This window comes from Xyrauchen texanus, chromosome 19, assembly GCF_025860055.1.
Source record: "Xyrauchen texanus isolate HMW12.3.18 chromosome 19, RBS_HiC_50CHRs, whole genome shotgun sequence".
Lineage (NCBI taxonomy): Eukaryota > Metazoa > Chordata > Actinopteri > Cypriniformes > Catostomidae > Xyrauchen > Xyrauchen texanus.
The window spans coordinates 32,322,122-32,448,561 of record NC_068294.1 but is presented as its reverse complement, the minus strand read 5'-3'; the positions used below and the strand labels follow the sequence as shown (position 1 = coordinate 32,448,561).

At 41.6% G+C, this 126,440-nt stretch overlaps 2 protein-coding genes across 7 annotated transcripts; both read left to right on the top strand.

The window, feature by feature from the left end:
* The first annotated feature begins 25,076 nt into the window (after positions 1-25,076).
* LOC127660038 (START domain-containing protein 10-like) lies at positions 25,077-36,315 on the top strand. Its single transcript, XM_052150091.1, has 6 exons — positions 25,077-25,480; positions 30,005-30,152; positions 32,025-32,128; positions 32,544-32,661; positions 34,855-34,907; positions 35,272-36,315. The coding sequence occupies exons 1-6, from the start codon at positions 25,334-25,336 to the stop codon at positions 35,491-35,493; spliced, it is 792 nt and encodes a 263-aa protein (XP_052006051.1). The 5' UTR covers positions 25,077-25,333; the 3' UTR covers positions 35,494-36,315.
* An 18,790-nt stretch (positions 36,316-55,105) lies between these two features.
* On the top strand, positions 55,106-94,547 carry LOC127660163 (arf-GAP with Rho-GAP domain, ANK repeat and PH domain-containing protein 3-like). Of its 6 annotated transcripts, none has more exons than XM_052150272.1 (35): positions 55,106-55,250; positions 61,856-61,923; positions 64,683-65,725; positions 65,872-65,918; positions 66,048-66,130; positions 67,620-67,687; positions 68,190-68,408; positions 68,707-68,776; positions 70,462-70,582; positions 72,280-72,464; positions 72,716-72,822; positions 73,236-73,435; positions 75,628-75,713; positions 75,852-76,034; positions 79,865-80,006; positions 80,200-80,304; positions 82,907-83,060; positions 83,172-83,274; positions 83,371-83,569; positions 83,707-83,758; positions 84,293-84,456; positions 85,190-85,402; positions 85,528-85,633; positions 85,728-85,875; positions 86,291-86,359; positions 86,443-86,517; positions 86,721-86,838; positions 86,943-87,071; positions 89,098-89,234; positions 89,375-89,457; positions 89,570-89,605; positions 90,197-90,260; positions 90,347-90,490; positions 90,882-90,920; positions 93,250-94,547. In XM_052150272.1, exons 3-35 carry the CDS (start codon positions 64,755-64,757, stop codon positions 93,655-93,657), a joined length of 5,028 nt encoding a protein of 1,675 aa, XP_052006232.1. In that variant the 5' UTR covers positions 55,106-55,250; positions 61,856-61,923; positions 64,683-64,754; the 3' UTR covers positions 93,658-94,547. The 6 variants fall into 6 exon arrangements, with proteins under 6 accessions (XP_052006232.1, XP_052006231.1, XP_052006230.1 ...); XM_052150271.1 differs by having other exon boundaries at positions 82,904-83,060; XM_052150270.1 differs by having other exon boundaries at positions 68,190-68,507.
* The last annotated feature ends 31,893 nt before the right edge of the window (positions 94,548-126,440 follow it).

Genomic DNA, 126,440 nt, shown 5'->3' with positions numbered 1-126,440 from the left:
AGCGTGCCAATGGTTGCTTTTTAGAACTATCATTATAGGCAATAATCTATACCGACAGTAACGGTGAACTCAGTAACTTTTGTCTTTGTGTCACCTTAGACTTACACTGACATCTAGCGGCTTGGATGCAACATCATTAAAAATCAATTGGTTTCAGTTTCAGTTGCCATTGTAGAAATGTAGTATTGACAGTCAGCCATGATTAGGACAGTTACTGAGATTAAGCGAGTAGTATTCGGCTGGTCATGTGATTCTAACATGGCAGCCCCCATGCCCTCTCCATGTAGAATAAACCAGCTTTTATAAGGTTACTGATAAGACTGGAGTCTTCATTTAGTGGTCATGAGTTCCTACATACAGTATATTGTATTGTAATGAGGAAGAAAATTACTGAGTGCACCTTCAATTTAAATTTCTCCAGAGGATTCTACAGTTAGAATTAGTTCTACAATGGCCTCTGATGAAATAGCAATCACTGACTCATTATGGGTAGTTGTTGTATCTTTCATCATTGACCATCTTCTTCTGGCTGCTCCTGTTAAGGGTCACCACAGTAGACCATCCATGAACCACATATTTGACATGGCATAGGTTTTACGCCAGATTGACTGTGCATAGGTTTTACGCCGGATGTACTTCCTGACGTAACCCCCAGTGGCTGGTTTACTCTCACTCACATGGCAATTTTAAAATCTACAATTCACTTAACCTGCATGGTTTTGGACTTGTGGGGGAAACCAGAGCCCCTGGAGGAAACCCACATGAACACAGGAAGAACATGCAAACTCCACACAGAAAGGCCCAGTTGAGCTGAGACAATGCTAACCACTGAGCCACTGTGCCACCACCTTTCATCATTGAACATATTCATCCATGTTTTTACACTCACTTCAATGTATATCTTGTTATTATGATTATATAAATCAAGTGTTCTTTAAATTGAAGCGAGGGCATGCAAAGAAATATGCTATTGCTACTATATGCAAACTTGACCCTTCAGAACATAGCCTGCCCTATAGAGTCTCTAAATCCAACGTTCCTTAACGTTAGCATTTGGTTCCCATTTGGTTATTGTTTTGGGAACCAATTCCTAACGTTCCCAGAACGTTGAAGGGAGGTTTTTGTGTGACAACCTAAAGGCTAATTTATACTTACTGGGCGAACAGGCTTCGCTTAGTTCGCCTACAAATGATGACGAAATGCAGAGACGTTTTTGTTCTGCCAAGGTGTTTGTTGAGATTTCTTGTGTTCGTGCACATCTCTAAAATTCTTGACCCAAGAGAACTGGGCTGGTCAAAGAGCATTGACGATTGGTGGGTGTGGTTTATTTATAATCGTGAGTTCCAGATGAGGAGTTGTTACATACTGTCTTTAAAATTGCTAACTTTGAAGCCCGCCTCTCAGAGATTGTGTGGAAGTATACTTTTTACTATTCTCTTTCACTGTATGGAAAAATAGATGCAATGAAATTGAAAGGTGACTGAGGCTGTCAGTTCCTAACATTGTGCCTAACATCGCTTTTGTGTTCCACAGATGAAAGAAAGTCATATGTTTTTGGAACAACACATGGGTGAATAAATTACAACATCATTTTATTGTTCGGTGAATTAACCCTTTAAAGTCACTACATACTATATACTTCATACAAAAGAATACCTTGATTTACCATAATGCATTTGTACCCAGTAGCATTCAACACCAGAGGGAATTACATGATTGTTGAAACAATATTGACAACAATATTTCAAACTGTTTTGTGGAAACAATCCCTCCTCTGTAATTTAAAGGCTATGAATTTAATCTAAAAATGATATTCATATTGTGGTCAAGATCAGAATGTAACTTTGTTAAAAGTTCACATTTTGGGCCTTCATCCTAAAACCATAGTAAACATAAACAGAAAAGGCCATTTATGGCCAAAGTTTGTACACATGCAAACTAACTTACACTGAACATGCATGTGCTTTTAGTCATAAGCACAGAGACATACTGTACACACATGCATGTGTTTGTCTTTATTTTTTTGTTTCTTCAGATTGATTTTCAGTGCTCTTTGCCATACTTTAAATGCAAACAGTCTATGTGCAAATGCACTTGTGCTGTTAGATGTTTCATGTACAGTGCAGTGAATTACATGCTCAAGGTCCACCACAGCAATTCTAGTGGAGCTCAGTGATGAATTACCATCATGAGTGTCGTGAAATCTTTTACAATCCTTTATACTCAAAATAAGTGTTAGGAGTCTGGTCAGTTCAGTCACATTGTAAGCAAAAAGGTCCTAAGGGAGACTTCTAATTTGTTGCTCTGTACTGACCTTGTGCCTCTCCGTCAATGCCTAAAATACACCACAGAGCAATTACCTTCTCAACTTTCAGCATACTGAGCAGTATATTTATTTTATTATGTGATAAATGACTGCAATGCTTCCTGATCAACCTCAGCAAATGTCTTCCAACATGCTTCATTAAATTCTTGGAATACAAATATCATTTCAGTCAAAAATGTCCCTTTGTCAAATATCTGGGACAACCACTCCATTACTCTCAAAAGACTAAAGCAGTTATCAGCTTTGCTTGAGTTATGTGCATGCAACAGATTGTTTGGGACATTTTCAGGCTCACTTTCAACAGAGGACAGATCGTATCTTAATTTTTTATATACTGCAATTCAATTTCTTTAACAGATCAATAACTCTTAACTTTCTTTCAAATAGTATCTCCCCCCACAGCTGCAGTTTCAAATTTTATTTGCAAATCAAATTCAGTCTTTTTTTTTTACAATATGAAATCTAAAAAGCAATCCAAAAGTAAAATAAGGAGTTTTTTGTTCCTGCAAATTATTGCATAATCATATTTAATTGACAAATATATTGCATTGCATTGCTGCGTGCATTCATGTAATGCATTCATTTAAAATGTGTTTCCAATGAGCAATTGCACAATAAAGAGTTCAAGTTTCCAATCCAGTTGGATCACATTAGAGGAAATGGAACGATAAACTCTTGATATTTCTCCTAGATATGGTGACAATACAACCTGCTTCTTAAAGGCTTCTAGTGTGTACTTAACAACTTAAAGTATCTAGTGTGGATGCAGTGTAGATTTTTGCAGCCCCCAATATGCAATCCACTATTGCAAACTAAAAAAGTCTTACAAAGAGCCTGGGGCAAATACTGTACATGAGGACAGAATTGTAATTTTTGAATGAATTATCCCTTTAAGTTTAGCTTTGGAGTTACCATATAAATCTACTAGCAGTGGTTAATGACTTCTCTTCAAATCCTCTAGACAGCCCCAGTGGTCTATTAGCTGTGTGGTATTTACTTGAGGTGATTCTTTCTGAGTTGTTAAGGGATTTTCCCTTTTTGCACTGCATGTGCCTTAAAGCCTTACTTTTATACTCCGACTTTGTTTTTTGAAGTTTGTTGAATAACAGCAACATCAACTTAGGTTACTTAAACCTTAATGTGGTTATTTTCCGATCTTGATTTTCTTACCTTGTATAAAGCAGCAGGGATCCAGGATGCTGTACTGTATGTTGCCAATAGACCACTATAATGTAGACGTCTGCCACGTCAAATATTATATCATAAAGCCTTGCAAACATAAAACTGTTTGGACAAGCAAAAAACACTATTTTTCAAATCTATAGCTTTAGGACACTGGTCCTAAAAGCTTCAGATCACTTTGTACTTTTCCACATAGTAATTCTACAGAAGCTTTGCTGTTAATGCAATGTAATGATTCTGGCATTTCCAATTAAATGTTTAAAATGTGAATTGCTTACCTGGTATGTCAATGAGTATATCTCAGTCGTTGCTGTATTCCAAGTTCAAAGGGAAAAATATAATTTCCATTATATAGACATTCTCTGGAGAACCATTTGAATTAGTCAAACTGACGTTTTGCCCACAAACGTGCTAATCTGTTTTTTCATACATAATAACTGTAAATCTTTCATCTGTATCCACTTATGTTTTGATGTATGGAATAAAATCCAGTCGCCCTTTGATGTAAATAGATTTTTAATTCAGTGAATGACGTCTATTTAATACACTCTATTTTCCCAGCACAAATGATAAGAAAAATCAAGAAAAAAACTCCAAATATCAAAGGCTAGCTACTAAAGGATATCTTCTGTAAACAATGCTCAATACTGATTGACAATCTAATCTGCTCACACACGCAATATTTCTTATTTGTTATTTCATGTCAGAGATGAAATATGGCACATTCCCTTGTTGAGGTCTGTTTCTTCTATTACTTTTTACGGCCATGTCCAGGAGTTGCCATGGGGCCTAGTGTTTAATGTTTAGCTCAGCTACGGCCAGGGAAGCGCACATTCCTTTGCACTTTAACCTCCAAAGGGAGAAGGAAAACCCATTTGTCCCTTGAATTTTGATACCTTTTTTAGCCTGTTAATGCATTTGATGCCCAGTAAGCAACAACGAGTGAAAGTGGAATTTTTGCATTTCACATTAAGACATTTGATATGAATTCCTTTTTGTTTTTCAGCCTAACTTTCTAATTTTGTGAGAACTGAACCATAAGACCACCCCTTTGAATGACACACATTTCTCTGTGTTTATCACACTTTGTCTTGCCTTTTGAATTCTTAGTTATTTTCATTATAAATCCAGCAGCTTTTTCATATCGAGCCATGGGGATTATGGAATGGGTTAACTTAAAGGGAAACAATTAAGTCTGTTTTTCCACTCTCCTTGGGGTACCAGTGGTCTCCTTAACATCCAGCATTACTTCCTGCCACCATGCTCAGGTTAACTGAAGCCAGAAAACAATTAAGCAAGGAAACATTGTTGACCCTGCACTGATTACTGACATGGGACTAAACTGGCAACAGAATTGAAAAAGTACTCACCTACACTCAAAATTACCAGTCACTCAATATGGCTCAACACTATGATGTCACATTTTTACAGTTTATCAATAAAATTTAAAAGCTGGTATTCACTATAATTAATTTATGAATTGAGGATGGTTTAAACTGATTTCAGCCTCACCTATTAGACTGTCACTTCTGTCATACTGAAAATATTGCGAGGTTGACAGCTTACAGTATTGAGAAAAACAGTATTACACACGTATTAAATGCAGTAGGTATTTTTTTTCTAATATTGCTAATATGACCTACTAAACATTCTAAAGTGAACGAGACGTTGTGTCGAATGTACTGACACAAGGGGTCTTTCTTGAGAGCCTTGCATACCTCTGAACATGAGAAAAGGCCAATGAGAAATTTGCAGACAGGATTTGCATGTCCCACCCCCGGATATACGGGTATAAAGGGAAGGAGGCGTTCGTCTGTCAGTCAGGTTTTTGCACTGAGGAGCAGATTTACAGTGGTAGGTCTAGTGTCGTGGCAAGGGTACACAATGTCTCGTTCCCTCCATCAGGGAACGGAGGTTACAACAGTAACCATGACATCCCCCTTCTGTCAATCATTCAACGTTGTGTCAAATGTAGTGACACAAGGGGTCCCATTTAAAAACACCATGCACTAGTAACCGTGTTACGTGAACTGCCGACACAGGTGCAAGCAAGCTACTGTGTGCTAGGAGTAACTGTATCAGGTGCACGTAACCCTCCCCAATGCCCCCAGAAAAAGGAGTCATACACAGACCTTAGGTTCCCAGCACCCCTTAAGGGGGGAACAGGCGACATGACTATCATGGGAGCAAGTGGCTATGAGCGGAGGAGCTGACCCGAGGAACCAATCGACTAGCCGTGAGGGGCGAGGGGGGGATGGAAGTTTCCAGTCCACCCTTGCGCTCACGGCAGACAAGGAAAGCATAGCAGACATCCACGCGTCAGCCTCAGACTGGGTGAGCAGACACGAAGGTGGCAGCGCAGACGAGTTATCAGCACCAGACGGCGCTTTGACACTCTCCGATGCAGCGGCGAAATCATCATCCTTGTCGAACCCAGACAGAAGTGAACGAGCGTGCTGGGGGCAAGTGGTTTGTTGGGATTTACCCAGCGAAACTGAGCCCGTTGCTCTCCCCAAATCGCCTCCATCGCAGGCCGTGCTGGCCTTAAAAAGGGAAAAGCCACAATCGCAACTTTGCCATGGCTATGTTATTGCAATGAGAACATAAACCATTCATAAATGCTTCCTCAGTGTGATCACAGCCCAGACACGCGAGGCAGCGCTTATGACCGCCAGAAACACAGAGGCAGAAAGACATCTTTAACTTTATAACCGGGCGGGACATGCAAATTCCCTTTTATTTGTACCAATACTTTAATTTGTGCCCCAATGTCCTCCAGCAAAAGTTATTTATTTTGGCACATTTTCTTGGTTCGCATCATCCTGCATTGTCTGTGTTTATGTCAGTTTTGGAGAACGATGGCTCTTAATCACATCCATTATGAGTCTAAATAAATCAAGTGGAATTTTTTTAGTGAGTAAAACTTCCAGAGAAATGCACATACCATTATTATTGCTCAACTTTGTTTAGATGCAGGGACTGTCCATTCAACTCTTTATAAAAATAAAAATGTGATGGGCATAGTATAAAACAGGTGTCATTCTTGTTATCCAGTGTTTTTTTGCTCTGTAATTAAAAAAAACAAACAAAAAAAACATAATATGTAAGTATTTCTATATAAGGGAATTCCATTCAGATATGTGCTCTGGTCGAGCTCAGGCATTTATAGGGATAGTTCACCCAAAAATGAAAATTCTTTCATCATTTACTTACCCTCATGCCATCCCGGATTTGTATGTCTTTCTTTTTTCTGCTGAACACAAACAAAGATTTTTAGAAGAATATCTTAGCTATGGATCACTTCAGAATACAATGATTAAACCACTGGTGTCTGATGTATTATGTTTATGCTGACTTTATATGCTTTTTAGAGGTTCAAAGGCCTGATCACCATAAACTTGCATTGTATGGACCTACAGAGTTGAGCTATTCTTCAAAAAATCTTCGTTTGGGTTCTGCTGAAGAAAGTAAGTCATACACATCTGGGATGACATGAGGGTGAGTACATTTTGAGATAATTAAAATTTTTAGGTGAACTATCTCTTTTTATTTATTATCTCAAACTTGATTATTTACAAAATGGAAAGGAAAATGTTAGTTTTGAGAATATCAGACTATATGAGTATAGAACAGAATGGAATGTTTTAGAGTAAGACAAACCAAATTATATCACAAAACATCCCAGAACATTAGAACATCAGCTATAGCAGGGGGAAAAATCACTGACAAAAGAAAATGGCATGTCTTAATGAAATAATTTGAGTGACTGTGTTGGTGCGAAAAGGTATAAGTGCTCTTGTCCATAATATGGGTTGGTACTAGTGGTACTGAAAAGGTCAAAAGAGTCATAATATCAAAACTAGAAGAAAAAGTTCAGTGGAGCCACTCACTTCTTAACAAACTTAATAACCACTTTAACTTAAACCACAAAATATTTGCAGAAGCAGCGATGTTTAGACGAGTGTGAGATGAGTCATATGCATACATCATTGAACAGCCTGGTTTAACCATATTAGTATGAATCGGTATACAGTGAATGCTTGTTCCCTCTCGAGAGGTCTCTCCTATTGCGTAAGTAGCTTACGCTATGGGAAAACTCCGTTTCTCGAGAAATATTGAAGTCTTTATGTAAAACGCATTGCAGCTGCACAGCAATGAGCGAGGCAGCTCGGTCATTGGCTGTGCTGCGGCAACTTGCTCGAACCAATGACGGGGCGACTCTTCGCGCACGCGCGCTCAGAGCCCGCCAAGATGGGCGTGGCTAGGGCTATATATTAGGCGCCCTGTCATGAGAGTTCTTTAGATTTAATCTCCTTCAGCGCTGGATCCTCCGGATTGTTGGAGTCTTTTCGCCCGCCGTTGACAAGCCTACAGCAGGACTGCTAAGAGGACGCCGGCGCCTTCAGCCGCCTTCGAAGCCTTCTGCTACGCCATCCGGCGCGCATCACTGATATCCTTTTTTACTTACAAGTGTTTGCCTCTGCAACGCTTTTGATCTAAGTAAAAGAGCAATTTTCGAGGAGTTGTTCCAAATGCCTTTAACCTGCGCCTCGTGCAGAGGCCCTCTTCCTGACGGGGACCGTCACGTTATCTGCACTCGCTGCCTGGGACCTGACCACGCAGAAGCTGCTCTCATTCAGGGCGGATGCCCCGAATGTGACTCCCTGGGCCTCGCCGAGCTGCGCGCTCGCTTTGCCGCCTTCGCCGCAAACGAGCCTGCTTCCACCGTGCTGTCGTCTCCTCCGTTCGAGCCGCGCAAGAAAAAGCGCCGCTCACAGAGGCTGCCAGAGCACGCAGAATTCAGTGACGTCACGCCGGGCCAGTCCCCGCATGCTTCACCACTACCCAAGATCTCCCCGCCGCCAGTCCATTTCACGCAGGCGGACCAGCACCCCTCCAACAGATCGGTGGGTCTCGTCTTGTTCAGCGCGTCAGGGGACGATGGTGAAAAGGATGACAGCCTTTCTATTGACGATGCATCCGACGACTGGCCGGGCTCGGCCTTCGACCCCGCGCCATTGACATTAGCGGACACGAGCACGGGCACCAGCATGGACTCTGAGATCGTCCGCATCCTGTCAATAGCCGTGGAAGACCTCGGGCTCGACTGGTCTTCTCCAGAAGAACCCGCCCGCAGCCAGCTGGACGAGTGGTTCCTGCAGGGGCGCCGGCAGGCCCCTCGACAGAGACCCTCCCCTTTCTTCCCCAAAGTTCACGACGAACTCACAAAGTTGTGGAAAGCCCAGCACTCTGCTCGCCTGAAGCCTTCTTTCTCTTCCTCGCTCTCCTCGGTGGACGGCGCGAGAGAAAGAGGCTACGAGGGAACCCCGCCCCTCGAGGAGGCTGTGGCCAACCATCTGTGCCCACCCTCCACCGCTGGATGGAAAGCCAGAGCTTCTCATCCCTCGAAGCCCTGCCGATCTACCTCAGCTCTCGCCGGCTGCGCATACACCGCTGCCGGCCAAGCTGCGTCAGCGCTTCATTCCATGGCTGTTCTACAAGTTTATCATGCCAAACTTCTCTGCACCATGGACGAGTCGGGACCTGAACCTGAGGCTTTCAAGGACCTGCGCAGCGCCACTGACGTAGCCCTGCGAGCCACAAAGGCCACCGCCCAATCCATCGGCCGGGCCATGGCTAACCTGACTGTCCTTGAGCGCCATCTGTGGCTGACGCTAACAGAGATGAAGGACGCGGCTAAGGCGCCATTTCTTGACGCGCCTATCGCTCCATGCGGCCTGTTCGGACCAGCGGTAAAAGAGTTTGCTGAACGCTTCACTGAAGCTCGGAAGGATTCGCAGGCTATGCGTCACTTCCTGCCCAAGCACTCCAGCTCATCTCAGAGCCGCCAGAGACCGCCTCAGCAGCAGCAGCGAGCCAGGGCGGCGCCTCCCGTCTCCCAGCCAAAGAGCAGACCTGAAACGGACGCTCGACGCCGCTCGCATTCCGCTAACCGAAGGAAGCCACCTGAGCAACGGGGTCCTCGGCCCAAGATCGTGCTGAACCCAGAGCCTCGTAAGTCTTCCTAGCAATAGGAAGAAAAAGAGAGAGTGCGTGTCTCGCAAAAGCCGGACCACTCTCCCTAAAACGTGTGAAACATTACCCAGTCCCCTTACAGGCAGCTGGAAATGTCTGTACAGCAGTCAATGGGCCAGTCACAGAACTCGCTCACCTGCACTCAAACGCTGTTTTAAAGGCAACACACAGAAATCACAAAAAGAGTCATTTTCTGCCTGTGTCACTAAGGGGTCACGTGTCCACACTAAAGTGCGCATTCCCACGTATCAATACTGTCCAAACAGTGCCGAATACTTCCCCAGCTCCAGCTGGACGCACCATATGTAGATCGTGTGCCTATTGTCATGTATGCACCACTACACGCAGGCACTGTTCCCACAGTTATAAACACTTCCCCAGTAAAAGCGGGAAATACTATAAAGGTAGCGCGCGTACCTGTTGCCCTGCATGCACCCCTACACACAAACACTGTATGCATAGCCAAAAACCCCCCGCCTTTATGGCTTTATGAAAAGTGGTCATAAAAAACCCCCCGCCTACTACGGTATATGCACCCCCACCCATAAGCACTGCCCATACAGTTTCAAACAGTTCTCTGTCTCATGCCGCAAGCATCACAGATGCGACGCGCGAGCCAAGAAACTCCCCGCTAAGAGCGGGAAGCTTTATGAAAGTGGCGCGCGTGCCTATTACAATGTATGCACCCCCACCCGTAAACACTGTCGATACAGTTTCAAACATTTCTCTGTCTCATGCCGCAAGCATCACGGATGCGACGCTGCGAGCTAAGAAACTCCCGCTAAGAGCGGGAAGCTTTATGACAGTGGCGCGCGTGCCTATTACGATGTATGCACCCCACCCGAAAACACTGTCCATACAGTTTCAAACATTTCTCCAGCTCATGCTGCGAGCATTTCGGAGATAGCGCGCGTGCCTGTAATCTCACACGCACCCCTGCACTCGGCACTCAACAAGGCTGCTCAGCGCGCACCCGCGCCTCTGACAGCTGTAAGCTCAGTGTTAGCACAAGGCAATTTGCCCATACGTCTCTGCGACACGCCCCCAGCCAGCATTCAGCCCATATCTGTGCGAGCAAAAGCCTGGGAAAAAATCCCCAACATGCCGAAATGGGTTTTGAACATAATAAAACACGGTTACTTGCTTCAATTCGCTCGCAGACCACCCCGCTTTTCAGCGGTGGTCGAGACGAAAGTGAGGAGAGATGTGTCACAATGTTCTACGCACCGAGGTACTCAAACTAATAGAGAAGGGCGCTATAGAAACTGTTCTTCCCTCTATGAGCGAGGCAGGTTTTTACAGCCACTATTTTCTCGTCCCTAAAAAGGACGGTGGCCTCCGCCCCATCCTAGATCTCAGACATCTGAACAAAGCTTTAATGATTCGCTCGTTCAGAATGTTAACGACCAAACATATCCTCGCGCAAGTTCGCCCCGGGGATTGGTTTCTATCAGTGGATTTGAAAGACGCTTACTTTCACATTCGATAGCGCCTCATCACAGGCCTTTTCTGAGATTCGCTCGAGGGACAGTCATACCAGTACACAGTACTACCATTCGGCCTATCATTGGCCCCCCGTACATTCACGAAATGTATGGACGCAGCACTTTCCTCCCTGAGACAGCGGGGAGTGCGAATACTGAATTACCTCGACGATTGGCTAATCATAGCACAATCAGAGAGTCAGTTAACGACGCACAGATCTTGGATTATCAGCCATCTAGAATGCCTGGGTCTGAGAATCAATTTTGCAAAGAGTGTGCTATCCACCAGCCAGAATATCTCCTTTCTGGGAATAGTGCTAGACTCAGTGCAGGTGACGGCGCGCCTCTCATCAGAGCCCCGTCAAACGATTTCAAAGGATGCTCGGTCTCATGGCCTCGGCATCAGCTGTACTCCAGCTAGGATTGTTGCACATGCGTCCTCTCCAACGCTGGCTCAAGAGCCATGTCCCCACTCATGCGTGGCGCTCGGGCCACTTTTTAATCAGAGCAAATCACGGCTGTATAAAAGCCCTGACGCCCTGGAAAGCCGTCGACTGGTATCGAACCGGCGTGAGTCTGGGCGTGAACACACGGAGAAAAATGATCACGACAGATGCCTCCAAAATAGGATGGGGGGCCCTTTACGAGGGCAGGCCTGTCTCCGGCTTTTGGTCAAACCCGGAAAAGCGCCTACATATAAACTGTCTGGAAATGAAAGCGGTCGCCTTGGCTCTCAGAGCCCTGCTTCCGTACCTGAAAACGAACACGTCCTGGTCCGAACGGACAACATGACGGTAGTATCGTATATAAATCGCCAGGGTGGACTCAGGTCGAGCTCCCTGCACTCTATGGCCAGGGAGCTCATCTCATGGTCACAGCACCACTTGCGCTCGCTGAGAGCAGCGCATGTGCCAGGCGTCCTGAACCAGGGAGCGGACATGCTGTCCAGAGACAAGGTTCTCCCAGGAGAATGGTCTCTCCACCCCCTGACGGTTCAGTGGTTATGGCAAACCTTTGGCAAGGCGGAGGTCGACCTCTTCGCCTCCAGGGAAAATGCGCACTGCCCCCTTTTCTTCTCAAAGAGCACGGACGCGCTCGCCCAAGTCTGGACGAGCCGCCCCTTGTATGCTTTTCCCCCAATCGCGATGCTACCTCAGGTCATCAGTCGGATCAGGGAAGTGAAATGTGCAGTGCTCCTGGTAGCCCCTCTCTGGAAAAACCAGACGTGGTTTCCAGAACTGATGCAGATGATGCAATCTGCCCCATGGCCGATTCCGCTGAGGCTAGACCTCCTCAGGCAGGCCAACGGGATGATTCTTCATCCCCGCCCGATCTGTGGGCCCTCCATGCATGGCCCCTCAACGGGTTCCCGAGAACCTCCCCAGTGGAGTTTTGAGAACCATCACGAGGCGCGAGCGCCTCTACGAGACGCTTATATGCCCAAAAGTGGAAAGTGTTCAGTGACTGGTGTGATACCAAGAGCTTGAACCCCAAATCGTGCGAGATACCAAGTGTACTCGCCTTTTTGCAAGAGCTGCTGGAGGCGGGCCGCACACCCTCCACGCTCAAAGTCTATGTGGCTGCCATAGCGGCGTCACACAATCCTGATAAAGGACGTTCGTTAGGGAAAAACGACCTAATCATTCGTTTCCTAAGAGGCGCTAGGAGGATGAACCCCCCTCGCCCCCCCTCAGTGCCGATCTGGGACCTGGCCACGGTCCTGGACGCACTCAAGAGTGCCCCGTTCGAACCGTGCACCTTAAACAGCTCTCGCTCAAAACTGCACTCTTGCTGGCGCTCGCCTCAGTCAAGAGAGTGGGCGACCTGCACGCGCTGTCATCAAGCGCTGCTTGCCTGGAATTTGGACCTAACGACTGCAGAGTGGTCCTTAGGCCAAAGCACGGGTATATTCCTAAAGTGCTCTCCACACCCTTCAGAGTACAGGTGATATCTCTGGCAGTGCTATCGTCTTCAGCAGACGAAAGCGACGCTAATTTACTCTGCCCGGTCAGGGCGCTCAGAGTATACTTGGAACGTTCTGCCCCATTCAGACAGACGGAACAATTATTCGTATGCTTTGGCGGCCACACTAAAGGTCTCGCAGTTTCAAAGCAAAGAATATCACGCTGGATAGTAGATGCTATAGCGCTGGCTTATGAAGCCAAGGGCCTTCAATGCCCCTTAGGCGTCAGAGCTCACTCTACGAGGAGCATGGCCTCCTCGTGGGCGTGGTCGAGTGGGATACCCATTGAAGATATTTGTGCGGCGGCAGGCTGGGCCTCGCCTTTGACATTTATCAGGTTTTATAACCTACAGGTCCCCTCATTGCATTCCAACATTCTATCAGCCTGACTGTAGTATGGACTGGAGTACATATATGCTGAGCATTATCTCCTCCCTTATAAGGTCCGTCTCTGACTGACTTAGGGAGTTTTTTATGCATATCAATACATAGAAAAATCAGTACATAAGTTATGTGTGTGTGTTTTTACAATGAGCGCCCCACCATGGGCCACCTTGGGGCAAAGGCGCTCTGTATTATCCCATTATATAGCTCGCCGTTGGCCAGCTCGTTGAATAATCACTTTGCTTTAAGGCTCAGGCATCTGCCTCTGGCTTTATAGAGCGAAGTCAGCACGCACTGCGTTTTGCATGGTGTTCCCATAGCGTAAGCTACTTACGCAATAGGAGAGACCTCTCGAGAGCGAACGACTCGGTTACTAACGTAACCTCGGTTCCCTGAGAGGAGGGAACGAGTATTGGGTAAGCTGCCGTGCTTGTGCTTGGTCAGTCGCTTCAGTCGATTGAACCTAAAGAACTCTCATGAAGGGGCGCCTAATATATAGCCCTAGCCACGCCCATCTTGGCAGGCTCTGAGCGCGCGAGCGCAGATGTCAGTGCGACATCTGCACTGAGTCTAGCACTATTCCCAGAAAAGAGATATTCTGACTGGGGGATAGCACGCTCTTTGCAAAATTGATTCTCTGACCCAGACATTCTAGATGACTGATAATCCAAGACCTGTGCGTCGTTAACTGACTCTCTGATTGTGCTATGATTAGCCAATCGTCGAGGTAATTCAGTATTCGCACTCCCCGCTGTCTCAGGGGGGAAAGTGCTGCGTCCATACATTTCGTGAATGTATGGGGGGCCAATGATAGGCCGAATGGTAGTACTGTGTACTGGTATGACTGTCCCTCGAAAGCGAATCTCAGAAAAGGCCTGTGATGAGGCGCTATCGGAATGTGAAAGTAAGCGTCTTTCAAATCCACTGATAGAAACCAATCCCCGGGGCGAACTTGCGCGAGGATATGTTTGGTCGTTAACATTCTGAACGAGCGAATCATTAAAGCTTTGTTCAGATGTCTGAGATCCCCGTCGCTCAGGCGGCTGCTTTCGGTTAGCGGAACGCGAGCGGCGTCGAGCGTCCGTTTCAGGTCTGGGCTGGGAGACGGGAGGCGCCGCCCTGGCTCGCTGCTGCAGCTGAGGCGGTCTCTGGCAGCTCTGTGACGAGCTGGAGCACTTAGGCAGGAAGTGACGCATAGCCTGCAAATTCTTCTGGGCTTCAGTGAAGCGTTCAGCGAACTCTTTTACCGCCGGTCCGAACAGGCCGCTTGGGGCGATAGGCGCGTCGAGGAATGGCGCCTTATCCGCGTCCTTCATTTTCATTTTTGCACCCTCCACCGCTTTGGCTTTCCATCCAGCGGTGGAGGGTGGGCACAGATGGTTGGCCACAGCCTCCTCGAGGGGCGGGGTTCCCTCGTAGCCTCTTTCTCTCACGCCGTCCACCGAGGAGAGCGAGGAAGAGAAAGAAGGCTTCAGGTAAGCAGAGTGCGGGGCTTTCCACAACTTTGTGAGTTCGTCGTGAACTTCGGGGAAGAAAGGGGAGGGTCTCTGTCGAGGGGCCTGCCGGCGCCCTTGCAGGAACCACTCATCCAGCCGGCTGTGGGCGGGTTCTTCCGGAGAAGACCAGTCAAGCTCGAGGTCTTCCACGGCTATGGACAGTATGCAGACGATTTCTGAGTCCATGCTGGTGCCCCTGCTCGTGTTTGCTAGTGTCGACGGCGCGGGGTCGAAGGCCGAGCCCGGCCAGTCGTCGGATGCAGCGTCAATGGAAAGGCTGTCATCCTTTTCACCGTCGTCCCCTGACGCGCCGTGAATAGAACTGGCGGCAGGGAGTCCTCGGGTGGTGGTGAAGCACGCAGGGACTGGCCCGGCGTGACGTCACTGAAGTCCGCGTGCTCTGGCGGCCTCCGTGAGCGGCGCTATTTCTTTCGCGGCTCGAACAGAGGGGATGGCAGCACGGTGGTAGCAGGCTCGTTCGCGGCGAAGGCAGCAAAGCGAGCGCGCAGCTCGGTGAGGCCCAGGGAGTCATATTCGGGGCAACCGCCTCGAGTGAGAGCAGCTTCTGCGTGGTCAGGTCCCAAGCAGCGAGTGCAGATAATGTGACGGTCCCTGTCAGGAAGAGGGCCTCTGCACGAGGCGCAGGTCGAAGGCATTTTAAACAACGCCTCGAATTTGCTCTTTACTAAGGACAAAAAAGCGTTGCAGAGGCGAACACTTGAAAAGTTATTGCTTAGTAAAGGATATAAGGTGATGTGCGCCGGATGGCGTAGCAGAAGGCTTTGAAGGCGGCTGAAGGCGCCGGCGTCCTCGTAGCAGTCCTGCTGTAGGCTTGTCGATGGCGGGCGAAAAGACTCCAATAATCCAGAGGATCCAGCAAAGAGAAGGTCTTTGCTGAAGGAGATTAAATCTAAAGAACTCTCACGACGGGGCGCCTAATATATAGCCTTAGCCACGCCAATCTTGTCGGGCTCTGAGCGCGGGCGTGAAGCGCGCTCATTGGTTGCGCGTTCAGAGTCGCCCCATCATTGGTTCGAGCAAGTTGCCGCAGCACAGCCAATGACCGAGCTGCCTCGCTCATTGCTGTCTGCTGTGCAGCTGCAATGCGTTTTACATAAAGACTTCAATATTTCTCGAGAAACGGAGTTTTCCCATAGCGTAAGCTACTTACGCAATAGGAGAGACCTCTCGAAAGGGAACTGAGTCACATATTAAAAATCAAGGTAATGTAGTCAGAGTTGGCCTGTCCTTAAAGAGGCAGTACACTGTTTTTACCAAATCTACAAGCACATGAATTATAGTATGCTTTTAACCTTTTAAGTATTATTTAACATTTTTAACCATTACATGAACTTCTAAACGAAATTATTTACCTGTCTAACATTAATTCTTATTCACATTACTATGAATTATACTTTGGCCTCTACATGCGGCCTTAACAACCAGATGCATTTACAGTTAGTTGGGTTGCATCTGGCATGTGTCTCACTCTACCTCCTGAGGTTTGAGTGATCGGATTGCTATCAGTTTCGAATGTGTCTTGGCAGGCATTTACACTTGGTCTTTGATGATCGTATAGCTATCCAATCAGCAAAAATGCTTGATCAAGTATAAATACCCCCTTAATTTGGCATCACCTCAATGCAAATACAGCAACACAGAGCACAGCTAGAATATTTACATTGGTGCAGTAAGCATTTTGCATAGGTTTATTTTATTTTTCTATCCTAAGGGGTTCATGACTGCCCTCTTATGGTTATATGAACACTGTGTTTGTGACTCCTTGCATTTCTGATATGAACAAAATTTGTATTGAAGTAAAATAACCACTAAGGCACATATTGAGCAATACAGCGAGTATTGACTCTGACTACCACCCCTGGAGTCGCAAGATTGAGTCGCAAGATTGATTTTTCAGTTGCTAGAGAGGGTAGAGTCACATGGGGTAACCTCCTCGTGGTCGCTCTTAGTGGGGCACGAGGTGAGTTGTGTGTGGATAACGCGGAGAATAGCGTGGGCCACCACATGCCCTACGTCTCCGCGGTAACTCGCTCAACACGCCACGTGATAAGATGGGTGGATTAAAGATCTCAGACGCGGAGGCAACTGAGATTCGTCCTCCGCCACCTGGATTGAGTCAAGTCACTATGACACCACAAGGACTTAGAGCACATTGGGTATTGGGCACTCCAAATTGGGGAGAAAAGGGGAGGAAAAAAAAGATTGACTATGTTCTTTCCCTTGTGACTGATACTTGCATGTGGTTAAAGGAATATTCTGGGTTCAATACAAGTAAGATCAATCAACAGCATTTGTGGCATAATGTACCACAAAAATGTATTTGAACTTAATTAAAACAAAGTATAAAATGGAATTTACAGTGAGGCACTGCAATGGAAGTGAATGAGGCCAATTATTGGAGGATTTAAAGGCAGAAATGTGAAACTTATAAATTTATAAATGCACTTTCATTAATTCTTCTGTTAAAACTTGTGCATTATTTGAGCTGTAAAGCTGTTTCAATAGTCATTTTTATGGTTGTTTTAATGAATTTAAAAACAACCAATTCAATTTTATCACACTAAAATCATATTAACATATATAGTCTTGTGGCTATATTTTTTTTAAAAGTGAGTATTTTAACATTTCAAAGTCAAGTCAAAGTCAAAGTGGAAAGTGGTTTTTATTGTCGTTCAACCATATACAGTTAGTACAGTACACAGTGAAACGAGACAACGTTCCTCCAGGACCATGGTGCTACACAAAACAACATAGGACAAACACAGAACCACATGAAACTACAAAGACTAAATAACATTTCTACATGGAGTGCTCGTGCAAACATGTGCAAAAAGTATGGGACAGTGCAATAATTTCTAAAATGGAACAGGACAATAGACACAGTAAGAGACAGTGAGTGACAGTGCAGTGCCGACCAGTACACAATTGTAGTCGGAGTAGTGCAAAAAGATTACACTTTCTAAATGCCAAATGTAAACATAACATACTATTAAATAGTGTTCTATGTACATAGCAGTTATTGAGGTGGCAGCCAGGTATAAAGTGACAATGAATTAAAGTACAACTGAAGACATGTGCGAAAGTTGGATGGTTTTTTCTTTTTTAAAGAAATAGAGGGACAAGCCAATATTTATTTTTGTGGTAATCAGCATTATGTCACAAATGCTGTAGATTTAGCCTATCCTATATTGAATCCGGTATATTCCTTTAATTGAGGTCTGGCGGTGCTTCATAAGGATGATTCAAGTACTCAAGTGAAGATAAGCCACCAAATATATCATTGTTTTATTTCAGTATGCCGTTAGAAAATTGCTATTACAGGTGGCCTGAAATATCAATTTTCAACAAAGAGTTCACAAAGGTAATTCCCAAATATCAAATACAAATATAAAAAATCCTATTTTTATTAACATTCATTTAACATCCAAAAACACACTATCGATTTTGTTTTGACAAAGGGAAGTTTCAGGCTGACTTTTCCAGTTTAACATCTAAATGTCAATATTTCTTGAGATTTTTAGTAGAATACAGCTGCTTTACGATTAAGTTTCTGGTCTCCCAGTGTTATGAGTGGTGTGGAAGCAGGACAAGACAGACGAGAGGTGCGGATCCAAACGCGGTTTTATTAAATAATAAGAGGAACACAAACACTGGAACAAATTAAAGGTCCATGATGGGAAAATGAAATTAACACACGAACACGAAACATCCACGAATGATCAAACACGGGAACAAGAGCAGGCATAAAACATTGGAAACATGGAACATAACATACAACAACCGACAAGGGAATGGAGGAACAAACAGGGTTTAAATACACAAACACAATGAGGACTAAACGAGACACAGGTGAGAACAATGAAGAGTGCAGGCAGTGAGAGAGGCCAGGAATTGTGGGAATTGTAGTTTTACACATGGACAGTGAGACTCAGGGCGGACAACAGGGAAAACGTGACATGGAACGGGATCGGTGAGGGGTGAAACGGAAAACATGGAGCAGACAACACGGAAACATGACATAAACGTGATGGGTGAAACAGAGAACATAGGGCAGACAACACAGGAACGTGACATAGCCCCCGCCCCCCCCAAAAGGACCGGATTCCAGACGGTCCTAAGAAAATGGACAGAAAAAATAAACAAAGGTTCAAGGAGAGGGGGGCTGGACAAGGGGGAAAACGGACAGACCAAAGGGGCCACAAGGGACACAGAGACAGACCAAGGAGGCACAAGGGACACAGAGACAGACCAAGGAGGCACAAGGGACACAGAGACAGACCAAGGAGGCACAAGGGACACAGAGACAGACCAAGGAGGCACAAAGAACAATTAGGCAGTCCATGGGGGCACAAGGGGCAATTAGGCAGTCCACGGGGGCACACAGGGCAGACAGGCAGACCAGGGAGGCCGAGAGGGCAGTCTGGCAGACCAGGGAGGCCGAGAGGGCAGTCTGGCAGACCAGGGAGGCCGAGAGGGCAGTCTGGCAGTCTCTGGGGGTGTGTGAAGGGAACCAGGTCAGGTGGCCTGGGGGGCGTCCACAGGGTAGGGATAGGCTTAGGAGGCCAGGGAGGTATCGACCGGGCAGGGACAGGTTTAGGTGGTCTGGGAGATGTCGACCGGGCAGGGACAGGTTTAGGTGGTCTGGGAGATGGCCGTAGAGCAGGGACCGGTTCAGGGGGCCTGGGAGGAGGCCATCGGACAGGGACAGGTCCAGGTCCAGGATGCGGCCTCAGGACAGGGACAGGTCCCGGAGGCGGAGCTGAGAGGGGCTCTGGAGATGAAGCTGAGGGAGGCTCTGGAGGCTCAGGAGGCTGAGCTGAGGGAGGCTCTGGAAGCTGATGAGGCAGAGCTGAGGGAGGCTCTGGAGCACAGGAAGGCCCAGGCGGCGGAGCCGAGGAAGTCCCAGGCGGCGGAGCCGAGGAAGGTGGCGCCATAGGAGGCTCCAGAGGCAGAGACCTGGAAGGCTCTGGAGGTGGAGCCGAGGGAGGCTCAGGAGATGGAGCCGAGGGAGGTGGCGCCGTAGGAGGTTTCAGAGGCGAAGACCTGGTAGGCTCTGGGGTCTCTGGGGGCAGAGCCGTAGGAGGCTCGGGAGGCGGAGCCGTGGGAGGCTCAGGGAGGCTCTGGAGGCGGAGCCCTGGAAGACTCGAGAGGAGCCCTGAGTGGCTCGAGAGGTTCGAGAGGCGGAGCTCTGAAAGGCTCGAGAAACTTGACAGGCGGGGCCCTGGGAGGCTCGGGAAGCTCGAGAGGCGGAGCCCAGGAAGGCTCGGGAGGCTCGAGTGACTTGGGAGGCGGAGCCCTGGAAGGCTCGAGGGGCTTGAGAGGCGGAGCCCTGGAAGGCTCGAGGGGCTTGAGAGGCGGAGCCCTGGGAGGCTCGAGAGGCTTGAGGGGCGGAGCCCTGGAAGGCTCGGGAGGAGGAGCCCTGGAAGACTGGAGAGGAGGAGCCCTGGAAGACTGGAGAGGAGGAGCCCTGGAAGACTGGAGAGGAGGAGCCCTGGAAGACTCGAGAGGAGGAGCCCTGGAAGACTCGAGAGGAGGAGCCCTGGAAGACTGGAGAGGAGGAGCCCTGGGAGGCGGAGCCCTGGGAGGCTCGAGAAGCGGAGCCCTGGGAGACTCGAGTGACCTGAGGGGCGGAGCCCTGGGAGGCTCGAGAGGCGGAGCCCTGGAAGGCTCGAGAGACTTGAGAGGCGGAGCCCTGGAAGGCTCGAGAGGCGCTGGCCCTTGGACGGTCATGGCTACTGGCGCTGGCTCTGGGACGGTAGAGGCTACAGGCGCTGGCTCTGGGACGGTAGAGGCTACAGGTGCTGGCTCGCTCACCGGGGAAGGCGTGGGCTCTGGCTCGCTCACCGGGGCAGGCGTGGGCTCTGGCTCGCTCACCGGGGCAGGCGTGGGCTCTGGCTCGTCTTCTCTTCCTCCTCCGGGCAGACGAAGTGGGCCGTGCAGGCTCATGGGAGACGACTGGTGTGGGGGTTTGCTCGCTGGCAGGTGGGGCAGACATGATGGGAAAAGCCATGGGCGAGTGAGAAGTCTCCACTGCGGAAGGTGAGGTTGGGTCCTTCTCTGCCACGCCTACAGTGAGTGGCGAGCCGCTGGCCAGCAAAGTCTCTTCCACGATTTCCTGCAGGGTCCAGCCGCGCGTTGCAGGGGGCAGCCGCTCCTTCAGCGAGGGGTTCAGGTTACCCCAGAAGAAAACCACCAAGGATGAGTCCGGGAAGTCGGAGATGTTTGCCAGCTCAAGAAAGTCCCGGACGTGGTCTTCTACCGGTCGGTCCCCTTGCTTCAAACAAAGCAGCTGGTAGTTGGCCTGCTGGATCCATTTGTATGGTCGGTTGTTCTGTTATGAGTGGTGTGGAAGCAGGACAAGACAGACGAGAGGTGCGGATCCAAACGCGGTTTTATTAAATAATAAGAGGAACACAAACACTGGAACAAATTAAAGGTCCATGATGGGAAAATGAAATTAACACACGAACACGAAACATCCACGAATGATCAAACACGGGAACAAGAGCAGGCATAAAACATTGGAAACATGGAACATAACATACAACAACCGACAAGGGAATGGAGGAACAAACAGGGTTTAAATACACAAACACAATGAGGACTAAACGAGACACAGGTGAGAACAATGAAGAGTGCAGGCAGTGAGAGAGGCCAGGAATTGTGGGAATTGTAGTTTTACACATGGACAGTGAGACTCAGGGCGGACAACAGGGAAAACGTGACATGGAACGGGATTGGTGAGGGGTGAAACGGAAAACATGGAGCAGACAACACGGAAACATGACATAAACGTGATGGGTGAAACAGAGAACATAGGGCAGACAACACAGGAACGTGACACCCAGATAGCTGACAAAGCATTTTCACAAGATTGGAAAGGAATAAGCTTTCCAAAGAACACAGAAATTGCTGAGACAATTGTGTTCAACTTATGTCTACAAAGCTTTTTTACTTTTTTTAAAGAGTTTTAATTTTACCCAACAGCACCATATGAAAGGAAGGAATGAGGCTGAGGGAAGGTGATAAACTTCGGTGAAAGAGGCTGAAACTTCATGTGACTGAAAAAGAAAATCAAAAAAATTTAAAAATAGAGACCCAGCGCAGCGAATAGAACAGAACGCTGTGCATCAAGAAACTTTTTTTACGTTTAAGTTATTTTTCACTTTACACAATGAACGTGGTGCTCCTGCATGAGACTATGAAAAACAGCAAGACAAAAACACTTAGCACATGTTCACACAGAAAATAAAGGAGCTCAACAGTGCCCATCCACTTTTTCAGTGTTTCACTTTTTCAGTCAGGGTTTCTGAAGTATTTGTCCCACTAATGTTTTGCATTGACATCTCATAAAGTCCTCCATAAAAGACTTGTAAGCCATGAAACAAACCAACCAGCTCCAAAGTGAATCACAACATTCCAAATTTTGTTTTGAGGCAAAAATTATTTGGAAATTGGACACAAAGACAAAGGAACAAGACCGTGTACTTACCGTCTTTCACAAGGGCATGAACTACAATCCCATGAAGCCTTGCGAAAGTTGAAATTGAATAAAAAATATGGAAATATATAAAACTATTGATTTTAGGTGGTTGATTATAAGTATATAAACAATATATGAATAAAAAATGTTGCTAAATATTCTGATATGTACAAATATATAATTAGTTTAAAGTTTAAGGGAGACTGACATTCACAGTGCATAACTGAAGCGATCAGTGCTAGGCTGCTTTCGTGGGCCTGTTGGGTTCAATGAAAGCATATAGCCTACCATTGAAGATCTACCTCAGAGCTTACAGTTGGTCTGCTTTAAAGGTTTACAAGCAGGCCCTGGCGACTGATTTACATTTACATTTAGTCATTTAGCAGATGCTTTTATACAAAGTGACTTACAAATTAGGAACATAGCAAGCAATTTGTCATACAAAGTTCAACAACATCTACAGTGTTGTACTGCCAAGCTCTCAAGGTTGCTGGAGTAGTATATTTGCTAGTGCAGAAGAAAGAGAAGGATTTTTTTTGTGTGTACAGTAAATGCAAGTTAAGTACAATGGTAAGTACAATTAGTGTGGATTTGTTAAATGCTCATGGAACAGATGTGTTTTCAGCTGGTTCTTGAATGCTGAGAAGCTATCAGCAGATCATGTGAAGGTTGGAAGCTCATTCCATTATAGTGGAACAGAGAAAGTGAACGATTGTGAAATAGACTTTGAGCCTCTTTGTGATAGGACCATCTGCAGTGGTTCAATTGTGTTAGCTGGGAGGCTAGCCAACAAAGTATTACAGTTGTCTAGTCTTAATTTGACCACAGCGTGGACCAGGAGCTGTGCAGCATATTCAGATAGAAAAGGTCTGATTTTCCTGATGTTGTAGAGCGTGCATCTGCAAGACCGGTGTTTGATGAGATCTGGGCAGTAAAATTAAGCTGGTCATCTACCACCACTCACGATGGCCTGCTGTGCCATTTGTTTTCATTTATTTATTCACTATTATTTTACATTATTGCCACCAAAGTGATTTCTGCATTTGGCGTTCAATAATAAATTGATAATAAATCATGAATCCGCTAGTCTTGACTTATCTGGGTCACCCCTAATATTGGTCATACCATTACATGAGTGGTTCAAGTAAATGCGTGGAAAACCAAACAAATTTAAGGACACACATTCATTCAGTACATGGACAGAGTGCGTCCCAAACTGCACACTTCTACGCCATTTTGAAAAGTAAGTAGAGCAAGTAGTATGTTTAAACTGAAAATGCAACAAAATTAAGTGTACTTTATTTTTTAAGTGTATTTATTTTTTAAGTAACCGGATGATGCACTTTTTCAACAGTCAAAACAGAGTGTGGAATGTTGGACACTTCATACACTCAACGCACATGGCTTGCCATAGATAGCGGAAGGGGCAGAGTTACCTGCGCTGGTGATATTATAAAACAATTGTAAATAATGAAGAATGTAGCAGCTTGCGAAACGTCAGTGGATACAGCACCTTACAAATGTTATTTGAATGCGTTACCATCACCCCAAGAAGTGTGAATATGTATGTTGTTTAATAGGCTATACAATAATTGAACTGAGCTTGGTAAAACCTTGTTAAGTGTTCCATAGACCTTATTCACACTAGCGCCATCTTTGATTTTTAATGGTAATGACAATGAAGCTGTGAAGAATAGACTTACATCTCTTCAATGGCACGAACAGTAGGTTATAAAGCTGAAAAAAGCTCCTTGTTCACTTCTGATTTTCCTACTCATAAAGTCCTCCATAAAAGAGTTGTAAGCCATGAACCAGCTCCGAGGTGAATCACAACATTGAAAACAATGTTTTGAGGTAAAAAAAAAAAATCTGAAATCGGACAAAATGACAAAGGAACAAGACTGTGTACTTATCATCTTACATTAAGGGCACAAACTACAATCCCATGAAGCATTGCGAAAGATGAAATTTAATATAAAAGAGGGAGACCAACATTAACAGTGCATCGTTGAAGTGGGCGATCACTGCTGGGCTGCTTTCATGGGCTTTATTGGCCACTGTTATCTGATAGGTGAAGCTTATCTGGATCATGTGTATTATAGGTAATTACCAGGAATTCCACTATCACGGACGATTAACAAACAACGGTTTTTAAACTATGAAGATGAACTGCACATACTGATGGATTCAATTAAAGCACATACTATTGATGAACAACCGCAGAGCTCACGGTTGGTCTGTCTTTAAAGGTTTTGAAAATCAATTAGTCTATGAAAAACAAATAATGTGATTTTTTCTTCCAGTACAAGATTGTTGCGCTCTATTGAAAAAGTGTGAATGGAACCCAAATCCTATTTAATTTGACACGGTATGCAGCACAAATTCGCAAGACTCTGAAAAACAGCGAGACGCCATATGAAAACAATTGAAAAACAGTGTGGACGGGCACAAATAAGTGTTCGGTGTGACAGCCCATAAGACCAGAGTCTTGCCACAAAACAGTAGACGCTGGATTCGGCTACACACCTGCACAGGTTAAACAAAACAGTCATGGAAAATAAATCCTTTTAATGGTCAAACATGACACCCAATCCATGGATCATCAGTCATTCTGACTAAATGAGCCCCTGTAGACTGCTCCACCTAAAAGTAACATGATGCCTTACTTATATAATACCCTCTCGCAGGAGTGATACAGGACTGAAAAGAGGGGGATGCTGCTGAAACACACCTGCTACATGTTACATTAGATACCTTTAGGCAGAATTCACATTTTCTTTCCAGTTACTGTAAGTAAAGAACTACACTAGAAAGAGTCTTTTGAACTTGTCAGTATTCCAAACCAAAGGAGAAATCAACAACAACAGCATCAAAAACGAGTGGATCGTGACCTATGTAAGGGAGCGTCCAGCTTTACACTCCTGCCGACCAGTTTTATCCACAGCACCAGGAGGCAAGATGCCAGTCCAAATACCGGACGACACCGATTTCTTATCTTTCCGAGATCAATGTGAAAGTCAGGATGGCTGGGTCGCCCGTTATAGTAAAGGAGGAGTGACTGTGTGGTGTCGTGATGAGGAGAGCAAAACTGTACAGAAACTCAAGGCAAGTGCACCGATTAAGAGAACAAGTAAACTAGTTAGTTTAAACTCTTTGCTTCAACGCGATGGGTTTAGCGTCACAAATATAGTCCACAACCAACTTAGGTACTGTATTTTTTCGATAGCACAGATCATCAGTGAATTGTATGGCTATTGTCAATACATAGAATTGTGTTTTGATTCTTTCTTTACTACTAGCAATGCTGAGAAAAAAAGAGGCTTCTGGTTGACTGGTCTTGTTTAGCTGGTCACCCAATGTGGTCAGGCTGGCCAGTTGGCTGGTTTTAGTGTTTTTTGGCACCTTTTTAGCTGAACAGACTGGGTGACCAGCTAAACAAGACCAGTCAGCCAGAAGCCTCTTTTTTTCTCAGCATTGCTAGTAGTAAAGAAAGAATCAAAACACAATTCTATGTATTGGCAATAGCCATACAAATTCACCTGTGTGCTACCGAAAATATACAGTATCAAAGTTGGTCGCCGACTATATTTGTGACTGTTGAATTGGTTTTAACTTTATGCAGAAAAGGTTAGTAAGCAATTTTATCACACTAAAATCATGTTAACATGCATATTTTTTTGTCTTGTGGCTATTGTTTAGAAATAGTGAGTATTTTAACATTTACTGTTTGGCCCCATTCAATTCCACTGTAAGTGCCTCACTGTAACCTCAGTTTTTTTTGGCTTTTTTTAAAGAAAAGGAGGGGAAGTAAAAAATGTTGTTGATTGAGTTAACTTGTATTAAACACAGAATATTCCTTTAAGACCAGCCAATTAGCATATTCTGGTTTTAGCTGTTTGTTTGGTATTTTCAGTAGGGAAGTAAACAAAATGCTCTCATATATCAAATATACCAATACTGGTATACTGTACCAATACAGCCTATACTATGCCTGGTTCAAGGTAATTATTTGCATTTGGACTTATTACTGCAAATGTATGGCGTTATTTCCCTGTCAAATGTCGAGAGCGCATTATTGTAGCGCGAAAGTACATTAATGTTATGCGCGAGCGCGAATCCCTCTGCTCGCGCGCGGAATATAATGCGCCGAGCGCGAATCCCTCTGCTCGCGCGCGGGAACTGGGCGCGCGCTCTCAGATACACGCTGCTCTTGAAAGAATTTTCTCTGCGCTCGCTCAGAGAATATGCCTGCACTTAAAACGTGTTCATTGCAATCGCGAATCTCTCCTCTTCGCTTAAAGTAAGCGTGTTTGTGCTTAGACTGTGTCCCGTGCGTTCGCGCATGCCCAAGTACTCGTCTCTTCGATTTCTTTCTCTTTGCTCTTGGCATAAACGCTGTCAAAACGGCAACAACCAATCAGAAAAGGCTTCAACGACTGACCAATGAAAACGCGACATCGTACATGGAATCTTATTGGTTGATATTGAACCGCACATGTTCATGTGTTCAATCAAGACGATTCAATTCAATCAAGACGAGCCGAGATGGATCCGCAGAATCGACGATCTCAGGTAAACAGTTTTATTTGTTTTGATGTTAAATATGTCAAATGTATCTTAGAAATGTCTGGGAAGAGGGCGATTGGATTATTTTACATATAAATGACCTAGACTGTCAACCACATTCATACTACAGGCGCTATGCCCATTGTAGTGAGATTTTTGAGCCAAATAGATTTGAAAGCCGATTCCAAAAGGCAAAAATAATATTTTACGTCTGATAATTAACACATTGTCTCGTGCAATCACACCAGTGATTAAACATTAAGTACGTAGCGAGATCAACTGCTAAATTAAAATCTGAAAAAAGACTTGGGGGAGATAAGGTGGCAACATGCCCCGTAAAATTATGCTAGTCCTATATCTATTATGGCTGTCACGAATGAAGTGATGTGAAATGAAAAGTGTCATCTGCAATAGATTTTCTTTATCGCGGATTGCAGCGTTGAGTGTTACGTTAATCAATCACCCACTTTCTGTTGAGCTTAATTAATGCAGTTTGGCCAATCAGAGGCATTTTGATTAAAGGACAAGTTCGGTATTTTACACTTAAAGCCCTGTTTTAAGATCGTTTCTGATGAAATAGAACGGTTAAGATTAAAATTTGGACCAAGGCGTCATAAAACCAACGCGTCAATATGAGACGCAGATATATATGGGCCAGAAGAGCCTCCTAGTGGTCTAACCCTAACCAATCTTTCAATCTTAACCGTTCTATTTCATCAGAAACGATCTTAAAACAGGGCTTTAAATGTTAATTATCAGGCGTAAAATATTATTTTTGCCTTTTGGAATCGGCTTTCAAATCTATTTGGCTCAAAAATCTCACTACAATGGGCATAGCGCCTGCAGTATGAATGTGGTTGACAGTCTAGGTCATTTATATGTAAAATAATCCAATCGCCCTCTTCCCAGACATTTCTAAGATACATTTGACAAATTTAACATCAAAACAAATAAAACTGTTTACCTGAGATCGTCGATTCTGCGGATCCATCTCGGCTCGTCTTGATTGAATTGAATCGTCTTGATTGAACACATGAACATGTGCGGTTCAATATCAACCAATAAGATTCCATGTACGATGTCGCGTTTTCATTGGTCAGTCGTTGAAGCCTTTTCTGATTGGTTGTTGCCGTTTTGACAGCGTTTATGCCAAGAGCAAAGAGAAAGAAATCGAAGAGAAGAGTACTTGGGCATGCGCGAACGCACGGGACACAGTCTAAGCACAAACACGCTTACTTTAAGCGAAGAGGAGAGATTCGCGATTGCAATGAACACGTTTTAAGTGCAGGCATATTCTCTGAGCGAGCGCAGAGAAAATTCTTTCAAGAGCAGCGTGTATCTGAGAGCGCGCGCCCAGTTCCCGCGCGCGAGCAGAGGGATTCGCGCTCGGCGCATTATATTCCGCGCGCGAGCAGAGGGATTCGCGCTCGCGCATAACATTAATGTACTTTCGCGCTACAATAATGCGCTCTCGACATTTGATAGGGAAATAACGCCATACAAATGCAAATCACATCCATTTTCTATCAAATCTGTGTGAACGAGAGATTGTGTACAAACTTTTGCACATTAATCAAGGATTATAGATACAAATAGCTTGTTGAGCAGGTCACATGTTGTCCATCCGGTGTAGCAGTGTACCACTAGGACAAATTCTTTAGAATAAAATAACATTACCAGCATCCTTTAATTTGCATAAGAGCCACCCACATTTGCATAAGACAAGGTTGCACTCTGGACCTGGTGCAAACTAAGGATGGACGGTACATAAAAAAAGCAGAGATTGTTGATCTACTGTAGCTGGACTGGGTGTAAACTGTGTCTTACAAGCTTCTGAACAGAAGCTTTTCCTCAAAGTCTCCTGACTCTTTTAGAGAAAATCCTACAGAAACAAACAGGGATATGGTTATGGGCCATTTGCCCTGGGAAAACTCAACGTACAGTGAAGCCGGCCAAGCCTGACTGCCTCACGAGCCACAGTCTCTGAGATGAAAGACTGGTCTCTCAGGGACAGACTGCACCCATGTGATGTGCTGAAAAATTAAAAGTGGAAAACCGTGGTAACAGCAAGCTCAGATGAGGAAACCCGAGCCCCTCCTGCTGGCTTGCATTTGAGTTTGGCCTTTTTATCTTCTTCTTATTTTTTGAAAGAGCACTTCAGTTGACCTCTCTGACAATGGCCAAAAGTTGTCCCAGAGTGAGGTCTCAAGGATGAGGGCCATTTCAGCAATTTTTCTGGCAGATACGGGGAAATTATTTAGCCCCTTTTTACTGCAACAAAAATTAAAGAAGATGGCAGACCATCCTTAATAATTCATGCAGCTCTCTGGGGCACTGATGCATTCTTTTCATGAATAATTGAGTTTTGTTGGCTTTGACGACATTCCATTCATAGAGACAAATTTAAACTTGTTCCAAAGAACCAAATGGAACTAAGGAGGGACTGATCAGGCTGGGGTTGTGAATAAATTATTAAATGATGCCTGGTAGAGTTGATTGGGTTACACGGTTACGTGTGTCGTGGAGCCATACAATATCTGATCACATTGCATTTGATGTATTCGTGCTTACCTGACCCTCCAACCTTACCCAGGTAGAGTTAAAGGATAAGGTAGCAACAGTATAAGTGGAAAAAAACACAGGTTTCACTCAACACGTGCTACATGTGAGCTTGGAATACAAATGTAGACAGACATGTTTAAATTGAAAGATCAACTGTATTTAGAACTGGACCGAGACTCCTTTTACATTCACTGTTTGCAGTGTAAACTTTAAACTCAGTGTAACTTGACATAACTGAGTCATGCAAAAGGCAGGGCTTTTAAAGATTAGAATGGATCTGTGTGTAAATGGGAGATGGCTTTTTTTAGCAAAGTGAAATGGTTTCATTTTTCATCTGTCCAGTGACAGGCTTCATTTCAATTCTGTCATCAGTACTTTATCACAACACCAGGGGGAAAGTACAGGAGATTCATCACTATGGGGGAAAAAAAAACTATTATAGTGTGATGAAAAAGCTCTTAAGGCTAGAATAACATTTGGTCTGTTTTTGTTTTCTCTTAGATGAGAGTCGTTTGCAAGGATGTGACAGCAGAGACACTCTACGATGTCTTGCATGACACAAGTTACCGGAAAAAATGGGACTCCAACATGATTGACACTTTTGATATTGGAAGGCTGACAGTTAATGCAGATGTAGGATATTATTCTTGTGAGTCACAATTTGTCCCTCTTTCTTTACTGAACTTATTTCCACTGTGTCCCTGGAACAGCACACCAATACACTCTTTTTCTAAAGCCCACTTTTGGCTATACTATAAAGAGGAGGTTTGCTGTTGGCGGTTGCAGTACATTTGATGATAGAGGACAATATCTGCAGTTTAACTGCATGAATGAAAATCAGCTGGGCTGATTTATGGTCTAATGACTCTCATACGTGCTCTGTGTTTTACTGTTTATGGATATTAGCTATCATTTATAAAGAGACATGGAACAGAGCCATTTAACCCTTGAATGCATGGAAATTTAACCAAACACTCTTACATATTCAGGTTTTTAGAGACCTGGCACGTACAGTACATACACACACACACACACACACACACACACTATATATATATATATATATATATATATATATATATATATATATATATATATATATATATATATATATATATATATATAGATCTACAAAATGCCCAGATAGTGTCAAATTTTCTAAATATTTTCAAGACATTTTGGAAATAATAAAATAAATAAAATATATTTTTATGTTTTATTTGTCATGTATATCTAATCAGGACAAATCTAGAACATAATTCATTACTGAAATTTTCTGAGATGCAACTGGCTGTCAAACACATATTGAGCTATACATAACACGAAATCTACAGATAAGATACACATAAGCTACACATAATTATTTTATCAGGCTCTTATTGAGTCTAAATAGATGCACAACCTTCATCATTTCAAAAGTACACCCAAATGACAATAGTCATATCATACTGTTCATGTGTTGTACTTGCTATAGTTTACTTCCATGTTGTTTCTTCATCAAATAGAAATGTCAATTGTAAATCAAGTCAATCACTGAAACAACAGTGCCGCCTTGAGTAAGAAATAGCATGTATAGTATTTATGTATACACTCATATGTGAAACAGATAGTTCACCATTGTTGCACAGAAAATCAACGTGATACAATATTTATTTGTATAAAAATAGTAAAAAAACATTCTTGTAATTAACAAAGAAATAGAAATCCTCTGATAGTAAACTTATATAGATATGAAATAGTCATTAAAAATATAATTTATGAAAGTGCAACAAAAAAAAAACAGACACTCTTACATACCTCGGGTCTCTAATGCCCCTATACACTTTTGGCACTTAAACCACTATATAAAAACAATTGTTGCAATTTTGGCATTTCTTCTTTTTATTTTTTTTTGTGTTACACGATTTATAAGAGAAATATTAAGAAGTACTATATAGGTGTGGGCACAGCTCTAAAAAATGGATGAGGTACAGGGTTTGAAATGAGACCCTGGTCTCTAAAGACCCTAGATATGCGTTTAAGGGTTAAAAAGACAGAAGAATAAATCACTTGCAAAAAATCATGAGTGATTAGAGAACATATCAAAGGGATAGTCATTTTCATTTACTCACCTTCATGTGTTCCAAACCTCCATGACTTTCTTTCTTCTGTGGAACACAAAAGGAGGTGCTAGTTAGAGTGACAGCCTGGAAGATGCATTTAAAGAGAATGGTGACTAGATCTAACAAACTACCTTAAATCTGCTTTTGTGTTCCAAGGAAGAAAGAAAGTCATGGATCAACATGAGGGTGAGTAAATAATGACATAATTTTAATTTATGGGTGAACTATCCCTTTAAGAAACATGATGTAATAGCAAAGAACATATAAGACGTATAAGGCTTTGCAACATTTTTAAGAATATTTGTGATGGTACATAATGCATATTATTATGGGTAACTAGTATAAAATGGTTGAAAACATAACATAAGTCATTGGTGCCTTTCATGGTTAACAGCACTCTAAATCTTTTTTATTTACAGGGAAATGTCCAAGTCCATTGAAGAACAGAGATTTTGTCACTATGCGGTCATGGCTTCCTCTTGGGAATGACTATCTGATAATCAACTACTCTGTCAAACACCCGGTATGTCTGTGTTTGGTCTGGACTTTTAGGTCTGTAGGTGCTCTGCTTAACCATTAATATAGTCTTGTGCAGTGTGTCAGCTGGTATGTAGGTCAGCTTTCCAGGTCTTTAGTCACTTGAAAGAAGATGCCAGAGCAGTGGCAAAAGTCTGACAGAGGTATCAGGTAAGCAGTCGGGTGGTTGAATCCCCATGCTGTATATATACATGTCCAGCATAAACAGCTTTTTGTCTTCATTTTCTCCATGGAAACATTTGTCACACTTAAATAAGTTTAAAGAAACAGATTTACGGCAGAGGTGTCAGCTACTTGGAGAAAGTCTGTTAATGTCATTTTACAGTTTACGTTTTATGCGTTCTGACGAACTAAAACATTAATTCCTAGGAAACTTAATTCTCAGTGTTGATATGTTTCAGAAATACCCACCAAAGAAGGATTATGTCAGAGCTGTGTCATTACTCACCGGATACTTGATCCAATCCAATGGAGCAAATTGCTGTACCCTTTATTACTTAACACAAGTGGACCCACGAGGTGAACATTTCTTATTTCCATTGCTAATGTCATTTAGATCAGTGGTTTTCAACTTTGCAACTAGAAAATAGGTTAAAGGTCTATTCTGATTTACAGATGGCAGGGAAAATGCAAATAATATAACGCAACTTTCCAGAGAACAGGTCATAGTTAGGACAGCAAAATATATAGGCTCATCAACTTTTAAAAAGCAGGAGAAAACCATGTCAATCAAACTCGACAGTATTTTGCATCAATATAATTTGTTACTTGGTAGAAGCTAGCCAAATAAGGCAGAGGTCAACATGGACAGGTTGCATGATATCCTTGCCCTCATCCTTGAAAACCATGAATAAAAACATCACAAGGCTAAATACATTATGACAGATTCTACATTAAATACAGATTCAGTAACTATTTTGGCACTGTGTTGGGTCACGACTTGATGTCTAATATAAAATCTTGGCCCTGAAGCTAAACCAGTTGAGAAACACTGATTCAGGGTTACAGAAAGTTCAATATATAATACATTTTTCACTTAAATATTAGTATTCTGATGTCATAGAATTCACATGTGCTTGCCCTCCTTCTGGTTGAAAAATACACTAGAATGTTTGTTTAGCAGAAACATGCTGTAAGTGTTTACACAACATTGTTTAAAGACCTGTAGAGCAATTGCCGTATATACAAGAACACCACATCATTTCCAAGTCTGGAACAGAGGGGTGCAACCTTACCATGAAAAAATGCATGTTTAGATTGAAAGTGCATTTTACAATTTAGCTGTTATGTCTTGAGGTCCTGTCCCTCTCATTCCTTTTCTGCACACCTGTGCTGAGAGGCATGGGGAGCCTGGAAGTTGGAAGCCTTTTGAAACTCCTGCTTAAGACATATTTTATGAATATGCTGTAGTCATCTTTTCCGTGATGCTTGGAGCAATGGATTTGATTATTAATGTCTTCCGTTGCTGTGATACACCAGCTGTCTGTGACCTGTGGGACAGACTCTCTGGTTCAGTTTATTGCACTTGTACAGTAGACTTTTCCAGTGAGATAAAATTACAGCTTATACCAAAAAAGACGGGGTTAAAAATCCACAATACATCCCAAATGTGTCATCACTTCACAAGTCTTGCATCATTGTGGGCCATCTTTGGATATGGTGTGCAACAGTTATTGTATAGTTCATCCAATATGAAAATATTTTCAAAATTTAGTCAACCTCATTGTGGAACACACAAAGAGATGTTAGGCAGAATGGGAGGGACAGATACATCAGTCCCCATTAACTTTCACTGCATCTTTTTTCCATTCAATGAAAGTGAATGGTGACTCAGAATGAACATTCTGCCTAACATCACTTTTGATCTTCCATAGAGGAAAGAAAGTCATACGGGTTTAGAATAACATGAGGGTGAATAAATGATGACAGATTTGTTATTTATTTTTGGGTGAACAATCACTTTAAATACAGGGATGAACATGTTGAAAACTGGAATGAGACATTAAAGGAATATTCTGGGTTCAATATATGTTAACCTCAATCGACAGCATTTGTGGCATAATGTTGATTACCATAAATATGTATTTCAAATCATCCCTCCTTTTCTTTAAAAAAAGCAAAAAACGAAGTTACAGTGAGGCACTTACAATGGAAGTGAATAGAGACTATTTTTAGAGGGTTTAAAGGCAGAAATGTGAATTTTATAAAAGCACTTACAAACATGTACAAATAAGCTTCTGTTAAAAAAATATATTATTTGAGCTGTAAAGCTGTAAATGTTTACAGTCATTTTAGGGTTTGTTGACATTACATCATCATGGCAATGAAGTTGTAAAATTGTTTATAACTTTTCACAGAAAAGGTTAGTAAGTGATTTTATCACACTAAAATCATGTTAACATGCATATTGTTTATGTCTTTTGGCTATGCTTTTGTATATGTTCTCCCATTCACTTCCATTGTAAGTGCCTCACTGTAACCCAGATGTTTGGGGTTTTTTCAAAGAAAAAAATAAAATAAAATGATGTGGTAATCAATATTATGCCACAGTTGCTGTTGATTGAGCTTAACTTGTATTGAACCTGGAACATTCCTTTAAGGCATGTATATTCATGCCTTAATTGTGATATTTGTTGTGTTGAGATGATGAAATCAATACATTTTCTGAGCAAATATATGTGGTTTTAAAGCTTTCTCTTAATTTCTCTTTAGGGTCTTTACCTAAGTGGGTTGTGAATAGAGTCTCGCAGTTAGTGGCGCCAAAGGTAACAATCAAGTGCATTGAAAGATCTTATTTTCCTTTTATGTGAAACTTGTAAATAATTTACTAATATATAAAAACAAGAATTACTTTTCAGCCTTCTGAGATTCTTAGAACTCAATCATTATTGTGGACAAATAATAGTATAGTTGGCCAGTTAGCTTTGCAAGTTACTGATGTGAGAACTCAAGAGTCCTTGAAACCTTCTAACTGCTGTAAATGCTGTAAAATGCTGAATGTTCCTCTGCTGCCACCTGGTGGTTACAAACCTGTACATCATGCAGACTAAAATGTGCATGATATGACGTTATGGTAAACAGGTGACTACATAAAAAAATTATACAGATTTGTACTTTTTTTATCCACAGGCCATGAAAAAGATTTACAAAGCCTGCCTAAAATACCCAGAGTGGAAACGGAAACACGACCCAAATCTGAAGCCTTGGAGGTACCCAGAGCAGAACACACTGCCCAGCATCAGTGTGGCCGACCTGACGATGCAGAGAGCAGATTCACTGGATAACATCGATGAGAGCAGTGTGAGTGAGGAGAAGGCCCAGCACCACAGTGGGGATGATGATGAGACTTAAGATCCCTCACAGTGACTCTCTATGTGCTGTTCTACATCTGTTAGAGCAGAGTATGTGTGTGGATGTGAAAGTGAGTGTGTAACATCCTCTGTTGAGGACGACTCAGTTACTTCCATTCTATACATGTTACATTGCTTTCTTGAATTGAACAAAATAACATAATATTGTTTTGCAGAGATTTTGGCATTTCAAGACTACTCTATGTCCATACATTGAGGCAGAGTCTGAATGTTTTGGACATATTCATATTATATGCTGAACAATTAAGATGTTATGTTTTATGGTGTATGATATAATCATTCAGCATAACAACAGTATCAATAAATATTTTTTGTCTCTTGAACATGGCATTATTCTGTATTACATTTCTGGAAAATCTCTTTCTGAAATTGTTTGAAATAAGGTTTCATGCAAAAATATTGCTTTAATGCATATCATGTTTATTTAATGACTTTGCATCAACACATTTGAAGCATAACTCTGTCTGTCAAATTGTTATATTACCAAGGATGTAACAAAATATTCATGATTGGGGACGACCAAAGGTAAAAATGTATCGGTCATTGAAAACGACATAGTGATCAACCAATAATCTAAATATTGGCCCCCCTCAATGTCTATAGTGGTTATGGCTCTGTATATACTGTAACTAATAACACCTTAATATTTCAGCCCAGCTTCTGAGGTGAAATTGTTCTATGTGGAGTTTTGCAGATAAGATTTCCACCTTTTTTCCTATACTGAGAGAAAGATCTCTCTCTCTCTCTCTCTCTGTGTGTGTGTGTTAAAAGACCTCACAGTTCTGTTTAATACGCTTGGATCTTTGTGTGAGTGTGTGTTTTTGATTTTTTTCCTTGTCTCTAAATAAAAAGTTTGGTCTTCAATTTTTATAACTATTTTTGTTTAATTGTTTCTTTGAATGTATGCCTTACTTTCCAAAACATTCCAAAGATATCAGAAATTTCATTTGACATTTGTGTGAAAATTCTATTTAGTTTTTTTTTTTTTATTATAAAGTCTAGATCAGCCATTATCTTTTATACATTTCAGCATTGAGGGATTTGCTTTGTGTTTGAGTAGAAATGCTTTCCTCTTGCTTTTGGCAATGAGGAAAGTTTATTCATGACTGTATCCTTTTTCTTCATCCATAAACGTACAGGCGGGGACCACTCCTCAAAACCTCTATTGTCTCAGACACTTCCTGCTTCCCATCTGAAGCAATTCCTGCCTACATCAGTCAGATTGGGCTGTAGGGGAGAAAAGGAAACTTCAAGTGAACCCTCCGGCATTCTCTCACAACAAAGTCCTGTTACAATTGCTGCACAGATCAAGCCTTTCTTCACATCAGCTTCATTTTGAAAGAATTGAAAAAAAAAAGAAGAAGATATTTCATATTATTTAATTATAGTTGAGATTTAAGAGCTGCCTGTAGATGCAGTCAGTAAGTGTTCTGCCAAATATGAGTATGTTTACATGAAAGCCCATGGTTTATCTCTTAATTCTTTATTGAAGATCAAATAAAATGATTTTAAAATGTTTAAATGCATTCGCTAATAGTTTGTATTATGTTAGGTTTATGTTAATTATGTTTTAGATTAACTAGTGCAGTCTTAGTGAGAGGAATTCCAGCTTCAACACAAGTAAAGCTCAATCGGCAAGCTTTATGGCATTATGTTGATTACCACAAAAAAGAAAAACAAATGTCATATTGGCCCTTGCTTATTTAATACGAGCAAAAATGATGTTTACAGTAAGGCAGTTACAATGGAAGTGAATGGGGTAAGTCACACTTAACAATAAGGTTCCACTGTTTTTCCAATTTTAGTGTAATAAAATCACTTACAAATCTTATCTGTGTAAAGTTAGGCTGCATCCAAAGCAACTTTGTTGTCATAACAACTTAACACAGCGTAATACCAGTACATCCCTGATTTTTTTCACACTATAATTATATTAACACATTTTTGGAGAATGACCCACATATAGAATGACAGTGTGCATTTTAAAGACCCTGTGAAGTCAAATTTAAAATTTTGCTGCTTTTAGTCTATACCTATCAGCTTATGGTCATAAATGTAGTAGTGTACTTCTAAACATTGACAAAATTTGTGTTCAGAAGATATAAGCATTTCAAATCTACAGTCTCTCTCCTCTGGCTAAAAAGACTCAGGAACATCCACAACATCACTAAAGGTTGAAAAACCTTGTCCAATCAAATGCTTTCTAGAAATAGAAAGCACCCTACCCCAACAACTCTTCAGTGTCTGGCTGTGTTCTAACTTGTGTTGATCATGCCTTTGCAGGGCACTTCGAAGGGAGCTCAATCCATGCTGTTGTGTTGTTTCAAACAGATTTTTCTATAAGAATCACTTAAAAAGTCACTTGTGACTGACTGTTATCACCTTTCAGCCATCTGAAACTCTCACAGTGGAGGGTAATTTTCTTCAAAGGGAATAGGGCACAGGGAGTTTATTTATAGCCTATTTTGTGTGCAGCCGGCGGTTTCTTGAGATGTACAGCTCAAGCAAGTGTTCTTTATTCTTTATGCCTAGTGTACTGTGATTCAAAACTTGGATATATTATCTTTTAAGTGCTTGTTTCTCATTATTCTGCACTGGACTTGCACAGCGGCTCCAGCCTCGAAGTAAGCAAAGACCATGATGTGCTGTGTGCATTTATGGGCTGTTTGTAAATTAATGTTGTCAGTTAGGTCATTGTTAGATTCTCAAGTCTTTGGAAAAGCTGGCCGGAATTGAGATCACTTCTCAAGTTTTCCCGGTAAACAGTTCTGACATAAGCAGTATGGTTAAAATGTGTATGTGTGTGGCTGTAAACTAAAGCCTATTGGCTATTTTTTTAAATGGGACGATATCCCACACCCATCTCAAGTTTCAGTAGGAAATACATCAAAATACCAAGGCTACATACTACACTATAAGAATGTACAAAATGATTGACAGACAGAAAGCACTTCAAAGTCTTCTGATTGGCTGATCAAAGAATGTGTCTGGGTCCTGCAGTCACATTTTTCTTTGCCGTTTACACAGTCTAGTGCTGTGACAGAGACCGTTAGGATCTCAGGACATTGATTTCAGTAATATTTTTATGGAAAAGGAACATTTTCTGCATACATTTCCCAAAAAAATTAAATAAAAATAACACCTTTAATCAACAGCATTTTTGAATGAATGGAACTCTTAAAAGGTGCTGAAATGATTGTAGTTGTTCTAACTACCAAGAGACTGAGCCATAGAATTAGCCACGCCCCCTCTTTCCAAAACGTGGGCACACAAAGATATCATTAAGACTGACATGAAGCAGAAGAGCAATATTAGTACATTTCCACGGTTGTCAAAAACAAAAGTAGCAAAATAGCACCATCAACTGACAACTCAGGACACTTATTTCAGTGATATCTTTCCGGGAGAAGGAGCATTTTCTGTACACAATTCCATAAAAAAAAAAAAAAAAAAAAAATATATATATATATATATATATATATAAAATTACCTTTTAAGGGGTCATGAAATGGAGACTAACATTTTCAGTAATATTTAAACATAAAAGAGGTAACTGTACTATAAAAAAACATTGTACATTTCAGAACTCAAAACGTCCTCCCCAGTCTAAAAAGAGCATTTATTGTTGCCACCCTACTGAAACGTCTTGTTTTGAAATCTGTCTGTTCGTAACTTCATGACACATTGCTCATTCATGTTTACACATCCCACAACATGTGTCATTGCATCCATGGCTCTGTCCACTGGCATGCAGTTCAAGTAAAGAGAGCAGGCCTTCCGTGGCTAACTATTCCTAATGTAGCAGAGTGGAGGGCAGAGCAAAATGGACTGATAGGACAAATTGAGGTTCGACACAGGTTCGTTGTTTCAAAACAAAAGGGCAAGAGACATGGATACCAAAGTACAAAATATTTTATTTTAACAATATATTAGTCAGATGGGCACTGGACATACATTCCATCATTTAAATGTGTATTCAAATTATAATGAGCACAGCAATCAGCTGCGTGGTTCATAATAGGGTTCACACACACATGAGAATAAAACAGTTTATACACTTGTTGAACACAGAAACGTCTAGGTTACGTATGTAACCTCCGTTCCCCGATGGAGGGAACGAGACATTGTGTCAGAGAAGCGACACTAGGGGTCTCTATTGAGCGCCGATATTCACCTCTGAACTATGAAAAAAGGCCAATGAGAGTTGGCAACCAGTATTTGCATGTCCCGCCCCCGGACATACGGGTATTTAAGCGGCGCAAATACGGGAGTTCATTCAGGATTTTTCTGAGGAGCCGGAAATGGTCCGGCCACAACAGGGGCTCGGCTCAGCGACGTGGCAGGGGAGACACAACGTCTCGTTCCCTCCATCGGGGAACGGAGGTTACATACGTAACCTAGACGTTCCCCTTCTGTGGCTCTCTCCACGTTGTGTCAGAAAAGCGACACTAGGGGTCCACTTAAAAAGAGCCATGCGCTGAGCCGTGTACGTGATCTGCTGATACAGGAGCGAGCAGGTATTCCTACGTGCAGAACGACCAACTGTATCAGGCTGCACGCACTCTTCCCCAATGCCCCATTTAAGCCATCAGGATTCCTTATCTTTACCCTGGAGGGGGAACAAGGTGATGGCCGCCAACATGGGAACGGGCCAGCCTGGCTGGGCCTCTTTCTCTCTATGTTTCTCGCATAGAGCAACTACGGCCGGGCCCTTACACGCATTGAGGGAAGGGGGTCTTAGCCCTTATTAGGGCGGAGAAGACCCTGCGGAGGCCACACCTACCCGGGAGGGGAGGCAAATTTTGAGTGGCAAATACATCGCATGGCCTATACTTAGGTCTTATGCGGAAAAGTAGTGCGGTGGTAGATCCAGCCTCGCAGAGGGGGGAAGCATACAGCACGGCAACCGAGGCAGCTGTAACTGCCTAAGGGAAACACGGAGTCAACTTGTGAGGGGACAGAACCGTGGTTTTACACACAGGGGGAGTCCGAACAGGAGGCCTTACCTGTGGGGCAACTATACCAGTACAGGGTAGCTTGCGGTACCCACAGTGGTTTGGGTCGGCGAAGTTCCTCCAAGAGAACTGCGACCCACGAGGGCTAGGGAGGAGTCAACCAGTGTCCCAAACCTGGGATCTCCTGGGAATGAAGGCGCACTGTTTCCCTGGTTAGGGGAAGGGCTGGGTGCAAGCGATTCACCCGGTCAGATCGTGGACGTGCCACCGAGTTCTACGGGCTCAGTACCTGAGAGAACACGGGACGATACTGACTCAACTCAGAGATTGTAGAATCTCGCAAAAGTGTTAGGTGTTGCTCAGCCCGCTGCTCTACAAATGTCTGCTAGGGCAGTGCCCCTAGCCAGTGCCCACGAGTCCAGATAAATACGTAAGGCACGTACTGGACACAGCAGTGAAAGGGCTGGGTCTGCCTCCTCCCGGGGCAGCGCTTGCAGGTTCACCACCTGATCCCTGAAGGGTGTGGTAGGAACCTTGTGCACGTAGCCTGGTCGCGGTCTTAGGATCACGAAAGTGTCCGCCGGACTGAACTCCAGGCAAGCGTCGCTAACAGAGAACGCATGCAGGTCCCCGACCCTCTTGATGGAAGCGAGCGCAATCAGCAGGGCGGTCTTGAGGGAGAGGGCCCTGAGTCCAACTGAGTCAAGCGGCTCGAAGGGGGGTCTCCGGAGTCCTATAAGGACGACCGAGAGATCCCAGGAGGGAAACAGGTTAGGCCAGGAGGGAGTCATCCTCCGGGCACCTTTTAGGAACCTGACGATTAAGTCGTGCTTACCAAGAGACTTGCCGTCTACCGTGTCGTGGTGGGCCGCGATAGTGGCAACATACACCTTGAGGGTGGAGGGGACAGCCTCCTCTCCAGCCTCTCCTGAAGAAACACGAGCACTGACCTAACTGCGCACTTCTGCGGTCTTCGGCTCGGGAAGAACACCAGTCTCATGAACAGACGCCACTTCAGGGCGTAAAGATGCCTGGTTGAAGGGGCTCTGGCTTGGTTAATAGTGTCTATGACGGCCGAAGGTAGGCCGGCTAGATCCTCTGCGTCCCGGCCCAGGGACCAGACGTGGAGATTCCAGAGGTCTGGATGCGGATGCCAGAGCGTGCCCCGCCCCTGAGAAAGAAGGTCCTTCCTCAGGGAATTCAGCCAGGGAGGGGCTGTCATGAGGAGCGTGAGATCTGAAAACCACGTCCGGTTGGGCCAGTAGGGGGCCACCAGAGTGACTTGCTCCTTGTCCTCCCTGACCTTGCATAGCACCTGTGCAAGAAGGCTCACTGGGGGAAAAGCGTACTTGCGCAGCCCCGCGGGCCAGCTGTGCGCCAGAGCATCTGTTCCAAGGGGAGCCTCTGTGAGGGCATACCAGAGCGGACAGTGGGAGGTTTCCTGGGAGGCAAACAGGTCTACCTGGGCCTTGCCGAACCTGTCCCAAATCAGCTGGACTGATTGGGGGTGGAGCCTCCACTCTCCGCCGGGCAAGTTTTGTCTTGACAGCGCGTCCGCTATCACATTGAGGTTGCCGGGGATGTGAGTGGCGCGCAGTGACTCCAGTCGCTGCTGACTCCAAAGGAGGAGACGACGGGCGAGCTGTGACATGTGGAGGGAGTATACTCCGCCATGGCGGTTTATGTAGGCCACCACTGTGGTGCTTTCTGTCCTGACTAGGACGTGCTTGCCACGAATCAACGGAAGAAATTTCTTCAGGGCAAGAAAAACGGCCAGCAGCTCTAGGCAGTTGATGTGCCAGCGCAGCGGGCCTCGGTTCCACCGGCCTGTGGCTGCGCGCCCGTTGCACACGGCGCCCCAACCCAATTTGGAGGCGTCGGTTGTAACCAGAACGCGACGGGACACCTGCTGCAAGGGTACTCCTGCCCGTAGAAAGCAGAGGTCTGTCCAGGGTTTGAAGGTTTGGCGGCAGGCAGGGGTAACTTCCATGCCGTGCGTGCCGTGGCGCCATGCTCGTCTCGGGACTTGAGTCTGGAGCCAATGCTGAAGTGGTCTCATATGCATCAACCCCAGTGGCGGCCGCCGCGAGGATGCCATATGCCCCAGGAGCCGTTGGAAACGTTTCAAAGGGACCACGGTGCCTGGTTCGAAAGAAGCGAGGCAATCCAGCACTGACTGAGCACGCTCGTTGGAGAGACGTGCTGTCATTGAGACTGAGTCTAACTCCAAACCGAGAAAAGAGATGCTCTGGACCGGGGTGAGCTTGCTCTTTTCCCAGTTGACCTGAAACCCTAAACGGCCGAGGTGCTCGAGCACCTGGTCTCTGTGTGCGCATAGTAATTCCTGCGAGGAGGCCAAAATGAGGCAATCGGCGAGGTAATTGAGTATGCGTATGCCCGCTCCTCGTAGCGGGGCAAGAGCCACCTCTGCGACCTTCGTGAAGACGCAAGGGGACAGAGACAGGCCGAAGGGGAGGACCTTGTACTGATACGCCTGGCCGTCGAACGCAAACCGTAGAAAGGGTCGATGTTGAGGGCGAATTGAGACGTGGAAGTACGCGTCCTTCAGGTCTACCGCTGCGAACCAATCTAGATGCCGGACGCCAGATAAAATTTGTTTCTGGGTAAGCATTTTGAACGGGAATTTGGACAAGGTCTGATTGAAAACTCGCAGGTCCAAGATCGGTCGTATGCCGCCGCCTTTCTTGGGTACAACGAAGTAAGGGCTGTAGAAACCCTTCTTCGTTTCGGTCGGAGGGACAGGCTCTATCACGTCCTTGATTAGAAGGGAGGCGATTTCCTCACGCAGGGAGTGGGCATGTTCGCCATGCACTGCGGAGGAACGAACGCCCACGAAGGGGGGCGGAGACCTGGCAAACTGAATTGCGTAACCGAGTCGGATGGTCCGGTGCAGCCACCGTGACGAGCTGGGCAGTGAAAGCCATGCCTCTAAGCTCCGTGCTAGGGGCACCAAGGGGACGAGTATTTTGGACGTACCCGGCGGGGCTTCGCAGCGGTGTGGAACAGGTAATGCGGCGTCGGGAGGCGCTGTGGCGTCCCGAGGCTCTGGTGCTGAGAATAAACTCAAAGCACTTACCTTGTTCCGCGCTCCCGGCAGGGGGCGGGTTCGTGACTGAGGAGGAGGTCTGATGCTGGCGTCCTCTGGACTCGTCTGAACCGGCCGGCCGGGGAACAGTCGTGGGGCTGAGGGCGGGATCCTGGGCGCCGAGACTGTTGAGGCCTGAAAGCACAGTGCCGTGAGAATGGCATTTGCGGGCCATGTGACCCAGAGCTAAAGGAAATAGCTCTTTTATTGAGAATTTGGGTACCGCAGCCCCCGTCAGGGGGTGCGGCAAATGAAAAAACAAAAGATTCTCCTCCTGGCCCTCCTCCGGGGGATGGAGTGGTCTTACCACCTCCGGAGCTAACTTCTTGTCCTCTGGGTCCGCTGTCTCAGGGACGCTTGGGAGCCTTCCGGGTCCTCGAAGGGGTCCGTGAGGCAGGGGGCGTACGCTTCCTGCGGTTTGCTCGACGCCGGGGCTGAGAGCTGGGCCCAGGTTGGGGCGGAGCAGAAGGTCTTCTGGCCGCGGGAGGACGCCCTTGGCGAGCAGGTGGGGCCTGGGCCGTGGCGGCAAGCTTGCGGCGCGGCATGATGTGCGATATGGCCTCCGTCTGCTTCTTCACCAGGGAGAACTGCTGGGCAAAGTCCTCAACGGTGTCGCCGAAGAGGCCGAACTGGGAGACAGGGGCATTGAGGAAGCGAGTCTTGTCAGCTTCACGCATCTCAACCAAGTCAAATCAAATCAAATCAAATCAAATCACTTTATTGTCACACTACCATGTACACAAGTGCAACAGTAGGTGAAATTCTTGTGTGCAGTTCCGAGCAACATAGCAGTCATGACAGTGACGAGACATATACCAATTACAATAAACAACATACTTACACAAAACAATTTACATATCAAATGTACACATACTTACACAAAACAATTTACAAATCAGATGTACACATACTTACACAACACAATAATTATATACAATGCAGAATATAGAACAGAATATACAATACAATACAATAAGTGGGAGTATATGAAATATATATGTGTATATATATATATATAGCAGTTGTATTGAGGAGAATATGTTGACAGTCCAGTGTGAGATTATAGCTGAATAAAGTGCAGTGCTAATTATTGATCCTGATAGATCAAGAGTTCAACAGTCTGATTGCTTGGGGAAAAAGCTATCATGTAGTCGGCTGGTGCGGGTCCTGATGCTGCGATACCGCCTGCCTGATGGTAGCAGTGAGAACAGCCCATGACTTGGGTGACTGGAGTCTCTGATGATCCTCCGAGCTTTTTTCACACACCGCCTGGTGTATATGTCCTGGAGGGAGGAAGCTCACCTCCGATGATGTTCCTGGCAGTTCGCACCACCCTTTGCAGGGCTTTGCAGTTGTGCTGCGGTGCTATTGCCGTACCAGGCGGTGATGCAGCCAGTCAGGATGCTCTCTACAGTGCTGGTGTAGAACCGTGTGAGGATGTGGTGGTTCATTCCAAACTTCCTCAGCCGTCTCAGGAAGAAGAGGCGCTGGTGAGCCTTCTTCACAACGGCCTCAGTGTGGACGGACCATGTGAGTTCCTCAGTAATGTGGACACCGAGGAACTTGAAGCTGCTGACTCTCTCCACCGGTGCTCCATTGATGGTGATGGGGCTGTGTTCTCCGTCTTTCTTCCTGAAGTCCACAACAAGCTCCTTGGTTTTACTGACGTTGAGGAGAGGTTGTGCTCCTGACACCAGCGTGTCAGAGTGTGCACCTCCTCTCTGTAGGCTCTTTCATCATTGTCAGTGATCAGACCTACCACCGTCGTATCGTCAGCAAACTTAATGATGGCATTGGAGCTATGTGTTGCCACACAGTCATGTGTGTACAGGGAATACAGGAGTGGGCTGAGAACACAGCCCTGCAGGGCTCCAGTGTTGAGGGTCAGTGATGAGGAGGTGTTGCTGCCCATTCTAACCACCTGACGTCTGCCTGACAGGAAATCCAGGATCCAGCTGCACAGCGAGCTGTTTAAGCCCAGAGCCCGGAGTTTCTCATCAAGCTTGGAGGGCACTATGGTGTTGAATGCTGAGCTGTAGTCTACAAACAGCATTCTCACATATGTGTTCCTTTTTTCCAGGTGGGAGAGAGCAGTGTGTATTGTAGATGCAATGGCATCATCAGTGGAGCGGTTGTTGCGGTAGGCAAACTGCAATGGGTCCAAAGAGGGGGCAGAACAGAGCAGATGTGATCTCTGATTAACCTCTCGAAGCATTTGCTGATGATGGGGGTCAGAGCAACAGGACGCCAGTCATTTAAGCATGTGATTATAGCTTGCTTCGGTACAGGCACAATGGTTGATGTTTTGAAGCATGTGGGGACTACAGACAGGGAGAGGGACAGATTGAAAATGTCCGTAAAAACACCAGCCAGTTGATTCGCGCGACGCTCTGATGACGCGGCCCGAATGCCGTCTGGACCCGCGGCTTTACGGATGTTCACCCGTCGGAATGATCGGGTTACATCCACAACAGAGACGGAGAGTGAATCAACCTCTGTAGCGTCAGTCGCGAGTGCACTCTCCGCGAGGGCGGTGTTACTGTCCTCAAAACGAGCATAAAATGTATTAAGTTCGGTCCGGGAGAGATGCAGCGGTGTTCATGGCGGAGACTTTATTCCGCTTGTAGTCCGTGATTGTGTTAATTCCCTGCCACATACTTCTGGAGTCAGTGGTGTTGAACTGACTTTCAAGTTTGTGCCTGTACTGGCGTTTAGCTGCACTGATAGTGTTACGGAGGGCATAACTGGCTTGTTTACGCTCCTCCGTGTTAGGAGAATTAAAGCGGAGGTCCGCGCAGTGAGTGCCGCGCGAACATCGCCGTTAACCCATGGTTTCTGGTTGGGGTATATCCGTATAGTTTTGGTCGAACAACGTCCTCTACGCACTTCCTGATGAAACACGTTACGCTGTCAGCGTAAACCTCGATAGTCGTCATCAGAGGCGGACCGAACATCTCCCAGTCCGCGTGATCAAAACAGTCTTGTAGCGCAGAGTCTGATTGGTCCGACCAGCACTGGATCGTTCTGAGGGTGGGTGCTTCCTGTTTCAGTTTCTGCCTGTAAGCGGGCAGAAGCAGAACGGAAGAATGGTCCGATTTGCCAAATGGGGCGGGAGGATTTGTAGCCTTCCGGAAGGAGAGTAACAATGATCCAAAACCCGGTCCCCTCGTGTGTTGAACTTTATGTGTTGGTGGTATTTTGGGGCGATTGCTTTGAAGTTGGCTTTGTTAAAGTCCCCGGCAACAATGAACGCAGCCTCAGGGTGCTGCGGTTTCCTGCTCACTTATACACCCATACAGTTCCCTGAGTGCCCGGTCTGTGTCGGACTTGCGGGGGATGTACACAGCTGTGATGATAACCGCTGTGAATTCCCTCGGCAGCCAGAATGGTCGACACAGAAGCATGAGATATTCCAGATCAGGAGAGCAAAAAGACTTGATGAAATGTACGTTCCTCTGATCACACCATGATTTGTTGATCATAAAACATACACCACCACCTCTGCTTTTACCAGAGAGGTCTTTCGCTCTGTCCGCTCGGTGCACGGAAAAGCCTGTGATTTCGATGGCCGAAGTCTGGAATCTCCGTGAGACAGCCAGGTTTCTGTAAGGCACATAACGCAGCAGTCCCTCGTCTCTCGTTGGAAAGAGATCCGCGCTCTCAGCTCGCAGAGTTTGTTGTCCAGAGACTGAACATTTGCCAGTAGTATACTGGGTAGCGGGGTCGATTTGCACGACGTCTTACTCTGATGAGAACGCCGGCTCGTTTTCCTCTTTTCCTTCTGCGTTTCAGCGGCCGAGCAGCACAGACAAAGGGCTCCGCCGGCGTGTTTGTAAACAGCGGGTCGGCATTAAGGAATTTGAAGTCCGGTTTTCGATGTGTGATTGTAGAACTAATGTCCAAAAGCGTTTGTCTGTCGTAAACAATAAGGCAGACAACATCCAAGACAAAAAAACAAAGAACTGTAAACAAAACAAACAATAAACCGCAGTGTTGTAACGGAGCTCGCAACGCAGCAGCCATACTCGGCGCCATTATTGTCTCCTTCCCACTGATATCCAAAGTCCAGAAGTCCAGCCATTGCTGACGTTCCTGGACCACCAGAGTGGCCATCGCCTGCCCGAGTGCCTGCGCTGTGACCTTCGTCGCTCTCAGGGCGAGGTCGGTCGCTGAGCGCAGTTCCTGCAATGTGTCGGGATCAGGGCCACCCCCGTGCATGTTGCGAAGTGCCTTGGCTTGGTGGACCTGCAGGAGAGCCATGGCATGCAGGGCGGAAGCGGCGCGTCCGGTAGCGCTGTAGGCCTTCGCGGTGAGTGAGGATGTTGCTCTACAGGACCGGGAAGGGAGTACAGGGCGGTCCCGCCAGGTGGTAGTGCTTCCGGGACATAAGTGGAGCGCAACAGCTCTATCCACCTGGGGGATCTCCGTGTACCCGTGGCGCGCTCCGCCGTGGAGGGTGGCGAGGGCGGATGAGCAGGTGGCGGTGCGACGAGTGGAGAAGACGTCAGCTCATCATGCACCTCCGGGAAGAAAGGAACCGGGGGGGGGGGGGCGAGGCTGTGAGCGGCGCCGAACGCCCAAGAACCAATCGTCCAGCCGTGATGGCTGTGGGGAGGATGGAGGGTTCCAATCCAGACCCACGCTGTTGGATGCCCGGGAAAGCATATCGGACATCTGTGCGTCGGCCTCCTCCTGGGCATGCAAGCCCGAAGGCGGCAGCCCAGAGAAGCCCTCAGCATCAGAGCCCACGCCCTCCGATGTCGCGGCGAACTCATCTGCTTCCATCGCAAGAGGGTAGGCAGACTGGCTGTGAGGCGAGTCGCCGCCACCTCGAGCGGGACGGAGTCAACGAGCGTGCCGGGCGCGGGTGGTCCGAGGGGCGTACCGGCGGAGCTGCACCCGCTGCCATCCCGAATCGCCTCCATCGCCAGCCGCATCGTCCTCAATCCCATGGGAAGAAGGAGCGACGCGGGGGGCGGCTGGAGTGGCCTGCTTACGGTTGTAAGCAAGCCGCGACCGCAACGTTGTCATGGTCATGTTCTCGCAATGAGAACATGAACCATCCACAAACGCAGCCTCAGTGTGATCGCTGCCCAGACACACGAGACAACGCCTGTGGCCGTCGGAAGCGGAGAGTACTCTACCGCATCCAGGAACAACACAGGGGCGGAAAGTCATCTTTATAAAGACGTGTCCTTAAAAGGACGTTCAACGCCGCTGTGTTTTTGCTCTTTTAGAGGAAATTACTCTTTTAAATAAAATCACTCTTTTATGAATGAAAGAACTCGTGAGAGATCTTTCTTATCTGCAACTGTCGATGCGCTCAGGGGCAGGAAGTGCACAGCCGTGCAAACAGGAGAAAGCCGCTGTTGTGCGCCGTAGAATCCAACAGCATGCAGCAGAGGATAGCAGGAACTCGGTGTGTAAATGCAGCAGTCTACAAACACGGCCATCGGCTCTGAAGAAATTTTCTGAATGAACTCCCGTATTTGCGCCGCTTAAATACCCGTATGTCCGGGGGCGGGACATGCAAATACTGGTTGCCAACTCTCATTGGCCTTTTTTCATAGTTCAGAGGTGAATATCGGCGCTCAAGAGAGACCCCTAGTGTCGCTTCTCTGACACAACGTGGAGAGAGCGACAGAAGGGGAACTTGAGGCTTACCAGGAAAATGTAGGCTAACCAAGTGTGGCGATTCCCCAAGTAAAGGTAGACTTCACCCTCATGTGTACACGCACACACACAAAGCACACAGTTGAATCAGTTGTGATTACAAAGCACTCAGCACATGACACCATCTAGTGGGGAATGTCCAGCCCCCACACTGGGCCCTCAGCTCCAGAGAAAAAGAGAACAAATTAACAATAATATCATAATAAACCAACAAAACAAAACGACAAACTCTGGCCAGATTAAGTGGACACAGAGCTAACAAAAACTCAAACAAGTGTTTTAACCCACACTAAATATGTTAGTTTGAAGAGTAGGGGAAAGGGAGAGAGCTGATGATAAATCATCATGCTAAAATAAAAAACGTTTTCAAACTCTTATGATGATCAAGTTGGCTCAAGATATACACATACAGAGAGAATGATCACACTTGCCTCTGTGAGTCCCAAAACAGCTTCAGCTTTCAGAGATTTGAATGGAAACATACAAATCAAAACTATGTAAAACAAAATGAAACAAAACAGAACAAAAACAAACAAAGCAAAACAAAATAGTAAAACAAAACATGTTTTAATCATCGTATTTAATAATATAACAGACCAAAATTAAGAGCTACATCCATAATTACGGCCACAAATACACAGGCAATATAGAACAGGCAGTCTGGAAGAAGGCAGCGGTCGGCCAGCAGAGCTTGATACGAGCCTTGCACAAACAACCACTATCACATAAAAAGGAACTAACATAAGCACCGTGTACCAGAGGCGAGCGGTTAGCCTAGCATCAAACAACAACAACACATACATTTGGAGCGGAAGTGTCCGATACCGGAAAAAGGGGCAGTCAAATCCAAGATGGCGGCGCGGTAGCACGCAGCGGCCACTCCGGATCCACAATGGTGCTATTTTTGTTAAAAAAGCCCGACTTTTGCAACACATGGACATCGGAGCAACCAGTGTTCGTGTCTACCATCGCCAGACACTACTCAAATATAAGACTCATGCAAAAACCAAGCTGCATGATGACCTGCAGGAGGCGCTACGCGTGCTCGGCTTGCTGCGGAGACCAGGCCTCCAGCCCTCGGCGTCGCCTGATGCCGGTGGCCGGGGGAGAGGACGTCGTAAGCGGTGTGCGAAAGCGGAGCGCGGAAAGAGGGCGGGGTCCATGCTAGGCTAAAACAAACCCTAGCCGGCCGGCTCTCCCGTCTATCCTGCTCTCAAATGTTTGCTCCTGGACAATAAACTGGACTATATCCGACTCCAGCAGGCTACGCAGCGTGAGTTTAGAGACTGCTGCGTCTTTGTTTTCACGGAGACGTGGCTCAGCGACAGAGTTCGGATGCCGCCATTCAGCTAGACGGGCTCACCTCGTTTCGTGCCGACAGAAATACAGCTCTCTGCGGTAAGACTCGCGGTGGTGGCTTGTGTGTTTACATCAACACGGAATGGTGCAAGAACTCTATGCTAGTCTCTAGTTACTGTTCATCGCTGTTGGAGCTTGTGACTGTTAGATGCAGACCTTTTTATCTACCACGGGAATTCACCACTGTTTGCATAACCGAGTTTACATTCCCCAGCGCTAACGCTAAGGAAGCGCTCTGTGAACTGTATGGGGCTATGAGCTGAACTGCAGAACGCTCACCCCGACGGACTGTTTATTGTCGCCGGAGATTTCAACCATGCAAATCTCAAGACAGTGCTCCCTAAATTCCATCAGTATGTGGACTTTGCAACGAGAGGGCTAACGCGCTTGATCTTGTTTACACAAACATCCCAGGCGCTGCACGGGCGGAGCCCCGCCCCACCTCGGCTACTCAGACCACATCTCTGTTATGTTAATTCCAGCATACAGACCGCTCGTCAGACGCACAAAACCGCTTCAGAAGCAGGTGAAAACCTGGCCAGCAGGAGCCATCTCTGCTCTTCAGGACTGTTTTGAGTGTACTGACTGGCACATGTTCAGGGAGGCTGCAACATATGGCGATTCTACCAACTTGGAGGAATACACAGCATCAGTGACCAGCTACATCAGCAAGTGCATTGATGATGTCACTTTCTCCAAGACCATCACCACACGCTCCAACCAGAAGCCGTGGATGACTGCGGAGGTGTGCACGCTGCTGAGGTCCGAGACTCCGCCTTCAGAGCAGGCGATAAGGCAGCCCTAAGAACAGCTAGGGCCAAACTGTCACGGGCAATCAGAGAGGCAAAGCGCGCACACGCCCAGAGAATCCACAGTCACTTCCAGGACAGCGGTGACACGCGCGCATGTGGCAGGGCATCCAGGCCATCACCAACTACAGGACAACATCAGTTGCCTGTGACAAAGATGCCTCCCTTCCAGATGCGCTGAACGACTTCTACGCTCGGTTTGAAGTGCAGAACGACGTGATGGCGAGGAAGTCCACCCCTCCTCCCAACGACCAGGTGCTCTGTCTTACCACGGCAGATGTGAGGAAAACTCTACGTAGAGTCAACCCACGGAAGGCTGCTGGACCAGACAACATTCCTGGCAGAGTGCTCAGAGGATGTGCAGACCAGCTAGCAGATGTTCTTACCGACATCTTCAACATCTCTCTGAGCAGCGCCGTTGTTCCAACGTGCTTCAAGGCCACCACCATCATCCCCATGCCAAAGAAGTCTTCAGTGTCCTGCCTCAATGACTACCGTCCCGTCGCACTTACACCCATCATCATGAAGTGCTTCGAGAGGCTCGTCATGAGGCAGATTAAGACCCAGCTGCCCCCTCACTAGACCCACTGCAGTTTGCGTATCGTTCAAACCGTTCAACGGACGATGCCATCACCACAACCCTCCATCTGGCCCTCACCCACCTAGACAATAAGGACTCATACGTTCGAATGCTGTTCATAGATTTCAGCTCAGCATTCAACACAATCATTCCCCAGCACCTGATTGGAAAGCTGAACCTGCTGGGCCTGGACACCTCCCTCTGCAACTGGATCCTGGACTTCCTGACTGGGAGACCTCAGTCAGTCCGGATCGGGAACAGCATCTCCACCACCACCACACTGAGCACTGGGGCCCCCAGGGCTGTGTGCTCAGTCCACTGCTGTTCACTCTGCTGACTCACGACTGTGCAGCAATGCACAGCTCGAATCACATCATCAAGTTCAGCCGATGACACGACCGTGGTGGGTCTCATCAGCAAGAACAACGAGTCAGCATACAGAGAGGAGGTGCAGCGGCTGACGAACTGGTGTAGAGCCAACAACCTGTCCCTGAATGTCGACAAAACAAAAGAGATGGTTGTTGACTTTAGGAGAGCACAAGGTGAACACACTCCGCTGAACATCGACGGCTCCTCTGTGGAGATCGTCAAGAGCACCAAATTTCTTGGTGTTCACCTGGCGGAGAACCTCACCTGGTCCCTCAACACCAGCTCTATCACCAAGAAAGCCCAGCAGCGTCTCTACTTTCTTCGAAGGCTGAGGAAAGCACATCTCCCAACCCCCATCCTCACTACATTCTATAGAGGGACTATTGAGAGCATCCTGAGCAGCTGCATCACTGCCTGGTTTGGGACTTGCACCGTTTCGGACCGCAAAGCCCTGCAGAGGATAGTGAGGACAGCTGAGAAGATCATTGGGGTCTCTCTTCCCTCCATCAAAGACATTTTCAAAAAACACTGTATCCACAAAGCAACCAGCATTGTGGACGACCCCACACACCCCTCACACAAACTCTTTACCCTCCTCCCGTCTGGCAAGAGGTACCGAAGCATTCGGGCCCTCACGGCCAGACTGTGTAACAGCTTCTTCCCCAAGCCATCAGGCTTCTCAATACTCAGAGACTGGTTTGACACACACATGTCCTGAGTTGCACTTTAATAACTGTCACTTTATAACTGTCTGCTACCTCAATAACTGCTATGTGCATAGAACACTATCTCATAGTATGTTATGTTTACATCTTTAGAAACTGTCATCTTTTTGCACTACTGAGTACTGGTCGGCGCTGCACTGTCTATTGTCCTGTTCATTGTCAGTAATTTGTTGTACTGTCCTGTACTTTTTGCACATGTTTGCACGTGCACTTTATATAGATATATATAGGTTTTTTTATATAGGTATTTTATTTCGTTGTGTAGTCTCATGTGGTCCTATGTTGGTCCTTTGTTGTTTTTATGTAGCACCATGGTCCTGGAGGAACGTTGTCTCGTTTTGCTGTGTACTGTACTAACTGTATATGGTTGAAACGACAATAAAAACCACTTGACTTGACTTGACTTGACTCATTAGACTGTGATGCGTGTCTAGGTGACACATGGCTGGCCTAATATACCCCACGAACACACAGTGATAGGCTACCAAACCCCACTTAATTCCAAGGGGGCGTGATACAATAAAACAGACAGAAGGGCTGTATTGTCTACACATGGTATAATGCAGGTCGCATTATTGTTGAAATAAATTATGCATAAAAGGGAAAGTCACCATCATACACAATATTAAAGAAATTATCAAATCAGGAGAATACAAGACAGTAGTCTGTCTCACTACACTCACATAACACCTAAGGGGACCCATCTGGACAATTTTGAATTATTTTGTATTTATAAACATGAACTACACAGACTCTTTGACTGCTGCCATGTATCTTGCTGCTTTTAAAAGATGCAGTGTAAAGTTACAACTCTGAAAGGGAGAAGCAATTGTTTCATTCAGCTGCTGTCTCTTGTTATTTTGAGCTCAAACGCACCATGGATGGGTTATTTCGCCCATCTGCACTATTTGCAATTGTTGATGTATGTAAACATAGGACGTATATGATGATGGACGTCTTTGACAGTTTTGGTGTATTCCAGCGACGTTCACCCCAGTGTGCCTACAGTATGTGTGTGTGTGTCATTTCACCGTTCCTTGGACTATGATTTGTTAGTTTTTTTTCTGGATCATGTCAGCATGGCTTGCTTGTGAACTGTCAAAATAACGATTTAAGCTTTGCAAAGGAACTGTTATTGAAGGATGGGGGAGTTTAAAACACTTCAAAAATGCAAGTAAAGCATTTCATTCATTAATTATTTTTTAAATGTCATGACTGTTTGATAGTTTATGGTGCTGAGTGTTAACAGTTGTGCTTGAGATGAACATTTGAATATTTTCAGATACAATGTTTTGGATGTGTGTTATGTGTAAACCCTGCAATTTAGACTAGTTTAATTTAGACTATTGTTCGTTTATCTCCGATTGAGTTTGCTGAATTTGAGGGGCTGCATGTTGCTAGCTATCTATTCATAACAGTAGGCATTTATATTGAAGTTTTAAGCAGGTGCTTCCACCAAAACCAAGCGTTCAGACTGAGGGCCAAAAACAGGGTGGTAAATGATAATATATGACTAAATTGAGACTGTTTTGGTGCAAAAAATAAACTTTTTTAACAATATCCTTGGACCTCAAGGAAGATAATAAAATAAAATAATAAAAAAAAAAATCAATAAATAACACATTATGGCCCCTTTAAGGAAACTGGTCTTAGAACAGTTTGAAAAACATCCTGCTTTCGTATACAGCCTTATACAATATTTTCCAGTTTTCAATCGAACTACGCTAACAAGGCACTCATGGGGACTTTAACGTATATGCACTGGCATCCTTCACTTCCATTGCCTTACTGTTCGGCCGTCTTTGCTTTTTTTAATAAACAATGAAATTGTCGAAAGTATTTTTTTTTGTAATTAACATATATGCCACTTATGCTGTCGATTGAGATTAACTTGTATTGAACCCGGAACTATCCTTTAAGACGACAAAACTGTCGGCAGATCTCACAAGCCACTCTCCCTTTAAGAGTTCAGTTGCTACTTCTCAGCGGCGCTAAACACTCGACACTGTTACCACCGTCATCATAACAAATATAACTATCACCAGCACAGCGCTGCAGAAAACGCTCAAACTTTCACCAGTCCCTCATAGAACACTGGATTTTAACAATCTCCGCATAAACAAAGCACAAAATCGCAGGATTTTAACGCGAAGCAATAAAGGTAAGTTGTGATTTAAAATCCTTTTTCATTCAAAGTGACATTTGTCAACATCGGACAAGTCTGCCTGACCATATAACGGGCTGTTTGATATTTCTATGTGTCCCATGTGAGAATAGAAATGTAATAGGATGTTCTAACTTTTAGTGGCGCTTTTAATTATCGCAAACGGTTTTTCTAAGCTTTATTTCCACGTTTGAATATATCAGTGTTCAGAAATTAATATCTGAAGTCCAGTGATGAACAAGAAAGGTTGTTACTGTTCTAGTTTAACGTCCTGAGAGTTCATCTATTACCCAGCACATTAGTGTGTTGACGGAATTCCATTGATACTCATGTCGGTATCACTGTTCCAGTGCATTTCGTCTGCATGTAATACACTGTGTAAATGCTTCTGTCATATAGGGTGTTACTCCCCTGAGGAATCTGATATCCTCAGGCTTTATAGTTGCTGAATGTCACGGTTACTTTAAACTCAATTAGAAACAACCAGAGCTAATATGCAAGTTCCTAAAGTAGACACAACAACTGTGGGAGTCACTGGGGAATTTGCAAGAATAACATGCTTTTCCATTTTGAAGGCCTCTGCAGAATACATTTCCGTTCAGTGGATCCCAAGTTTATATGTCCAGCCTGGGCGAAGCAATCAGTATTACTAGTGGGGAGAAATTCTTCATTCATTCCCCCACTTTTTGGGAGAAACCCATTACTTTTCCAAAACCCAAGCCAATGCAAATTCTTTCTATACCCCTGTGTATGCTGTATGTTTACTAAGCAGGTTCCCAAATGTAGATTAAGTACCCACAACATGGACAAGTGTATTAATTGTGATAAATCTGTTGTTGCATAACCTGACCTGTATTCCCGTCACTTCATGAGAGTTGAAGGATGAAGAATGTTTTTAGATCTTTTGGAGATTTGACCTTTGCAAAGACCATTACTGACAATGTTTCTAGATTGAGTTTTAATTTTAGGTGTGCTATCTAATTATAACTATCTCGATTATTATTCTCAATATTGGGCAAAATTATGAGAAAAGAATTGAGTGTTGGGTATTCTTGCTTCGTAGCTCCCCTTATATACAGTAAAACATATTCCCCCTCACATGCCATGATATTCATTATTTCCATTATGAGAGAGAGAGAGAGAGAGAGGGAGAGAGAGAGAGAGAGAGAGAGAGAGAGAGAGAGAGAGAGAGAGAGAGAGAGAGAGAGAGAGAGAGAGAGAGAGAGAGAGAGAGAGAGAGAGAGAGGGAGAGAGAGAGAGAGGAAGTAATTGTTTGTTTTAAAAGTGATGTAGGTTTTTTAAAAATATAGTAGGATCCAAAAGTCAGACCACTAGTGAAAATGCTTCTATTTTGCATTTTCCATTACAAATAAATAAAATATAGTCAAAATATAAATTTCAGTGAAAATTGTAATTATTTACATGGATTGCAGAATATTTTAGTATTATTTATGTCTACTTTTTGTTTTAATGACACCACGCACTTGAACTGGCATTGACCTGATGATCGTATTTTAAGTATGATTTGAGAATCTCATGTGCTTCGATGGAAGCCAAGAAATCTGACCTTTTGTTCAAGAGTTAACATGGTCATTGTCACAAATTTGCTTATTTTAATAGTCAATTAGAAATAGTGCATATTTTAATTAATGTAATTTTGTGTAAATGTTTTCATTTTTTTTTTATCCTGAAACTTTCTGTTTATTACCAAGTTTAAATTAGATATTGAATCCCAGATTTTCAATGTGTTTTTAGACCCCGTTGTAAATGCATGCACTTGTGTTTTCATTTGGAGTGTCACCCTGATAGTTAAGCATTTTCTTGGACAATAAGTGATTTAATATGTATTAAAACATTAAAGGGTGGATTATCTGGGTTTAAATCCATATAAAGATCTAAGATCTGAATGTGTGTTTGAGCAAGGTTCCAGCAAATTAATACACAAGTGTGTTCTGTCATCTCAGCTACGCGGCCTCCACCAGTTGTGAACATTGACGTATTGTGTCACACAACAGTTCTTCACTGTTATATACACACACACCCCCCAGCACACTGCATCCCAAAAGCCTCCTTGATTCCGGCATTTCACAAATTGCTTTTGACTTTACAGCTTCCTCTAATTGTTCATTCTGGAAGCTGCAGGGAGGTTTGAGTAGGATTTTAGAGGGAAAGACGTTTTTCTACTTTGTTTCCATCTTAACCCACAAGAACAGTGCAATCATCTGGTCCTAATGTGTTTTTGCTGTACGGTAAAGAATAATGGGGATGTTTTCTTCATTAGTGAGACGAACAACAACTAATTACCATGTGAAACAACAAAACAAAACAAAACAAAAAACGAAATAAAAAGAAAAATCTTTCCTTGTTTAAACTCTGCAATTACCCTCCCATGAGACAGAATAACATTAGCTGTGGCTTTATTTGATTTGTGTGTTAGTGACATTTACAGTATGGCCATTGCCATTTTACATTAATAGCATGGTAAAACAGGAAGTTCTGACTTGAAAACTTAATTTTCTTACTACACCCATGGGCCACGGATGTAAGCATTATACCGTTTTTAGCAAATGACTGTATGCATGACCAAACACTTTTCAAGTTTTGTTTACTGACTTCATTACAAGAAAATGCATCATCATGTTTCATTTGGCAATGCTCATATCGAAAGTGAAGGAACAGGAAATTTTAAGTGCACATTGCCTGTCCAGTCATTGGAATTGAGACACTTCTTAATTGTGCAAACTCAATGTGATTATTGATGTCTCTGTGACTATAAAAGACCAGATTATTATGTTTGCTGTTTCAGGATCTTGCTTTGTTTTTTTAGATGGATCTAAAAAAAGTGAAATAAAATTAAGTCATCTCTATTATTCAGACTTTTTGCCTTTACTGTATATGTGTGAAAGCGAGTATTGATGGTAAGAGGAACTTGGTGCACTGCATTTCAAGGACACAGTCAACAGATCAGCGGGAGAGCGAGATAAAGGGGAGCCGGAGACGCCAGTTTGAGAGAGAGAGAAAGAGAGAGAGAGAGACTCATGCAGCCGCTGTGTATGTGTGTGCCTTATGTTTTATGTTGTTTTAATTTGAGTTATGTCATTGAAGTTAAGTTGACTGTTCTGCCGGTTCCCACCTCCTCCTTGCCCATCCCTTACACGTTACATTGGTTTCAAATCCTGGGAAAGAGGAGGGATGCGCTGTCGTTGAGTCCTCGCTGCTGCTTTCCGTCAGGGGAGGAGCCGTGGCCGTCTGCCTGGGGAGGAGTGGCTGTCGTCTGCCAGAGGGTGGAAGAGCGGACCAGGCGACAGTGTGTCTGGGGACCGTCAAGCAAGTTTCTCTCTCTCTGTGTCTCCTGCTCGTCCTTTCCCTCTCCCCTCTCCCCTCTCCCCTCTCCCTCCCCTCATCTCTCTCCCCCAGGTTCCCTGGAGGTGGGGTGGACCACCGGCCCTCTATGGTATGGGGTGGGGGTGGGGGCAGATGGGTCAGTCCGGATGGCGCCCTGGCCTGAATTGGGTGGGGGAGGAGTGTGACGACGAGGAGGAGGAGGAGGGCGTGGTCAGGCCGTGAGGGTGCCAGAGACGCCAGTTAGAGAGAGAGAGAGAGCGAGAGAGACACACACGGACACTGTGTGTGTGTGTGTGTGTGTGTGTGTGCCTTATGTTTCACGTTGAGTTATGTCATTAAAGTTAAGTTGACTGTTCTGCCGGTTTCCGCCTCCTCCTTGCCCATCCCTTACCCGTTACATACACACACTGTGGCAGTTCTGAGGTTAAATGTGCACTGTGTGGCGCTAAAAGTTAGTTACGTTTTCTATCGACAAAATCTACCTTCCTACCCTAAACCTTAACCCTTAACCTAACTGATAGTGTCATAAAAAATTTTTTGTTGCTGAAGCAACTACGCCAGTTTTTATTGCTTCTATGACACTTTCGACTCGTGTGCTCTTCAGGACTTGTACCTCGGTCCTTTGCAAGTGCAATGCTTTATCAGTGGATTTACTGTGCAGTTTGTTTGGGAAATAAATTTAATTTCCTTACAAGTAAAAGGGTTTTGATGTCATATGGTAGCATTGTGTGAAGATCAGGGCACAACGTATATGTTTATGAACTGATAATATGCCCTTATACTTGTGATTTCTATGAAATGAAGTAAAAGTCTAGAGTCCATTTCACCAAGAAACGGATGCAATATGTACAGCGAGACAAGTAAATATGATTAAAAATCTAGGTATAGTTATGTGTTTCTATGAGACCAGACCAGGTAGGCTTTTTTGTGTGTGTTCCACTGTAAAAATAATGACATAATATAATAATGACAGATTTTTTTTTTTGGGGTGAAATTTTTTTTTTTTATTGTTTGGCAACATTCCTACATTTCTTATGGTATTAGATGGCTTTAATGATCTCCAGTTTATCTGTGTATCAGTGTTATAATTTTTTCCCCTCTAGCTTTGGAGAGAGGAGGAGGGGTTTCTCTTTTTTTGAGAAACAGCTGTATCCTGGGTATTCATTAATTCAGAGAAAACCCAGATCACCCAACCAGATAAACATAGGTTGGGTGTGTAGGACAGATCAAGGCAGAGTTTTCCCTGCAAAATACATGTTGAATGCTGTTTGACATTGTGGCCTTCTTGTGGAATTGACTTTGAAATAACATCACAGTAAAGGCGTGGTGGATGAGTGTGAAGATAGAGATATTCTATTGTTAGAATACGATTTGTCCTGCCAGGCACCATCTTTACCTTCACCAGACCATCAGCTGCGAGAACAGGCTTGACTGAGATAGTATTCTCAAGGTCCTTATCTTCAGACCTCCCTTCCCCCATCATCCCCAGGGCACATTGTGGAGGGAATGCAGTCACCAAACATTGTCCCGTAAAGTTACAATGTGTAATTTCAACAGTGTGCCCACTGTTGGTGGCACCAAATGGAATTGCCAAAAATAATGACGTTTTACAAACCGATTTTGTCAAATAGACCGTCCCATGAAAACATGTTTCTTATAAGGTCTTATCACTAAAGTTGGAAAAGTTGCTTCTGTTACTATAGCATTAAAGTGGTTTCAATATAGGTATTTTGCTGCTTTCTGTTAATTCTGATGTTGAGTAACAAGAACAGCTCAATTAAACATCTCAGTTGTTAGGTTTTTCACATTAACCCAAGCAGTTGTGATGTAAGTAATACTTTAAAAATAATCGTGATGTCACTTAAAAACTTATGAATATGGATCTTTTGCACAGAAGCTGAAAAATGCAGTCAATTGATAATTTCATATAATGTAAGCTCCATTAAACATAGGCAAACCAAAACTAGTTTTTCAGTGCTTGCAGGACAGTAAAAAAAGAATAAGTTTTTTGTAAGCTAAGGTTTTAGCTTTAAGTTCTGTGTAAGTCGTCATTTTTATAGCACTTTTCACAACACATAGTTTCAAAGCAGCTTTCCAGAAAATCAAAACAAATTTAACCGTAATATCTATAAAGTTTATAAGTCTACAAAATTATTTTGTTGTTTGATTAAATATGATTGTAAATTGTGTATAATAAATAAATAATCATTGTATTTAGAACCCCTGTGAGCAAGCTGTAGCCAACTGTAAATTTATTGCTGCATCAGATCTGCTTTTCTGTTGTCAAGACGCATGTCTTGTTTTCAGTCAGCTACAAACGAGAATCAACAAAGTCACAGTCATAAATTGTTAAATCGATGCAAGAAAGAAAAGACCAATCACATTTCGGTTTGCAAATAGATGTAAGAAGATTTCACTATGCTATTTGCAATTCACTATACAAATATTACAATTTCACCACTGGTTACATTTTGAATAATGAACATTCTTTAAATCAGTGGGAGATTTTCAAACTTAAATCTTAATTGTTTGCAATTGTGCAAAATGTTTGTAAGTGTGCAAAAACATAGTACGTACACCTAAGGATGACGTTATATTCTGTACAGTTCAGGCTGAATTATTTGTAGAAGTACAAATTCAAATGACATGACTGTATTGACATTTTTGCTAAATGATATTACATGGGTCCTTACATGTAGTTTAAATTCAACAAAACCTACACCCCTACCCTAAACCTTAAACCCATCCCGATTGTGTGATTAAAAAGCAAATGTGAGATGAAAAACTATATTGATTAAGCAACCATGTTATTTTGTGGTACTTTTATGACACTTTTGGCTCATCTTAAGAACTCATGCTTTTGGTCCTTTGCATTGCAAGTGGAACTCTCTATTATTTGACCTGCTGTGCAATTTGAATGCTCTCGAACAAGCTTGAAAATATAGTTGGTTATGTAATGCCAACAAGGAAACTTCCGCAATACACATGGAGACACATAAAAATAATTTAGCAAAAATGTAGGTATTGTAACACGATTCTATGAGAAAAAACCCTAGCCAGAAAGTTGAGGAATATCAATAGACTGCTGCCTTGCAAGCACTGTTCTAAATAAAAAAAGTGGAATTTCAATATAGTGCTCGCCATGCAATTGGCAAAGTGCTTGATTTTGACCACTGCTTGGCTTATCCAGCTTTGTGATGACAGGTTTGCTGTAGGGAGTTTTTCTACATTGCTACCCGTTTCTCTCCTTTCCTCAGGTCACCCTTTATCAGACCGCCTCACAAGCTTCCTTCCTCCCCTCGCAGCATGGGATCCGGTGAATCCGGTGAGTGCCCGAGCCAAAGGTTAGCATCCAGAGTCCAGACAAAAGGAAGAGGAGGATATGATTCACCTACCTTTTTTAACAGCTTTTAACATCTGCTTTTCTACTCCGGCTCAATCTCATTGAGTGGAACAGCCCCTGTTGACATTATCAAAGCTTTCTAACATGATACTTATTGTTTTTAGTTGTGTTATTCAATAGCAATACCATTCATTTCAATATATGTTGCTTAGCTGGCACAGATCCCCCCTTAGGAAATATACAAACTGCTTGATGCGATCTTTGCTTATGGACAAAAATAATAATTTTTTCATCACAATACATGGCTACTTTTAAATAGCTGTAAATGGTGTAAGTTGCTTTTACCCTGCAGTTATGGCATCAACCAGGAGGGCTTGGATCATGCTAACCAGCCAAACCTTGACCCCTTGGTACCTCCAATTTGAAATGTCCTTGAGAGAGTATTGTACATCCTTTTTGAATTTGAGACGTACACCCTATGATGAGAGAGCTTATCCAATAATCACACCCGCTAATCTGGCTCCACCCCTCTTGGCCATGGAATGTAGCGGCTTTCTGTTCCCCACCCTGGTGAGGTTTGGCTGTAGTCCATTTGTAGCCTCGAGATTCTTCTTAGGCCAGTGTTCTCAAGTGCTGTCAGCCTTTGGGACACACAGTCAGGGAACAGTCTTTCCCAGTAGTTGAATATGTTCCAAATCAGGGCTCAACCAGTGTGACAGGTTTTTGGGCCAGTTGATGGAACTAACCCTTGCCTGATGCGTTATCAAAAAGTCTTACATTTTAGTGATCTTGTACATGTTTGTTTGTTCCTTGCAAACTTAAACATTTGATTTTCTGCTGACGTAAACCTGGTCACTAAGGTAACATTATCTTGCTTACATAAACCACTTTCACACACAAAACCTTTTAAATTGGAGTAAAATTGCCGGATTACCTTTTTTGGTAAATGTAACATATTGGCTATTCTCAGATGCAACAGCATTCTGTCTTTAATGGTTTTGTTACCATTCAAGCATAAGCAAAATGCTGTTAAACTCTGTGATGCTATTGGCTATTTTGGTCACGTGAATACCTTGTTCTCGAAGGAGGTTGGATATTTTATCATAATTTATGGAATCGCTTGCTGTTCCTGTAAGATGACGACAAGTATTTCCCAATAGGTCCTGTTAACACATGACCTCTAAACAGAAAAATGCTATTTATTTTTCCAGAAAAGGCTAAACGCACTATAGATGAGTTTTTGTTGATAGTAGCCTTGTTTGAGATGCCAAACACATCGCCTTGGAAGTAGACGTGATTAGGTGGGTGCACTCGGGTGAAGGAATTAATTAAGATCTGTCACTTCCAGTGCTTACAGTTCTCACTTCTCGTAGTGGATCAGACACCTTAGAGATCAAAGGCAGATATTGCGGGATTCACATTCATGCACTTTGTTGATAATAAAGTGGATACAATTTAAATTATGTTGCTTGTAAATGAAAATAAATATGATGAACAATATACTCAATGTACGTGTTATTAATTTCCCCCCATAAGACATTTCTTTCAATCCATTTTTATTTTAAAAAACACATGTATTTTAGATATTTCATTAAGCTGTGTCATCAGCAAGTCTGTAGCAGTATAATTCCAATATATTACAGCAAATTAAAAACCTATATTCATTTTGTAAAGAAAACTTGCATTACTCTCAATACCTAATGAAAAATAAGTAGTTTTTTTTTGTGCCACGTAAAAATACATAGCTAAATATAAAATGGATGATTTTTGGGGTGGGGTCAGTTAAAACAAGCACTGCTTTGGGAGTGGGATAGTTAAGGAAGTGTCGCTTTCTATTACGAAACACATTTTAAATGTTTATTGAAAGTGTTCACATAGGGTCATTCCCAAAGACATGTCATCCCAACCAAACTATCTTTGCCCCACCCACATGACTTATCTTCCTATCCCTCCCCAGCAGAGTCAATGTTTCTCTCAACTTTTCAGCCACATTTTCAAAAGCTTTTCCTCTACGAACGGAATCTGGCCTTTCAAAAGATTGTCTTTAGAATATCTTCTGTATTTTCATGTCATGTGCTTGTGCTTTGGGTGTTACATCTTATCATTTTTTGTGATTCTGTAATATTCCCATGTGTTTCTACCATGAGTGCTCATTTTAATGTTAATGGAACTAAGATTTGTTTTTGTTCAGTCAGTAACTTCACTCTTTGATCCAGTGCAGTGGTTTAAGAGTCAGGAAGCAGGGTCATGTCCTCATGTGAAAATGTCACAGTGATTCAATCTTAGACCACTGAAAAATGCTCTCTATCATGCTAGACCATTAACGTCTGCTTCCATGACTTTTTTTCATCAAACCCATTCACAATTTCCTTTATTATTTTGGAGATTTGAATTACTGGTTGACTTGGCATGTATGGTATTTCTAATAGAACAATGCCACTTATTAGCTAGGTGTTTGGTAGGTTAAGTAATAATAATAATAATGTATTATTTTTATAAAGGGAGCTTAACAAAGCACCACTCACATTTTTTTTTACAGGCAGTACAGCTTCATTTTCTGTTATAGCATTATTTTCTGTAAAGCTGCTTTAAAACGATGTGTGTTGTATATAACACTATACAAATAAAAATGACGTCTTGTTTTGATTTTGTTTCTTTATAAAGCAAGAGTATAAAGAGGTGATAAAGAGGCATTTTTAATTGTTAAGAAACTATAAACATAATTTTGCTTATTTTCTCAGATGAAGGGCTGGAATCATCTTCTCTTCTTGGCTGAAATTGCTGCTGTTTTGCATGCAGCCTAATGAGCATCTATGCAAACTATGGCAACAATCGGTCCATGCTCAGATGCAGAGGACCTGTTGGCTTCCATCCATCTCGAGAGGTATCTAGACCAATTCCGTCAGGCAGGCTTTCTCCTCACCCGGGACTTCTGTCATGTGGACAATGCTGCTTTGAACAGGGTGGGAGTGACTGCCACAGGTCACAGGAAGCGTATCCTTAAACTGGTCGAGCACATTCAGTCGATCTGTCAATATCAATGGAAAGAGTCCTTGCTAGATCGTTGCAACTCAGAGTCTGCTATTCACGAGGTGACCCCTGTCAACACAGAGCCTCTTTCTCCCTCAGGACATGCTGGCACCTCCTTTGAATCCTTACGCAACAGCTCTGCCCCGAATCTTTGTGCACAAGTGAAGCATTCGTACTCCGAGCATAGTGCTACTGTCATAAAGCCGGTACCAAAACCAAGAACTGTCTTCCACAAACTTAGATCAGAGAGGCGATCTTTAATAACACAACATGAAACACAGCCTTGCCGAAAGTCTTCTCAGGAGCCACTTTCTTTAAAAGTTGCAGAAGATTCATCCTCTAGTGCATCTAGTATAGACACTGTTGAAACATCTACTGAACCAAAACAGGGCCTTTGTGAACCAAGTTTGAGCAATACCTCTTCGGCCCCAGAGACTGGTGGGCCATTACCCCCAGTACCTCCTAGGTTAAATCGAGGGAATACTCCTTCCACATTTATGAGAATGTCAGACTTGGACCAGCTCAGCACCCAACCCCTACCTTCGCCCCCAGACTCATCATCTAGTTGTCAGTGTTCTCCTTTTACTAACACTTTCACTGGCTCACCCCCGAGTCCACCCTGCTCAGGGCTAGAGATGGTCTCTAATGAAATCTATTGTGGCACTTTACCTGGCACTCCATGCATGTTGTGGAGTCGCTCTGTACCCGTTCCCCCTCCACGACAGGAGGACAGCCCATCTACTGAAAATCATAGGTAAATATGTAATGCTACTTAGTTCAATCTTTAATGCAGTTTGATTGTTTGCTGGAGATCCCATTGCTGTCATGATCCAGTGATTTGGCAACAATAATTGTTTGTTCGAGGTCCATAATTAGCTTTTTTTATTCCTCTTTCTATAGCACTTTAGACAAGAACAACACATTTGAATCACCTCAAACAATGTCTGGTAGGTTTATAATTGCCTATAACTTTGCTATATTTACAAACCAGCTGTATTGGATCTTTAAACGGATTAGTGGTTTTTAAAAATGAGTTTATGACTGTATGAACTACTTGGGGAAATTGTTTTATATAGCGTCTGCTGAGGATGATGATGAAATTATCAACCCGTACTGTGAAACAGTTTTCCAGAGCAAGCGACAATATCAACACTCAAAGGTGAGAGATACTTTTAAACTTATGTACTGTAACTTTTTATGTGTTAAAATACTTTCTCTTTTCTAAGCTTAACATGCAGAGACAACTATAAATAAGCCATTCATAGGTTAATTTTCTTGAAAACAGTAAGCACTTTTGTGTCGGCAGTGCTTAAAATTCCTTGTTTTCAGTGACCAACTTAGACCCCACCCAACAACTTAACTCAACCAATGGCGTGAGTTGGGGGTGGGGGTGGCAATCTCTTTGTTTGACCAATGGCAGATGGGGATCGTATTCAGAAAGCTGTTTTGAAAACAAAGAGTATTTTTGCAATTCCGTTTGGTGGTGCTAGTGGCACAGAAATAACGTGCTTCAGATTTAACATTATTTGCTAGAACTACTTAAAAATACTTTTGAAATAATTATTTATTAAATACTTGAATAAATTATTGAAGAGATTATTTTATACTACTACAACTAATAATAATTAGAGATGTCCCGATACTGATACTGGTACCAGAATCGGGTCCGAAACCCTCGTAAAAATGCTCCGATACCAAAAACCAAAACCATCTGACATACGAATGTCATTAAGTTAACATTCAGCACACAAATTAAAATCACTTCATATTCTAGTGAGATTATTTAACAGCAAAAGCTGCAATTTGATGTGATAAATACATAGTTTGCATGTGCAGTGTTTTAAATGTGAGTGCTTATGAATGTGTGGAATTGGTGTTGTGCTGACACAAAAACAAAATGTGCTAATACTTTTTAAGAGATCCTAGGTTCATACATGGAAAACACATTTAGGAGCATTGCATGCTCAGTTTGTTGCAGATGACAGCAGGCAGAGCGCTAATTCACTTTTTAACGTGAGTCATATACAGACTACTTATTTACTTATTTGAATAGTAGCCTTTTGCGGTTTAATAATCACTTTGAGTCATGTAGTGACCAGCTTTTCCACATTGGGAAGCGGCTGTCGTTATGCCAGAGCTACTAACAGAGTCATAACAACACAGAAACACTTCAAAATAAAAGCTTCGCCAAAATAAAAGCTCAATTTAAATGAAAAAAGTATGACAGAAATAGATCACTACTGTATAATAAATCAATAGTTATTGTATTATTTTTAAGCAATATCCTATGATGCTCTGTTATGCAGCACTTTATTTGACAAAAATAACTCCAATGTTGTATTTAGGATTGTGTTAAAAATTAATTGTTATACTTTCATTTGATATTAAGTTTTAATGAATTTATTTATGTAAACATAATTTTGATGATCTGCTGATAAAAAAAAAAAAAAAAAACAGGTATTGGGCTCTGTATCTGCGAGTACTAAATGCAAAGTATCTGTACTCATTCTTAAAAAAAATGGTATCGGGACATCCCTTCTACTAATTCTAATCTTTTTTTTTTTTTTGATGATTATTTATTAATAATTTTATATATAATTATTTAATAATTATAATTATGTTTATCATATATTTATGATTGTGCTTAGGTTGAAAGGACCAAAATTGAGGGAAAGTCTGGAACTACGAATAATGAAGGCAAACTAAAAGATCAAAGGTAAGTGAAAGTATTTCCATGAGAGTTCAAATAAGTAATAACTGATACTATAAAATAAATGTAGAAAGTTTGGTATTCCCAAAGTGTTATGTCAAACTGTTAATCATACAGTGACACTTAAAACAACAAACAATCTTGGATAAAGAAGAATCAGTGTTTGCACTTTGGCTAAAAATCATTTCATGCCTCATTTAGTCTATCTTAGAATTTGTTGATCTTGTTAGGAGAGCTTCTAGCCTTTAATAACTTCTAGGATTATGTGAAGTTAAAAAGGGTTGTTTATGGCTAAATCAGATTTTTAGTTGTCTTAGTAAACATGATTCAACAAAGTGAATTCTTCAGTTTACAAAAAAAAAAGAAACAGCATTAGAAACATTCATGTATTTTTGTTTTGTTTTTAAAGGAATTTGATCATTTGTTATGTGGGGGTATCATCATGGTAACACATTCAAATTACGGTACGCTATTTTACATATCCCATATTTCTTCTCTCCAACTACAGGCAGCAGAATCATTCATGGCTCAAGCGTCTTGATTCTCCAGGCTACTGCACAGTGGGTGAGCCCTCCCCAGCCTCCCACTCATTCTCCCTCCCTCATAACTTCTACTCAAGTGAAGCAGATGAGGACCACGTCATCTCCCCCTACGCCAGCTTCACCTCGCTGTCCGAGCGGGTGGCACCAATTCTCAGCGGCTGTCTTGACAAGCTCTCTCCTCAAGGGTACGCCCCATCGGGGCTGCTACTCGCCTCCTCTCGCCTCTGCATCTCCTGCACTCCCCTCAATGCCTGTTTCTACCTTCTGTCTGTTCTCTCTAGCCGGTTTGTCCTTATTCATGTCTTTGTCTGAATCTCCAGATGCTTGTTCCTGTCCTCTGTTTGACATCTCACTAGATTCACTTCCTTCTTGAGTGAATTTTATTCACAAGAACAGCACCTTTCTCTATTATGGAGTAAATGTTTGAGTGAACTTTGCAGTGTAGTGGTTTACTCTGATAATATATTTGTTTCTGTGTTGTAGAAACTATGTGTTCCAGAAACGCTATGTTAAGTTTGATGGGAAAAACCTGATGTACTATGGTAGCGAAAAGGTACGTTTGTACATGAACAAGTTCAATGCCATCATGAGTGTATGATTAAAGTGGTCATATAATACCTTTTTAATTTAAAGGTGCAATATGTAACAATTTTAGTCATGTAATATTCACCTTTTATTTTTTTTGCCAATGTGTGAACGGGTTGTAAAGCTATTTAAAAAATAAGCCCTTCCCGGACTTCCTATGTTGCATGTTAAAGCAATAGGAAAATCCAAATAATGTGACGTTTATGCACGCTCCCAAGTAATAGCATCTCTTCCGCGTCAACAGACAGTCTGCAACACTAGGTAACGTTATCTTAGAGATGTAATCCTGCAAACTTCCAGCTCCAAGCACAACACCGACTCCTATGCAAACTCTGAGTAAGCCTAAAAACAAACAAAAAAATGTATCTACTGAATCCCATCTGGCTAAGCGGGTGCGTGATCGTGTTTGAGCGAAAACTAGAGTGAACGTCGGCAGGGCATTTAATTCCTGGAGGGACCTTTTGGGACCCCCAGTTTTGGGGATCAAAACCGACCCTGAATTGGCTTTCTTCTTATTGGACAGGTAAGCTTACATAAACGCATGTGAAATATAGTGCCATAAGGATCGATCTGTGTCATTTTAGCTAACTTCATCTTGCCTGCAAATTAACTGTCATAAACAATGTTAATCTGTAATTATTCAGCAAGGTAAACTACAGTAACACATGAAATGAATGCTAGACAATGTTCAAGATAATGCAAAAAGACCCATTCTTTACTGTAACGTAACTTGGTTATACAGAAAATATATACATTATGTTATTATATATAATTTCTGAATCTTACTGCACCTTTAATTTTAGCTAAATAATTTGTTTGGTCCAGACTGATCTCACAGCAAAATCGGTCTGTGCTTACCGAAAATCTAAATACTGCCCCCAGTGCCCAAAGCAGTAATTGTTGTTGTAATCTTCATTTTCTGGGTGAAATGTCCACAGAGGGGCGCCAAAAGCGAGTTGTAAAGCAAGTTGTTTTCAGCTGTACAGAATGTGTTTATAAACTGTACCCTCCAACCCAAAGCCCAAACCTAAACCAACCATCAGTGGAGTAAAAATGTAATGTTAGGGGGAAAATTGCAATCTTTGAATTGTGCTTGTCCTTGTGGCAGGGCGGATTAGGCTGATGAAGCCCGAGAGGGATAAAGGCGACCGAAGACGGCAGTGCGACAGAGAGAGAGTTACGGGCAGCTGCCCAACACCAGCGTGTGTCCCTCTATGTGCTTCTTCAGCCTAATTAGTGGCCGGGTGTGCAGAATCACATCCCGGCCCCGCCCTCCGCCCTGCCACAATCCTACTTTTTCCAGATAACATCATCATGACTCATTGTTTCTGAATTCCAAATTGGGGTTGGTGACATGTAAATGAGTCAAATATCCATCTATTCGAGAACAAGATTTTTTTGCAGCTTAATTTCAATAAATTATCTTTTTGGTCTGAGCAAGAAGTTTTCAATTCTTAATGTAGCAATGAACTTTTTTTTTTTTTTTTCATAAGAGGCAAAGGCAAATTTGATTTCTAATGATATGACCACTTTAAGCACTTTGATCTGTCTGAAAACCTACAAAATGTTAAACAAATCCTACATTCCATGGGGGTTGTCTCCAGATGTCACATATGCTACTTATTCCTAACACAAATGGTCTTTCTCTTTCAGGATGCCTACCCCAAAGGTGTGATTCCCTTAGCTGCCATACAGATGGCCCGTCTAGCCAAAGACAATAAATTTGAGGTTGTGACAAGCCACAGGACATTTGTCTTCCGTGCTGACAATGATGGTAACATTGCATTTTAGCAGCTAACTGTCTTTTTCTGATACAAACAGAGAACTCTCAGTGTTTACTTATACTCTTATAATCTCTTCACCAAACAAACAAAAAAAAGATTCTGGAATGGTACAGTGTCAGATGTTAATACCATGGCATTTACAGTATATCCAATGGAACTGAAAGTTCTCTACCTTCTGAGAAATCTAAAAGCACAGTGTTTTTTCTTTCTGAATACGCTCCTCAAGTGCCATTGATCAAACAATGAACAATGATAGTCCCGCACTTAACTCCTTCCACTGGGACGGGTCTAATTGGTTACAATGGGATCAAAATCCTGCCAAATGTATTGCAGTCACGGATCCGAAAGTATTAAGCCTGAAATAAAATGATAAGTTTGAATCATAAAATAATAAGCGCAGATAAAAATATAACAAGCGTGAATCAAAATATATAAACACATTTAAAATATGCTTCCAAAAAAAAAAAAAAAAAAACAGAAAAATGAAAGCAAAGTCATCAGAATTGCAAACAAAATCATGTTTTCCTTGGTTATATTACTGTCTTTTGTGCTCTCTGACAATTTTGCTCATATTTGTATTTTTTTGTAAGCTTTTGCTGTATGCTTCTTTGCTTTTGTTTCCAAGTTCTGCGATTGATTTTCCAAAACTTGTAAGCAGAGTTTCATGTAAATCAGGGGGCATTTTGTGTCCTATTGGTCCACTAGTTCTTGATTGACAGCTGCTCCTCTTGCCAATCATTTGAAAAAGGGAGGTGACATCACTCCAATGTAAATCTGATGGCTGCTGCTCATTATATATATAATTTGTGGTTGATAGATACACTGCTTGTGTCTGTTTTGAGACTTTGAAACAATGTGATTTCCCTGTAGGCCATTATCATAGCCATTAACACATGTATTGAGTCAGCTAGCAGCAGTTAGCAGAGTCTTTAGTTTATGCATTATTTAAGACTTCCTTGTTTGTTCGAGATAATTAACCTATTTATGTCTTCTAGTTGTCTCTACATATTAAGTTGCTATGGAAGAAATGACTGTATATTTACACTGAAAAATTTACATACTTCAGCTTTAAGCATTTCTACAATGTGGCTTAACAGTCAAAGGATTGTTTTATTTCCATTTAATTGAACATAACACTATTAATGGCCTATTTTTGTGTGAGCTATTTTTGTTGGTCTATGTACTCATGCATAAGACGGACACTTTTGGAGCATCTCAATTTGATTGCGCCACATTTCACTAGTTTCAAGCATCTCTAGATATAAGCATTGTGTTTTTAGAATGCTGTATTAAATTAAATGGCATTTAAAATGTTGAACCTCGAGATCCTCGCATTCTGTTGTGCTTGAGACCGTCAATGTGTGCATTTTATCACGTGGTTTGTTGAGCTCGTTACCGCGGAGACATAGTGCATGTGGAGGATTCATGCTATTCTCCACGGCATCCACGCACAACTCATCACGTGCCCCACTGAGAGCGAGAACCACATTATAGCGACCACAAGGAGGTTACCCCATGTGACTCTACCCTCCCTAGCAACAGGGCCAATTTGGTTGCTTAGGAGACCTGGCTGGATTCACTCAGCACGCCCTGGATTTGAACTCGTGACTCCAGGGGTGATAGTCAGCATCTTTACTCGTTGAGCTACCCAAGCCCCCAATAATCCTGCTTTTATGTCTCCTTGCAGTCCAGAGAAGCACATGGTGTAGCACATTACAAGAGCGAGTCAAGGAACAGCTGGTTTTTGGCTACCCACGTTTTGGCCCCGGCAGTCACTGCCAAAAGAGGGGCTTCCTGGAGCTCAAAGGAACCAAATCAAAGATCTACACTGCCATTATAATGGAGCAGATCTGGCTGTACAAGAGTGAGCAGGTGATTAGTTAATCATGTTATATGGTAGTGCCATACTGTACTAATGCTACTGTTACAGCAGAACAGTTCTGGTACAAAGTGTCTATTTCCTGAGTAGTGTGACCCCTTTCCTGTGTAATTTTATTTTAGTGGTGTTGCAAATGTATTCTGAACTTTATGTAGCATGTTACAATACTACAAAATAGCCCTGTAATAAGCATAATTATTTATTTTAACTTTAAATCTAAGCCTTTGTGTCTTTTGCTTTCCAGTGCTTTAAAAATGGGATTGGAATTACTGTAATTGAGGCCAGAGGTGCTACAGTACGTGATGGAAAGGGCAGGAGCTTTGATCTCATTACACCTTATAAATCCTTCAGGTAAACCATTAAAGTCACGCTGCGCTTCTCTATTAAGTAACTTGCTTCCAAATATCATTCCTGATTCTAGAATTTTGCATTAATCTCATTAATAGGTTTCAATAAACTAATGCCAAATGTGCTCTTGAAATAAAGTACATTTCATTAGTTGAATTTAAGTGTACATTTCACACAAAAATAAAGATTCTGTCATCATTTATTGTTATTTTTTGTTTGGAATGACATGGGTGAGTAAATAATAACAATTGAAATTTTTGGGAGAACTATCCCTTTGTATCACACTTAGACTTCAGTGCCAAGAAAAGTGGGGAATTATCAAGTGGGCTGTTCCCATAAGTATCCATGCCAACCTAGGGACAATTAATAGGATCTACAGGTTTCAATCTTTAAGAGCATTGTGTGCATGCATGCAGCTTTACTGCAGAGTCGGAGCGAGAGAAGAGGGACTGGATGGAGGCCCTGCAGGAATCTATAGCAGAAACACTATCTGATTACGAGGTGGCAGAGAAGATCTGGTCCAACAGGTCCAACAAGATCTGCGCAGACTGTAAAGCCATCAATCCAGACTGGGCATCCATCAATCTCTGTGTGGTTATCTGCAAGAATTGCGCAGGTGTGTGTAACTGATGTGGCAGTGTAAAGACTGAGCATCCTATCAACTTGATGGCTTATTTGTCAATGTCATCTTGACTTATAAAGCACTGACTATGGCTTATGTGCTTTGCCAAGCATTATCAGACTAGGACTGAAAAAAAGTTTTGCCCACCGATAAGTGTTGTTTATTTACATTGTATTAGCACACAAATTACAAAAGGAATTATGCAAATCAGTTAGCACCGCAAACATGGCCAAAATGCAATTGTGTAAATCATGTAAAGTGCTGAAATTACTACACCATGTTTGGATTTATAAAGCTGTTCTCCATCACTGATGAATTACTGCTGATGTGATCAACATAAAATATACACAAACATCTGCTCTTAAGAAAATTCCATTTAACGTTTGTTTTCTGCAACATTAATTGTGCTAGGCACATGGACCCTTTTCACATTTCCGAGTTTAGCAGGGTAAACTATAGCAGAGTAAACTTTTATAGCGTTGAAAGGGAAACCACAACAAATATTTTTTCTACACTGAAAAAATAAATAAATAAATAAAAATCTATTAAATTTACGGTAAATTACCGGCAGCTGTGATTGCCAATGTCACTGTATGGCAGAGAGGCAGGGCCCAAACGCAGGTATGGGAGACAAAATAAAGCTTTTATTTATTGAAACAAAATACAAAAAATACTCTCACAATGGATAAAAAGTCAAATGAAGCAAACTAGATATCACTAGACTTCAGGAACCGACCAAGGGCTATTTTAGCCAAAACGACAGACTTGACACATACAGACTAACTACCAAATGAAACAATTGAACACAGGACAGAACACAAGCGGAAAAGTTAGATAGGGAGCATGTGTGGCCCATGATATTTAATTGGAGAATGAGCTTTTGCCCAGGTAACGGAACTCTCCACATGGCACCTGCAAGACACAAGAGGTAGTGAGAGATAAAACAAACACTGGAAAATACTCAGATAAGATAGACATCTTAAACAGGGAAACACATGTGATATTCAAATAAATAAACACTAAACAAACTACATCAAATATAACACAGAACACTCCAAAGTACATCATTGTTATTAAAAAGAAACATACTGTAACTATTCCCATAAAATATAATGAGTTGTGATTGGTCACACAGGGAATTCTGGGACTGCACGTTTATTGTTTTTTAACCATCATTTTAATAATAATTTACCGTAAAAGAACATGCACTCTCTTGTATAACATAATATAATTGTTTTACATTAATTAAACTGTAAATTTATACAGTTATAATTATATATATATATAAAAAACTAACATTTTTACAATAGTTTACCGTAAAATTACATGTATTGTCTTGTTAAATTTATTATAATTTTTACTGATTATTTTAAGGTAATTACCCGTAGAATATTTACTGTCTTTTACCGTAAAAATTACAGAATTTCTTTAAGGTGTATATTCCCATTTGCTCCAATAGCAAAAGAAAAAAACCCACTTTTACAACTTTCCAAAATAAGAGAGAGTGAAAGAGAGAAAGATGCCAAATGTACTGTCACTTCCTCAGCAGCTGTATTTAAAACTCAATCATAGCAGTGGTGACTTATTTTTTTTAATGGCAGGATAAAATAACACAAACATTATTGTTATAAATTTAGATTAAATAATTAAAACATTTTAAATATTGTACAAAATTTGGCTAGATAAACGCTGTTAAATAAGATGGAACTGCATCATTACAGTCTGTGAAAGGGTCCCTAGTGTTAAGTTGTGAATCTAAGCTTAATATACACATAAAATAGACTTGTTTGTACTGTAAAGAATGTCAATGGCTTAATTTAAATACTCACTTTACTGCACTATTTCAGCGCATTAAGCACCTGGCTAAACTGGATTACATGTGGTAAGAGAATAAGAAATATCTGCACAAAAGTGGCAAATCTATTAAGTGAATTTGCCCCTTAGACGTTCATTATTTAAATCGTGTCTAGCCAACATGTGTGATGGCAGAGCAGTGTCTTGGACTGATAAAGATGGTATTAAGAGCCTGTAAGCTCATTTGAGAGTTCTTGAGTGGTCTTCCGTGCCTTACACACTACAAATAACAGTGGCTCAGAGGCGCGATATCAGGAAGTAATTGTGGGACAAACAGAGTGAATGGTGCGTGGAGAGTGATGTGGTGCCTCTTTTGTTCTGTGTGCCTGCAGGCCAGCACCGAGGTCTTGGCACAATGGTGTCGAAAGTGCAGAGTCTGAAACTAGACACCAGTGTGTGGAGCAATGAGATTGTTCAGGTAGGAGTTGTCATGAGTTGTAAATGGTTTTGAGACAGATCTTTGTGTGAAAAGATCCTGATATTTTGCCCCACTGATTTTTACAAAAGGTCTGTTACAAATGAGGCTAACTTGAACCCCTACCCTCATGTGTTCTAGCTCTTCATAATGCTTGGCAATGATAGGGCTAATGAATTCTGGGCAGCCAGGCTTCCTGTGACTGAGGAACTGGACCGTGATGCCTCCCCAGAACAGCGGAAAGAATTTATCATCCACAAATATCGTGAAGGCAGATACCGTTACTCTCATCCTAGTTTTAGCAGCCAGGAAGAACTGCTAAAGGTAAATGCAAAGTATTGGATGCAGAACAAAACTTTAAGTACTGTAGTCCATGAACTTGATCCTTCACAAAAATCTATAATTATACCTTGTAAGCTTTTGTACTTAATGTTTTAAAAACAATACAATTATAAAATTGTTCAATTGTAAAAGGGTCATTGACAAATGACATTGTCCAAGGTGATAGAAAATTTATAAAATATTTTAAAAAATGTGTTTTTTTAGAAAAACAAAACAAAAAGAAATTCTACAAAAAAAATTTAATGACTTTAAAAATGTAATGTGGTGTAATATCAAGTAAAAGATATTAAAATAATTTTCGTGCACCTTGAGCGTACGCAAATTAATCATTTGAAAAATATGTTTGAAAACTTTTTTTTTTTTTAACAAATATCATGAATGAGTCGAGAATATATGTTTTTTTTTCAGGGTTACACCAAATGACCTGAACAAAATGTGCCTTTTCATAAAAATTTCTAATTTAATATTTAATTCTATGATAAAATAATGATTTTCTTTTTAAACTTCACAAACATTAATAAACACCAACAAAATGGCTACATGTTGGTTATACCACATGATTTTGATTTGGTGGATAGAAGTTTTACAAATATTAATAATATTTTTAAACAACATTGTTTCACTGCTATTTTTAAATAACAATAAAAGATTATCTGCACTACTCATGCCAATATTATTATTATTATTTTTTAAATTTCAGCTTTTAATCAGACTTTTTATTTACTGTCTTTTGACAGTTACACCACATGACATTTGTTTTACTTTAAACCCCAGAAAAAAATATCAAATTGACTGACTCAGAAATTAAAAATGTTTTCATCATAGAAGAGGTGTATTCAAGTTTGAATTACATTATTAAAGTATGTTTAACCCTTTAAGCTTGGATGGGCCTGCCGGTGGAGAAAAACAAAACTACAGTCTTGACCCAAAATGGGTATCGTTTAAAAGCTTAGAAGCTCTATTTTGCAGAATGCATGCAGAATGCATGCAGGCATTAACCGAAGCTGAACAAGTGCTTTGAAATTTGTAGACAAATCAGAAGTGTTCTGTTTTGATGATTTATAAAAAGAATTGCACTGTACACATTGTAGAAATCAGTTAACATTTTTTACTGATCAAATAGCCATGTGACAAAAGCGTAATAGTAGTAATAGTAATAGTTAAGAATATGCCTTTAAATTATTAAAATTATTTTTGCAGTGCTATAACTTTTAATTGCTTTTTCAAATCAACACACAATTTTTCTGAGATACAGTTGTACGGTGGCCCAGTAGTGCACAACACAACGAAATTCAAAAAGCAAACATAAGTTCACAACACAACGCAAAAAAGCCGCAACACAACGGAAACAAGCCACAACACAACGAAATAGCCACGACACAACGAAATAGCCACGACACAACGAAATAGCCACGACACAACGGAATAGCCACGACACAACGGAATAGCCACAACACAACGGAATAGCCACAACACAACGGAAATGATCCCGACCACTAGGGGGTAGCGTCGGCACTAAAAAGCCGATATTTCACACACACACACACACACACACACACACACACACACACACACACACACACACACACACACACACACACACACACAGCGTCAAACTCGGAGGAGAGGAGAGGAAAAACACATGTGAAAACAAAGCAAAAGCAGGAAAATGAGTTGGAAGCACAGCAGCATTTGGACAATGTTAAAGCACAGTGTAGAATTTGCCAAAAATAAATATCGCATAAAGCCGGTTCTACGCACAACCTACACCGGCATATGCGAACTGTGCACCCAACTGTGAAGCTAGCGGAGCTTCGAGAAACAGCTTTTTCTTTAATATGGGTTCTATTATGTTCAGATTGTATTTGTTTTGAATGTTGTTTCTATACATTAAAAAGTTCTAATGCAAATGCTTAATAGTATAATTTTTTATAACAAATCAGTGCATTTTTAAAGAACAATTGTGAGACATTGCGAGTATGATTTCATTTAATAATTGAATTAGAATTGTTTTCACACCTATCATAGAGAAAACATTTTTTTTTTTAAAGAGCCGTTTGTGAGCCAAAAGAGCCGGCTCTTTTCAGTGAGCTGAGTCAAACGAGCCGACTCACGAAAAAGAGCCGGATTGCCCATCACTAATCCAGACCGCCAGCGATAACGCATGGGAGATTGAGAGCAATTTACCGTTTCCGGAGACCACCTGTCCCCCTAGTGGTCGGGAGCATTTCCGTTGTGTTGTGGCTATTCCGTTGTGTTGTGGCTTGTTTCCGTTGTGTTGTGGCTTGTTTCCGTTGTGTTGCGGCTTTTTTGCGTTGTGTTGTGGCTTGTTTCCGTTGTGTTGTGAACTTATGTTTGCTTTTTGAATTTCGTTGTGTTGTGCACTACTGGGCCACCGTACAGTTGGCATGATTGGGAACAAAACTAAAGCAATTTTTGAAGCCACATTATTTACACCCAGAGATATATAATGTGAAATAAGATGAAAAAGTAAATTTTTGGCTCAATTATTTTCGTGATTTTTCAGCAGTTTCTTAGGCTGAGAGTTTCATAATTTATTATAATCTATATCATTATAATTTTTTGGTCATAAGCCTTTAATTTTGGGTATACCACTGAAACAGGAAATCTTTAAAAACACCTTCAGAGTTTAAAGGGTTAAACAATTAATTGATCTGGACAAAGAATCAAGAATCACATCATTGATACAAAAAACGGGTCATTCAAAAATCAGTCAAGCACATGTAACTGCCCACGTTTGCACATCAACACCAATTCATTTTCCAGCAACCTTGGAAGGTGTTTTAGAAAAGGTTAACCAATCACAACAAAGATCAAATTAGTCTAAAAGTTAAAGTTGCAAAAACAGCCTGATAATTCAGAGGGACATGTAAAATAAAATGACATGTTGTTGGTGCATTATAAATGGATTTCAAAGTACAAAGAAAATGCTACAAAAATGTAGGATGTGGCACGTTTAAACTCCTGGAAATATTAGGGAATTTTTAAACTGTGATTTCTAGGCCTGGAAAAATCCAGAGAAAGTCCTGAGAACTCCTGTCTATAAAATGATTACTACTAAAAATATTTAATCAGCTGGAAATTGCTGTTTGTGAGCATAATCTCTAAAATAATTTAAAACATTATTCAGTATTCATGAATGACTGGAAACGTCATGGAAGTTTATTTGTCAAAAATGTGGGAACCCTGTTAGCATGCTAACACCGATATTAGTGACTTAAACATTTGTACAAACCTATGTGCACAACATTTTGCATAGATGACAGTGAGGTTTCATCAGATGTTTTCAATAACTGCAACACTTTGCACAATAAATGCATTTCCTCTTAAACTGCTGCAACAAACACAATATGTTGAAATATATTAAGAATAGTTCTTTAAAAGAGAATTACTGTAATCTATTGCATTGGCCATGTCTGCCAGTGATGCCTTTGCTTCAAAAGAGGATATTTAGTTCAGTCTCCACTGGGGCAGCAAGGACATCCTTTCTTAATATAGCCAGAGCCATCTAAGTATTATGCCAACGGTCAAGCCAAGATTAGTGTGTATTATTCTTTCTCAGAACATTACCAAGGCTATCATTTGTTTATCCAGGCTACCTATGTACCCCCGGACCAGGCCGATGGATGTGCTGTGGATTGTAAATAATTAAAGAAAGCTAATAAAAGCACTACGCTGCATAGATGGATTTTTGAGGATTGAAAATTGAATGTCCTTTGGCTGAATGTGCTATTAGTGGTGCATTTGTTTAAGTGTGTGTGCATTTATATGTGTATGTGTTTGCCCTGCAGGTGTTGTGCACCGCCATGTCCGAGCAGAACTTGCTGAAAACGGTCACTCAGATTTTCGCAGAAGCCGATGCCGCTCGACTCTCTGACGCTAATGGAAACAATAAGCGTCGGTCCCCACATTACTCATACACACAGTCTGCAGGTATGAACACAATGCCACTGACATCACAAACACACCTTCTACAAAATTTCTGCCTCACCACTTCACCACAGCTACAAAAGGCTTACTTGTAATTACTATTGGAGAAAGTAATTTAACATCAAATTACATACTTCACCTTTAACAATGAAATAGTTGAATGCATCTTGTATCATGTTTTCTTATTTTGATTCAGATTCTTGTGTTTATGATGAGATCATGCAGCCCATCCTGTACTCTGGCTATCTCTACAAGTCAGGCTCCTTGAACAAAGGGACATTATCTCGCAGAACCAGAGACGGTAGGCAGCACAAGCCTTGGCAGTGGTTTTGGAGCAGAATGTACTTCTTTACTAAAAACAGATGCCTGTCAGTACCCACACAGCTGGGCCATACCGTTTAATACATTATAGAACATGGTGGTAGTAAAATATTATGCAAATATTACGTTAAATTTGCACAGTCATTTTCAAAATCAATGTAAAAACTCCTAAAGACCTATAAATCAATAGTACTTTTGATAGATATATTTTAAATAATACACACTCCCAGTCATCCATGGCCTAGCTATACCTATTTTATTCTAAAAAACAAAACCAGAAACAAACAAGGTAGGTCACCCCCTCATGTTGAGATCACATGACCAGCTGAATACTAATCGCAATTCAGTTCAATTCAATAAAATATTTATAGCACCGTTCACAATACATATTGTAAAATGGCATTAGTAATGAAAACATCATATCATCCATCAAACCTGGATTAGTTTACCCCAAAATGTTTTATTCTCTCATCATTTATTCACCCTCATGCCATCCCAGATGTGTATGACTTTCTTCTGCTGAAAACAAACAAAGATCTGTAGGTCCATACAATGCAAGTGAATGAAAGCAAGACCTTTTGAAGCTCTAAAAAGCACATAAAGACAGCTTAAAAGTAATTAAAAGGACTCCAGTAGTTATGATTGGTGAAAAATCATTCTTAAATCCTTTTTAATTACTAATCTCTGCTTTCACTTTCCTCATCTCTCTTTTCTCAGAAGAGTTCTTCTTCATTTGTTTTTGTCGATTCACATTCTTCGTGGATATCGCTACCTTTTGGGCAGGGAGGAGAATTTATAGGAAAAAAATAACATAAATATTTATCTGTTTCTCACCCACACTTATATCACTCTGAAGATAGATATTAAACCACTGGAGTCGTATGGATTACTTTTATGCTGCATTTATTTGCCTTTTGGAGTTTCAAAGTTCTGGCCGCCATTCATTGAATAGACCAACAGAATTTAGATATTCTCTTAAATATCTTTGTTTGTGTTCTGTAGAAGAAAGAAAGTCATACATATTTAGGATGGCATGAGGGTGAGAAAATTATGAGACAATTTTATTTTTTGGGTAAACAATCCCTTTAACAATTACATAAATGCATCTTTTATTAAAGGTGCAGTATGTAAGATTCAGAAACCCTTGTTATTAATGACACCTGTGGCCGTTAAATGAACTGCAGCCAGCTACCTGTTGCTCGCGCTCGTGCACACACTCCATAGGGATGCGAGCATCTACCAAATCAATGACGTAACGTGCAAAGAGGCTGAAAATGATTCACCAGCATCTTACTGACGGATGAGGTGGCATAATTAAAATTACACAGTTATGATTGTTTAACTACAAACTTTGAGACTGCATATTATATTTGACTCTCCAGTGCTGGAACAGGGCTAAAACAATGTGTGGATTTAGGTCTGATTATGTGAGACTACCGTTTGAAGTAATCACTTTTCTTTGCATGATACATTGACTGCATTTATATGATAGCCTATGTCGGCGTTAGCTAGCCAGCTTTATCAATAGCTGTTAGCTAAACTTGGTTGATGATTACAGTTGCTGTTTATAAAATAGACTGACATTATAAATATGTTGACAATTCAGTATTGATGCGATTCCATCACAACTGATATTTTGATATATCGATGCACTATTGTTTTATAATAATAGAATGTATATATTTTCTGTATAACCAAGTTACATTACACTAATGAATGGGTCTTTTTGCATTATCTTGAACATTGTCTAGAATTCATTTAATGTATTGTTGTAGTTTACTTTTCTGAATAATTACAGATTAACAATGACATTAATTAACCTGACTTTTAGTATAAAGAGAAGATTGTTGAAATTATTTGAAAGTTGTGAAGCAAGGTAGCTTGCAATTCGCTAGCGCTAGCAAGCAAGATCAAGTTAGCTAAAATTACACAGATCAATCCTTATGGCACTATATTTCACATGCTTTGCGTTTATGTAATCTTCAATAAGAAGAATGCCAATTCAGGTTTGATTTTGATCCCCAAAACCGAACTAACTTCCCTCCAGGAATCAAATGCCCTGCCGAAGTTCAGTCTAGTTTTCGCTCAACCATGATCACGTTCTCGATAAGCCAGATGGGATTCAGTAGATAAATGTTTTTTTTTTTTTTTTTTTTGATTACTCTGAGTTTGTGGAGCCGGATGTTTTCTGGATTCCATCTCTAAGATAAAATTACCTAGTGTTTCAGTTTATTGTTGCTGTTGAATAGCGGAAGAGAAGCTTCTGTCTGAGGCAAGGCTCTCGAGAGTGCTCATAAACGTCACATCCTTTGGATTTTCCTGGCAAAAGCAACCCGCTCCCTTTGCATGAAAAGCAGTCTACAGGCTTTAATAGGCAACCAAGGAAGTCCGTGAAGGGCTCATTTTTTAAGTTGCGTTACAAGCCGTTCACACATTGGCAAAAAAAAGAAACATTTAACATATTGCACCTTTAAATGCTACTTGTATAAGTATATGTATTAAAAATGTTATATAGAGTATATTTTCTTTGATTTTTAGCAATTTGTTTTTTATTTTTAATACCTTTCTTATTTTTTTAGCAGATTTTCAAAAATACTGGTGTTCAGTGGAGAAGTCCATTCTCTTTTATGAGTCTGACAGATGTCATGAGCCCAGTACAAAGATCGATATTAAAGACATCATTTGTTTAGGAGTTAGCAGACCAGACTCCTGCAACAACAGTGGCCTTACCGACAAGTTTGTGACAAGTCACCATATTTCACATTTACTGTATAGTTCTACAAATTATCAGAATATCCTACATCATAAAGTTCTAACATTCCCTGATTAATTTGTTTTGAATTTTAGATTTCGATTCACTTTTGAACTGTACCTAACATCTGATAAACTGGTTCAGTTTGGCCTGGAAACTCCGGAAGCGTTGCACAGCTGGGCGAGAGCAATAGGGAAGGTAAATCTTAATCAGTTAAGCTGTACTTTCTGTACACAGGAAGTAGCTTGTCACAACAGTGCTTTAGATCTTGCCTTGGTTTTTGATTTCCGGCAGGCCATCACCCCTCTCAGCTGCCACTGCCTTCTGACGCGAGAGTTCGAGCGTGTGGGCGTGCTGCGCTACAAGGCCATGCTCGATCCCCAGCAGTGGAAAGAAGGCTTCTTTGTTCTACAAAAGTCCAATCTGTTTATCTGCCCTGGAAACGATGGAGCCGCCGAGGACATTATAAACCTGAAACGCCTACAGGAGCTCAGTGAGTCTCTAACCTCAATCACTGTCAATAATATAGTATTTCAGATATAATAATGCTTCTATATTTACCCTTAGGGATAAATAAAATATCTTTTTACTTATCTCTGTCTTGGTTTATTAATCACGGCATTGTATCAGAAACAGAGAACCATGAGAAGAAGGACATTCTAGTTCTTGTTGAGAAAGGAAGGTGGGTCTTTTAAATTCTTCAAATACTCATTTATCCACATTAACGTCATCATGAAATAAAAATGAGCCTATGTATGTTCTTAATACACCCTGTCTTCGTAATCTTTTATCAAACCAGCTCCGCTTCTGAAAAAACATAACTTTTAACACCAAACCTTATTTTTCAACCTCTCCCTTTCAGTAACCTGTCATATATAGGCCACTTTTCATGATTCAGTTAAATCCAGATGGATACATTTAAGTCTCGCGCTCCTGTTTCACTTGGAAATATTTGGTTTGTGAATAATTTCATGTCAACCTCTTTCAATTACCTCTTCACACACCCAAGCAGCATTTAAATGGATAGTTTAACCCAAAATAAAAATTAGGTCATGATTTACTCACCCTCATTTTGTTCCATACCAGTATGACTTTCATTTTTGGGGAAATAATTCCTTTAAATTAAATTTAAATTGAAATCTTTGATGCAGGCAAAGCATTAATACTCTCCATTTCTTATTATTCAATGTCATTTTATGGTTTTCTGTGTCTGTAGGACTCTGCACCTGCAGGGCATGGGGAGGACAGATTTGTCTCTGTGGTACACAGACATTCAGAAGTCTGCAGGAGGGAAAGGAAACACACTTAAAGATCAGCAGCTCAGCAGAAATGACATCCCCATCATTGTAGACAGTTGCATTGCCTTCATAACCCAGTATGGTGAGAAGACAGACTCTGCCTAAATCTTTAATATGACTAATACCAACAATATTAAAGGGACAGTTCACCCACAAATGAAAATTCTCTCATCATTTCCTCACCCTCATGCCTTCCCAGATGTGTATGACTTTCTTTCTTCTGCTGAACACAAACAAATATTTTCTGAAAAATATCTCAGCTCTGTAGGTCCATACAATGCAAGTGAATGGTTACCTGAACTTTGAAGGTCCTAAAAGTACATAAAGGCAGGATAAAGGTACACTCAAGCAGTTAAGTCCATATATTCATGTGAAAGGTGTGGGTCAGAAATAGGTAAACATTTAACTCCTTTTTTACTATAAATCTTCACTTTCACATCCGTCATCTTTAGTTTATTGTGATTCACATTCTTCATGCATAGTGCCACCTTTTGGGCAGGGAGGAGAATTTTAGTAATATTGATATGTTTCTTACCTACACCCATCATATTGCATCAGAAGATATGGATTTAATCACTGGAGTCGCATGGATTACTTTTATGCAGCTTTTATGTGCTTTTTGGACCTTCAAAGTTCTGGCCACCATTCACTTGCATTGTATGGACCCACAGAGCTAAAATATTTTTCTTAAACTCTTCGTTTGTGTTCAGCAGGAGACAGAAAGTCATACTCATCTGGGATGGCATGAGGGTGAGTAAATGATGAGAGAATTTTCATTTCCACTTTAACAAGTGATATCCATCTCACAAATACAGGCTTGGGACATGAGGGTATATACAGGAAAAATGGGGCAAAGTCTAGAATCAACCTTTTGATGGAAGAGTTCCGCAAGGATGCACGCAACGTGAAACTCCGTATAGGAGATAACTTCATAGAGGACGTAACTGATGTACTGAAGAGGTTCTTCCGGGAGATTGACGATCCCATATTCATGGCTGATCTCCACCCCTTCTGGAGGGAAGCTGCCAGTTAGTGCAATAAATTTTATGTTTTTAGATGTTTCTAAATAGGAAAATGTGAAGTTATTTGTTTCAAATGATTGAGAATCTAATTTTGAATAGTTCTCTAAGTGATTTCTTATGCCTATATGCAGAGATACCTCAAAAGACACAGCGTCTGGACAGATATAAAGAGCTGATTCGAGGTTTACCGCTGGTTAACAGAACGACTCTATCAGCACTCATTAGTCACCTCTACAGGTCTGATTCAGTCTGACCTTTAGAAGTCTGTTTTTGGTCATTATAGCAGCACTCTCACTCCTGATCTTTCCCTTTGCCTCTCTCTTTCTCTTAGGGTACAAAAGTGTGCTGACCTGAATCAAATGTGCACTAAGAACCTGTCACTGCTATTCGCTCCCAGCCTTTTTCAGACTGATGGGAAAGGAGAACATGAGGTCAAGATCATACAAGACCTAATTGACAACTATCTGTATATATTTGATGTAAGTAGACAACTTCAGAGCTGATGTTAATGATGATGTTAACAAACGTTCCTGCAGCTCAACTGGTAAAGAAAGGTTCAAACTGATTAAATGTACACCTTGGAAGCACTGCATACTAATTTACTGTATAAAACACCCTAAGAAGAAAGTATTAGTATTATTAGTAGTACAATGATCATATGCCAGCATACTTTAATATATACCACCGTAATGAATGACTGCCAATTTCTCGTACAGCATCATTGTATTAACATGGTACTCCAAAAATGCTCAGAAATTCATGGTAGTTCCACTACTTTTTTTGGTACTTTTTTGATATTGGAATGCAGTTATATAAAAATATACATTTATAAAAAAAAAATATTAATTGTTATTTGTCATTTTAAATGTACCTTATTTTTTTGTATTTGCTCAGATCGATGAAGAGCACCAAACACAGATTGAACTAGAAATCAGTTTGATTACTACCTGGAGAGACACACAGGTAAAATAAACCTGTTACTGTTATTAATAGTACAAAACAAAAGCATCAGCTTACGATGCAATCTTTTTCTATGTTATTTGCAGCTCTCGCAGGCTGGGGACCTGATTATTGAAGTTTATCTAGAGGAAAAGGTACCGGATTGCTGCATCACTCTGAAAGTAAGGGCATTTTTGTTTACTAAAACTCCAGGATGCCTCTGTAGAAGCTTATAAAAGAGAACTGTTATTTCCCATGCCTCAAGTGTAAAACAGAAAGTTGCTATTGCAAAACATAACCACAAGATGGCAGACGAAAACCATTTTTTCATTCAATATGAAGTCATTCTTCTGGTTTTACTGTTAATTGCTATGGCTCTCCGCAGGTGTCTCCCACTATGTGTGCAGAGGAGCTGACCAACCAGGTGCTATATATGAGAAATATTCCTGCTGGGGAGAGAGACGTATGGATGGCCTTTGAGGCCATTGAGGAAGGAGAGCTTGGTAAAATCATACTGACTAGATCCTTAAAATAGGGAGCATATCACATACTGTTTATGAAGTGTGGAATAAAACAATAGGTAAAATGCATAATGTCTTTTCAACAGAGCGGCCTCTTCACCCCAAAGAGAAAGTTCTGGAACAGGCCCTGCAGTGGTGTAAAATGGCTGATCCCAGCTCTGCATATCTAGTGGTGAAGAAGGTGTCCAGAGGAGAGGCTATCGACATTTTCACAGGTGAAAATCCTATTCATTTCATGCAATGTAATAATGATCAAGAATTAAAAAAAAATTAAAATGGTTGGAAAATAACATAGTTAACATGTGTTTTCTTAACTTTTTGTTTCATCTTCAATGCATATATATATATACACTCACCTAAAGGATTATTAGGAACACCTGTTCAATTTCTCATTAATGCAATTATCTAATCAACCAATCACATGGCAGTTGCTTCAATGCATTTAGGGGTGTGGTCCTGGTCAACACAATCTCCTGAACTCCAAACTGAATGTCAGAATGGGAAAGAAAGGTGATTTAAGCAATTTTGAGCGTGGCATGGTTGTTGGTGCCAGACGGGCCGGTCTGAGTATTTCACAATCTGCTCAGTTACTGGGATTTTCACGCACAACCATTTCTAGGGTTTACAAAGAATGGTGTGAAAAGGGAAAAACATCCAGTATGCGGCAATCCTGTGGGCGAAAATGCCTTGTTGATGCTAGAGGTCAGAGGAGAATGGGCCGACTGATTCAAGCTGATAGAAGAGAAACTTTGCCTGAAATAAACACTCGTTACAACCGAGGTATGCAGCAAAGCATTTGTGAAGCCACAACACGCACAACCTTGAGGCGGATGGGCTACAACAGCAGAAGACCCCACCGGGTACCACTCATCTCCACTACAAATAGGAAAAAGAGGCTACAATTTGCAAGAGCTCACCAAAATTGGACAGCTGAAGACTGGAAAAATGTTGCCTGGTCTGATGAGTCTCGATTTCTGTTGAGACATTCAGATGGTAGAGTCAGAATTTGGCGTAAACAGAATGAGAACATGGATCCATCATGCCTTGTTACCACTGTGCAGGCTGGTGGTGGTGGTGTAATGGTGTGGGGGATGTTTTCTTGGCACACTTTAGGCCCCTTAGTGCCAATTGGGCATCGTTTAAATGCCACGGCCTACCTGAGCATTGTTTCTGACCATGTCCATCCCTTTATGGCCACCATGTACCCATCCTCTGATGGCTACTTCCAGCAGGATAATGCACCATGTCACAAAGCTCGAATCATTTTAAATTGGTTTCTTGAACATGACAATGAGTTCACTGTACTAAAATGGCCCCCACAGTCACCAGATCTCAACCCAATAGAGCATCTTTGGGATGTGGTGGAACGGGAGCTTCGTGCCCTGGATGTGCATCCCACAAATCTCCATCAACTGCAAGATGCTATCCTATCAATATGGGCCAACATTTCTAAAGAATGCTTTCAGCACCTTGTTGAATCAATGCCACGTAGAATTAAGGCAGTTCTGAAGGCGAAAGGGGTATTTCACAGTATTAGTATGGTGTTCCTAATAATTCTTTAGGTGAGTGTGTATATATATATATACACATACAGTATATATTTAACCTAAAGTGCTGATGATGTTTAAGGAAACTGTATTTTTAACAACTGAAACTAGTTTTTTTCCACCATTTTTAATCACCTTTTTGCAGTTCACTTCAACAATGAAAATTGATTTTAAATAATATATTTTCAAATATTGACTGTAGCCTCTCAATTAATATAAGGTAATAAAAGCTTCATGCATAATAATTATACATTTTTTGGACCCACTTTATATTAGGTGTCTTTAACTAGTATGCATTTGGTACAATGTACTTATTATGTACATACATGTTGTTCCATTGTACTCACATTTAAAGTACCTGTATTTAATTACAACTATAGTCACTCTCTTTACCCTAACCCTAAACCTACCCCTACCTCAGTAGCAGCAAATGGGAATCTTGCAGAACAACATGTAGTTACACAATAAGTAATTGTATTGCATGTATTTAATGTTAGTACATAGTAGTTAAAGACACCTAATATAAAGTGGGACCAATTTGTTTTTGATTCAAACCAGCATAATTAACATATTATCGAAACATAAAACTCTAAAACAAACCATTATTTGTCACAGGAACACATCAACTGTATATTCCCTCTGTATTGCTGCTTGTCTTTGACGTTGTATCTGTTGTCTGTGTTGTGGGTGGCAGCCTACAAGAGTGAGATAGTGAAGTCTGGTGTTCTGAAGTGTCGAGAGGAGCCGCCCAAACTCCTGCAGGGGAACAAATTCCAGGAGCGATCATTCCAAATCAAAGATCACAAACTACTCCTGTTGAAGGACAAGAAAGTATGTTTACTTTCTCCTTTACTCCTGTTTGAAGGACAAGAAAGTATTGTTCTTCAACAATTACAGCTTTCTGGACAAATGAAAGCACAAAGACCTGAAAGCAAAAGTTTAACGTTTGTTTTCATATCCATCCATCACAGACCAACAAGCCAGAAAAAGAGTGGCAACTGAAAACCTTGAAGGTTTACATGGGGATAAGAAAGAAACTAAAACCACCCACAAAGTAAGATGCACATTTCACAATTTTGTTTTGAGCTTTGAGAAATAAATCAACATCATCATGAGCAAACTTTATGTAATAGTAAAAAATAAAACTATTAATGTGTGTACTGCAGATGGGGATTTACAGTAATGTTGGATAAACATCAAATGTAAGTACTTATTTTCAAATGTTACACATGAAATAAAGCAGAATTCATAGGAATCTATGGTAACATATTCTATGAATTCTGTATACATTACTATCCATTCAAATTCTTTCATTAAAACAATAAAATAACATTTTACCTTTGGAAATATATTTGAATGTAGACACCATTTGTATTTGTCTACAAAACTAATTACAAGCAATTAAGCCAAAGCATTTAGATCAAGAGGATTGAAAGATCGTGAAAAACAAATTGTGTCCAAACTTTTGACTGATAATGTGCATTTTAATTATTATAATGCATTAAAATGCACAATTATTATTATTTTTTGGATATATCAAGTGCAATGCTTTATACTCTTTAAATATACCTTGATTATTTGTATGCATTATAACTGCTTGCAATTATTTGTGCAAAGATATAATGTAATATAAGGTATAATACAGTAGGTATTATTATATGTATAATGAATACATTTTTAATGCACTGAGAACACCTTTTATCAAGCATTCTATAAACAGGCTTCAAAGAAAGTGGTACCAAATAGATTTATGGCTATATAGCTAAACATAATCACTTTTATTGGCCTGACAGGTACCTCAGCTGTTCCTGTGAAACTGAATTATGGGACTGGATGACTAATTTACTTAAATCACAGGTATAATGCCCTTTATATAGAGCAAATGGTTCTGAACATTTATTGACCTTTCAAAGCTATAAATTAACAGTAAATCCCTCCATCAGAATGATGACCTGCATCCACCTGTGATGAGACGCCACTCTTCCTCTGACATTTCCAAACAGAGATTCGGCACCATGCCGCTAGTGCCCATCAGAGGAGAGAAGAGCAATACCAACTCTACCATGCTCTCTGCCAATCAAACTCTGGTAGAACACATGCTTGATTATGCCATACTTTTGGTTACTAACACATTGGCACATGTAGTGCACACTTGCCCTGAGCTTAAAGGGATAGTCACACCAAAATGAAAATTCTGTCATTATTTATTGACTTCATGTTGATCCAGACCTGAATGACTTTCTTCTGTGGAACACAAAATGAGAATGACAGCTTCAGTCACCTTTCACTTTTATTGTATGGAAAAAGATGCAATGGAAGTGAATGGTGACTGAGGCTGTTTGTTCCTAGCATTCTCCTTTTGTGTTTCAAAATTCTCCTCCCTGAAAAATGAAAGTCATATGGGTTAAGGAAAACACAATGGTTAGTAAATGAGTGAACTGTCCCTTTTAAGATTTTTGTCTTTATGTATTTTTTCAGAGAAAGCTTCACACAAGAAGGGCACTGTCAATGTTCTTTGTAAGTATTTCATTTTCTTCTTCTGTAGATTAAACAATGCAGTTCATGTTAGAATGTTTTTAACTTTCAGTTTTAACACCACTGCATTTCTTCAAACAGTTTAGTCACAAATACAATGGCTGGTCAAAATGGAAAAGTAGGAGGTTTGGAAAGTTTTTTTTTTTTCTTCCTTTGACTTCCTCAGTCCATTCCTCCATTCCTGTAGGGAACTAAAAATGTTTGATCAGGCAGGATGCATTTGGAGGTAGAATGCTTCTTCTGCATTGTTTTGCAACTGTAGCCTTGAGGGAGGGTTGGGAGCTGTGTGTTTTGGGAAAATGCTACAACCTCTGGTGTGTCCCATCCCAAAAGCTTTCACAAGCAAATTGTCTGTGGGCTTTGTGCTTTTGTCCTCAGTGTACTCTGATACTGAAACAAACTTTTAAGCTCAGAAAAGGAAGTAATTTGTTTTGAACATTGATGGAGTGTGAATACCTTTCTGTGTATGTCCTGCTTACCACAAATACTTATTTAAATACATATGTCCGTAAAGTAATTATTACTGCAGAAATCTGTAAAAGTTTCATTCGATACAGGCTTTTTACTAACATGTCAATTCACACTGGATTAATATTACCAGGGGATATTATTACAGGCTGTTTTATAGTAGGTAAAACACACTGTAATTTTTACCGCTGCGGGAATGCGCAGTCCGTAAAAGGTCAGTTAAAATTACTGACATGACCGATTTGCACGGGATTAAAGTTACTGAGAAGCTCTGGTAATTATTACATAACCCTGCGTCCCCATACAAAACTAAACCTGTCCGAATAGGGCTGCATAGTTTAACATTTCTTTTCTATCAGGGCGTAAACACTGAGGGGGATGTTTCCTCCCAAATATTGAGATTATTGGTCAACTGATATGGGATTTTTAATGGTTGATTGATCATTACTTTACAACCCACCACCCAAGGTTAAATATTTGGTATATTATTGGTTTCTATTATTTTACTAATTCAGGTAGTAATTCTACTCTCTATTAGTATACAGTAATTGACATATTTGTGAACAAAAGGAGAGACAGTCATGAGCTTACTTGTGTTTATAAAACAGATGGTTTTTGTTCTAAAATCTAATTGAATGGACCATGTTCAAAGCTGTTGTAAAATCACTGATATATGCAAACCTGTGACTGCACATAAACTGGATTCATATTAATGTGCCAGCTTGCTTGTCAATGATAAAAAAAAGACCACAGTTTAACTACATTATTATTATAATTCATTTTTATATAATCTATAATGATTTATATTTACTATTTTTAATATACAATTAATATATATATATATATAATTATGATTGTTGTGCAGTTGTATTTAATTATATATTAATTATTTTGTAATTATAATATAAAGTCTACATATTAGAATATGCCTATTAATTCATTAATTCATTCATTCATTCATTCTACTAATATACTGTGTATTTATATATTATTACACAAGATTTGTATTATATAATTATGTAATTATATATTTAGATTTATGTATTTAATTATATTCAGTGTTTCTATATTAAGAATTATAATTTATATTATAATGTAACATGTTCTTGTCTTTTATTACTAGATAAATGTATAGAATAGTTGATTATGATTATTTTAATGATTACATATTATATAATAATCACACTATCTTAAATTAAATATTTTATTTATAGATTAGATATTTATTATCTAAATATGATATATATGTTTGTGTATGTAATTATAATAACTACTGTATCTAGTATTGTTGTGTATATATCATAATATTATATAACATCTATACAAGTAGATCATATTATATAAGAAAGTTTATTATGATTATTATAATTAAAATATATAATTAATGTTATCATTTATTAATTATGAAGTAATTAAAATATAATGACCAAATATATTTATGTACTATATAATTGGTATTATAATTTAATATGTGTATATATATATATATATATATATATATATATATATATATATATATATATATATATATATATATATATATATATATATATATATATGATTATAATAACTTATGTAGTTACTATATATAGTAATATGTAGTTTTATAATAACATTAATCCACAAGAGGCCTTGTATTACTGTGATTTTACCACACTTCACAGCATGTTTAACAGTACCTCTTAACTGTGGTAAATCACAGTAATGCACGGCCTCTCATGGTTTATAGGTTTAATAATTTGTAAAAAAAAAATGCAGTTTGGTTTTGCTTTTTGAAATCGATCACAGATATATTCTGATACCTCCTGGTATTTATTTTCTATTTTTTTTGTTTTCTCTCCAGCCCATGAAGATGCAGCAGGACTCGTTTGAAGAGAGCATTGAAAGTCCTGAGCCTTTGTATGAGGAGGTGGGCGACTTTGGCCTGCAGGTGCTTAAGTCTTTGGAAACCAGTTTTCTGTCCAGTGCTCGTGCTGAAACACAGGAGGTGCCAGCACGGCCCGTCAGCCTCGGACAGAGGAGGGCTGCCTTCCTGGATCGCTTGGTTGGACCTAATCCAATGCACAGGATGAGGGGAGAGGGAACCTTATCCTTTGGTGAATCTCTAGACATTCTGGGGCAAGACGACCCCAGTAATTCTGTGCATGTCCAAGATAGGCACAGGTCACACAGATCATGTAGCCCCCAACAGGAATTGCTGTTACAGGAACTCTCTACTATGTTCGGCAATAAACCAGAGTCTGAAGAGTAGTGTACTACTGAGAACCTTACCTAAGAGGGGCAGCACAACCACAGAGTTTTAGAAAAGTTGGACTGGATTTGTCCCTAGAGAAATTTGCTATGGAACTTGAAATAGTTGTTTATAATTGGTCCATTATTTGTTTGAAATTGGCTAGTAATAAATCAATATTACAATGATCTGATTATTGTGCAGTCAGGAATCTGTGCTATAAAAGTTTAGTATAAATTGGGTAAATCGGTTTTGGCATGTGCATCTGTTGATTTGCTACACTAAAACTCACAGACCTCTCAACATTTTCCAGAATTTCACATTTTTATAATTTGGACGTAAGGTTATTATATTTTGTTGTGTTATTTGTACCTAAAAATGTATCATTATGCATGTAAAGCACAATATCTGCATCCTGTGAAACATAAATGACTACTGAATGAGTGTCTTTCAGTTCTCTTGGGACTTTGACCAGATTGTTTTTATATGTATACAGTTTTATTATATTTATTAATTTATTTATAGACTATTTGAATAATTCCCAAATATTTCCCAGTTTTTGGAGAAAAGAAAAAGAATGTTAACAGAAGGAAGGAAATTACTTATTTGAAGGCTAGACTTTGAACAGGAGAGGGCAGTGTAGATACAGCACATATTGTCTTGACAATCTTGAGCATATAACTTCCACTGATTTTCACTCCACTTCAAAGGCATAAACATGTAAAGTCTATTCACAAAATAAATGTGTTATTACACTGAGTTTTTGTTTATTGTATGTTACCAATGAAATAGTCATGGCTGGTTTGTTTTTGTGAATCTTCATCCAGTGAATGTTTTTGCCGTGGTTTTTAGACTTCTTATATATAGATTGTCCAAATATGGACTCACATCTGTTGCACTGATAAATTCATTCCCTGACATGAAACACCACCTCTGTATTTAATTGATTATTGCTGTATCTAGCTTCTTCCGAGGCCTAAAAGCAGCATATAGTAAAGTTGATAGTGTAAAAATCTCCATTCATGCATATATATATATATAGACTGTATATTATTTTTTATATTTTGTATGTTCTGTAATGCTGTAATACAATATCTGCATAAACAGAAATAATATATTTGGTTCTTGTTCAAAATTCAGTTTGGATATAATACTTACCATAATGGAAAAAGAGTCAGATATGAGCTTGTCATCTGTAATCCAAACCCTGATTCAATGCAACATGTATGCAGACTTTGCCACTACAAACAGCTTTATAGAAATGGTATGTTTTGATTGGTTTAATGTTTAATGTTTTGGCTGGTATAAAACATCAATTTAATTCCATATGAATTCTTATTCAGTATCAAAACTAGATAGGTTAGTTTGACAAAGCCTTGTTATAAACAGTTTTAAAAAAGTTTGTTTCTAAAGGTTATACTGACCTTACAGTCAGACAGACAGACACACATAGACAGCACATTACTAAGTGGTTGTTAGGGTGGTCTGGCTGGTTGCTTGGGTGTTTTGGTTGGTTGCTAGGCATTGCAAGGGTGTTCTAGCTGGTTGCTAGGCATTTCTATGGTGTTCTAACAGGTTGCTAGATAGAACAATTAGTTTGAACATTCTGTCAATGTAAGTCTATGGGATTTTTGGGATTTTCGATGGTCTGTTATGGGAAAACGGTGTTCAATCAGTTAGAAAAGACATACCCATGTCAGAACAGTCTAAAGGTCAGTGCCACATTTGATGGATGTAGCTTGAAAGCTCTAGGAGAAGTTACAATTGATCATTTTGTTTTGAATTAATGATTTAGGAAAAACTCTATTTCATATCTGTGGAATAACAGTATGTTAGCTTTATCAAGCCAACATAAGGATTGCTGGGCAAATTAGTTATCCTAATGAATCAGAAAATTAGGCATTGGTAGAAACTATTCATAGGTTTTTATATTACTAATATAATATATTTTTATATTATATTAGTGCATCCAGAAAGTATTCACAGCGCTTCACGTTTTCTACGTTTTGTTATGTTATTGCCTTATTCCAAAATGGATTAAATTAATTATTTTCCTAAACATTGTACAAACAATTCCCCATAATGACAATGTGAAAGAAGTTTGTTTGAAACCTATGCAAATTTATTAAAATAAAATACGAAAATATCACATGTACATAAGTATTCACAGCCTTTGCTATGACACTCAAAATTGAGCTCAGGTGCCTCCTGTTTCCACTGATCATCCTTGAGATGTTTCTACAACTTGATTGGAGTCCACCTGTGGTAAATTCAGTTGATTGGACATGATTTGGAAAGGCTATATAAGGTCCTACAGTTAACAGTGTATGTCAGAGCACAAACCAAGCCATGAAGTCCAAGGAATTGTCTGTAGACCTCTGAGACAGGATTGTATTGAGGCACAGATCTGGGGAAGGGTACAGAAAAATCTTTGCTGCATTGTCCCAATGAGCACAGTGGCCTCTATCATCTGTAAATGGAACCTCAAAAGCATGGTGGTGTCAGCATCATGCTGTGGGGATGTTTTTCAGTGGCAGGAACTGGGAGACTAGTTAGGATCGAGGGAAAAATGAATGCCGCAATGTACAGGGACATCCTTGATGAAAACCTGCTCCAGAGCGCTCTGGACCTCAGACTGGTGTGAAGGTTCATCTGCCAACAGGACAACGACCCTAAGCACACCGCCAAGATAACAAAGGAGTGGCTACGGGACAACTCTGTGAATGTTCTTGATTGGCCCATCCAGAGCCCAGACTTGAACCCGATTGAACATCTCTGGAGAGATCTGAAAATGTCTGTGCACTGACGCTCCCCATCCAACCTGGTGGAGCTTGAGAGGTCCTGCAAAGAAGAATGGGAGAAACTGCCCAAAAATAGGTGTGCCAAGCTTGTAGCATAATACTCAAAGACTTGAGTCTGTAATTGGTGCCAAAGGTGCTTCAACAAATTATTGAGCAAAGGCTGTGAATACTTATGTACATGTGATTTTTATTTTTAATAAAATTGCAAAGATTACAAACAAACGTTGTCATTATGGGGTATTGTTTGTAGAATTGAGGAAAATAATGAATTGAATCCATTTTTGAATAAGACTGTAATAAATATATATATATACACTACTAGTCAAAAGTTTTGAAACACTCATTGTTTATTATAATTTGTTTTTCTTCACATTTTAGAATAATAGTTAGTCATCAAAACTATGGAATAACATAAATGGGACATTGGGAATTATGTTGTGACCTAACAAAATCCAAAATAAATCAAAACTGTGTTATATTTTAGCATCTTCAAAATGGTCACCCATTGCCTAGAATTTGCAGATATGTACTCAATCACTTTTAAAATAAAAAAAATACAAGCAATACCACAGCTTGCTCTGCTGCCAAACTTCTTTATAATGTATGCTGGTTTCTCAGTCTGGGAACCGAAGAACTTGGTAATAAATCATGTTTGAGTCTGAAATTAAATAACTTTACTCTTTTGTCTTTCCTGTGAAGGATTTTCTCAGAATCTCCACCCTCCTAAATTCATCATATTCTAGACGGCTCTAGAGATGGATGGAAGCAGTTTAAAAAAATAACTAGTGGATTTTAGATCTCTTTTTATTTTAATTCTTTTATTCAATCAATCACTTTTAACATTAAACCCCTACTATATCGTCTTATGTAACTTATTGAAATTTAACATGGGACGCTTACCATTCCAAATGAAGAACTTTTTTATGCTATCAAATTTCTTGCAATAAGAGAAGGGGACATCTACAGGGACAGATTGTGACAGGTAGTTGAATTTTGGAATACAATTCATTTTAATAACATTAACTTTCACAATCAACGATAAATGTAGTGAAGCTCACCTATCCACATCGTTCGAAAACTTTTTAAGTGATCAAAATTAACTCTGACATGTTTGCTGGGAATAGTTGTCAGACAGTCGTTGAAAAGTCGTTGTCAGGCAGCACGCTGTCAAAGCCAAAGCTTCGGATTTAGACCAATTGACTTTGTATCTTGAGAACATAATTCTGTGCAGACAAGGCATAGATCTAGAATGGTCGGAGACGGATTATAAAATATAATCTGCGTAAAGCAGAAGTTTATGCGCCACACCTACCACAATCACCCATGGAAAATCATCCTCCTTTCTTATCGAGGGTGCTAATGGTTCCAGGGCATGACAGAACAATAATGGGGAAAGAGGGCAACCCTGCCGAGTGCCCCTATCCAGAGTAAAATAATCTGAAATTAGTCCATTTAGTTAGTACAGCTACTACAGGGTGTCTATAAAGTACAGCTGCTACAGGGTGTCTATAAAGTAACTTAATCCAACCAATAAAAGTATTCCTGAACCCGTTTATTTCCAAAATCTTAAAAAGATAATCCCATTCTACCATGTCAAACACCTTTTCGGCATCAAATGAGATGGCAGCAACTGGAGATTGATCATTCGCTACTGACCACATGATATTGAAGAGACGTCTAATGTTATCAGAAGAGCTACGACCTCGAATAAACCCTACCTGATCTATATGTATAAGAGTTGTCATAGCTTTAATTAATCTGATAGCCAGAATTTTTGACAAAATTTTTACATCTAACCGGATCAGGGAAATTGGACGGTAGCTATTACACTCACTTGGATCTTTGTCCTTTTTAAGAATCTGACTGATCCGGGCTTGCGTCATGGTTGGTGGGCAGAAGCTTTCCATTCTTTAATGATTCCGTATAAATTTCTAACAACAGTGGATCCAGTTCTGTATCATAAGATTTTAAAAACTCTGTGGCAAAGCCGTCAGGCCCCGGAGCCTTCCTGTAGGCAGGGCATTAATTACCTCATCAAGCTCCTCCAAGGTTATCTCAGAATCAAGAGAATGTTTTTGCTCAGTCGTCAATTTAGGGAGTTCTAATTGTTCCACAAATTTTCTAATACCTTCATCAGTAGGCGAAGATGTGAAACTATAAAGATCAAGATAGAACTCTTTAAAAGCATTATTAATATCAATGGCCCAGGTAAAAATTTCACCACCAGCAAAGTATGACTGTCAGGGCAAGACAGTCATACTTTGAGTCGACTCAATGAATGATTGTCTTGCCCTGAATAGCCAAAACTCCACTTTCCGTGACAAAATATGTTTATATCTACATTTCAGTCGGGTTAATTCTCTGAGGCCATCAGATGACATACGTCGTTCAGCTCTGCCTTGACAATTTTAATATTTCCAACACCACAAGTTCTTGTGCTTTGGATTTTTTTGATTAATGAGGCGTACTGTATGATCCGACCTCTAATAACTGCCTTAAGCGCCTCCCAAGCCACGCCCACAGAAGATACTGAGGACCAGTTTGTCTCCATATAAACATTGATTTCAGTCTTTAACATTTGTTGGAAATCAGGATTTTGCAAAAGGGATACATCAAGGTGCCAACAATATGATTTATTTTTCTCCATATGTGGCAGCACCTCTAAACTCACCAGGGCGTGATCTGAGTCTAAGATGTTTCCAATTGAGGAATCCACAACAGATGAAATGAGGGACTTAGATATACGTATATATATATATATATATATATATATATATATATATATATATATATATATACAATCACCTAAAGGATTATTAGGAACACCTGTTCAATTTCTCATTAATGCAATTATCTAATCAACCAATCACATGGCAGTTGCTTCAATGCATTTAGGGGTGTGGTCCTGGTCAAGACAATCTCCTGAACTCCAAACTGAATGTCAGAATGGGAAAGAAAGGTGATTTAAGCAATTTTGAGCGTGGCATGGTTGTTGGTGCCAGACGGGCCGGTCTGAGTATTTCACAATCTGCTCAGTTACTGGGATTTTCACGCACAACCATTTCTAGGGTTTACAAAGAATGGTGTGAAAAGGGAAAAACATCCAGTATGCGGCAGTCCTGTGGGCGAAAATGCCTTGTTGATGCTAGAGGTCAGAGGAGAATGGGCCGACTGATTCAAGCTGATAGAAGAGCAACTTTGCCTGAAATAACCACTTGTTACAACCGAGGTATGTAGCAAAGCATTTGTGAAGCCACAACACGCACAACCTTGAGGCGGATGGGCTACAACAGCAGAAGACCCCACCGGGTACCACTCATCCCCACTACAAATAGGAAAAAGAGGCTACAATTTGCAAGAGCTCACCAAAATTGGACAGTTGAAGACTGGAAAAATGTTGCCTGGTCTGATGAGTCTTGATTTCTGTTGAGACATTCAGATGGTAGAGTCAGAATTTGGCGTAAACCGAATGAGAACATGGATCCATCATGCCTTGTTACCACTGTGCAGGCTGCTGGTGGTGGTGTAATGGTGTTGGGGATGTTTGCTTGGCACACTTTAGGCCCCTTAGTGCCAATTGGGCATCGTTTAAATGCCACAGCCTACCTGAGCATTGTTTCTGACCATGTCCATCCCTTTATGGCCACCATGTACCCATCCTCTGATGGCTACTTCCAGCAGGATAATGCACCATGTCACAAAGCTCGAATCATTTCAAATTGGTTTCTTGAGCATGACAATGAGTTCACTGTACTAAAATGGCCCCCACAGTCACCAGATCTCAACCCAATAGAGCATCTTTGGGATGTGGTGGAACGGGAGCTTCGTGCCCTGGATGTGCATCCCACAAATCTCCATCAACTGCAAGATGCTATCCTATCAATATGGGCCAACATTTCTAAAGAATGCTTTCAGCACCTTGTTGAATAAATGCCACGTAGAATTAAGGCACTTCTGAAGGCTAAAGGGGTCAAACACAGTATTAGTATGGTGTTCCTAATAATCCTTTAGGTGAGTGTATATATATATATATATATATATATATATATATATATATATATATATATATATATATATATAAATCTATTCTAGAATAAATCTAATGGACTGATAAAAAAAATTTATAGCCCCTATCAGATGTGTTCAAAAGTCTATAAATATCTGTAAGACCAAGGTTTTTACACATTCTGTGAAGTATCAATGTTGCTCTTTGGGGCTTACACACTTTTGCTTCATTATGATCAAGGACTGAGTCCATCAAATGATTAAAGTCTCCTCCCAATATTATATCATGAGGGGTGCCAGCGTCTTGCAACATCCCTTCAAGATCTATAACTAAAGCCCTGATCATCAGCATTAGGTGCGTAAATATTAGCCAAAATCAACCTTTTCCCCTGAAGTTCAACTAAAACAATAATGACTCTTCCAACTTTATCATTAATCTGTTTAAGAAATTTGAATTGTAGATGCTTACTTATCAGTGTAATGACTACCTTGTTTTTACTTGAGCCAGCACTAAAAAAAACATGTCCACCCCATATCCTCCCAAAGTTTCCAGCTTCCTGCGGGGAAAGATGAGTTTCTTGAAGAAACACTATATCATATTTCTTACGTTTAAGAAAGGAAATAACTTTCTATCTTTTTATGGGGAGCCCCAACCCATTTACATTCCATGTAGAGAGAGATAACCTATTCATGTTAACATTTGACATTTTGATACAATAGAAAAAATTTATTGTGTGTCAAAAACTAAATTATAAAGACCACATTTCAGCATCAGTGTAACAATCAAACCCAGAACATCCCCCCGAACAAAACAAACAGAAAAAAGGAAAACGTATGCATTCACCCCGCGCATGACAACGCCAACTGGCGTCAATCCTCAAACTCAAAAGGTCCACCTACGAGAGTCCCCGTGACAACTTTGCCATCGGATTACTACATTTTGCCTCACAAATTTGTAAGGCAAAATTACATAACAGAAAATTCTATGTAAAACAAACCCAAATAATAAACGCAAATAATGTGTGTATTCATTCACAAAACTGTCTTGAAAGTGTGTTCCTCCACAAAACAAATTCCAGCCGATATGAAGCCACTCAGTGTCCTTGGACAGTCAAACTAATTTTTTGTGAGCTGGCTGTCCATGAATATAGCAGATGACGTCATCTTTCCAATGTCTCACGGAAATACTCCACAAATAAAACTCCAGCCAATAGGAGGCATAAGCACAAGGAACGAACAGATCTATCCAGAACCGACCCGAAGTAGTGTTGTTCAACAAAACAAGCTCCAGACGCCAGGCAGAACCCGTACAATAAGAAACAAAACATGCATCCCGGTTCCTCGGATGGTCAAATGTGTATTGAGCTATTCAAGTTCACTCGGAGGCCGCATGAAAAAATGCACCATGACTTACTCAGTCCGTCAACTTTATAAAAGACAACCTTTGTGTAGGCAAGTAGAAATTTTGTGGTCATCCATAGTGTCCATTCTCAATCTAGCCAAAAAGTGTAAAAGCGATCTTCCATCAATACACAAGTCCCTTGGAGTGTCATTATACAAAAACAAACTGCAGCCGCTAGGTGGAACCAACAGAAACAAAAATGACCAGAAGCTTCATCAAACAGTCGAGTCAATGAACAGCGAGTCGATCCACTCACAAGGGAAACACCCAATGGTTACTCACCCATTGTTTTTATAAACGAAAATGCTTGCTTGGACACAAAAATACCTTGTGACCACATTTGGTGTCTATTCTCATTTTGTCCAGAAACTTCAGTGCAAAAGCGATCTTCCGTTGATGTAAGAGTGTCTTACATTCTTGAACTGATCTCTTTTCTCTCTTGGCGAATTTACAAAGTCTGTGAACAAGTAGATATTGTGATTCTTCCTAGAAAGATTTCGACATAACACAAGATCTTTATCGGATGATCTCAGAAATTTCGCCAGAATTGATCGAGGCCTGTTTCCCTCGGCAGATCTTCCAGTTGGGACTCCGTGCTCGATTTCTAGCTTGTGACCTACTATGTCAAGCAGGCTCGGGAAGAGCTCGTATAGGAATTTCACCATATTTCTGCCCTCCCCATGCTCAGGAATTCCAACAATTCTGAGATTATTTCTGCAGCTCCGATTCTCAAAATGTTCAAGCTTTTCAAGAATATCTTCCAAATTAACTTTGGTCACGGGCGGATTAGCGGATAATTCCCTCTCCGATGACTCCAGATAATCAATTCCTTTTTCAACATCTGCCACTCTTATAACTAACTCAGATAATTTTGTTTCCATGGCCATAATCGATCAACGTATTACAGCGAGATCCTCCAAGTCAACAACAACCTTCATCAGCATCACAGACATGTTGGACAATTGATGCTGGATTTCTCCAGCCGCACCATCCAACTCGAGTCCCTGGTCCACAGGCCCTTCAGAGCTATCATCTTGAACATGTAAATGTCTTTTAATGTCTCCAGAGCCTGAGGATTTTGACCTCTTGGCCATGTTTAGCTCAAAGAGCAAATGTATCACTGGGTGCATCGAATCTCACCAGATTATGGCATGAAAATTTGCAAAGTGCGCAGAGCTGACTCTCACATGTCTGCTTCTCACATGGTGTCATGTGTATTCTCTCAACCATCTTCTTGTGGTATCACCCTGGGATGCTTTTTAAACAGTATTGAAGGAGTTGCCATCTATGTTGGGCACTTATTGGCTTATTTTCTTTATTATTTGGTCCAAGTCATCAATTTCAAAAACTTTTTTTTTAGTTACATTTTAGTTTTATAATGAAAGAAATTAATATGGTGGCACAATTATATTTTTGTCTACAAAACTAATTTAAAACATTTAAGCATACGACTTCAGATCAAAAGATCTTTAAGATCATGTGAAATATTTCAGTCAAGTGTTTCAAAAGTTTTGACCAGTAGTGTGTATATATATATATATATATATGTATATATACGTATATACTGTATATATGTGTGAAGGTAAGCATGTAGACCTGGTGGAGGATCAGTCAATCAAAAGGGTCTTCTGGGGGCGATTTGTCTATTTTTAAATACCCTATACAAGATTATGAATGAATTCTGATGAATGATGTATTTCATTATGTTTTTCAGAAGTAGCTGAGACTCAGCATAACTGAAAGTTGGAGCTGGGGTTTATGATGTTGTAAGACACTGAACACTTGTATTAGCATTCAAAAAGTAAAATGTCACATGTCACTGTGTCTCCACAGTTCATATGCTTGACAACGATTTGGCAAAAGATCTTTTTTTTTTAAAATGTTATCAGTTCAAATTTTGACAAATATTGCAGCTGCAAATTCATTTCCCACACAGTTGGCAGAACACATAAATACAAGGCTTTTTTTCCCCTCTGTGAGCATTCAGCAAGATTAGAGTGGGAGCTCTTGTTTGAGTTGCTTTGTACGTTTGGGGTGTTTTCTAGGGAAGAAGGGACAGCAAAGACAAGCCCCAACAAGAGCTTATAGGGGATTAAGTTCATTCTCACTGCCAATTCGTCACCTTCCTTGTGCCCTCTGATAATGGCCTCAATGTGCTGCAGTGTTTTGTGGTGGCTGATTCACTTCAGTGAACAATTATAAGAAACATCAGCTCCTCCAAAAGCAGGAGGAAAAATAACCTCAGGGTTTTAGTCCTTCATCAGGAACAAGGGTAAAAAAAGCTCTAAATCATGAAGTTGTATACGAGCTGCTTGGGCCGCAAGCTGAACAATGTTGGAGTCTAGAAGACCCTCAGTAAGCCTTTGTTCACATTTAGTGTAAATGTTAATGTGTCAATTCTGTACTTCATTATGTTGAAGTTTTACAACTCCTGAGAAAAAGGAATTTGTCTGAAAATGTGTTTTCAAGATTGTCAATTTAATGGTGATATGATCAAGGTAATGTGACTATACATGGAGGGTGAAAGTACTAATTAGTTTTACATCTACGTTTCAGTACTGAAATCCAAATTTTAGTAACCACAAAAGTCTTATTACAAGATATTCAAAGTACGTACTTGGCCCTAAATGTATGCTCGCTAACCTTAGTTGCATTCGCCTGGAGAGTTAACGGTAGCAGCATTAGTAGTAGCAGTATCAGACAGTAGGTACATTGACAAAACTTGACAAGCACTGTCATTTACAGTTTATTATATTTTTACAGTTTGCAAATATATCATTAAGACTTTAGTGTTTTGAATTTTTTTGCGACACACGCAGAATCGGAAAGACAAATAATTTCAGTGCATCAATAGTTTTCAATTGTCAAGATTAACTTACTTTCCCTTTTGGCCTGTTGAATTACTTTAAAAGCAAATGTTGAGATGATGGACAGATGTCAGTGAGGAGATACATGATTAGGCCTTCTTGCACTGGGCACCCTCTTGTGAGCAAACACTTATTGTTGAGTCTGTCTGTGTATGAGTACCCCACTCTGAAAGGCTTCATTGAGTCCATGGATGAGTAACCTCGGGCCACTGTGAACTGCCTGCCCACTCTTCAAAGGAATCCTCTAGTGTGTCTTTGAAAGCAGACTCCTTCAGTGTGAATATGAAGGGGGACTCCAAACCCATTTAAACAGTGTTTTTGGTAGGCCTCACACTTGGGGTGTCTGACCCAATGGAGAGATGGAGGCTAAAAAAGGTGAAGAAACCACAAGATTACCACAGACCAGGATCTTATTTCAGTCTTGAGTAGGCACTGCCTCTCTCTGAACCCCATGACAATTGGGAGTAATTGGGAGTAGCATTTCTTCAAAGACAACAGAGCCTCTCAGATCTCCTCCATTACAGTTGTCCTTTGGCCTGGCAATTAGGGTATGAATTGGATGGCCATAAACCAAACCCTTAACTCTTGTTTAATATGACCCTGGAGTACAGTTGGTCTGGTTTTGTGGTAACTTTTGGGACAAATTTAATAATAGCAAATCACTAGTATAATTATATACTGTCTCCCTGCATAAAGGCAAGTTCAGCTCAATCAACAGCATTTGTGACATTTTGTTGATTATGTGGGTTACAGAGAGGAATTTACAATGGAAGTGAATGGGGCCAATTTTTGCAGGATTTAAAGGGAGAAATTCAAATTTTATAATTTGATAAAAGCACTTACATTAATTACTCTGTTAAAACCAGAGAATTATTTGAGCTGTAAAGTAGTTTGCATCATAATTGTTTTCGGCGGACTACTGTTCTAGGCTGGTAAATGTCTAGTTATTTGTCGAACGTTTCATCGTCATGGCAGCAAAGTTAAAAAATTGGATAGAACTTCACACAAAAAAGGTTAGTAGGCGATCTGTCACACTAAAATCATGTTAAAGGGACAGTTCACCGAAAAGTTTTAATTCTCTCATCATTTACTCACCCTCATGCCATCTCAGATGTGTAGATTTTTAGAAGAATATTTCAGCTCTGTAGGTTCATACAATGCAAGTGAATGGTGACCAGAACTTTGAAGGTCCAAAAAGCACATAAAGACCTCATAAAAGTAATCCATAAGAATGCAGTGGTTAAACGTATTAACCCATAAGTATATGATAAGTGTGGGTGATAAACAGATCAATATTTAAGTCCTTTTTAACTATAACTTTTCATCCCTGCCCAATAGGTGGCAAAATGCATAAAGAATATGAATCGAACAAACAAACTTGACAAACTTTTTGGGTGAAAATTTTTGGTTGTCAAACATTAGTGGAACATGTTCATAGTTAATGTGATGAATAATTCCTTTGGTTACTCTGTTATGATACTGTAACGGGTAAAGTCTCTGCTTAAGAGAAAGGAGGCGGGAACCATCTAGATCCAACTTAAAAAGGTACTTATTTTTTTTAAACACAAACTCACTTTTCAGCACAAATGTAATAGTAGCACAGTCTCCGTACATGTGTGGCAGCTCTCCCGCTCTCACTGGCACCCGGCTCTCTCTTACAGCCCATCTCCACTCTCTGCAATGACAAACAGAGACAATCATTGCCAGGTGATGATCCTTACTGTTCTCATCTCCTGATCTCGCTCTCCATTCACAAGTTGGCACTCAACCACACTCCCACCACCACAGAGACTTGTATGAACTAGAGAGGAATTGGCATCATACTGTACATCCACTAAAAATGGCTAAACATTGGAAAGGAAAGTGAGAAAATGCCTTGGAATGTTTTTTAGCAGATGCCACTTGGTTTGTTATATTTTTTACATTATGCAATTACATTTTGCATTACAATGCAATTACATAAGTCCAAAAGTATACAAATAACTTTTGGGGCCACTACATGATAACACAATTGCTCACTAACTTACATCTTATTAAATCAACAAAATCCCATTTGTTAGTAGCCACTCATGCAGGGGCATTTCAGAAATGTAACATCTAAAAGGCTGTTTGCTGTTTTCATGATCACAGCATGTGTGCATGCTAATGAGAGTATGATTTGCCTTTAGTTACCCACAGAAAGAACCTCCCTTACAAAACAATTGCATCCTGTTAGTTGCCCCAGTTATTTAAAACAACTTGAGCCTGTTTAGATGAGACTGAGTTATGCAAATCTGCAATAGGTCTGCATTGTTGCACACACATATCCCTGGAGGGATGAGCCTGTAAACACCACGGTGGCATTCTTCCCTCTGCCCAGATTTCCCCCTCAGCACCCAGTCGATAAATAAAGGCAACGTTAAAGGGGTCTAATCCAGGGGATGACCCTGCCTTGTCACGTCACCTCCAGAGCTGAGGGGGGATGGGTAGGGAGAGGCAAAAAAAAATGCTTCACATTAAATCCACAACAGTGCATGTCTAAGCTGTCACCTCAGTAAATGACCCCCGGGCTCAAATGGGGAAGACAGCAGAAAAGGACACACTTTATAAATCAGGCTCAATTCAGCCCCAAAGGCCCCACCTCTTATTTTGGCTGCACAAAGTGTTGTTGCTGGCTTCTCTGTACATTAATCTTCAACCCCCCAGTTGTCCCCCCATCTCCACTTGGACGGCTCCCTCTATTGTAGCCTGCCTCATTGTAATGTGAGCCTGACTTCATCTCTATGCACTGGTAGGCAGAACTGTCTTTTCCTCTGTCCTGCAACACCCCCCAACTCTTCCTCGTACCCCTGCCTTAATTGCCTAAGACCACCAGTATGTTGTGGCTGCAGATGTCTCTCTGCTTAATTTGCGTAGGGAGCACAATCAGCCCCATCTGCTCCAGTTTTTCCTTTCCACCATTGGACCCCCTCCCTTAAAAAATCACCTCTGCTATCCCTTCATTCTCTGCGGTAAGCCCCCACAGCCCACCCCAAAACCAAAAAAAAAAAAAAAAAAAAAGCCACAACTCCTACTAAAGGAAACCTTGTCAGTTAGGCTGGGATTGAAAGCCTATCAAAAAGCTATAGAAGAGTGCTTTGGTTTGGAAGGGCACAATCGAGGGTTGGTGTGAATTGAGGGCCCCCTACTAGTTTACTTTTTTCCACCATTACTCCCTGTCAGGCCTCTGAAAGAGGCTCAGGCCACAGAATCAGGGACAGATGGGAGGACTTTAGGGCGGAATAATCAGAATGCGGTGCAGCCGATAAAGGTAGTGCGTAGTGCCGTTGTTTATACAAAACTAAATAAAGTACATAAAGCATAAATCCTCTCAATGGGCCATGTGACACTTGGCCAAAGGCTATAAAGTAGATTGGCCAAGCTGCTTCGTAGAGGAACAAATGCAGATGGCGTGTAACATGTCAGCCATCAAACCATATTGCATCTTGCTGTAATTTTATTTAAAATTATTATTCTTATATATTCAAAACTTATCAAAGGTTAATACAGAGCAATCAGTCTGACTTTAGTTTATCTGAATGCAGTGCGGGCAGCAGAAAAGTAACCTTTCGTAAAAGACCTGTTGAGGAACACATGCAAAAATAGACAGACAGAGCAATTACTCCTAAAGTGACAGATGAACAGAACGGACATTTCGGGTGACATCTCAACTTTCGAATGTCCATAGATTGCATTGGAATAGAGAGTGAGAGTTTGAAATGATTGATGGTGCATTGGCAGAGAAGAGAACTCCCTTTTTTGTGCATTTTCATAATATTGAGAGGTGACTTTTTGTCCTATCCAACAAAGCTCTTTCTATTTTTTTTTTACTCTTTGTCTTCAAACTAAAATGAGGGTGTGCGATTACTGAATCCACTGTCACCCGTGCAAACCCTTATTATGGAGGGTTCAGTGAGCATTTGTGTCAGTTCATGTGTGCAAATCATTCTCTTCACTTCATATTATTTAAACTTTCATTTGAAATGTAGTGTGGCGTTACAAGTAATTTTGTAGACAAACAATGCAAATGACAAGTCTGAGAAATGCTCAGTGCGTGGATGTTGTGGACTTTTGCATGGCTAGTCGGTTTAAATGATTCCTCAAGTTTTTGTTCTCAGAAAACTCTGAAATCAAATAGTCTATTGAGAAAGAGCACACAATCGATCAATAAACAATCATATTCCTAGAAAAGTATAGAGCACCTCAGATTTTTCCAAATTTACCCACATTTCAGAAATGTGAAGAAAATGTGAGTTGTACTTGTCTGTGCAAAACAAGCCGTCACTATGCTAGGGTATTGGAAGTTGCCAGGATTGCTATGCTGTTGCTAATGTGTTCTTTACTTTGCTTTATGGTTGTTGGGGGGATCTGGTTGGTTGCTAGATGGTTGATAGCAGGGGTTTTCAAACTGGGGTCCGCAAGGTGTCAGAAGAAAATTTGAAAGAAAAAATACGTATTATTTCACAGGAGCCTGGGCAGCTCAGCGAGTAAAGACGCTGACTACCACCCTTGGAGTCGTGAGTTTGAATCCAGGGTGTGCTGAGTAACTCTAGCCAGGTCTCCTAAGTAACCAAATTGGCCTGGTTGTAAGGGAGGGTACAGTCACATAGGGTAACCTCCTTGTGATCGCTATAATGTTCTCACTCTCCATGGGGAGTGTGGTTAGTTGTGCATGGATGCCGCGGAGAATAGTGTGAAGCCTCTGCGTGGTATGCCTCCACGGTAACGCGCTCAAGCCACGTGATAAGATGTGTGGACTGACGGTCTCAGACACGGAGGCAACTGAGATTCGTCCCCCGCAACCCCAACTGAGGCGAGCCACTTCGCCATCACGAGAACTTAGAGCGCATTGGGAATTGGGCATTCCAAATTGGGGAGAAAAACGGGAGAAAAAAAGAAAATAAAAAGATATTAATTACACATGTTTTTTTTAAAAAGTGTTTGGCATTTGACATTACATTTGACATTACCATTTAATTCTTTCTAAAGACTGGTCAATAATCATGATATCAATCATCATTATTTTATTATATAAAAGATGCAGTCAATTTAATACAAATATTTTGCAAATAATATTTGTATTTAATTTCACATGTTTTTGCTTTAATACAATGACAATATAAAAGACAATATACTATTTCACAGTATATCAGTTATACACTCACCGAACACTTTATTAGGTACACCTGTTCACCCACTTATTCATGTGATTATCTCATCAGCCAATCGAGTCTGCATCAGCCAATCGAATGGGTCAGGAGCTTTAGTTAATGTTCACATCAACTGGGGGCCTGGATAGCTCAGCAAATATTGATGCTGACTACAATCCCTTCAGTAGCGAGTTTGAATCCAAGACGTGCTGAGTGACTCCAGCCAGGTCTCCTAAGCAAGCAAAATGGCCCAGTTGCTAGGGAGGTGTAGAGTCACATGAGGTAACCTCCTCCTAGTCATGAATAGTGGTTCTCACTCTCAATGTGATGCGTGGTAAGTTGTGTGTGAATCGCAGAGAGTAGCATGAGCCTTCACATGCTGTGAGTCTCCACAGTGTCATTCACAGCAAGCCACGTGATAAGATGTGCGGATTGACTGTCTCAGAAGCGGAGGCAACTGAGACTTGTCCTCAGCCACTCAGATTGACGTGAGTAACCGCGCCACCACATGGACCTACTAAGTAATGGGAATTGGGCATTCCAAATTGGGGAGAAAAAGGAAAATACAAATGAACATAAACCACCAGGTTCCACTTCTGTCAGCCAAGAATAGAAAGCTGAGGCTGCTGTGGGCCTCAAATAAGCCCGACTGGCACCAAAAATCATGCCATGGTCGAACTTTTTTCACCATTCTAATGCTGATTAACTGAAGCTCCTGACCTGTATCTGCTACCACATGATTGGCTGATTAGATAATTGCCTGAATAAGTAGGTGTAGAGGTGTTCCAACAGTAGGTTTACAGTAGGTTCCAACTTCCTAATAAAATGCTAAGTGTAGCTCCCTGTATATTTTAAGAAGGGGGTCCCAGAAAGTGGCTCATCACATCAAAAAGTTTGAAAACCTCTGCTCTATATTTTGATCTCGAGATATGTGTGGGACCACTTTTCAATGTGAAGTATTTTTTTTTTTTTTTTGCCTGTTTAGTTTTTCGTGTATTGAGTGAACATTGTGTGTGAAAAAAACATGCAAACCAAAATTGTGATTGTTTTAAAAGGTAGTAGCAATTTTTAAATAAATAGATTTAAGGTATAATTCATGTCCATCCAACAAGCGATGGCAAATAAATTAGTACGTTTTAACATTAATATAAGTCAAGTTTGCCTTGGCAAGAACCGTCCATTACAGACTAATAAGAGAAATTTTTTTTTTTCCTGGTATGGGTCATCCATTGACCATGCACCACCCTGCCACCTGGGGAGGGTTTTCAAGAGTATAAAAGATGTGACATCCATGCCATTACATCAATGATGCACTTCTTTTCCACTTGTCTGGGATTTGAAGATTTTAAAAAGCATTATTCAGATTTTTTATTTTGGCAGGTAGTCTTCGCAGTTTCTTGCATGGTTTTAAAAGTTTACAACTCTACCGGAATTACGTTCCAGCATTGATTTTTGTCAATGTTCTGATGTTCAAACTAACAGAGCACAGTTTTGATATCACTGTTTTGAAAGTGTTTACACTTTTTGTGGAAATAAACCTACCAACAAATCACTTATAGCTGTCTCTGCATTTTAAGATGGGACTGGAGAAAGTAATTTCACACTTCACCTTTAATGTCTCAATAGCACTTTACATAGGCCAGGAGGAGTATATCTGGTCACGTGACTCTTCTATTTTGACACTCATATTTGTGATTTTCACATCTTTGGCACTAGCACCAGATGGCACAACTTAATCCCTGAAAATTAAATAGATAACTTAATTGATGAATAAAGGCTTATAACCATAAACTACCCCTATTACCTAACCCCTACAGATAATATCATTAACACTTCTAAGACTTTTATAGAGTGATATGATTGGGGCTGCCCAAGGCAAGAGAAATTATAGATGTGCATATTCCTCAGCAAATCAAAGTGTCTTGAATACAGTTTTGGATGATAAATATGAAAAATATTGTTCAAAATACTGTTTGCAGTCCATATGAGCCTTTGTCTTAATAAAAATTGGTTCCAAAGTAATTTGCTTCCATTCAATTGCATAACAGCTTAGCAGTAATGTTTTTGCATTACTTTAAAACTTTACTCATTGGCACCGTAAAATATGATAAGAATCAAGATAAGCTGTTTCTAAACTGTATTCCTACAGGTGTTGCTATCAAGGGAGTACAGTGCTAATTGTGCTCTCTTGCTGACTGCAGTGGACAGGGGGACAGTGGGAACATACAGTCTTTATAGGTGTGAGAGGCCCTAACACTCATATTGGAGGCTAAAGGCCTTGGCCCAGTCTCAGGACGTGAACCCCCACGAAGACCGCTTTTCTGTGAAGCCTTTTGTTTGCCATTTATTTACCTTGCTTGCCCAAACCATAGAAGTGAGAACAATGAGGTCTAGATCAACAGCTTCTTGAATGGCTGCGGCTTCTTTATCCTTTGCCACTGAACACTGGTTACCTCCGAAAGCCAGTGATTAAGATCCCGATGGGCTATCTCCAGTTCAAAAGCACAAAGGAACTCCACTTATCCAATAAAGAGTCCCACATTCTGCATCCGTAGCTTGTTGCCCATAGATTTTGTGGTGTGAGTGCCACACGAACCTTGGAAAATGCTTAGGAATATCAATTCAAACCAAGTGACATTTGCAAATAAATGACGTTAGACCTTTTTCAGAAACAACTTAAATTTTCTTAGCCATTTTTTCCAATATTTTAACCAAATGGTCCCAAGATAAGTTTTAGTGGATGAATGAAGTCACCCTTAAATTCACACTTTTTTACTTTCCTAGCAGAATAACCACAGGTGTAATACATCAGCTATGGACATGTTTCACTGGTTTTGTAAATTCCACTTGTTTCCAAGTGTAAATTCCACTGGTTTCCAATGCAAGTATATTCATACATTTATAACTGTGACTAAATTGTTCAAATACTTTGGGACCTCTGTATATCAAATTGTCATAGTATTACCATCTAAGTGTCAAGATCATTTTAAGGTGTCAAGTAGTGTCCCACAGTTTTCCACGGGGAAAACATATGTTTGTTTACTTGGATGTGCTCATTGAATAAAGATGTTATGATGTATGCTAGAACATATTGCTGGACATTGTATATGTGTCTTTGAACTACCATTCAAATATTTGTCATAATGTTTCATGGCTGAATATTGGGGCCAGCTTGGTTGCATGGGGTATTTTTGGGAGGTTTGGGAACCGGCAGTCTAAACCAGCTGCATGGTAAAAGACCGCCCATTCCCTGCTCAATAACAAAAGATGAAAGCGTGTCCTGCTGGGTGGCAAAGACACAAGGTGACTAAAACAACCTGATAGGTGAAGCCCAGCATTCCCTAATGCAGAAAAAAGCAAGCTCCCATTCTATAGCCACCATTTTGCAAAGAGTTGTTTCCTCCAGACCACAAAATCTTTCCCTCTCTAAACACACGACAGAATGGTTAGAAGGTGGCACCACTGAGGACTTCTCAATAATAAAAACAAAAATTCTGTACCAGTGCACTGTCACGAACCCCGCTCCTCTGCCCCATCCCCGCTTCGTCGCACACACACTCACTCCCTTGACCTCACTCCCTCGCTCCGCCCCCTCGAGCTTTTCACGCTCTTTTTGCTCGCTCGAGCCCTCACGCCCACTTTGCTCCTACTTGCTCACATGCTCGTAGGTTATCTCCCTTCCTCGAGTTTCTCACGCGTTTCCAATCCCCCAGAACATTATGACCACCTGCACTCGTCTCATCACCTATTATTGTTTACACCTGCACTCGCCCCTATATATTTCACAACCCGTTCATCTCACTCCTGTTGGTTATTGTATTTAGTTTCCCGTGTCTTTGCCCCCCGCTAGTCTCGTCTAGTTTTGACCTCCTCTCGTTCACCTCTTAGCTTGCCAGCTCCCCTTGTTCCCCTGTCTTTTGCTCCCACTAGTCCCGTCTCGCTGATCCTGTTTACCCCGGCTTTGACCCTCGCTCCCCTCTACTACTCTCCCGGATTTGCCCCCTTTAATCTCTTTGATTCCCCGGCTTTTGACCCTACGCTTCCCTCGACAACTCTTCTTAACTTAAATTGTGACTGTCTCTTCTTGTGCGGGTTACAGAATAACCAACCGTTACCGAAGACAGTCACAATGCCCCGTGCTGAGGATTCGCGCAGCTCACTAGAGCGGAGGTGCACGTCACATTCGGCACGAGGAGCTACAGTTTGGAGGCAGGACCAAGCGCTCGCGGCCCAGGGGCAGCAGGTATGTCCCTTGTCTGATTTATGTCACCCTGTTTCACCTGTGTCTGCCCCTGAGCCCGTTTATGCCTCCAGTGCATTTCTGAGCGCCGTAAGCCTTCAACCCCCTGAGAGGTTTGATGGCTCTTCGGGTGCTTGCCAAGGGTTGTTTATGCAGGGCAGCGGTTGTAGAACTTTTAACCGTGCCCTTAACATTATGGACCCAGTGGCCCAACTCTTGGTTTTGCGTCATGGGAGTCAACCCTTGGAGGCTTATGTGGTTGATTTTTGTGCCCTGGCCAACCAGGTGAATTTTGATGAGGTGGCTCTGAAAGACATTTTTCAATTTGGACTGAATGAGCCAGCCTCATCATTCATGCCTGGTGGTCGCTGCTCTCTCAACCTGGCTCAGTTTATTGACCTCGCCCTACTGTACGCTGGTTCCTCGTTTACTGTGGGGGAGGCAGAAACTGAACCAGCTTTCCAGACCACGGCCCCCGTCTTGAAGCCTACCACGGCCCCCGTCTCGAAGCCTACCACGGCCCCCGTCTCGAAGCCTACCATGGCCCCAGTCCCGAGGCCTGTCACGGCCCCAGTCCCGAAGCCTGTCACGGCCCTAGCCCCGAAGCCTGGCACGGCCAGCGAGTCAGCGCCCATGCCCGCCACGGCCAACGAGCCAGCACCCATGCCCGCCACGGCCAACGAGCCAGCGCCCATGCCCGCCACGGCCAACGAGCCAGCGCCCATGTCTGCCACGGTCGGCGAGCCAGCGCCTGTAGCCTCGACCGTCCCCATGGCCACGTCCCCTGTTGGCCGAGGACGCAAGAGAAGGAAGAGGGCCCCTTCTCCCCAGTCTCGTCTTGTGCTCAAGACCGCAGAGGTTCCCTCAGAGTCTTCCACAGCTCTACCGACCTCTGCTCCGCCCTCAGAGTCTTCCACGGCTCTGCCGGGTTCTGCTCCACCCTCAGAGTCTTCCACGGCTCTGCCGGGTTCTGCTCCGCCCTCAGAGTCTTCCACAGCTCTACCGACCTCTGCTCCACCCTCAGAGTCTTCCACGGCTCTGCCGGGTTCTGCTCCGCCCTCAGAGTCTTCCACGGCTCTGCCGGGTTCTGCTTCACCCCCAGAGTCTTCCACGGCTCTGCCGGGTTCTGCTCCGCCCCCAGAGTCTTCCATGGCTCTGCCGGGTTCTGCTCCGCCCCTAGAGTCTTCCACGGCTCTGCCGGGTTCTGCTCCGCCCCCAGAGTCTTCCACGGCTCTGCCGGGTTCTACTCCGCCCCCAGAGTCCTCCACGGCTCTGCCAGCCTCTGCTCCGCTCTCAGAGTCCTCCACGGCTCTGCCAGCCTCTGCTCGCCCCTCAGAGCCCTCGCGGCCTCCGCCTCTCGAGTCTCCTAAGGCTCCTCCTCCCAAGCCTCCCAGGGCTCCTCTCAAGCCTCCCAGGGCTCTTCCTCTCGAGCCTCCTAAGGCTCCTCCTCTTGAGCCTCCCCGAGCTCTACCTCCCAAGCCCCCCAGGGTTCTGCCTTTCAAGACTCTCGAGCCTCTCAGGGCTTCTCCTCTCGAGTCTTTCAGGGCTCCCCCTCCCAAGCCTCTCAGGGCTTCTCCTCTCGAGTCTTTCATGGCTCCACCCCTCAAGCCTCTCACGGCTCCCCCTCTCAAGCCTCTCAGGGCTTCCCCTCTCGAGTCTCTCAGGGCTCCTCCTCCCCTCAAGCCTCTCAGGGCTTCTCCTCTCGAGTCTTTCAGGGCTCCACCTCCTTCCAAGCCTCTCAGGGCTTCTCCTCTCGAGTCTTTCAGGGCTCCTCCTACCCTCGAGCCTCTCAGGGCTCCATCCCTCGAGTCTCTCAGGGCTCCTCCTGCCCCCGCTAGTCTCGTCTAGTTTTGACCTCCTCTTGTTCACCTCTTAGCTTGCCAGCTCCCCTTGTTCCCCTGTCTTTTGCTCCCACTAGTCCCGTCTCGCTGATCCTGTTTACCCCGGCTTTGACCCTCGCTCCCCTCTACTACTCTCCCGGATTTGCCCCCTTTACTCTCTTTGATTCCCCGGCTTTTGACCCTACGCTTCCCTCGACAACTCTTCACTGGATTTACCCTTTTTCTGTACTTTTGCCTGCCTGCAATAAAACGCAGTTTGACTTACATTGTGACTGTCTCTTCTTGTGCGGGTTACATGCACACAGGTCAGGTTTCACAATCCTGCCTGCCTAGAAATATTGTCCTTTCCAGATGTGTTTATTTTTAAGAAATTTTTTCCAGTTTTGTTGGTAACACTTTAAAACAAAGTCCCATTTGTTAACATTAGTTAACAATGAACACTACTTTTACAGCATTTATAAATATTGGTTAACGTTTCATTTCAATCTAGTAATCTAATCTAATAATACATTTTTTAAATATTTTTTTTATATAATTTAACATTAATTAATGCACTATGAACTAACAATGAACAATTGCATTTGTATTAACTAACATGGTCACACTTTTTATTAGGTGGCCTTAACTGCTATGCACTAACATTAAATACATGTTTAATGACTGAGGTTGTGGTATGGTATGTTTTGGAGTTACCCTTACTCCTAAACCTACCCGTACCTCAACCTCAGTAGCAGCAAATGTGCGAATTTTGCATAACGACAAATACAAGTTAGAGTTAGGCTTTGGGGTAAGGGTTGGGTTATGGTTAGGGGTAAAGATAACAGTGTAACTACAAATGTAATTAAATGCAAGTACATTAAATGTAGTTATAATGCAACAACATGCATGTACATAATAAGTAAATAGTATCAAATGGTTAAGTACATAGTAGGTAAGGCCCCCTTATATAAAGTGGGTCCACTAACATTAACAACTGCAGCCATCTACTTGTTGTGTAACCCGAACAAGAAGAGACAGTCACAATGTAAAAGAAAACTGCTTTTATTAAAGAGCAGGCAAAAGTACAAAAGGGCAAATCCAGAGAAGAGTAGTAATGGGGAGCGATAGGTCGAAGCCGGGGAATCAGGATATGGCAAAGGGGCGAATCTACAGAAGAGTGGTCGAGGAAAGCGTAAGGTCGAAGCCGGGGAAATCAGAATCAGTATAACAGGTAAGTAGAATAAGACAAGCTAGTTGAATAGACAGGGGAGCTAGGGGAACACTAGAGCTGGCAAAGCGAAGGGGTAAACTAAACAATAACCAACAAGAGTGAAACGAAAGGGTTGTGATATATATAGGGGAAAAAACGAGCGGTGCAGGTGAAACGAATAACCTAGTGATTGGGACGAGTGCGGGTGAAACTAATACTCTGGTGATTGGGAGCGAGCGTGAGAGCCCGAGGGGGGTGATTGGGAGCGAGCGTGTAGAGCTCGAGGAAGCGGAGCGAACTAGAGGAGCAGGGTTCGTTACATGTTGCTTGTGCTCACGCTCTTGCACGCAAGCGAATGAGCATCGGCCAAAATGATCTTCTCTTTTAGTATAAAGAGAATATTGTTGAAATTATTTGAAAGTTGTGAAGCAAGGTAGCTTTCAATTCGCCAGCGTTAGCAAGCATGATCAAGTTAGCTAAAATTACACAGATCAATCCTTATGGCACTATATTTCACATGCTTTGCGTTTATGTAAGCTTACCTGTTCAATAAGAAGAATGCCAATTCAGGTTTGATTTTGATCCCCAAACCGAATGAAGGTCCCTCCAGGAATCAAATGCCCTGCAGAAGTTCAGTCTAGTTTTCGCTCAACCATGATCACGTTCTCGCTAAGCCAGATGGGATTCAGTAGAAGGCTCTAAGAATTCAATATTGTACATTGTCAAAATCACGTTCTATGGACACACTGTGGCTCTATCAGGTTACTATGGCTTTTTGGCCTTGCTGCTATCTGATCTTATGCTTGATAAGTAAAACTTTGAAAATGTGTATCACAGGTATTATGAGTCACAAGTCTGATACCATAAGCTATGAATTTTAATGAGGTATGCAATGAGGTATTATATTAATTGGCATGTGATTTGGGAGTGGAGTATATTTTTATTTAGTACACATTTATTTTTAAGTTACAAAGATACTCATATGTCAACATTTTCATTTTAATATAATTTTAAAAGTATCATCAATATTATTAATCACACATTACAGGAAAACACAATAACCAAACGCTATAAAGAAAAATATAAGATGTCACACATTTTCTGGTCCAATATTCTAGTATTGCACACATCCTGGTCCCCAGCCTTTGAATATTACAAAAGCAAAGGAGGCAACTAAGTTTATTTTGTTCAGAAATAATATAACTAAGATAGGTGTTTCCATAATATCAGGATTGTCTGTAGTTTGTGTTTACACGGTGGTCAAAATAATGGGTTCAGAAGTTCACACGATAAAACCGACTTGCAAAGCGAGTCCACAATTGTTTTTGGGAGAAAAGGGGAATCATAAATGTGACAGTGTTCATACTATATCTCTTTCATGACCAGATATGAATTGCTCTGTCTCATTGTCTTTAAAATAAACATTATTTTTTTCTCAGTTGGCTTGTTATGTAAAGTGGAATTTGTCAAATTAAAAGAACTAGCTCAATCTATGATATAACACATGACACACAATGCTGAGAAGGAGCTAAAATTAGACAAATTATAAATGATCCAAATGATAAATGAGCAAAATAATGAATAACCAAAATTAAAAAGGCTTCGTAATTAGAAATGTTTTTCTATCCTTTGAATTAAATTAAATTAAAGTACATTTATAAAACTATGTGAGTAATATGTTATTAAATAATTGTGGAATTTAGCCCTTAGGGGAAATAAGAACCTAATAAATAGTAATTTAATGGGCATTTAGAGACTGGGCATTTTCCTCTCTTACTGTACATATATCATTATGTACAGTTTGATTGGTGGTAACATTTATACAGTTTTTAATCATTATCATCATCATCATCATTGCTGTTTTTGCTGCTGCTACTGCTGTTGTTGTTGTTCTTTTTAATATTTATATTCTGGTTACACTTATACACTGTTCCAAAAATGCTGGCATTGATGAGCTTTTATGTAATTTATGAAAAGAATCATTAACTAATCCTTACCATAACCCCTTTATGATTATTCTTTTAAACTTTGTTAATTATGTTATTGCACATTTTTTATTATTAATTGTGGGTAATTTTATTTAATTTTTATTATAAAAACAGCTCCTAAAAAATAAATCAGAATCCCTCAACACCTGCACTGTAAAAATATTATGTCACAGAACTTAAAATGTACTTCCTGTGGTAACATAACAAATATATATTATATTAAATATATTATTTATCAAATATATTATGTTTGACTAAATCTGCCTGTGGCAGCGGGGGCGTGGTCAAGCGCCCGTCCGGGAGAGAGAAGCGGTAAAAGCGCTCACACCTGGGCCAAATTATGTCTAACACCTGTCTCTAATTGCAGTAGAGTGAGGAGAGCGGTTAAAATGCCAGCAGCCACAGAGGAGGGGAAAGTGACCGACAAGCAGACCCAGTGTTTTGCCATTTATATGTAGTGTCTGTAAAATAGTGTGGAAAGAAGATAATTAAAAGCTTACCGTATCCTGAAGACCTGTTTCCTGTTGTCCTTGCAGAGAGAGAGTTCTATACTGCCTAACTATATTGACTAGTAATTTCTAAAGGTCAGACTAGGTAGAAATAGCTCAAACAGCAAACTCTTTACAGTTTGTCTAGATTTGTGTTTCTTTTACAGTTTATGTACAGTTGCGTTGAACCAAAAGCAAATGCACTAAACAATATACTGTAAAATCTAATTAGTTCACATTACCTAGATTTTTTAAAGACAATCGCTTTGCATGTTTTTCTAAGTAAACATACTTATTTGACTCAGGAAAAGTGAATAGAACTTTATGATTTAAGTACAGTTAACTAGTTATAATTAAACTTAACTCATCTGTAATTAATGTATCATTGTTTTTAGTTAATTATTTAAACTGAGAACTAGGACGTCTTATACATACTGTATAAGGGAAATAATGACTGGACTCTAGGTTAGCTATATTGCACATTGTATTCTCCTCAGTACTTCTTAATGCACATAAATGTAAACTTTTGAACACCAGAATAGGGAAGAATAACTTGAATTTAACAGGCTACAAGTTGACCAGAGGCAACATTAATCACCCTAATGGCGACTTCACACAAATCACAACTATAAACCAGCTACAACAAAACAACAACAGTAGTCATAAGAATTTAAACTATTTGCATTTTTAATACAATGTATTATATTTCTCCATATGTTCCCTTGTCTTTAGCAAACATACATCATTTATTCAAGCACAAGGGCTTATGGGTATTCCACATATCCACAGTATTGTACATGATCATTTTGAGTTTGTAGTACTATATAAGACAAAGTTTAGAGAATGTGTATTTTTGAGTTATGATTCCAAAATGTGACATTTCTAGTACTGTTTAATTAGGACCATTTGATTGTTTTTTATTAATGACAACTTTAGGGTTTGGAGAGTAATGGTAACTTAATTAAAACTGGTAAGAATAATAAAATATTAAGTTTAAGATGCCAAATTTAAAAAATAAATATATATATATATATATATATATATATTATTTGAGAGCACTATCAGAATTTACAATGTGTTAAAGATGTTCTACTACTGCACAGGAAGCCATCAACTTAATTTGTTGGTTTAATATGCTAGAAGTTCTTAAATTATAAAAATGTTGTCAATGCCACACATAAAGATCATCGTGCTCCAAAGCAATCTGGTCAATCTGTCTTTATAACTGATGACTCCTGACTACTACCATGTGAAAGAGAGGTGGTAGGCCTAGTTAGGTTGGAAAGGGTATTTGGTAGTATGTTAATCATTCTTGTGACAGAGTACAGGCAAGAACCCTTCTAAAGACTGTCAGGTCCTCAAGACGAATGATGGATGTTCTCCCCACTCTGAGGAGTGATCATCTATCTCCTCTGGTTTACAATAATGAGGACAGGAAGCCCAGTCTGCAAAAGAAGTGCTACAAGAGGGGAGTGGGTACTTTAGCTTTGAATAATAAAAAGAGAGGGCACGATTGATCAGCATCTTTATTGATCTTTGCTCCCACTGCTCTGCCAATCTGGAGGAGTAAGAGGAGCAGCTGAGGCGTTGCACGTACGTCACACTACAGGTACTGTCCTCTCTTTGCATTATTCCTCTGACAGGTGGATTAAGGGTGGTCTTTAGTATGCGTTAAATGGTACAAATACTACTGGAGCAGAACAATCACAAACACATATATTTATGAAATTATATGAAATAACCTTTTGAAATACTTATATCTATCACAAATGAATCTATAAATTGCTCAGATAGTGTCAAATTTTCTAAATATTTTCAAGGAAATTTGAAAATATGATATTAATGTTTTATTTTTCATATTTCAAAGAGAAAATTCAGCAAATCAGGACAAATTACTTTCACACTGAAATTTCCTGAGACGTATTTGGCTGCTAAAAAAATTAAACAAACATATTATGCTACACATAAATATATTTTTTTCAGGCTCTTATTTAGTCTAAATAGATGCGCAACCCAAATGTCAATAGTCGTATCATACTGTTCATGTGTTGTACTTGCTATAGTTTACTTCCATGTTGTTTCTTGATCAAATAGCAATGTCAAATATATCTCAAATCAATCACTGAAACGTCAGTGCCACCTTGAGTAAGAAATAGCATGTTTTATATGTATGTATGCATGTGGAATACAGATAAACCACCACTGTTGTTTATTAATTTTTGCACAGAAAAATCGATTATATAGTATTTATTTTTATGAATATAGTACTCATTCCTCTTGTAAAAAACAAAGAAATATATCCTGTTATAGTAAACTTACAGATATGAAACAATTATAAAACAAAATTTATGGACAAAAAAAACACTCATACATACAGTAACTAAGGTCTCTTATGATATACACTTTTGGACTTAAACCATAATTTTTTAAAATTATTATTATTATTATATTTTTTGTGTGTTACACAATTTATAAGAGAAAGATTGAAGAATTCTAAAGAGGTGTGGGCACAACTTCTAAAAATGGTTGTGGTACAGGGGGTGAAATGTGGTCCTGGGTCTCTAAGGACCCGAGGTATACATTTAAGGGTTAAATAATTATTTTTGTTAAATGGAATCATGTCATACTGGTCTCTTGTCTTAAAATATAACACTTGTCTAAGTATGATTTTGTAACGATTGAGGCTGACAAAGGTTGAGGATCCAAGTGCAGTTAACTTTATTTAAACGAATGGAAACAAACAGATGAACAAACAAAACTACCACGATGGGCAAAAATGAAAACAAAACACTGGAACTGGGAACACAGGCATGGGAACGAACACCACTTACATACAACCACATTCACAAACAATCAACGAAAGACAGGGACTAAACCAGGACACACACACACACACACACACACACACACACACACACACACACACACACACACACACACACACACACACACACACACACACACACACACACACACACACACACACACACACACACACACACACACACGGCAAACTTAACGAGGGCAGGTGAAAACAATGAACAGTGAACACGAGGGCTGACAGGAAGACTATGGAGGTACAAGGGTGACAAAAGTGAAAACTAAGGAATAACAAAAGTGACAAAATTACAAACAAAGGGCAACAGTGAGACAAGACAGGGTAACCGTTACATAGCCCCCCCCCTCAAGGATCGGATACCAGACAATCAACAAAAACAAAAAACGGGAAGAACAAATGACCAATGACTGGGGGCACAAAGGGCAGACAGACAGTCCGGGGGGCAACGAGGGGCAGACAGGCAGTCCGGGGGGCAACGAGGGGCAGACAGGCAGTCCACGGGGGGCACGAGGGACACGGAGACAGACCAAGGAGGGCAAGAGGGCAGATAAGCAGTCTCTGGGGGTGTGTGCTGGGAACCAGGTCGGATGGCCTGGGGAGCTTCCACCGGATAGGGGCGGGTTGAGGTGGACTGAGAGATGGCCGCAGAGCAGGGGCCGGTTCAGGGCACCTCGGAGGTGGCCACAGGACAGAGGCCGGTTTAGATGGCCCGGGAGCTGGCCACTTGGCAAGGACAGGGACCGGGTCAGGGGGCCTGGGAGGAGGCCACTGGACAGGGACTGGGTCAGGGGGCCTGGGAGGTGGCCACGGGACAGGGACAGGTCCCGGAGGCGGAGCTGAGAGGGGCTCTGGAGACAGAGCTGAGGGGGCTCTGGAGGCTCAGGAGGCGGAGCTGGGGGGGCTCTGGAGGCTCAGCCGTAGGAGGCTCAGGAGACGGAGCAGAGGAAGGCCTAGGAGGTGGAGCCGAGGATGGCTCAGGAGGTGGAGCCGAGGATGGCTCAGGAGGTGGAGCCGAGGGCGGTGGCGCCGGAGGCAGTTCTCGAGACGGAGCCGAGGGAGGCTCAGGAGGAGGCTCGGAAGGCAGAGCCGTGGATGGTTCGAGAGACTTGAGGGGCGGAGCCCTGGAAGGCTTGAGGGGCGGAGCCCTGGAAGGCTTGAGGGGCGGAGCTCTGGAAGGCTCGAGGGGCTTGAGGGGCGGAGCCCTGGAAGGCTCGAGGGGCTTGAGGGGCGGAGCTCTGGGAAGCTCGGAGCTCTGGAAGGCTCAGGAAGCTCGGAAGGCGGGACTCTGGAAAGCCCGGGAGGCGGAGCTCTGGAAAGCTCAGGGACGGTCGAGGCTACAGGCGCTGGCTCAGGGACGGTCGAGGCTACAGGCGCTGGCTCAGGGACGGTCGAGGCTACAGGCGCTGGCTCAGGGACGGTCGAGGCTACAGGCGCTGGCTCAGGGACGGTCGAGGCTACAGGCGCTGGCTCAGGGACGGTCGAGGCTACAGGCGCTGGCTCAGGGACGGTCGAGGCTACAGGCGCTGGCTCACTGACGTCTGAGGCTACTGGCGCTGGCTCGGGGACGGTTGAGGGCTCAGGTTCACTCACAGTGACATGCGTGGGCTCTAGCTCGCTCACCGTGACATGCGTGGGATCTAGCTCGCAGAACGGGGCAGGCGCGGGCCGGGAGGCGGAAGCCCGTCTTTTCTCCCTCCTCCGGGCAGACTAAGTGGGCCGCGCTGGCTCATGGAAGGCGACTGGCGACGCTGGAACGCTGTTCCTGGTCGGCGTGACTTCAGGCTCGCTGGCCGGGGCAGGCGTAGGCTCTGGCTCGCAGACCGGGGCAGGCGTGAACAGGGAGCCGCACAACAGCAAGGTTAACTCCAGGAAGTCGCGGAGAGTTCAGCCGCGTGATGCCGGCGGCAGCCGCTCCTTCAGCCAGCCACTCAGATTTTCCCTGAAGAAGACCACCAGGGAGGAGTCTGAGAAGTCCGCAACAGCTGCCAGTTTAAGGAAGTCGCGGACGTGGGCCTCAATAGGACGGTCCTCTTGCCTCAGGCAGAGCAGGTGGTATCTGGCGCGTAATACTGCTGGATCCATGGTGTGGTCTTTCGTTCTGTAACGATTGAGGACTGAGGCTGACAAAGGTTGAGGATCCAAGTGCAGTTAACTTTATTTAAATGAATGGAAACAAACAGAGATGAACAAACAAAACTACCACGATGGGCAAAAATGAAAACAAAACACTGGAACTGGGAACACAGGCATGGGAACGAACATCACTTACATACAACCACGTTCACAAACAATCAACGAAAGACAGGGACTAAACCAAAAACCAGGATATATATACATGAACATAGAACTAAGGGGCCAATGAACAAACAGAACACCAAACAAGATAACGAGGGAAGCAAATGGCAAACGTAACGAGGGCAGGTGAAAACAATGAACAGTGAACACGAGGGCTGACAGGAAGACTATGGAGGTACAAGGGTGACAAAAGTGAAAACTAAGGAATAACAAAAGTGAATGGGTGCCTAAATGAAGCTCCAAAAATCACATAGGCCCAAATAAAAGTACTCCATATGACTCAAGTGGCTAAATCAATGTCTTCAAAAGCAATCTGATAGGTGTTGGTGAGAAACACATCAATATATAAGTAAATGTTTACTATAAATTCTCCACCCTGCTCAGCATATTCAGCTAATGGCTTGACCGACAGCATTTTTGAATGAATGGAACACTTATGGAAACTGGTCTCAGAACAGTTTGTAAAGCACCTTATTTTCATCCCACCTCTGTATACAGCCTCCGAAGGCAGCATTTTTCAGTTTTCAGATGCAGCCTAACTTTCACTTTCACATTCTTGTGATTTTGGTGATTCGCATTCTTCATGCACTTAAATACTGAACTGTTTCTCACCCACACCTATCATATCACTTCTGCAGATATGGATTTAACAACTGGAGTCTCATTGATTACTTTTATGCTGCCTTTATGTGCTTTTTGGAGCATCAAAATGTTGGCACCCATTCACTTACATTGTAAGGACCTACAGATGTGAGATATTCTTCTAAAAATCTTAATTTTTGTTGTGCAGAAGAAAGTAAGTCATACATATCTGATGGCATGAGGGTGAGTAAATTATGAGAGAATTTTCATTTTTGGGAGAACTACTCTTAAGTCAAATGTCTATAAAGCCTGATTTTAGCTATTTTTGGGCACACCTGCTGAATTTGACTTAGGACCTAATCCAAGACATGCAGGACAATCTTGAGAGGAACTCTAAATGTTTATTTAGAGATTTAGACATCTCTTGCATTTTTTTATGCATCCTGGTATTAAAGCAAATAGCAAGAGAAAAATGTTTAAATAATAAAAACAACATAGCATACCTTAACAATGTCAATTTAAGGACATTCATAGAGAGTGTGCTTAATAAACTTGCTCATCTTTGGCTCTGTTTGCTCATTTGTAACATTGCTTCCTTTTAGTTTGCTGTTCTGCGCCAGATAATGTGACATTAAAAACAACAATTGCACTGCTACTTGCTGGAAAAGATACACTATTTTAAAAACAGCGGAACTATTGTCATGCTGATTAAAAATGTAAGGTAGTAGTGCCACTACTTGGTGTTAGCTGCTATATTCAACATTGATCTAATGATATTTGTTTGAACATTAATATAGCATTAGCTGGTTCCCTACTTCATTTGTTGAATGTTGCACTTGCAGCCTTTGCCTTATTCTAAGGCTAAAGACCCAAACATTGGCCAATGATCATCACTGACAGAGACACATTTTCTGTGGATCTGTTTGAGATCAATAAGACCCAGTGTGTCCCTATGGATATGGCAAACTGCTGTGTGATTTAGGTGCATGTGGACATTGTGGATCTTAAAGAAATGTTTGTACATCCTCTTTCTTCTAGCATTGCATTTATTTGCAAAATTATATTATTTAATAAGCCATGCTGAGTAAATGTATAGCAT

Coding starts and splice junctions, on each gene's coding strand:
- LOC127660038 (XM_052150091.1), top strand. CDS start 25,334: ATGCCAGTCCAAATACCGGACGACACCGATTTCTTATCTTTCCGAGAT. Junction 30,153..32,024: donor AGATGTAGGATATTATTCTT/GTGAGTCACAAT, acceptor TTTTATTTACAG/GGAAATGTCCAAGTCCATTG. Junction 32,662..34,854: donor AACACAAGTGGACCCACGAG/GTGAACATTTCT, acceptor ATTTCTCTTTAG/GGTCTTTACCTAAGTGGGTT.
- LOC127660163 (XM_052150266.1), top strand. CDS start 64,755: ATGCAAACTATGGCAACAATCGGTCCATGCTCAGATGCAGAGGACCTG. Junction 66,131..67,619: donor GACAATATCAACACTCAAAG/GTGAGAGATACT, acceptor GATTGTGCTTAG/GTTGAAAGGACCAAAATTGA. Junction 85,634..85,727: donor CTCATTAGTCACCTCTACAG/GTCTGATTCAGT, acceptor TCTTTCTCTTAG/GGTACAAAAGTGTGCTGACC.